The sequence below is a fragment of the Hakea prostrata genome, chromosome 6 (genome assembly GCF_041222555.1).
Source record: "Hakea prostrata isolate BN-2017 chromosome 6, UWA_Hpros_2, whole genome shotgun sequence".
Classification (NCBI taxonomy): domain Eukaryota; kingdom Viridiplantae; phylum Streptophyta; class Magnoliopsida; order Proteales; family Proteaceae; genus Hakea; species Hakea prostrata.
The window spans coordinates 37,829,047-37,967,911 of NC_142605.1; the positions used below are offsets into that span (position 1 = coordinate 37,829,047).

General features: G+C 38.2%; 14 protein-coding genes, 2 long non-coding RNA genes and 2 pseudogenes across 26 annotated transcripts; 9 read left to right on the top strand and 9 right to left on the bottom strand.

Moving 5' to 3' along the window:
* Positions 1 to 2,392: 2,392 nt before the first annotated feature.
* On the top strand, positions 2,393 to 4,091 carry LOC149013909 (putative O-methyltransferase 3; annotated as a pseudogene). The gene is made up of 2 exons (XR_016174093.1): positions 2,393 to 3,471; positions 3,590 to 4,091. The product of XR_016174093.1 is annotated as a putative O-methyltransferase 3 (transcript).
* A 1,736-nt stretch (positions 4,092 to 5,827) lies between these two features.
* Positions 5,828 to 11,014, top strand: LPA2 (low psii accumulation2). Of its 2 annotated transcripts, XR_016173924.1 has the most exons (3): positions 5,828 to 6,391; positions 10,097 to 10,819; positions 10,931 to 11,014. XR_016173924.1 is itself a non-coding variant. In XM_089158263.1 (2 exons), the coding sequence occupies exons 1-2, from the start codon at positions 5,938 to 5,940 to the stop codon at positions 10,234 to 10,236; spliced, it is 594 nt and encodes a 197-aa protein (XP_089014389.1). In that variant the 5' UTR covers positions 5,828 to 5,937; the 3' UTR covers positions 10,237 to 10,863. The 2 variants fall into 2 exon arrangements, 1 of the variants encoding a protein (XP_089014389.1); XM_089158263.1 differs by lacking the exon at positions 10,931 to 11,014 and having other exon boundaries at positions 10,097 to 10,863.
* Positions 10,964 to 13,552, bottom strand: LOC149013911 (amine oxidase [copper-containing] gamma 1-like). Of its 2 annotated transcripts, XM_089158261.1 has the most exons (5): positions 12,251 to 13,552; positions 12,039 to 12,152; positions 11,491 to 11,940; positions 11,280 to 11,377; positions 10,964 to 11,190 (listed from the first exon to the last, which is right to left on the bottom strand). In XM_089158261.1, the coding sequence occupies exons 1-5, from the start codon at positions 13,550 to 13,552 to the stop codon at positions 10,980 to 10,982; spliced, it is 2,175 nt and encodes a 724-aa protein (XP_089014387.1). In that variant the 3' UTR covers positions 10,964 to 10,979. The 2 variants fall into 2 exon arrangements, with proteins under 2 accessions (XP_089014387.1, XP_089014388.1); XM_089158262.1 differs by lacking the exon at positions 10,964 to 11,190 and having other exon boundaries at positions 11,276 to 11,377.
* Positions 13,553 to 20,731: 7,179 nt separating this feature from the next.
* Positions 20,732 to 23,673, bottom strand: LOC149013912 (amine oxidase [copper-containing] gamma 1-like). The gene is made up of 5 exons (XM_089159953.1): positions 22,243 to 23,673; positions 22,020 to 22,133; positions 21,480 to 21,935; positions 21,283 to 21,380; positions 20,732 to 21,195 (listed from the first exon to the last, which is right to left on the bottom strand). The coding sequence occupies exons 1-5, from the start codon at positions 23,551 to 23,553 to the stop codon at positions 20,985 to 20,987; spliced, it is 2,190 nt and encodes a 729-aa protein (XP_089016079.1). The 5' UTR covers positions 23,554 to 23,673; the 3' UTR covers positions 20,732 to 20,984.
* Positions 23,674 to 29,029: 5,356 nt separating this feature from the next.
* GCP1 (glycoprotease 1) lies at positions 29,030 to 40,442 on the top strand. 4 transcript variants are annotated; one of them, XM_089158121.1, is made up of 13 exons: positions 29,030 to 29,374; positions 29,455 to 29,499; positions 29,800 to 29,874; positions 29,956 to 30,052; positions 30,491 to 30,581; positions 32,175 to 32,224; positions 34,988 to 35,178; positions 35,332 to 35,417; positions 37,911 to 37,986; positions 38,073 to 38,156; positions 38,259 to 38,373; positions 38,853 to 38,920; positions 39,210 to 40,442. In XM_089158121.1, exons 1-13 carry the CDS (start codon positions 29,087 to 29,089, stop codon positions 39,336 to 39,338), a joined length of 1,395 nt encoding a protein of 464 aa, XP_089014247.1. In that variant the 5' UTR covers positions 29,030 to 29,086; the 3' UTR covers positions 39,339 to 40,442. The 4 variants fall into 4 exon arrangements, 2 of the variants coding, with proteins under 2 accessions (XP_089014247.1, XP_089014246.1); XM_089158120.1 differs by having other exon boundaries at positions 38,832 to 38,920; positions 39,210 to 40,437; XR_016173913.1 differs by lacking the exon at positions 39,210 to 40,442 and having other exon boundaries at positions 38,269 to 38,373.
* A 324-nt stretch (positions 40,443 to 40,766) lies between these two features.
* EXL3 (EXORDIUM like 3) lies at positions 40,767 to 42,318 on the bottom strand. The gene has a single exon (XM_089158122.1). The coding sequence runs from the start codon at positions 42,233 to 42,235 to the stop codon at positions 41,159 to 41,161; it is 1,077 nt and encodes a 358-aa protein (XP_089014248.1). The 5' UTR covers positions 42,236 to 42,318; the 3' UTR covers positions 40,767 to 41,158.
* A 7,609-nt stretch (positions 42,319 to 49,927) lies between these two features.
* On the top strand, positions 49,928 to 57,558 carry LOC149013915 (uncharacterized). Of its 3 annotated transcripts, XR_016174134.1 has the most exons (6): positions 49,964 to 50,001; positions 51,397 to 51,641; positions 51,859 to 52,048; positions 52,227 to 52,317; positions 52,796 to 52,862; positions 57,478 to 57,558. It is a non-coding gene; the product is annotated as an uncharacterized LOC149013915 (long non-coding RNA). The 3 variants fall into 3 exon arrangements; XR_016174133.1 differs by lacking the exon at positions 57,478 to 57,558 and having other exon boundaries at positions 52,796 to 56,077; XR_016174135.1 differs by lacking the exons at positions 51,397 to 51,641; positions 57,478 to 57,558 and having other exon boundaries at positions 49,928 to 50,001; positions 52,796 to 56,077.
* Positions 57,559 to 57,879: 321 nt separating this feature from the next.
* LOC149013916 (transketolase, chloroplastic-like) lies at positions 57,880 to 61,778 on the top strand. The gene is made up of 7 exons (XM_089159422.1): positions 57,880 to 58,561; positions 59,050 to 59,140; positions 59,230 to 59,335; positions 59,522 to 59,804; positions 59,902 to 60,050; positions 60,143 to 60,296; positions 60,423 to 61,778. Exons 1-7 carry the CDS (start codon positions 58,079 to 58,081, stop codon positions 61,377 to 61,379), a joined length of 2,223 nt encoding a protein of 740 aa, XP_089015548.1. The 5' UTR covers positions 57,880 to 58,078; the 3' UTR covers positions 61,380 to 61,778.
* Positions 61,779 to 64,863: 3,085 nt separating this feature from the next.
* Positions 64,864 to 69,764, top strand: LOC149013917 (3-phosphoshikimate 1-carboxyvinyltransferase 2). The gene is made up of 8 exons (XM_089159084.1): positions 64,864 to 65,568; positions 66,745 to 66,989; positions 67,226 to 67,379; positions 67,828 to 68,042; positions 68,123 to 68,240; positions 68,328 to 68,538; positions 69,071 to 69,132; positions 69,224 to 69,764. Exons 1-8 carry the CDS (start codon positions 65,221 to 65,223, stop codon positions 69,440 to 69,442), a joined length of 1,572 nt encoding a protein of 523 aa, XP_089015210.1. The 5' UTR covers positions 64,864 to 65,220; the 3' UTR covers positions 69,443 to 69,764.
* A 3,192-nt stretch (positions 69,765 to 72,956) lies between these two features.
* On the top strand, positions 72,957 to 75,100 carry LOC149013918 (UDP-glucuronate 4-epimerase 3 pseudogene; annotated as a pseudogene).
* A 2,049-nt stretch (positions 75,101 to 77,149) lies between these two features.
* LOC149013919 (small ribosomal subunit protein uS10y) lies at positions 77,150 to 80,284 on the bottom strand. The gene is made up of 4 exons (XM_089159884.1): positions 80,206 to 80,284; positions 79,878 to 80,016; positions 79,661 to 79,774; positions 77,150 to 77,514 (listed from the first exon to the last, which is right to left on the bottom strand). The coding sequence occupies exons 2-4, from the start codon at positions 79,987 to 79,989 to the stop codon at positions 77,372 to 77,374; spliced, it is 369 nt and encodes a 122-aa protein (XP_089016010.1). The 5' UTR covers positions 79,990 to 80,016; positions 80,206 to 80,284; the 3' UTR covers positions 77,150 to 77,371.
* Positions 80,285 to 81,688: 1,404 nt separating this feature from the next.
* LOC149013920 (uncharacterized) lies at positions 81,689 to 85,886 on the bottom strand. Its single transcript, XR_016174073.1, has 3 exons — positions 85,684 to 85,886; positions 82,938 to 83,154; positions 81,689 to 82,075 (listed from the first exon to the last, which is right to left on the bottom strand). It is a non-coding gene; the product is annotated as an uncharacterized LOC149013920 (long non-coding RNA).
* A 2,856-nt stretch (positions 85,887 to 88,742) lies between these two features.
* LOC149013921 (uncharacterized) lies at positions 88,743 to 94,200 on the top strand. 2 transcript variants are annotated; one of them, XM_089158903.1, is made up of 9 exons: positions 88,743 to 89,169; positions 89,257 to 89,373; positions 89,459 to 89,545; positions 89,637 to 89,764; positions 92,644 to 92,740; positions 92,828 to 92,905; positions 93,053 to 93,278; positions 93,384 to 93,607; positions 93,709 to 94,200. In XM_089158903.1, the coding sequence occupies exons 1-9, from the start codon at positions 89,035 to 89,037 to the stop codon at positions 93,730 to 93,732; spliced, it is 1,116 nt and encodes a 371-aa protein (XP_089015029.1). In that variant the 5' UTR covers positions 88,743 to 89,034; the 3' UTR covers positions 93,733 to 94,200. The 2 variants fall into 2 exon arrangements, with proteins under 2 accessions (XP_089015029.1, XP_089015030.1); XM_089158904.1 differs by having other exon boundaries at positions 88,743 to 89,143.
* A 617-nt stretch (positions 94,201 to 94,817) lies between these two features.
* Positions 94,818 to 98,067, bottom strand: LOC149013922 (small ribosomal subunit protein uS15-like). The gene is made up of 5 exons (XM_089158905.1): positions 97,939 to 98,067; positions 97,723 to 97,795; positions 97,480 to 97,618; positions 97,186 to 97,372; positions 94,818 to 95,029 (listed from the first exon to the last, which is right to left on the bottom strand). The coding sequence occupies exons 1-5, from the start codon at positions 97,959 to 97,961 to the stop codon at positions 94,996 to 94,998; spliced, it is 456 nt and encodes a 151-aa protein (XP_089015031.1). The 5' UTR covers positions 97,962 to 98,067; the 3' UTR covers positions 94,818 to 94,995.
* Positions 98,068 to 100,083: 2,016 nt separating this feature from the next.
* Positions 100,084 to 102,777, bottom strand: LOC149013923 (Calcium-binding EF-hand family protein). Its single transcript, XM_089158813.1, has one exon. It carries the CDS (start codon positions 102,633 to 102,635, stop codon positions 102,192 to 102,194), a length of 444 nt encoding a protein of 147 aa, XP_089014939.1. The 5' UTR covers positions 102,636 to 102,777; the 3' UTR covers positions 100,084 to 102,191.
* Positions 102,778 to 107,417: 4,640 nt separating this feature from the next.
* On the top strand, positions 107,418 to 110,595 carry LOC149013924 (protein CLAVATA3 INSENSITIVE RECEPTOR KINASE 6-like). Its single transcript, XM_089160131.1, has 4 exons — positions 107,418 to 108,167; positions 108,297 to 108,557; positions 108,651 to 109,523; positions 109,658 to 110,595. The coding sequence occupies exons 1-4, from the start codon at positions 107,738 to 107,740 to the stop codon at positions 110,137 to 110,139; spliced, it is 2,046 nt and encodes a 681-aa protein (XP_089016257.1). The 5' UTR covers positions 107,418 to 107,737; the 3' UTR covers positions 110,140 to 110,595.
* A 3,047-nt stretch (positions 110,596 to 113,642) lies between these two features.
* On the bottom strand, positions 113,643 to 129,080 carry LOC149013925 (Glycine cleavage T-protein family). 2 transcript variants are annotated; one of them, XM_089159240.1, is made up of 5 exons: positions 127,929 to 129,077; positions 115,149 to 115,402; positions 114,933 to 115,031; positions 114,405 to 114,563; positions 113,643 to 114,312 (listed from the first exon to the last, which is right to left on the bottom strand). In XM_089159240.1, the coding sequence occupies exons 1-5, from the start codon at positions 128,405 to 128,407 to the stop codon at positions 114,062 to 114,064; spliced, it is 1,242 nt and encodes a 413-aa protein (XP_089015366.1). In that variant the 5' UTR covers positions 128,408 to 129,077; the 3' UTR covers positions 113,643 to 114,061. The 2 variants fall into 2 exon arrangements, with proteins under 2 accessions (XP_089015366.1, XP_089015367.1); XM_089159241.1 differs by having other exon boundaries at positions 114,219 to 114,301; positions 127,929 to 129,080.
* Positions 129,081 to 132,303: 3,223 nt separating this feature from the next.
* On the bottom strand, positions 132,304 to 137,523 carry LOC149013926 (uncharacterized). Its single transcript, XM_089159682.1, has 7 exons — positions 137,343 to 137,523; positions 136,440 to 136,977; positions 136,173 to 136,336; positions 136,014 to 136,094; positions 135,752 to 135,827; positions 135,567 to 135,659; positions 132,304 to 133,020 (listed from the first exon to the last, which is right to left on the bottom strand). The coding sequence occupies exons 2-7, from the start codon at positions 136,945 to 136,947 to the stop codon at positions 132,863 to 132,865; spliced, it is 1,080 nt and encodes a 359-aa protein (XP_089015808.1). The 5' UTR covers positions 136,948 to 136,977; positions 137,343 to 137,523; the 3' UTR covers positions 132,304 to 132,862.
* Positions 137,524 to 138,865: the final 1,342 nt, after the last annotated feature.

A 138,865-nucleotide genomic window follows, 5' to 3' on the forward strand; every position in this document is an offset into this window, starting at 1 on the left:
TTTATGGAGATGGGTCCTCCTCCTGCCCATTCGATCATGTTCTTTCTTTTCTTTCTTGACATCATTTAAAAAAAAAACAAAATAGGAAAAATAAGGTGTCAAAATTTGTTACCCACGTGGGTCCGAATGGGGGACTACGACTCGTGATGGTACGTCTTTCACTTATGTAGAAACTTCTTTGGCTAAATGTGATAATGATATATGCATGCATTATTAGATATTTTCCTTCAATTGCTAAGGCAATAATGCATTTTTTTTTTTGGGTAATCAAGCATTTCGTTGAAAGAAGAGATGCTAGAGAGTGACCGAACATAAACTCTAAAACCTTCTCCACACTTTCGCGCCATCGCGATGTAGGAGGGCCCTACGTGGGGGCCCCGCCGCCGGGGGCTCCGTCGGCCGTGCTTGTTTGTTTAAAAAAAGGAACATAATATGGTTATTTTTTTGCACTCTCAAGTGAAATGGTCTTCCTTGTTACTGCTATTAAATTAAGTTTTTTTTAATTATGTAAGAAATCTTAAATTCTAAGAAATTCTCTATCAAGGTGAGGACATCTTCAATCAATAGCTTCAGCAGAGCAGGGAAAATTTTGTTGTGGCTTTGCACTGACTTATCCAATTGCTAATTGTTAGTTTCTACATGCACAAATTAGAAATATTTTGCCAAAAAGTACCCCTTTCTCTAAGTGTTAAGGCCTCCCCTCTAAAAGGGAGCTTGTTGGAATGAACTATGCCAGCATTTGCTTCCCTCCCAATATTTAACAATAAAGCCAAGCCCACCCCTTCATGGTCTTTTTAACCTTTTCACATTCGAAGCTTTCTCAGGGATCTAAGACCACAAATCAATAGAAATCAAATATTGGTTTTGTTATGATTCCATTTGAAATGCTTCTCTCCTCTGTATGCTTGTATGATTTTTTTTTTGGGTAAACGTATGCTTGTATGATTGGAAGTAAGAAATTTTTTGAGACCATAGAGTTGAGATTAGTCTTTGAAATATCTGATTAAGTGGAAGAAATTAATGGTCTTCCATCATCATCCAACATTTTTCTTTTTTTTAGTAGACATTAGTGGTAGCATTGATCAATATCATTCTTCCCAATAAAATATCAGATCGTATGTTGATGTGCTTCTAACACACAATAGTAGTAGCTTCCTATGTAGAAGTAATAAGATCAAAGAAATCTTGAGTTCCTCCTTTCGTTCCTCAACGCCTTTTACCTACCCTCCCCACCTTCCTTCTCATGCCCTGTTATGGCTGTATGATAACGACATCGGCCCCCGGGCCCACGGGGGCCCACGGGAAAGTTGGCCAAAGCCCGCGCGCGGGGCGGGCGCCGGCTCTGAGATGCGACATAAAATTATATCATATCTTACGCCAAGAGGAAATTTTAATTTAATTTATTTAGATCAGTGGAATTATTTTCTTCTTGTATTAATGAAGTAAATTAAGCTTGTTGTTAAGGTTTTCTGTATCTCTTTATCTCTTTATCATTTGCTAAGGTTCTCTTTGTCATGCATTATTGGAAGAAGAAGAAGAAGACAAAGGTTATAATAAAAGAGTTCGGATAATCTCCCCAACAGTTTACAACCACAAACTACAGTGGGGCCTACAAATAAAAATATATATAATAAATATTATCATCTAATTCTGTGAATCCCAGTGTAGTTTGTAGTTGTAAAGTCGTCGAAAAGCACAGAGTGCTCCCTAACTGGGAGATGATCTTGACTCATAATAAAAGTAAGAGCAAATATCATACCTGAAGCCCAGAAACCTTTAAATAAAAGGTAATGGCTTTACAACTTTGGTTTTAAAAACATTAAGACTCCCAATTAACTATCAATAATCGATAACACGTACATCATTAGTTTTTGTCATATTCATGATTAGATAAACCATAAACAACTACAATATTTTTATGCAATAGTTTAATATGCTAAACCAAACCAAAGCGAACCAGACCAAACCATTTAGACACACTTGGGATTCGAACAACCTAATGTAATGTAGAAGTTGAAATTGGCTTTCTGAGATTGGAATCATGATGGTCACACATCGAGCATCTATATTGAATTCTGACCAACCACTGTGTTACACGTTGTTTATCCTCCATTTGGTTGCTGGGAAAGTAAAAGATCTTCGATGGTGACGACTGACGAGGGAAAAATTTACACACACCACTAAAACTTATCAATTCACAGACTGGTCTCTGCAGGCGTGAGCACTCAGACAAAGAAAAATCTGGGTGGATGTTTCCCTAGGCTGTCTGATTACCACGTGTCCTCTCATCAATTATTGAGGTATTTTTTTACAATTTAAATCTGTTTGTACTAGATAACTGACGGAAGTTTAACCGTCATTTGATTTTGACAGGAAGATTCGTCTCTGGAGAAGATCTGGTCCCTCTGGAAATTAGAGTTGAGGACACTGACTTAGTCTTGCAGGGTGCAAGAGTTGCAGAAAATTAGAGTTGAGGACAGAGTTATTGAGAAGAAGCAACGGAAATTTTAACTTGAGGACAGTTAAGTTACTTTTGCAGAGAAGTGATGGAAGGGAAATATAACTATTGAGGACATGGGTTTTGCAGATCAGGGCCTGGGCTGTGTGGTTGCAGTCTTTATAAACCGATGAGAAGGTGGGTTTCTGAGCATAGGTGAGGAAGAGTGAATTTTGGAGTTGTTGTAAAGAGTGTGATTAATGGCGATTCAGGGAGCTGAGAGAGATGAAGATCATGCATTAGCGCAAGCTCATGTATGGAAATACATATTAAATTTCATCAACTCAATGGCTCTCAAGTGTGCCTGTGATCTGGGCATACCTGATGTGATCGCCAGCCATGGCGGTCGACCAGTGACACTCACTGAACTGGCTTCAGCCCTACCCATTCCAGCAGTGAAAAGGGATTGCCTGCGTCGCCTGATGCGGCTTCTTGCCCATCATGGCTTCTTTGTCAGGCAGACCAGTGAAGAGGGAGGAGTAGAAGAGACTTATCTTCTCACTCCCTCTTCGAAGCTCCTTGTTAAGGAGAATCCCTTGAACCTTTTGGATTTCATGGAAGAAGAGATTCACCCTGTTTTTGTTGTAACTTGGCATCGGTTCAGCGAATGGTTTAAAACCGCTGAACAGAGGCTTTTTAAGATGACCCATGGCGTTAGCCTTTGGGAATATAACAGCCAACACCCTGAGATGAACGCTGTGTTCAACGCAGGTATGGCTTCTGACGCTCGTTTCTTGATGAATGTAGTGGTCCGTAAGTGCCCGGAGGTTTATCAAAACCTCAAATCCATCGTCGACGTCGGTGGAGGCACCGGAACTGCAGCTCGTGTGATCGCCCAAGCCTTCCCTCATGTCAGGTGCTCTGTTTATGACCTCCCTCATGTGGTTGCTACCTTACCCAAACCTGACATCATTGAAGGCATCGGTGGCAGCATGTTTGAATCCATCCCTCCCTCTCATGCAGTTCAATTCAAGGTACGTACCATCTTAATTAGATCCTCGTTCTCCTCAGCTGTCCTGCTCTGTTCTGTTCTGTTCTGTTGTTGAATTATTATTTATTTATTTATTTGGATCCTAACTGGGTCACTTTTAGTGGGTTTTACATGACTGGAGCGATGAGGAGTGCATCTCGATTCTGAAGAATGCAAAGGAAGCGATTCCATCAAGAGAAGAGGGAGGGAAGGTGATTATATTGGACATGGTGGTCATTGAGAATGGAGAAAATCCTGATGTGACTGAAACCCAGTACTTATTCGACATTTTGTGCATGGTTGATGTTGGGGGTAAAGAGAGAACTGAGCTAGAATGGAAGAAGATCTTCAACGGAAGCTGGTTTCACTGATTACAAGATCAAACCTGTTCTGGGTGCTCGATCTCTCATCGAGGTCTATCCATGATTTTACTTCCCAAGTCTTGTCTGTTCCATCCGTTCGATCTGGATCTCTACGGTGCTATAGCCTATAGGTGTAGAATAAACTTGCATGTGACAGCATGGAAGATTTTACTTATTTATGTGTGTGCCTCAGTTATCTTCTTCTTCTTCTTCACAAGCCTGTGTGGATTTATAATTATGAATGAATCTAGTCTTTTTTGTATCCAGCTTCCTTTCTTCTTTATTTCCCAGCTTCCATTATTGGGTTATAATCTGTGAAAAACACTATTATTTTCATTAAACTGGTAAGTTTAAAGGAATAAGACAAATCAGTAATAATCGATGCTGCTCCAGAAAACCAAAGGTGAGCAGAGATCTATTCCTTCCTGGAGGACATGCATGAATGGGGATTTTCTTTGATATCCGCGCCGGCGTATTATACCACTACGTATATCTAAAGTTAATATACGATTTAGATGAAATCGATGTACTCTTTTAAGTTAAAAACCGTAACCAATTTACAATAAGAAACTCCGGGAGGTGGTTCCTACTTGAAGTCAAATACCCACCACCAAAAATTACAAAGAACAAGGCCGTAACAAATTTGGTTACGATAAGACCCTACAGCATACAGAAGGCAATTGAGCTAAGCCTTCCATAAATCCTAGATTTTTTCCATCTCCGGTGACCGACAGCACCGGAGATTGTGGCTGTTCTTCAGAACTTCTATCCTCTCCATGAAAAATCTCAGAAAAAAGGGGGGGGGGGAATGAAAATCAACTCAATGTCCCAGTTCCGAGAAGCGAGAAGATGAGAAGAGGGCAAGGAACTTGGGAAGTTTTCTTTGTAAACCCTAATCCGATTCTGCAGTTTGAGTAGTTCTACTCTCTCTTTTTTAATTTTCACTCTAGATTACCATGAATGGGGTGAAGTCTGAATGGTTGCGTTCTATCATTTGATGGGGTTTTCTTTGTTTTATAAAAAGGTGAGAACTTTCTAGGATTGCTGAAGATAGGTTTGATTCCTGTTCCCAGTTTTTGAGGACCCAAGTACAGATACAGATGAGAGTGCCACCTTACAAGTTTTCTGAAGCAACTTGGCAAATTTGAGAGAAAAAAATGTACAGAGCAGTTCAGTTGACCAACATCATGCTTTTTTTGTTAGGGAAACTCAGGGTCTGGATGATATAGTCGCCGGAGAAGAAGGATGGCTAGGGTTTCATCCGAAAACTCGTTTTCCGGCAATTTAGTAAAAGTGGTATTTCTGTAAATTCTAATTCAGAAGGGGCGGGTTTTTGTAATATTTAAAAGAAAAGAAAAGAAAAATCTCTATACCTAGAAACTTAATTATAAATTACCGTGGGATTTTTAAAGGACAGGTGTTAGCTTTCCAATGAAATGGAATCATCAACACTTGTCGGAAAAAGAAGTGTGTTGAAGTATGTTGTGCTATGTATGGGACAACCAAACGGACCTTAACAAAAAGAAATGATGATGATGATGGATTCCTAAAACCAGCCACCACATACGTCTCTCTCATTCTTTTGCCCTTTTTTCCTTTCTGATTTTATCAATCCCTTCGCCACGTGTGTCTTCTAGATTTGTCGCTCGTGTTAGTTCACTCGGTTAGGGTCCCTCCGGCCCCCCGGGGGGGTTTTCCCACCCGGGTCCCCCCCCTGGGAAAAGTTTAGGAAAATTATTTTTTTCCCCCCTTTTTTTTTTTTTTTTTTTTTTTCCCCCCCCCCCCCCCCCCCCCCCCCCCCCCCCCCCCCCCCCCCCCCCCCCCCCCCCCCCCCTTTCCCCCCCCCCCCCCCCCCCCCCCCCCCCCCCCCCCCCCCCCCCCCCCCGGAGCAGTGCAAAATTTCAGTATTTTTACAAAATTAATGAATCCACATCAGGGGGTCTGTATTCCTTATAATGGACCTCATTTTTTTATAACAGAAGATTTTATTTATTTATTTATTTATTTTGTTTTTGATTTATCTGTTCGATGTTGCTCTGCCAATTAGATAAACCATACGATTCTGAAACGTATATTAAGAATCTGAGATCCTCGCGCACGGACGAAAAATGGCTTTATCGATCCAATCTTCGTGTTTCATGAGAAGAAATTCTCCAGTTCTTCTCCATTCGCAGTCACCCGCCAAAATGAGGTTAACAGTGAGGGTTGAATCATCAGCACCAGATAAGATCGGAAATGAAGGAACTGATGACGGTTCCCTTATGGCTCCTCCCAAGAAATCAACGAAAGCCGGGCTTGGCTTCGGTTCTTCTTCATCTTCTTCCTCCAGTGTTGAATTGAGTGAAACAGAGGGTACTGCTAGTAGCAAAACGAAGGGTAAGAGGAGTAGAGAGAGGACATCTTCCATAATTCGCAGAACTCCGGCGGAGAAACCCGCATTCCTCTCGCAGCAGAGTGAATCTCAGACAGAGGAGCAGTCGACGAATGAGAGTGCTTTTCTACTCACATGGTTGGGTCTCGGTTCCCTCATCTTCGTCGAGGGTATTGCTCTCGCTGCCTCAGGTATATTTCTAATCGATTTCCAATTAGGATTTGTACTGATAATAGGTTTTGGCAATTGACATATCTCTAATATCTGTTTTCCTGGTTATTCATATCGTGTATTCTATGATACAACCGTCATTCTAGATTGATAGGTGATTGATTAGCTTGGGAAGTTGGATATTGAAGAAAAAAAAATTGTTGAAAAAAAGGGATGTTGAAAAAAAGAAGGTATCTCTACATGAGAGAAAATGTAGGAAAAGTTAGCAGCAAATGTGTGGTTTGAGAGACTAGTGGTAGTTCTATAAATCAGTTACTGATGGGATGACAGTGAAGGATCCAGTTGACGTTCAACCAGACTTGAACTTCAATCTATCACTGTAATTGTAGAAAAACATGAACCTAATACAATATGGGAAAGAATGGAAGTCACATTACATACAAAAATTCATGTGGTTCAGCTAGATTGCCTAGGTCTAAATTGAGATTTAAGATCTGACAGCTCTCTCAGATCAGTTATGGAAAAAGAGTAAACCAAAAAAAAAAAACACTCAAGCTTCATCCCAACTTAATGAGGTTAGCTACATGGATGCAAACAAAAAGAAGTAGGGAAAAAAGAGCTCTAAACAAAAAAAGGAAAGGAAGAAATGTGGTAAGAAATGAAAGATGAAAGTAAGAGTACCTAGGCACTGCCCAGAAAGTCAAGAGAATCTCAGCCAAATGGGATCTACCACATGAGGCTTATCTGAGGTCATAGATGTTACAAGACCTAGGTTCTACATGTTCTCCCCTGCAACTTCTTCTAGTGTCATTTTAGGACATCCTCTACTAGTATATTTGGAAACCTTACACATGATCTTACCAGATCACCTATATGTATGTCTATTTAAAATTTATCATCAGTGCCTTCAGCCCTCAAGGGAATCAGCACACTTGCAGAATTTACAGAATACCAAGACATTAAACTACCAATATCTCCACCTTGGCTTGAATATTGTCAAGCCTCTTGCAAAGATTAATTGTAGATGCCTCTTTCGTCATACCTCCATACAGGTATGAAGTCACACTTGTCTGGCGCATAACAATTTGTAACATAGATCAAGTTCAAGGACTCAGATATCCCAGTGTCCAGCTTGGTGAGGTTAACACCCAAGGTGTGCCGATTCCTATAGCCCTTAAGAATTGACATGCTTATGCATTTGACAAAATTTAAGACATCAAGGCAATGGTGGGGTTAAGGCATGCAAGCGGTCACTATCCTTAATTATAGGTTCTTTGTTCTTGTGAGTCAGTCCTTGGTATGTGTGTTGCCTGCACCAACATATTTTAGTAGCAACCCGAATGGGATTTTCTCTGAGAGCTGTGATGTTATATCTGTGGGCTTGTTTCAGTAGGTTCAACCTGGTATAGGAGTATTTATATTATTTACTTGTCATATTGTAAAACAAGAGTGATACTGGAGGGGTTTCTACTTACAGTTTCTAGGTAACAGTTTTCTAGTACCACTTTTTAGCATTTTTGACAGATCTCCATTGTAACTTGGTTCTTCCATTTCATAGTGAAACGTCTTCAGCTTTGCCCGTGGACGTAGCACATTGCATTGGTGTGAACCATGTTATATCTTTGTGTCATCTTGCTCTCTTTTTTCCGTTCCTCTGTTCATATTTTCTTTCATGTTCATCTAACAAGTCCCACAATGATAAAAACCTCAATAAGGCTCCTCCTGTTTTGTTGCACTCAATAACCGTGCCTTGTCATAACTCCCAGGCCTGTCCTTAACAATACATGTAAACACTCCTTGAAAGTGCAAAGAGACAAATCCTGAACTGACAATAGAACCTGAGAGAATAAGCGAGCAAGAGAGATATTCATAAGATGTCCAAAACAACCCAAGAGAGATACTCCCACCATAAAATTTTATAACTTGGCCAAAAGCTGGTAAGGCAACTGAGCACCTTCAACAGTCATATAATAGACATATTAACTGTCCAACATCAGGAAACTTTAACTAACACATGCTGGTCAACCAGAAGACTTGAAGAAAAAAAGCATGTGAAAGAAATACATGCATGCTCCATGTGGGGATTGGAAAACAAAACAAGAGGTGTTTTGAATCGTTAAATTCATTTTCAACTTTTTAAAAAATACAACAGAAGAGATAATGGGGTATTTAGGAGCTTATGTAGAGATGAATATTTTTAAGCTAACTGAATGTGCCATGGATTGGAGAAACAGATTGAGTCTTCACATGAGTTTGATATTGATGTCAATGGTTATGTAAATCTTCTCTTTTGAGATAAGAATGATAGATGGGGTAAATCTTCTCTTTTGAGATAAGAATGATAGATGGGGTAAATCTTCTCTTTTGAGATAAGAATGATAGATGGGGTTATTGTTTAAATGTAGTAAAATGGGATATCAAAAGCCAAGGAATCTTTTAAAATGAAAGGGCAGATTTATGTGCGGTTTAATGTTGGTGGAACTATATCAGCCGTATAATGCTTCATAATGGCTAGGGTCATGCATATTATGAGAATTTTATTACTCTGACAGTGAAAGAATTAAATCAATCAGCCTATTCTGGTGATCATAGACTGCTGTAGAGCGTGAGACTCCTAATAAAATAGTGTGAACATACTATTCCAGGAACTACTTATACCTGTCCATGGTTTGTCTCCTTGCCTTACTAGTCTAAGACAGTGAATAGCTGTCCAATGGTACCTCCCCCCCACCCCAAATAAAATAAAATAAAAAGGGGAAGAAAAAGAAGAAAGCTGGGAGTCTGGGTATAAGAAATATGTTAGTGGGTTGTGTACTCTTTCTTTCCATCCATTTCAAAAGTTATCTGAATCGTCAAATAACCAATTTGGCTTAGGTATGTACAAAATCTTAGTGGAATCTACCTGTTAAGTGGAGGATTCCACTATATCTTGATGTGGACCTGTGGAAATTTTGTAATTGATGTCATTGGACCATCATTATTGCTAAATACTCCCACTAGTTTATATGGTTTGATTATGCCATTTCCCTATTTTGTTCCACCCTGTTCTATGAGTTTACTGCCAATATATCTGCACTGCACATGCAGTGGAACATTTGATTTTCTAGTTCTAATATCAAACGTTTACATGGCTTCCATAACTCTTGCTGGTAAAATATTTTTCGGATTCTGATGGTGGTTAGCTAATCGGTGTTTCTCTATTTATATATAACCTGCCCATCCCACAAAAATGAAGCATTGGTTTTTTTAATGATCCTTGTTATTTTATTCATCCAAAAAAAAATGATCTTTGTTATAGATGAATGAAGCTTCATTCAATTTTGGCATCTATAAAGAGTATATATTTTTAGAAATTATTTTGGTCAGACTGGATATGGTAAAAGGAATTCAGATGGCTATAGCAACCATATTTGAGGATCCCCTTGAACCACAATTCCCATTTAGTTATGTAGGGTGACTGACAAACAACTTGCATTACATGTATAATTATGGTATTCACTGGTTAATCTCTGTCTGTTATTAGCTTTCAGTTTCTGATTGGGTGCCACCTGACAAAACTAAGACTTGAGTCCTAAATTTCATCCATTACAGTTCTTGGTTTCTAGTTTGGCTTGAAAACGGAAGTTTTGGACTTTTTTAATTGCATCTATGTTAATCTTGCCATCCAGGTTTATCTACCACTTGGCATCCCTTGAGTTAATCTTGCCAATTGTCTGCTTGTACAGGCTTCCTGCCAGAGGAATGGGATCAATTTTTGGTGAAATATTTGTATCCATCATTCACTCCAACGGTTTTCTTGTTTGTGGGTGGGACCGTCACATATGGTGTTTTGAAGTATTTGCAGAATGAGAAGAGGGAAAGCTGATCATACTACATACGGCAACTTTGTAGAATTGGGTTGTAACAAAGCCAGTGTTAAGTACATATAGCCATTGAATGTCTTCTTCTGATTTGCATTTACCTTACCTTTATACAGAGAAAATTAGCAGAACGATGAGAAAGGCGAACTTGATAACATAGGATTATATCTAAATCCAACCTTTACAGATTAACCATGTTCTAAAAAAGCAGCACTCTTCTTTAGCTCAAATTTCCTCAGGACCTGATGCTATGCACTACGTCGAATCACACTGGTGAATATGATTGAGCATTTTCAAGCTAGACGCTGGGATTGTAATTTGGATTCTTACTCGTTTAAACTTCTAGCTTGTTACTAACCATTTCTTTTCTGAATCATTAACCTTACTGAATCCCATTGATAGATTGACCAAGTAACAGAGGAAAACGAAGCTTGTCAGTACTATATATTAACGTTTGAAACACATGCATTTGTTTTAGTACCACTGAAGAGGTTTTCTTTTCCAATTGAAGAGGGATGTTCCATGAGTACAAATCTTACAGAGGGTGTTATCTTCACATACAGAAGAGGGAAAGAGAACAGAGATGAGGTTGTTACTTGTAACTTCCTACTTCTACTACTCTTCTTTTCTTTTTAATTTTTTAGCCCCTTTGCTATTCCTGTTTATTCTTAAAGGGAAGTAAACCTCTTTCATGTGCAGTTGTCCCATGCACATTCATGCCGTGTTGGTATATTAGGCCAAGATCTTGTCAAACTGAAGCAACTGCCTTGCAAACTGGTAGATCTTCCTCGACATTTGGTGGCGTGTGGAGAATGGGATTGCTTTCGAAGAAATTGACTGGCTTTAGCTCAAAATGTGAAGAAACAGTAGGCATGATGGGGAAATCCTCTTGGCATGGTATGTGATGAAATCCCAATGTGTACCATAGCACAATGTCTTTGTTCTCAATCGCCCGGTTCCTGAAAGTATTATCAACCATCAAACAGTGGGTCTAAATTTTCTTTATTTGAAATGTCACAGGTAATGCTTGCTTCTGCTGATTTATTACCTCTCAGACCACACAGCAAGGGTGTCCTCTCCTTTGCTCTGGTACACAAAAAGGCCACCTGCCCATTGCTCACTTCTGTTGTAAGGTGTCACCCATATCTGCCAAACACAAAAACAATCTCATGAAGGTAAACTTTAACTTTAACCATGCATCTAATTTGATCATATATAATGTAGTGAAGGAAGGATGTTTTTAGATTTTTCATTATTACCTGGTTGTTGGTGAATGCTCCTCGCATCTGTGGAGGGTCATGGAGATCCAGTAAGCTTGCAGCTGTACCCCCAGCTACAACCTTGTATCCAACTGGGTTACCTACCCTGGTCTTCTTTGTTGGGTTAATTACATGGAATTCTGATGGGTCATAGAGCTTCAGCTTAATCTGGGCATCCTTCTCTGTCTTGGCTACATTCCTTGTGGCTTTCAAGTAGCTCCTCCTAGGTGATTCTCCTGGAGAGGTCTGTTTCCTTGCCAGATTCACTTTGACGAAAGAATTATCAGAGCCATCGACATCCATGTCGAGGTAGAATGTGATGTAGTGATCGTGAATGACACCGATGACATTCTCCGACAAGAGTGTGCCGTAGAGTTCTTCTTCCGTTGGTACCTGGTTCATGTTATCGTATTTTGTACCCTTCACCATCAGTATCCCACTCAGCCCAACCTGCAATTAGTTGGTTCGTTAGGTTTGGTTCAGTTTTGGTTGGACCGTACGTACCAGTTTGGCTGGTTTATTTCGGGTTGAGTTTTCTGTGGACAAACCTTGATACGGAGAAGCCCATCTTGCTGGAACTCCCAATCCATGATATAATCATAGTTGGCAACGGAAGCTGCCATTCTTACTACAAGCGTCACCTTTGGTCTCACTTCCTTTATCTGTTATACCCCACAAGCCAAAAGCCAAAACCGACTATTTATGTATAATGGAGTTTGAAAATTCTAAAAAAAATTCTAAAATGATATCTATCTCTTACCGGCAAGCCGGTGATGGGGCTTTCAGAGTGGCGCCACCCAATATCTCCGGCATAACTTTCGAACACACACACCATGTTGGATCGGACGAAAGGCTTTCCGTCCGCCGCCGTAAACACGCCGTCCATGTAATAAGCATTTCGTGGACAATCGTTAAGCGGGTCAAGCGGCATGGCCTGAAGTCCGAACCCGTATTCCCCAGCATCCATGTAGGTTTTGAAGTACCAAGCATCGGTAGGATCCATGTAAGGCACAAACAGCTCTGAAGTCAACCCTTTGTACATCACGTTCCTCATCTCTCCCGTCTCCTCATCTCTCACCATGGCTCTCGAGATGATCACACCAGCTCTCGGGTCGGGTTTCAAGTGGAATTCCCAGTTGGCCCACTTGACTATATGCTCGTTTTCCACCTTAAAACTTGGCCCTTTCGGCTGCTCTAGCGATATCGGGTTGAGAAGCTTGACCCGCTTGTTCTGTGCTGCGTAACGATAATCGGTGTTTGCAGATTTCGGGATTGGAATATCACGGCCAAGATCGGAAATCTCCACCACCTCTTTGGTATCCATATCCAGAAGCACCGTGAGCCCTTCGATGGGCCTCATGTAGAAATTTGCCGTTCCCTGCATCGAGTAACACTGAACCTTGATCAACCTTCCCTTCTCTTCCTTCTTCCCAAACCATCCAGACGAGATGGGTAGGCAAGCAAGGTCCGCTAGATCAACCCCTCTGTCGAGGATCGTACGGTTGAAGTCACCGTTGGATAATGGAGCCCACGTAGCAGAAGTCATGTCTTCTATAGTCATCATAGGGTACCCCGCCGGCGAAGCTACAACTTCGCTGTGGATCACCTTGCTGGATCCTAAATCGACGGTGATCAGGTGGCTCTGGCCTTTGGCAAGGGCCACGACAGAAGCTTTTCTGGGTAGGAGAGGATCGCCTTTCTTCCATTTGAGAACCAAATTCTTCTCTGGTTCTTCAAGAACTAGAGTGTGAATAGTGTAGGGAGAAGAAGAGAGAGAAGGGTGAGAAGAAAGGATGGTTCTTGCTTTATTGATTTCTTGTATGGTAAGAGGGTCAAGCGGGTGGAGAGGAAGTTGGGTTTCATGGTTGGTGCGTTTCTGGTTCCATCTCCTTCGGTCGTCCTTGGTAGTAAGGTCCGATTTGGGAAAGAATCGGTTGCCGGAAATCAGCTCTGCATCATCATCAGAGGGAGTTGGGAGTTGAATCAAGGAGCGAGTTATAAGAAGAACCAGAAGCCCTGATACAACAAGAAACACAAAGCGAATGAAACCTTTGGACTCCATTTCTGGAGCTGCAGCAAGAAGCCAGCACACAGAGAAAGAAGAGATAAGTGTGAGAGAGGACAGTGACGAGCTATTTCAAGGCGTATTCATGTCAACTTATATGATTCACTGAAGAAAAACGCACTTCTGATCGTGACAAGTGCAAGAAAAATATCAGGTCATATTTTATATGGAAAAATATAAATTACGTATTATTATATGGTATATCATATGAATCTCGTAAAACGAAAATATCGAAAATCCCAGTATAGACTGTATAGTGCAGTTTGATTCTGACAAGTGGCTATCAAATGGTAGCGTGCAACATGTCGCACAGGTCAACAAAGAGGTCGTAGATTTGATCTTATTTAATGGTATATTAGGCAATACCTCCCTCTCTAATATATGAAAAATTATCAGTTTTCAAAAAAAATATGTTTAATAGATTTGGATGTGAGAAAGACTGGTTTGTTTTTGTTATTTGGCCCTAAAAATGGATTGAGGGCGTCAATTGGTTGCAATTAATCAATCAAATATTATTTTAATTTAGTTTATACAGTTGAATTATAGGGGAGAGTTTTATTATCACGAAGAAAATCTCTGAATTAAAATATAAAGAAAGAATAAAATGAAAACTTCTTAAATTGAAAATTAAAAATTAAAAAAGTCAACCACTAATTTGTGGTATAAAGAATTGATTACAAATTAAACTTCTTAAATTAACAGATATGTTGAAATTTGATGACTTATTTACAAGTAGTGGATATGTCTCAGATCGGACCTTTATATATATATATATATATATATATATATATATATATATATATATATATATATATATATATATAATATATATATATATATATATATATATATTTATTTATTTATTTATTTATTTATTTATCAGAATAATTGTTTTTTAATTCTTACGGAAAATTTCCATCCAAGGTCCGATTAGATCCCATAAGTTCTCTTTTTTATTTGGTTTTGATTTCATTGGCAAAAATATTAATTCCTAATAAATAATAATTAGATTGATTAGTTAATTTAATAAACAATGATTCTTCCTTCATAGGCCAGCTGATATTTCAGATAAATAAATAAATAAATAAAAGGGGGACTAATCATGTAGTATTAATTGGTTATGCTCAAATGAATTAACAAAAGCACTACTTGCTATTCAAATAAATAGTTTACTTTATCTTGTGAGAAACGATGTGGCAAATGAAAGAATAATGAACCAAGCAATTAAAGTTGGAAAATTTTACTTGTATCGTACGGCCAAGTGAGTCATAATAGAGCTGCAAACAAGGAAAAACGCGAGAATATTTAGGGTTTGTAACAATGAAGTTTTCTTTGCTCCATTTCCCAAAACTTGTTTTGTAAAACGATGTAATAAGGATAACAAAAATTTAATAGAAACCAATGTAAGTTGATACAATTCGGTCGGGATTTTGGTTGATTCTTATTAAACTTAATTATACTCATAAAAGGTAAAAATCTTATCCTTATTGATGCTTGAAGATGCATTTTAGTGACATCATGTTGGCACAAAGTCACTAAAAATGATTTCTCACAATGCATACCATATTAATGATACTACACCAAAAACAATTTCACATAACTCTATAAAACTCGAACAAACTGATTCAACCTAGCGAAAGCCATGCACCAAATAAGTAACTTTCATCATTAATATAGTAATCAAATCATGAGGCATTAAATTTCAAAGTAAACTGAAATTTAACATCTCCCCTCCTTCAATTACTAAGTGATACAGGAAAAATATTGGTAAACCAGGTCCGTCCTTGGTTCAACCCTCAACCCTGTTTAGGGACGAACTGACCGATTCAGGTTCGGGCGAGCTGGGTTTGAAGATAGCGTGCTAAGGAAGAAACCTTACATGGTCAACAGGCAAGCATGAGTTCGAGATTCTCGGGATGGATAACCCGTCACAAAGACGATTATCAACACTTACGAGAGGGGACGATCGTGCCAACTCGGACAACTACCACACCCGCAGCGTCGAGATCATGTGATCAAGGGAAGTTGTCCATTACCCCACTAACGGGTCTAACCGTCAAGATCTAACGGCCGCCAGAAGAAGGCGTGAACATGTTCAACGAATAGGATTAGAAGGTAAACTCTATATAAGTCATATACGTACAAAGAAGGTAACTGAATCGTATTCCAATATTCGTATGCATATTGCAGCTCTGCAATTAGTCAGATCCTTTGTAATCAGTTCATTAACTGACTTAGTCATCGGAGGTGGACTCTTGACCCCTACGGTCGGGCCACTTCCAACAATTGTTTTGCAGGTCATTTTCTAGGTGATATAAGGGCTGAGCAGATTTTGGACGCATCACTAAGACAATAGTATTCTTGTTTTGTTGATTCAGATTTGAATTCCAAATTAGGAGGAATAGGCTCCAAATTTGTGAAATCTCAATATAAATCAAATTTATGTTAAAAAGAAAAAAAAATAGAAAGTTGGAAAGTGACTTTCCAAGTATGATCGAATAAGGAATCTACACTTATTATTATCTATGCCCCCACCACCCAAAGAGAACTTCCACTGACTTAGGAGTCACATCAAATGCCAGTGGAATTAGGGAATCTCTTCACCCACGATAATAAAGATAGATAAACTTGATATGGGTTTATAGCTTTGTGTATCAAGAAAAAAGTTGCATCAAGAATTTTATTTTATCATATTTTTTGTGGATAAAAGTTGAATTTTTATTCCAATTACATCATTTTTCCATCAAAATCTTAGGGTTTGCTTGCTTGATAAAGCCTTGATTAGGTAAGATGTTGACTATTGTGGATGTTCATTGATTCTATCATATGGTCCAAATTCACAATGTCTGGAGTTAGTAGATTCCTTTTTATTCTTAAAAAGAAAAATTAAAGAAAGAATCTGTGGGATCCTTATGGGATCCCAACTTATACTTTTCTTATGGATTTTTGTGTTTTTTTGTATAGAATCTTGCTTTGGAATCGTATGGAAAGGGAAAAGGTTTTAGTTTAGTGGTATCTGAAGCTGAAAAAGAGAATCAGACATTGAAGATGATGGAAGCATGGGGACCAGTGACAATGAAAAAGGAATCCAATTTAGGCCCATATTATCTTAATGGGCTTAATGACTAAGGCCCATGTCATTGGCACATAAAAACCAATAAAATTCTCAAATAACAAGAACGTCCTTTCAACTTGCATAAGCGTCCATAATAATGCTGGAAAGTTTAACCTCAAAAAAATAGGGAAAAAATTGTATTTGATTGAATTAGACTTTGATTTGTGATATTTGATTGATTTAACATATTGAATAGTTGAAATAAATATCTCAATCTATGTGGTAGGATAACTATCTAAAAAAACTTGTTGATAATTTACCAAAAAAATCATGAACCATATATGAAACCATTGAGTTCAATCACCACTGTAGGAGAAAATGACAATTTTATGTAAAAATATTTTCCCATGTATAGGTTATCTTTTTCTAATTATGTGGACCTCATACGAATAATCGTGTTTTCTATTATGTTATTGATGTATCATATAGGGGGTGTAAATGGATAACTGAAATCCACTTTCGAATTCGCATCCGTTTAAGGGTATCCGAATCTGTCCGATTACTAATAGGTTGCGGATATGGTATATACCCCTTTCTTACCGATTATTATCTGTCTGATAAAATTATCCGATTAAGTTACTTATTTAGATTTATTTTTTTTATTTTATACATTTTTTACTTGTGATATGTGAATATTTTTCTCGATTTTCTTCTAAAATAGCTACCAAAGTTGCTAAATTCTTAAATTTCAAACATAGCCCTCACAAATAAAATGGTAAATATGTAAATAGGTAGTTAAAAACTTATATTCAATCTGTATTCATGCTATTTAAAATAATCTATTTAAGAAAATAATTATCCGATTATCATCTGAATCCGAGTGAGTCCGTCAAAAAACTGATAAGATATTATCCAAATCCATTCTAATATAATAGGACGCGGATATGGTATTACCACTATCCGAATCCAGTCCGTTTACACCCCTAGTCACTATCATAGAGGATGGTATATGGAACTCTCTTTTTTCTTAAATTATAAATGTGTATTTGTCACTAATGAATTCAATAATCGAATTAATTAAGTAACAATTAGTAGTTTACTAATTAATTGTTTGGCAGTTACAACATAAAGTGAGAGCAATTAGTTCCCTAGTGACAAGTACATATATATCATTTTCTGGTAAGTAGTTTGATAAGTTTTAATATTCTTTTTTTTTTTTTTTTCTTTCTTTTCTGGTAGTTCATTTTCTGAGTTTTTCTTTATAAATATTTCACAATGCTTGTGGAATATGTATAATTTTTTTACCAAAGTTCAGTGACGAAATACTTAAAAAAATTATGATTCTTTGAACCTTTACTTTGCTGGTCAATTTATCTGTTTACGTTGATTGATGGAATGTGTAGACGAGCATCTAACCGGGGGAGATTTTCATTTGATAAATAAATTTTACTCTTCTAGTGTCTAAGAGCTAATATGACCCCAGCTTAGTGTAATAATCTTTTTTTTCTTTCTTTTCTTTTCTATATTTATATATAAGAGTGGGAAGGTTTGGTGTTATCCTCATCAATTCAAATGAGAGAGAAATATTTATAAAACATAATATAGAAATATAAAAATTAAATGGAAATGATATGTTTCATTATAGATATGGTTTACTTTAAACATTACTTAGTAGTAGAATTATATAAAATAAGAACAACATGCTTCTTTCCACCACATCGTAATAGAAAGAAATGTTGTAACCGAGGTGGGTGAACCCTCATAGATATCAGGTGCTTGCATTTATAGAGTCAAAAGAGATGGATTTCGAAGGGGAGGGGGGGTTTTCTTTTGGGCTCGACTGGGATAATGATGTCATTTAGTCACTTCATAACAATCTCTGCAAAGCAAGGGGCAAAGCTTCTACGACTGCTTTCCCCTCATGTAGTCTTCGGATTACATTTTTTTGGATGAAAATGAGAAATTCATTAACTAAGAAATCGTGTCATACAAAAATGTTGTTCCATTGGCCTAAAATGAAGGTGTTGTCATTGTTGGCAACTTAAGTGGGCTTTGATATGGAAATTAGATTTGAGAGAAAGAATCCAATTCAAATAAAGAAAACTCAAGAATCCCGTTTTTGAGGGTCTCTGTCCACGTTGATCAACCCTTTCATCGGATGGTCATCCAGTGTCCGATTGAGCCGATTTTTGGAGGAGAGCTTCACGACTTATTGATCTTCAAATCCAACGGTGGGATTGGTCATTAGAGATCTTTAAGTTCGTCCGATTGGTACGTCAAAACACTCCTTGTTTAAGTCAGATAGGAACTCTGAGTTTGATTCAAACTCTGAGTCCAATTTTGATCAACCTCTTCATCGGATGGTCATCCAGTGTCCGATTGAGCCGATTTTTGGAGGAGAGCTTCACGACTTCTTGATCTTCAAATCCAACGGTGGGATTGTTCATTGGAGATCTCGAAGTTAGTCCGATTTGTACGTTAAAACACTCCTTGTTTAAGTCAGATAGGAACTCTGAGTTTGATTCAAACTCTGAGTTAAATTAATCTATAAAGGGAGAGCAAACTCCAGCAAAAGAGAGGACGTTTCGAGGAGCTTGGGAAAAGCGTGGAGGTCGAACCAGAAGACATTGGTTGGCTATGCAGATCTGAAGCTTGGGAATAAGAAGTCTCTTGTTTTGCTGAACAAGAAAGAAAGTGAAAGAGAAGAAAGAAGAAGCAGCAGAAGAAAAGAAGGGAACATGGTTGTATGGCTTTTTTAAAGAAAGAAAACTGAAAAAGATTGAAAAGAGAAGAAAAAAAAAAGAGTTGGAGAAAAAGAGAAACAAGTATTGTTACCATGCATCTTACACAAGTTGAGGTAACCCGTATTCACAAGTGATTGTCTATTATTTTCTAGGTTATGATTAATGATGAAGAACCTAGATCATATGTAATTTGGGGAACTTGAATTATTGGTTTACATTGTGACCTAGCAAGTTGGAGCTTGTCTAGGGGGTTGGGATTGGTGCCCTTGTCTGAATTGCATTTTAGACTATAGCGGGGATTGGTGTTCCTGGACTGTTGTAGCAGTCAAAATAATGTGACCTAGCAAGTTGGAGCTTGTCTAGGGGGTTGGGGTTGGTGCCCTTGTCTGAATTGCATTTTAGACTATAACAGGGATTGGTGTTCCTGGACTGTTGTAGCAGTCAAAATATCTAAGAGTGTATTGAGTAATATACGAAACCCTAGGTTGGGTATTATTCTGTGGATGTAGGCAATTTGGCTAAACCACGTAAACTCTGGTGCATTGCGTTTTTGTTTATTTTTCTTTGTTGCACATATTGGAGTGCCTTGATTGCAGAGTGGTGGTACACTGTCTGGTAGACCCAGCCACATTGTGGTGAATTTTTGAAGACACTGATTCACCCCCCCTCTCAGTGTCAATCTGGGACTAACAAAAAACTACCCTAATCTGCTGACTTTGATTTCCATTAGTAAAGTTCAAATATAATATCCAAGAAAGACCAAGGAAACAACTCCACACCGTAGATCTAGTAACCCCAAAACCCAAACTCATATTCAAAGATAATTTTCTCTAGAAAAGACCTATGGAGATGCAAAGTGATTAGGTGACATTGAACTTAAAAGATAATGCACTCTTTTGTGTCAAAGGGAAGTGTTTTTCTAACATTTGGATTAGATTTTCTTTATGACTTTTGTGATCTTGATCCATGGAAGTTGGGGAAACATGTACATCACTGTGAATGTGTGCTAGTGTGGTAGGTGCATGTATTGAATCTATCTAAAAAGTACTCCACTCTTTCCGCACATGATTCCAATAAAGAAGCCTTACAAATCTAACATTCGAATGTGAAGGACTAGTTGGTGGGCTCTTGAATAATTCCATCCATTCATATGTTGGGTACGGTAAATTCTACATAAAGGTTTGGTGGTTGCAACTTGTATCATTCAATTTTTACTTATATTTATAGAATGGCCAATGTTGTGGTCAATGAACTGGTAAAGGTGGCTCTGTCGATTCTAAGCTCGACATCATGGCCTTGTACCACTCCGTGACTGAATGACTCTATGGACCTCCCCATGTGTTTGTCTCGGTCGCTGGAATGAATGAGTTTCATACCCAAAAAAAGAAACTTGTATCATTCAATTATATGTTTGTCGGTCATTTCTAGTGAAAATGGTTTACACTGTTACAGGGTATCTCAATTATGATTTACCAAAAGAGTCGAAGGAAAATTAGTTGAGTTCAATTACATTATTTTGTGGAACAACATGCATGACAATACTCTTCAAGAGTATGCTTTTGTCGTGTAAAAATGTACATAGCTCTTAATTTGTGGACCTAATTGAAGAAGACCATCTCAATTAATCTACTCAATCAGAAGCTGTAGCTTTACAGAATGGCAAGTCTTTCTCAACGTTAGGAGATGCCCTTAAGATGGGATTCTTATCAAAGAAATTTACTGGTTTCAGATCAAAACTTGCAGATACTGTTGGCATGATGGGGTAATCCTCCTGGCATGGTATATGGTGAAATCCCAGTGTATACCACAACACAATATCTTTATCATCAATTGATCGATCCCTGCAACATTATTATCATATCATCATCAATCTGCAAGTTTATACACATTCATGGAAACAGCAACTGCAAGACAATTCATGTTCATACCTTTCAGACCAGACAGCAAGTGTATCCTCTCCTTTGCTTTGCCAAACAAGAAGCCCTCCTGCCCATTGCTCGCTTTTGTTGTAAGGTGTCACCCATATCTGATAATAATCAATCAAAAATCAGGATTTAACCAATTTGAGCCGATCGAACACCTTTCTTTTAATGGGTTAAGTTTAATTTCAAAGATGAATCTTAACCTGGTTATTTGTGAATGAAGCACGTAATTGTGGAGGGTCTTGGTGATCGAGCAAGCTCGCTGCTGTGCCGCTAGGGACGAGCTTGTAACCAGTAGGGTTTCCCACTCTTGACTTCTTGCCCTGGTTTACAACATGGAATTCAGCTGGTTCATAGAGTTTAAGCTTCACTTGTGCTTGCTTCTCTGTCTGAGCAACTTCTCTTTTGACCTTCATATAGCTTTTCCTTGGTGATTCCCCTCGGAAGGTCTCTTCCTTCTTCATGTTCATTTTCACAAAAGAGTTCTCCACACCATCTATGTCCATATCCAAGTGGAATGTAACAAAGTGATCATGTACTACACCGATAAGATTCTCCGACACCAGAATCCCAGTCATGGCTTCTTCCTCAGCTTTACCTGCTTGATTCATATTTTGAAGAGGGGTTGCTTTCACCATCAACATCCCTGAAAGCCCTACCTGTATATGTCCATTTCTTCTTCATCAATCAACTCTTTTTCTGAATTCAAATTTGATTAGCAAAAAATGAAAACTTGTTCAAACCTTAATGCGAATTAGCCCATCTGTTTGGAACTCCCAGTCTACTATGTAATCGTAATTCCCAACTGATGCTGCCGTGCGAGCCACAAGCGTCACTTTTGGCCTTGCCTCACGAATCTATATATATATATATATATGTATAGTAAAAATTTAAGAGACTGATTGCGTTTGAAAATGATTTGATCGTTTTGGGTTTGCTATGAATCGAAAGAATAACAATACAAACCTCCATGCCACTGATTGGGGTTTCAGAATGTCGCCAACCAACATCACCAGCATATCGTTCGAACACGCAGATCATATTGGACTGAACGTACGGCTTGCCGTCGGGAGCTGCGAAGACACCGTCCATGTAATAAGCATGACGAGGGCAATCGTTAAGAGGAACAAGAGGCATCGCGGTCACGCCCATGCCGTACTCGCCGGCGTCCATGTAAGTCTTGAAGTACCAAGCATCGGCAGGATCCATGTAAGGCACAAACAGTTCAGAAGCAAAACCTTTATACATAACACTCCTAACCTCACCGGTTTCTGGGTCATGAACCATAACCCTTGATACTATAACTCCGGCACGAGCGTCAGCTTTCAGATGGAATTCCCAGTTCGCCCATTTCACTATATGCCCATCTTCAATACTGAAACTTGGTCCTCTGGGTTGTTCTATAGAAATTGGGTTCAATGGTTGTTTCATCATGTCCTCTGTTTCTTTTTGTACAGAGTAGCGATAATCTGTATCTTCACCTGAAGGAATTGGGATTCCTCGACCAGTATGGGAGATCCGAACAACATCTCCGGTGTCTACATCGACGACAGCTATAAGCCCTTCAATGGGTCTCATGTAGAAATTAGCCGTGCCTTCGAGGGAATAACAAGAAACCTTCACCAATCTTCTTCCTTCTTCCTCTGCTCCATACCATCCTATGGCGAGTGGTGAGCATGTCAGATCGGATATATTAACGCCTCTGGAGGAGATGATCTCGAGGAATTCTGGGTTTTTGAGAGGAGCATTATATGCAACAGACATATCATCAAAGGTGAGACCTGGGTATCCAGAACCCTGGTGGATTTCATGGCTTGTGACCTGATTTGTTTCCAAATCGATGGTGAGCAAGTGAGATTGACTGTTCAAGAATGCAATCACGAAGGCTTTTCTAGGGGGAAGTGGGTCTCCTTTCTTCCAACTCAGGACTGTAGACTTCTCTGGTTCATCGAGCATGACAGAATGAATTGCAGGGAAGGTAGAAGTGAAGGGTTCGAAAGAGGAGATAATAGCTCGAACTTTGCTGATTTCCTGCAAAGTGAGAGGGTCTAGTGGATGGTAAGGGGTTTCTGTAGAGTGGTCTATACGTGGTTCTTTGTCTTTGGTGGTCTCTAGAACAGGGCCTGATTTGGCTTGAATTCGGTTTTTTGAAGTGCATAATGAATTGTTGAGAGAGCAATCCAGGTTATCTTTGTTGGAATGAAACCATGAACGCCCAAACAAAATCACAGCTAAAAAAAGGAGGAAGAAGTAATGAAGAGATGAATTCATCGCCATATCTAAAGGAGAAAGATTCTATGAATGTGAATCCGCTTGGAATATCTCACACACTGTTCTAAGTTGTGAATCCTGAATCCTGGTGACCATTAATAGTCAAAATTTAGGAAATAAAATTACAAAATCAGACATTATTGGGGTTCATATTACAAAATTAGACCCTCACTCTCACTCACCTCTTCCGATTAACAAAACTAACTAATACTTAGCTGGGATTTGCAAAATTAACGAATCCCTTTATAAGTTATATGCTATAAAGGTCACGGGGGTGATTACCAAAAAAAAAAAAAGTCACGGGTAAGGTCAACGTTTTTTTTTTTTCTTTCGTAAACAGCACTTCATTCATTAAATAAAGAAAAGTACAGCACACGAACAAAAGAAAAAATACAGACACACGAGCATAAAAACACAATGTTCAAAATGAACCAAGTAGCGAAACGCGACCAAACTGTCATTCATGCAATAGACAAGGTCGTCCAGAGTAAGTAGCGGAAGGTCAACTTTTACCGATCAAAGACTTGAAAAGATTGGTTTTTTTTGTAAGACTTGAAAAGATGGTTGAAATTAACAAATTTAGGCACAAACACTTGGGCATTGTCTACCTACATTAACTCCATGTTTGATTGATTTTGGTGTTTTTTTTTTTTTTTTTGGTCAAATGGAAATGATGAACTTCATTGAAAAGTCTTCTGACATAACTTGCTGGGAACAAAACAAAAATTTTCAGACATAAACAAAAGTGGTGACTGCCACCAAACCCCAACAAAGGTGATTTTATTAAATGAAAGGGTGAGTTATCTAATCTTGTAATTTCCCCCATAATTATGTCTTTCTATACTCATTACCAAATGATGACGGGTTGATTAGCATCGCAAATTCGAACACGTAGTTATTAGGATGGCACCATCATTAAGTCGTAATCAAAATTAACAAGTATCAAGTGGAGTTGACAAAAGATAATTAAGTCATTTTCATTATGAACTCATGAGCACCATCTTTTACATAAATAATACTCTATTTGGATTAATTTTTTTTTAGATTAGGGATGGAACCCCATGTGTGTACGTATATTTTTATTTTATTTTATTTTATTGGGATATCCGTTACACTATTATTATTAATTAATTATGCATGAAAAGTCTATTCGTCAAACAAGAAAATAATTGAGCGTCATAGAGATTGGATCTGAACATAATCATGAAAAGAAAATTAGAGCGTTGATATCTTTAGTCGAACAGACTTGATGAGATAGGGGAATAATTAAATAACAAATTTTATATTATTTTTTTTATGAGGGAGTTTTTTATTATCAGGCACGATTGCACGACCTTAAGGAGTCATTGAAGTTTTGACTATAAAAATGAATTGTGCAAGAATCCATAGCTCCTCCTTTTTCAATTTTTCCGTTCTTTATTCTTTGAAGCAAATAAAATAAAAAATTACAGTCCTGTCACTTAAGCTACCGGTTCCCAAAATTGATATATTTTTATTTAACATAAATATTTAAGTTTGAAACTACTTATTACTTGGTTAATGAAACCAACTTTGTATTAATTGATGTTGATTAAGAGTGAACATTTTGTTTAAAAAATTAGTTACTTGTTAATAATAAAGTAGCTCTACGTAAATAATAAGTCTTTTATTATGATATTTTATTTTCAACGTCAATGACTTCTTCCCACTTGGATGATTTATTGTTTAATAATTACCAAAATATACAATGGAATCCAGAGAATCGGGATCATCTCCCCATCGGGGGAGCACACCCGTTAGCAACGGCTTCCCAACCACAAAAACACAGTGGAGCCCATAGGTGAAAAAAATATGAGTTTTTTTTCTTCTCAAAATGTGTTTTTCACCTGTGGGCCCCACTGTTTTTTGTGGATAAGAAGCCGTCGCCGACGGGGAGCTGATCCCGACTCGAATCTAAACCCCAGCACCAAACTAAATATTTCAAGAACCAATTGCATATTAGGGTCATGGGTGGTGCCGAATTTTGGGTGGACTTACCGGATAAATTAAAAGCCCAATTTATCAACTGAGGTGGGCCGAGAGTAATTGAGCTTGCCTAAATCTGGTGTTATGTCACAAGATTCACACCAAACTACCATGTGATTGCTTTTTTTTGGCCAAAAGGCCCAAATCTACCATGTGATTGCATCAAGAAGTTAAATGGAGCAAAATTTCTTTCTTCTTTTTGGACAGAAAGTATGTTGGAACAACAACAACAACACACAGGTCCAAAATTTAATTAACACCTCATGCACCTATGGGCATTAAATAGGCTTAGCTATGGGAGATCTATGTGGGTGCTAGTGTGCAATAACATGCCTCATTTTACAACAGTGTTTAAAGCAATTTTTACAAAATGAGTGGTCGAGATCGAATTCTCAATCCTAAATAGGAAGAGTTCCAAGTTTAAAAGATTGTGTATACTTAATTCACTTCCAATATCTTTAGAGACTGAAAGAGACCCTGCCTTAGGATTGTTTATGAATAGATGTATCAGGATTTCATGGTAAATGTATCGCTTCGCCTCGCTTGTTTTTCAGAGTTCTTCAAACCTTTTAATGTGAGCTACGATCATAGGAGTTAGAAGTCCGACGACTTCCATGGTTCCATCTTCAAGAAAAGATGAAGATAATCTCAACAGCACATTTATGGAATAAGGCATGGATTTTATGGAAACCCGTGACATTTTTCATCATTTTTGTCTTTACATCACACATCAATTAAACTAGTTGTCTCCCTTTTGTTGTAAGAAAAGATGAAGACATGTCACTTGAGCATAATGTCTTTCAATTTAGTCATATCCAAATGTCAAATCAATTTCAAAAGCTTATAAACTTCATGTTGAAAGCTTGGTCAACAAAAAACTTCATGTTGAAAGCATGTTTCCCTTCTAAAGTTGAAAAATCCACCGAATATTGTCATAAACGGTTGGCGTTTGCCGAAAATCCCATAGGATCATCCATCGACAATCCCCAAATAATCTATTAGAATTATTGTAACTGGCTACGACAATGCCCAAAGAATCTGCTAGAATTATACTGCAACTGGCCCCCCAAAAAAATATTGGGCTGAAACTTTTATTTTCTTCAATATAAACATGTTTTCTTTGCTTTATTTATTGTTTATGTTTTATAAAAATAAGAACATTTTTTTTAGAATTAAATTGATCCATAAATATTTCTAAAATTTGTTTTGTGTCGCATAAATGTTTCTGTAAAATGTTTTTCTTATAAAAATGTTTAAAGAATATTTTTTTCACTATAGTAAAGTCTAGCAATAACTGATTTCTTAGTTCTTATATATAGTTTAAAACACAAAATTATATATGTGCATAATTTATTTATTTATTTGGTAAGATATGTGCATAATTGTTTTGTCATATGAAAGGATCTCACCATATATGGTTGGAAATCGTATTACATAATTTATGATTAAATTATATGAAACTTCACCAAAATGGTAAAATATAATTTTTTATCTTGATATTTTGTAATTCAAAATATATAATTATTGTAGTAAATTGATGGTGTTCACCCAAATGTGTCATAATCAAAGTATAATAATACACATGATTTAAGAGATTATGACGACTTATAATACTACTTAACCCAAAGGTGATGGCACATTCGAAGTCAAATATCTCGCGGTAATTGCAAATTGTAATGGGATTAATGCATTCTTAACCCAAAAGTTGACATGTAGTAACACTCAATAACTCATTTGATGGTAATTAAACTTTTTTTTGAGATTGTATATTTTTATCATTATTATTTAATGTATGCCTAAGATTGGTTTTGATATTATGTATTTTTCATTTACAATATCATCAAATATGTCTTCGTTTTATCAAGTATCCCAAAATTCACTAGAGATAATTTCAAAATGTGAAAAGAGGATTTAGAAGACTACTTATGTTTAAGAGATTGAGATATATGTCTCATAGACCCTAAGTCTGTTGAAATTGAAAATTCCATTGCATCACATAAAGATGAACTGAACATTTGAAATAAGGCAAATAAGAAAGCTTTAGTAATAATGAAATTAGTTGTCCCTTAAAGTATTAGGAATACTGTAAGGCAAAAGGATATTGCTAAATAATATTTTTGAGGCCATTATGCTCAAATTTGAGTCTTCCAAGAAGCATAGTCGGGAGATTTGATATCTACCCTCACCACTACCAAGTTCACTGGGATAGTAATGTTAGATATCAAATTATAGGTTTGATCTCTTTAGGCAATCAAATCAATGGCCTATGAATAAATTTCGATGATGAATTTTTGGTGAAAATCATCTTGGATTTTCTCCCTCAGCCTTTTAATAATTTAAAGTCCACCTATAATGTATTGTCCGATCACAAATGGAGCTTGGATCAGATGGTTATTATAGTATTTCAAGAGCAGAATAACCTGAATATGAACAAAGTTGATACTGTCAATCTTGTCTATAAAAATGATATTTCCACAAAGACAAAAACAAACTTTCATTCAAGAAAGGGAAGGATTTCAAGGGAACAAACTTACAAAAGAATGATGATGAGTTCACTTGTCACTGGTGTAAAAAACCAAGTTATTTCAAGAAGAAGGCATATTTGGATAAGGGAAAATCTTGTATGAATTTTTCACTAGTCTGTTTTGAATCTTGCTTAATAGATGTACTTGTAAATTCAATGTGGTTGGATTCTGGTTCTTCAATTCATGTTACTTATTCTTTGCGGAACTTGCTAAGAAAGCGAGTACCTAGCAAGGATGAAGCGAACATGTTCATAGGAAATGGAGAGCAAATAACAATATAACTAAAAATTACAATGCAATAATAGACCACTCTCACTGGAAAGTCATTGGTCTTTGTTCTTTTTATTAGGAGGCAAGATGAACCAAAATATATATAGAATAATTTTTGAATGGAACTTTCTTCTTTGGGTGGAATATAAAAACTTAATTCATGTATTCTAAACAAAGTTTATTAAAATTAAATCCAAATTACCTTTACATAAATTCAACAATGTACCCCCTAAAACAAAAAAAATCCTCACAACAACTGAAAATAGGATAATCTCTAATGAAAACTAATTCAAGTAAAAATCCAATTTATTATTAAAAATATTAAATTACCCTTAGGCTCCCTAGACAAACACGGGCGGCGTTAAAATTGGTCTGTACAAGGAAAGGTGGTGAGGACTGCCATCAAACATGACTCAAAGCAAACCTTCCAGAGTGCTCCCGTCAGGGGAGATGATCCACACTCGTATGTTTCATGAACCATTTTTAGGAGTCATGGGCTCATACATGGTGTTGAGTTTGAATTGGGCTTTTACCAAATCGATTAAAGGCTTAAAACGGAATTTGTCAAATTGAGGTGGGCCGAGGACCATGTGAGCTTGGGCTTAGATCGATATTCAAAATCTAATCCGGTCCAAATCTACTCGCGAATTTTAATTTCTAAAACGAACCGGTCTGCTCTCAAATCTCAGCCTCTCACAAGCTCACCCTCTGCCTCTGGAGTCTGGAGACTCCGAAGAAAAATGGCGGCCTTTGTAACGAGCTTCTCTCCGTCAGTTTCCCGCTTTAATTTGCTTCTGAAACGTCCTCTTCCTCACGCATGGAATTCGTACTTGCCCCACCAGAGACTTCTTCATCGATTTCAACAACCTAACCTGTCCAATCTGATTTCTTCCTTGGGTTCTCCTGCAGCTCGTTTCTCTATCTCTAATCTCAATTCCACGAAGACCCAGAGTGGAAATTCAGGAAGTGGTGAAGATTTGGTTGTTCTAGGCATTGAGACGAGTTGCGATGACACAGCCGCTGCTATCGTAAGTTTTCTTCACATATATCGTTTTTCTTAACTTCTCTTCTAAGTTGTGTCCTTAATTATAGCTTCAAATTTGTACAGGTTCGAGGCAACGGAGAAATTCTTAGCCAAGTGGTGTCTTCTCAGGTATATCCTTGTTCTCTACCTCATTTTATTTCATCATGGCATTCATCGTTAACTTAGATCCTGTAAGGAGAAGTAATATAATGGTTGAAATGCCCAGTTTACCCGTTTGATGAGTTATTAAATGAACAGTCATGAGACTCAGTTGAGCTATGTAAGAGGAACAAATTTTCTGATTTAATCAACTTACTTACTTATTCCTGTTTATAACTGAAAGTTTTGTTTCTGTTCTCATTGTGTCGAGTTGGTAGTCAGAATTCATAGTTTAGAATATGTGTGTAATTGTATTATCTCATTCATTAGGCAGATTTGCTCGTACGGTATGGAGGTGTTGCTCCTAAAATGGCAGAAGAAGCACACTCTCTGGTGATTGATCAGGTATTGTACTTAAAATGCTTTTGTGAAAGTTGGATATGTTGGTATTTCATTCCATCCCTAATTTATTTGCTCTTCTTCCAGGTAGTTCAACAGGCACTTGAAAAAGCAAATGTGGCTGAGACGGATCTTTCTGCAGTTGCTGTTACCATTGGCCCAGGTTTAAGCCTATGTCTACGTGGTAATGTGGCTTCCATTTCTGTTTTGCTGTTCCATTGTGATGTTTTCCCTCACCGAACACTGTGTATGTTTTACTTTCTTATTCCTACCCTCTAAATAATGTATACCTAGTGCACAAGGCCTATTGCCAGTCTGGGGTCTCAGAAGGGCGATACACAGCCTTTCTCCTGATTCACAGAGAGGCTATTTCCTGGCTTGGACCCAGAGCAACCTTACCCTTGTCCAAGGTCTGGCCTTTTAGTTGAATCACCCAAATAGTATGAATATTGTCTAAGAGCACTATAATTTATTTTATTTGATTAATCGTTCAACTAAAAAGCAATTTTATAATTAGTTCAAGAATGCCTGTTCCGTCTAGATTTTATCATAACTGCTACTGTAGTATCAATCTAATAACTTAAAAAAGAATGCCTGAGAACTTTTTGCTATTCTAATGCAGTTGGTGTTCAGAAAGCTCGGAAAATTGCTGGGAAATTCAATCTACCAATTGTCGGTGTTCATCACATGGAGGCCCATGCATTGGTTTCCAGGTATTGTTGCATTTGCAATTCAGTACCGTGGTTCTTAAAACTGAGTTCTAGTGAACATGATGATTTATTTATTCAGGGGACTATCTGTAGTTTGCAAGAGAATATTTTAAATTCGATCATGTTAGTATCATACATATTCATCTGACATGCAGTGAGTTTCTTCTTCTGTAATGATGACCTTTCTTCAATGGTTGAATGTTGGAGGGAATACCAAAAGGTCCAAGCAGTCCCTGTTTTTTGAATTTTTTCTCATCTGCCAAAACAACATCATTGGCAAATGTATAAGGAACCTTATCTTGAATTTCTTCTGTTAAATCGTCCATGATTAGTGCAAGCAAGTAAAGCTCAAGGGTATTTTTTTAGTAACCCAATTGTAATTGGGAATTCACTACCTTGGCTCCACAATTTATTTATTTGTTTATTTTTTTGAATGAAGAAATAACTAAATAACCAGCAAAGACAAGAAGAATGCACAAGGGGGAATGAAAGGGGAGGGGGAACCAGCCTTCAAGGGGGAGGCCGTAAAGAAGAACTAAAACCCCATATTTACTTTTCTCTTCTCTGATACTTCTCAGACTAACTCTCTAGGGACTCTGTCATAGGCTTTTTCTTAGTCAATAAAGACCACATCGAGATCCTTCTACTTGCAATCTAAGAGCATAAGCTCCATTGTAAACTTATGGTACAACTTTATCTGAGACCTTTATTTGGGGCTTAGGAGGAGTCTGATCTTCCGTAAATTGATCTCTAATCAGGTTATCTTTGGTGATCACATCATTGTTATCTTGTTGCGGAGTACCTCCCCTGAGAAGAGATTATGGTGTAGCTTTTGCATGTTTAACATTTCTGTCTTCATTGAGAAGGGCTTATGATGTAATTGTTGGAATTACACATTTATCTTTCTCTGAGTAGGTTAGTCTTGCTTCCCACCTTCCTTGGGAAAAGCTTGTAATATTGAAGTTGTTGCTATGATTTTTTGATTTGTGGCTGGTATTGTCCTCCACTAACTTTGTTTGTTTCTTGTGGTTATGCTTGAATAACATGACATGAGATTGATGTCTACCATTTCTTCTGATGATTGGCGTGCTTGAGTTGATATTGCTATAGGACTTATGATGATTTGTTGAAGCTTTCTCTGTGTCCATCTCTGATGGCAGTAAATGTTCAAGACTTGTGGGCATCTGTGACTGCCATAAATTGTTCAATACTGCAGCTGATTCTAATATATATCTTTGTTGTTCAAAGCTGGAGTCTTTTGGTATACCCCAACATGAGGGGGGAGTGTTAAAATATGTGCCACAACTAGGGTTTGTCCCTATGTGATATAGTTGGTTTATTTCCTTCTTTTTAGTTTCCTCTATGGTTGACTAAGTCGTCTGGTCTAAGTGAGCATTATTTCTTTTAACTGACTTTATAAATAAGGGTGTGACTAACCATGATAGTCGCCATTGAATCTATCATGGTTCAGCTCTCTCCTCTTTGACAGGTACTGGTTACAGATTCTGGGTTTCTCACAGTTATTATTTCCGGATCCAAATTTTTGTTGCTGTTCACCTGGATGGCTGGATGCTTATGATACCTTATTTTTGTCAGGTTAATGGAGAAAGAACTGCAATTTCCATTCTTAGCCCTTCTAATTTCAGGTGAATGACCTGTATTCTGGTGGTATACTATCCAATATGGTTGTAATCTGTATTTAGATTATTGAAAATTCCAATTCACTTATTTTTTCACTCTCTGTGAATTTCTGCAAACAGAGATGCAATGTTACATAGAGCTGTGTAGTCTGTTGAGAAAACTTAGGGGAATCTGGGAGAAAAGGAAATATCTTGATGGAAAGCTACTGTTCTTTATTTATTTAATTTGGAGTGACACCTTAATGCACAGTGTATGAGGGTGGAATCACTGGGTTTTAGAAGGAATCAGATTGATGTATATTTGCGTGGTGCGTTTATTCATGGTTATGACTTTCTTAAATGTGACTAACATGGGATCCACAACCTCAAAGTTATTGTCCAAGCAACCTACATTGACATCTTTTTGTTTATTTGTTCAAGGTTGCACTTGTACACCCCCTCCCACCCTCCCCTCCCGGAAAAAGAAAAAAAAAAAAGAAAAGAAAAAGAGAACCCTCCCACAAAACCCCGGGGGGGGGGGGTAACAGATGAAGTAATAGCATGGGTGGTAAGTGGAAACTGGACTATAACAAGAGAACTTCAATTGTATTTTGAGTTTAGCACTCTTTGTTCTATTCCTTCCCTTCCTCTCATGAAATGGCATATGTGCCCTCTATTATGGGAAGAGAGAAAGACAGGGAGATGGTGGTGTACTCTATGCAGCTAGACACAGAACTCAATGTGTGAGCACTATGCTAATTGACTGGATCATCATCAGAGCTGCTACTTGGGCAGCCATAGATGTGCTGTTAAGGGATAGTATCACTGACCTGTTTGGACTCCTTCTGAAGGGATTGCTGGATTGGGTTCTGATTCTGCCTTTATGGGGAAATCGTTACTGTCTGGGTTTTTTTGGGATTGGAGGGACTCTGAAGTTGGAGAGTATGCAGTGGTCAGTGAATTCTCGGGCCCTATTGGGTAAGGGGATTGAGGTAGACCTGAACTAAATCTCTGCAGGTGTGGAGGAGTATTTGGTAGTCGCCATGGTTTGAGATCTCACTTTTTACAAAAGGCAAGAAGAGATGGTAGGCGAGTTCTCAGAAATCCAATATCTCGAGTGAGATCCCGCTAGATCTCGCCCCAATATCTCGCCTGGACTAAGATATGGTCCAACCACTCCCTTTTTAAGACCTTATCTCAAACGAGAGAGGTCATTTCTCGACCTCTCTTGCCACTCTCTCAGTCTCTCTACAACTATTCATGGGACAACTATTCATGGGCCCAAGTCCAAACTGCAAATGAAATCTGGGGGCCCAAAATCATATAAGGTCTTTATAGGCCCGAGGGGTGCTGCCCCTTTGAATAGAATGTGAAGCATGAGCTATACCCAACACTTCTATTATGAACTTATGAATTATAAATTATATTGAACTTATAATGGTTGTATTATTGTATTATTGAGAGTTCAGAATGTGATGTTGCGTCATACTCATATGGATGAAATTTTAATGATATTTAAGTTATTTGATGTATTTAATACACTTGCTTTTCATTTATATGTCTTAAAGGTTCTATATTTCATGTTATATAACCTTGCATGTTCAATTCTGCAACATTTCAGTTTCAAACTTATGATCGAGTTAGAACTCATAATTAGGGTTGTTTGCTCACAAATCTAAGGCCACCATTGTTTAGAATGCCTAAATTAGGCTAATTACCAAGTTTGAGTCCAACCTAGACGTTGAAACCCCATAGATGGGCCCTTGAGTTGGCCAGCAAATGTTCCCACAACTCGACCGAGATCTTGGTTTTTTGGCTTGGCAAGATTGGTGGCAGAAGTGAGTTCTCCAACCATGGTAATCGCAATAACACTTGCATCTTCTTTGAACTGCTTGTTCTGATGCCATCCGTCAAATGCAAATGAGATAGATGATGAGTATGGAAAACATGGCATCTCTTCCATGGATTTATTTAGGAATGAGTTGCCACTGTGAGGGATTGTCTATTTGTTAGGAATGACATCTCTTTATAATGATGTAGTTTTTGCTGATATTTTATTTTTTTAATCCTCTTGAAGGGTTGCACCTTAGTATTATATACTTCAAACTATTATCTTCTTGTGGATGTCTGAAAAAACAACCAAAACTGGAGATATAGGTTATGGCAATGGGTTGGGTTGTCCCGATAAACATGGCACATTCTAGAGATTCTATACACACTGCTCCATGAGTCATGAATAGGCTCACCAATTTTTACAAAAAGATTTGCTTTGGAATGATGAATTCCTTCCTGTTTAGCCCAAATTCTTCATTTTTCTCCTTTGTGTTCAAATTGTCTGTCTTTAATCTTGTCCCCATACTCTCCACAGAAAATTCTTGTCCTTGAGCGTATTTTGACTAGGTCCCTTTGGTTATTTCTCTGTCTGTGAATGATGTTGTGTGGGGTTTAGAAGGGGTGGCATTGTCTACAGAAGGTTAGCATATTAAAACCGTCCTAAATTACACTTCTAGACCAAGGGGTTTGACACCCATACTTTTGATAAACATTGTAGTGAAAGTATCAAGCAATTTTTCTTTGAGGTGCTATTTTCTCAAAGTATGATGTTGCTTTTCTTTTTCCCTATCACAAGTACTGGTTTACTGGCTCATATATGCATATTATTTTCCATGCTTTTTATTGTGTTTCCTCTGCTAATAAATAGTTACGTGTTAAAAATATGAGGAGAAACAAAACTGTGTTTTTGTGATCGTGAAAGGTGACTAATTTCCCACTTTCCACATTGATTTCTAGGAGGACACAATCTTCTTATTCTTGCACATGATGTTGGCCAATATCTACAACTAGGGACAACTATAGATGACGCAATTGGTGAAGCCTATGACAAGACAGCCAGATGGCTTGGCCTTGATCTGAGAAGAGGTGGTGGCCCAGCTCTGGAAGAGCTTGCTCAAGAAGGTGATGCACACTCTGTCAAATTCTCGGTAAATTTTTTACTTGAAACTTTGAGATAGCTTGTTCTACTAGTGGAGAATGGTTCGTTCTTAGTTTACAAGTATATGGGATTTGAAGAGTTCATGATATATGTTTACGCCCTTCTGGCTCCTCTCCTGCTGAGTTTGAATTTAATTTTGTAGATTCCAATGAAGCAACATAAGGATTGCAATTTCTCTTATGCTGGTTTGAAGACCCAAGTTAGGCTGGCAATAGAATCCAGAAATGTGTAAGTTACATGCTTTACCCATATATTCTTTCTAGTTGGAATGGAGCCTACCCATTGAACTCTTCATTTTTTATTCAATGTCTCTGGATTAGGATGAAATTTCATTTTGAAAAACATAACAATATAAATAAAGGGAACACTTACAAGGGTGGAATGGAAGAGAAAAGAGACAAAAACATGAACGGTTAAAATTATAGGTTTTGGTAATTGTACTTGAATTTCTACTGCTACATTCAATCTCTTGGATGTGATGGTAATTATACAGAACCCATCCATAAAGGAGTTGTCAATAAAAAAATGAATTAAACCTTCTAATGTAGGTCAAAATCACCAAAAGATAGGGTTTGAAATTCCAGCATGAAAACCAGAACTAGATAGTTTAAAAACCAGAATGAGTGGGAATTGATTTTAACTGAATCATAGGGAATAAATGATGCCAATACTCTGCTCAAAGTCAATGACTGAGTATGATTCCTGCACATTTGGAATTAAATCTAACAGCTGGATTTAAAAGTGAGAAAATATTTATTGAGTTAGGTAACTCTTTCTCTGCCGAATTGTTGCCTATAACTGTGAGTTTAATGTAGTGATCAATTAAGGTTCAAATAACTGATTATTCAGTGGTAAAAAATTAAGAGAACAGCGAATCAGAGTGAAACTGCAGTTTTGAAGGAAAGCATAAATTTAGGAGATAGTAACTTGCAGAAAACAAATCTGATGGCTCAGACTCATTCTTGAGTGTGTTGTTTTGTTAATTAGTAGGATGAAGGTGACTGCAACTGCAAAATATGGGACAGATCTAATGGTCAGATTTGATGATATCGAGTTTTCCTATTGGGGGGAAAAGTGGAAAATTTGGAAACAGAAATCAATGGAGTACTTTTGATATCAGCGCTGTTCTACAACATTGCTTGGAAATGATTCTCTTCCTCTTTGACTTCCCATTCTTGAGGAACAACTTTTTCTTCTTGAATTGTTTTGGTTGATCATCAAATTGCCTTTTTATCAACAATTGGTGCCAAAGTGCCCAACACCTCAACAGTTGAAGCATATGAATGGTAATTTATCTTGTACTTTCCCTTATCTTGCTTCATTTTTTTGACAAGGTAAAGTTCATCATGATAAAAGTCAACTTTGCCAGCATTGAGTTCCATGTGCTTTTCTCTTCTGAACCTTGATTGCAGCCCGTTATCAATTGCTTTAGGTCTTTCAATATTCATTTTGGAACCTGAAACAGAGTCATACAGTTCACCCATCTAAACTTACCAGTGTCCTTTGCTTCTTCAATTGCAAACACTTCCAAATTGAACCATGGTGGGAATGATCTCAAGACCTTTACAGTCACCGGGTATTTAATTTCTTCCCCAAATCCTATTTGACTGCGTTCTTCATCCACAAACTGTAGTCCCTGATAATTTCATCTTCAGATTTTGACACTCAAACTCAGCTCTGTGAGACTAGCTTTGCTTCCTTTATTCTGACATGTCCTTCATGCACACTGCATTGCTTGTCCCAGATGTAATTGGTGATAGCGCAGCCTTCTACTTCTATCTCATTAGTGCATTCTAGGCTTTGTTATTGCCCTGTGGGTTTATGCACAGTCTCTGTCAGTAATCCTTCCACAGAATGTGTAGCCATTCTCAACTGACACCCAGATATTATAGCCAAATGACTTCGACTAGAATACTATGTCTTGATCCAAAGTTTCCAAACTTTGTACTTTGTTCATTCAATGGGACTTGTTGGATGGTGATCCTTCACAAATGGCCATTGGTTACTTTGGACATTTCTACGCGGTCAAGTGTTGCTAGAGAAACCTTCAGATCTGGTACCAATTTTAGTCCAAGATTACATCTCCTCATAGCTCTGTAGGACTAATCGCCTGCCCTTTACTAGTAAATAAAGTTGTGCCATTGATACTACCAATTGGTTACTATAGTGGCAAACCTCAACCCAAAGAGACCAACATCACCTTGTTTATTTATAATTTTAATTTTTTTTTCTAGGGGAAGGCTCCATATCATAAAATCTAACCTGCAGCATGGTAGAAAAGTTGAATCGAAAAGAGTCGCTAGAGGAAGTGGGTCTATTTTAATTCCTTTTGGGACTTTTGAGTAATGTTTCTATTAACAAATCTCCATTTACTGTGTAAATCCTAACGAATCTTTTCATTTGCTACACATTAAGAGATCATAGTCTAAAACTCAGGGTGAAAAATACACTAAAACGTAAAATAGAAATGCCAACAAGTGAGTTTAAAAAGCAATGAAAAATATAGAACAGGAATACAGATGACACCATTACTTTGTAAATACAGATACAAATTTAAGCAAAAGCAGATTGTTATGTTACCTTATCCATGTGGTGCAAAGAGTATGCACTGAACTTGTTCCTCTGTAAATATTTGGTTGAACTTGTGTTTTATTTTTTTATTTTTTTTCTTGCTTGTATACGACCCTTCGGCCTATTGATGTGTGTATAGGTTGAATGCAGTGATAATGAAATACCAATTTCTTCTGCAAGCTGCAATGACCGAAGCACACGAGCAGATATTGCTGCTTCCTTCCAGGTCTAATATAGTTTTCGGTTAAATGAGATAACTTCTGTTTCTTATGAACTCTTGACGCACATTAATACCTTTAAAATACTGTGTAGAGAGTTGCAGTATTGCATCTGGAAGAAAGGTGCGAGCGAGCAGTTGATTGGGCATTGAATCTTGAGCCTTCTATCAAATTTTTGGTAAGTTGATTAAAACTCTTAATTATTTCTCATCCTATTTTCAGAACTTATATCTCCCAACAGTATGCCACTTGTTCTGTTACTTTCTTCCACTCTGATTAGGTGGTGTCAGGTGGTGTTGCTTCAAATAAGTATGTTAGGACTCGCCTTGATGAGGTTGTAAAGAATAAGGGTCTGCAACTTGTGTGTCCTCCTCCAAACCTTTGTACGGACAATGGTAAGTGATTGTCTTCTGTTCCTACTCACTATATTAAATGCATTGTTTAGGATCAATCGCAGTGGGCAAAAACAACTAGGAGTTATATAGCAAATACGGGATTCTATTTTTGTGGAAAGCTTCCTTTACTGTAGGATTAATATTTCGGTATTACTTTATACAATTTTCTGGGGGTGGACCTTGGTATTATAGTAAGGCTGCTCCATTATGACCAAGTAGTGACATGGGTTCAACTTTGGAATCAGCACCTCTACGAAAACAGGCTATGGCTGTATACATTATGACCTTCTTCAGACCCTAAGTGGTGGAGCCTTGTGCTCTGTCTGTGCCATTTTTAGTTTCTTGACAGTATGCTCAGGCCTTGTTTTTATCCTTTGTTGTCACAATATGATATCATCATTAATCTCATGAAGTATATATTACTTCAAAAGCTGATTTCCTGATTTTATTTTGTAAAGGTGTAATGGTTGCATGGACAGGCATTGAACATTTTCGCTTGGGAAGATTTGATCCGCCACCACCTCCTGATGAACCTGAAGATTCTGTGGTCTGTAGCTTATTACCCTTTAGTATTTTTTTCCCCTTTCTTTTGTGCTAGCTGACATTCACCTGCACAATTTTTACCTTCTTATAATTTTTTCTCGTATTCTATTGGCTATATAAATGATTTTATGAACTGGTACTATGCTGGAAAGGCTTTTAACAGCTGAAGAACAATGACAACCTCTCCTTGAAAGGAAACAGGAAATGAAAAATATGTTTTATCTTGGAGTGGGTAGTGAAATTTCCTTTTCCTATGAATCATTGACTTATGAGATGGTTTGCTTGTCTAACAGTTTGATTTGCGACCAAGATGGCCACTGGGGGAAGAATATAGTGTAGGAAGAAGCGAAGCTCGCTCGTTGAGAAGAGCTCGGATGCATCAGTCGCTTACATCCATCATTCAAGCGTCTCTGCAACAATAGTCATGATCTATATCACAATTCTAACCACATTACAAAGCAGTGATTGGAGACTGGAGCTTTTTACTTGGTGCAATCTGTCTCCCTAATCAGAAACAGTGTTGAACTTTAGATCCTGAACCAGGCTCGTTATAGCGCATAAATAGTTTGAAGCCGAAGCGATACTCATGCTGCAAAAGTACATCAAAGTTAGTTTGGAGATAGATGGTTGGGCAATGGAGCAAAGAGCAAGCAGGTATACTGTCCTTGTGGTGGAAGGATATCGGAGAAATTTTGTTTGTTCAATTTTCACATTCCATGGGACAGACTCAGACATCAATTGGGTTGCGGTTACAGAGAAAATCTTTCGGATTCTAATTTTCTGTCAGTGCAAAGATGAGGAAATTTTGAGGACATACACTATTGGGCATCCGTGGGAGTTGATCACAGGTGCTGGGTTCGCAGCGTCGGTTCAGTTGGTGCTTGCCAACTGGTCCATAGATTTCTATTGGAAGTTCAAAATGGAAGGCAATGAAATTATGCAGTAGGTCTCAAGCCAAGTTAGCTACAAAAAAACAACTCCTGGTGAAAATGTTTCCTGATTTACTGTGTCACATGAACTGTATAGAATCCTGATGTCTTTTGTGGAACATGGAGATTAGAGAATTCCAGAATGGCTTTGTTCTTACACCTCTTAAGGCAAGCCCTGGAATTAGGAAACTCAGGCAGTTCAGAAACAAGCAGTGGATTACCAGCTACGCATCGACACTAAAATAAGAGTTATTCTGGTTGCTTATCCAAGGTTGTTTTGCAATTTCCGATCAACCTTTCTACCTCCATTGAGATTCGAGTTTTTATCAAGTCTTGTAGAAGCAAAGTGAAAGATCACCAGATGATTGATCAAATAAAAACAAAATCTGGAGTCTTTCATGGATGTCTGACATGCATTCTCGACTCCCAACAAAAAAATTAAAGAAAGAAGAAATTTCTGCTAATCTAATTCAACCAAACACAACCAGGGAAAGAAGAGACTTCTCGGGTTCTGTTCTCACACATCCCCATTCTATTTCCTTATATTTATAGAAATTGGGAAAGAGAGCCCAAAAATTTCGCTTCAATGGTACAATCAGATGGGCCGCTTAGGGCCCACTAATTTTATCTCTATCTTCAATAAAGTTAATTCTACCTTCTCTTTTTCTTGGTCGGGCCTTGGGCTTCGCAGTGACGGTGAAAAAGAAGTTACAGTTTTCGAGTTCGACAAGAATTTAAAAAGATAAACCAAGTGGGGCCCAGTTTCCTCTCACGCTAAAAGTTCCAAAATATCTAAAATGTCCTTTCAAAAGCTTAAAAGAGTAGTTCTCGTTTCTGAAGCCACACCAATCAAGAACGATTTGTCCCAGAAGAAAACAATCCACCTCCACCAAAGATGAAAAAGGCGAGAAAGGAAATTAGTTCAATACCAAAATATCATACTTCATTGCTAAAACTGCTAAGAAAACCAAATCTATCTTTCATTTGTACACGAACAGCAGAGTAGCAGAAAAGGCTTATTTAACAAAACTCCTTAAAACACCTGAAACTGATAATCCTTCAAAACCCAACTGTAATCCATAATTCCATCCAACAAAACACGGACACCCCAGAAAGAGAACATACCCAAATGGCCCACTCCAGAAAATAAACATCTATTTCAGTTTTGTCCTCTTTTTCCTTTTGTTTTTTGAATTTTGAAACCTAGCAGAGGACAAGGAGTCCACCATTACTACCTACAGAAGAAGAAACAAGTAACCAGTGGAGTGGAGTGGAGTGGAGTGTAGTACTACTACCTACTGCTACTGCTACTGCTACTGATCGAGTGCATTAGGACCAGAGCAATAATTCACAATAGGGTTCCAAACCCACTGAACCAAGAACCTCCTTCTCACACCATTCATGTTGTAAGTTGCTCCATCTTCTCCTTCCAACATCTGCCCTGTGTAAGAACCTCCACCTCCTGTACCATAAATTCCTTCACAAAGATCAGCGATTTCCACCGGAGAAGTTGGGTCTTGCCCTGCATACCAAGCATTCACTAATGGGTTCGTTGCCAGCTCTGCTATCTCATGAGCTATCACGCTTATCATCCCATCAACGCCCACATCACCGTTTGGGGATCTCATTGGCTTCAGATTTGGAATGTAAGATGGAACTGCAAATGGGTAAGCACACAATCCTGGGCACTGAGTTGCCGAGTTTCCGACCCAAGCAAAAGGCAAAGTGTATCCAACGATTGAAGGGAAAGTGAAGTAATGAAACCCACAAATCTGATTGCAGAATTCTTGAACCAGAACATCGTCGGCGGTGAGGAGAAGGTAGAGACCGTTCTTAGGGTTTATGGTTAAGGGTTTAGTTCGTCTTGTAACGGCGCTCTTTATGATGGACTGAATCGTAAGCCGAGTCAGGGACTTACCGTGCGAGTAGAATCGGTCGTTCGTCTCTTCGCCGAGGAGGACGGTTCGGCTGATGTTGGCTCCGGTTTGGTCTGTGTAAAGCTGAACCGTCTTCCACCAACCGGCAACGGATGGGTGTATGGTATTGACGGCGGAGAAGGAGTTGAGGAAGCCACGGATGATGCGTTTCTGAGACTTCTCCCACCGTCCGTACCAGATCATGTGGACGGTAATGTTGTTGGTAAGAACCGGACCCATGTGATATTTAAGCCGGATTAAATCGGAAGAGCCTTCAAACTTCTTTGAACCACCGAAATCGAGGTCAGCCGTGGTGTTGGCCTTGTGTGGCCATGGTCGCCACGCGTTCACCGGAGTGGTGCAGAGGAGGAGGAGGAGGAGGAGCGAAACTGCGGTGGCAAAGGGGAGGAGCGTCGACAGCTCCGCCACCTGCGGTGGCGCCAGACACCGGCTTCGCTCACTTCTCTGCCTCATTTTTAAATTTTCTTGGTTTGAGTAGAACAGAGTTCTTCCTCTAACCCAGCTCTCTCCGATACACACAACACAACATATATATATAGAGAGGTTGAGAAACTGAGCGAGCTTGGAAGGAGAGAAAGCATTTCTTACTTTTTCTTTGCTTTTTGGATTTGGATTTTTTTTTAAATCAAAATTTATTTTGTTTTTGTGGACATTGGGAATTTTGATTGAGAAGCGCGCCATGGCAAGATGATATTGATTTTGTGGGCATGTAATGGAGAACAGGTGGATTTAATAGCTGTCATGGGCTTGGGCCAATGGGGGCCCACGAGTCAGAACTTTACGGCTTTAGCATCTATTGTGATTCCAATTCCCCTTTTGAAGGGGAAATGAGGGAGGTTATTTTGGGAAGTTAAATTTAAAATTCTAAAATTTGAGACATAGTGAGGTCAGCAATGGTATCTGCCACTCTGCTTCTGCCAAATCCAAATTCTGGTTCATTCTGAACCTTAAAGAAGGGGAGAAAATTTAGTGTGGGCGGTTCAAAAATATTTCATCAAAGGGTATGGGCAAGGTTTGTTAATTGAAATGGTGTTGAAAAATAAAATTGAAAAAAAACTTTTCAATGAAGGGAGCTTTATATCATTATTATTTTAAATTGATAAAAAAAAATATTAATTTTTATACTAAAAGGCGAGAACTATTTTGAAGTTTGAAGTCATTATCTGTTTACTAAGAGGTATTGAACATTATTGAGCAACGATCACCTTGCTAAATACTCCTGGGTGACTAATAGCGAAGTAGCATCATGACGGAAAGATAAAAAGAACCCATATTAGGGAGTGAAATATAACATGAAACCATAAGCTCCCAAGTAGTGGGAGGAGGGCAGGACTCTAACTGTGTGCCTATGACGGTCTTCCATTGTTTGCCACATGAAGCATGTATGCTCAACGAAAGATTGGTTCCTCCCAATTTCCATTCTTCACCTAACGTATTAAATATCATTGATTGGCTTTTAAGTAGTAGACAAAATTGCTTCCAAATTGAAGTTTCAACAAATATTTGAAGCTTTTACATCTCCATATAAAAGAACTGAAATTTTCTTGTTGAAATCATTTTTTTCTTCCTCCATTTACATTGCCTTCCAGCCCAGTGCAAGTGATTATGGTACTTACCAAACTAGTTGGTGACTACTGGGTCAACTACATTATAATTATTGAATTCCAGGGAAGCTAAAATATGACAATGTTTGGGCTGTCAAAAGCTTAGTCTTAAACTACCTTCCCATATGAAACCTTGCCCTTTGGATTCTTATGCAAAAAGATGGGAAGACCTTCTTGCATAGATGTATGTGACAGATAGTTGGTAGGGCTGCTTCCTCTGTGGTCAGGGCACTGAGTGCCACCGACCAGCTCTGCAAGTTGTTGCAAAACTCTTGTCTTTGAATGGAAAATTTAGTACCAATAAGAAAGAATCTTTCAACAAATTACTGGTGAAACCCATGTAGAGAAAATTTATCAAAGATCCTTAGAACAAATTATGTCAGTGACTATACTCTTTTGAATCCCACATAAAGGTTTATTTTCTCTCCAAATGCATCCTAAATGCGCAGGACTGAAGCTCGATCCTACATGAAGCTACTAACTTATCGAGGCAACTTTGGGCTCAATGGGCAAATGACAAGATAATCTTTCTTTCAACATAATTTTTGTAGTCTTCTTTCACCATAATTTTTGTTTTCCATGGATAATCTTAGAAGTTTTGCTTCATACTTTCTTCCATTTCATGTCTTTCTTTCAAACCAGTAGGGACGAAACAGTGGCATTAAGATTGTGGGTCATCCCTTGAAGCTGAAACACAGATGGCTTGTTAACCTTTCTGATCACCAGCCAAGATCAGTGTTCGATCCCAAGTTACAGAATCATCCTTCCCTTGACAATCCTAAACTTTATTCTCATTAATCCAATCGAGTTTAGTAAGGAACGAGTCAGTGCTCAGTACTGATCAACTCAGCTCCAATCTCCAAGAGGGTAGAGCATCTAAAGAGCACTGTTTGAAAGCGTCCAAAAGTGTGCATGGTGGGCACGGAGGATATGATGCTATTGTCCTTATCAGCTCAACTGTATCCTGCTATTATGATGGGTGTTGCTTTAAAAGCCAGACAATTGTGGGTTCTCCTTTTATATGTTTCTCCGTATCTCCCTTTTCTTCTGGTGCCTGGGAATTAGCACGGAGCCATTGATCCACTAGCTTTAAGGAAAGTGAAATGGACCATTTGCAAGTCATTCTCATGCTGGAAATGACTCAAATGAGATGCTTGCATTGGTGTATACAGAGAGAGAGAGAGAATCAGAGACGACAGTATTAGATTTAGACCAGACTGGATCGGATTTGACTTGGGCTCATTACCTCGTCCACAGAAAAGGGAATGCTTTGAATGTCGCATTGAGCTTTCTTCGTTTGGGAAATTTCACATTCACTTGGAAGGTGTAATGTGAGGTTAACCGTTAACGTATAGAAGACCTTGGAAGACATTAAACACTGATGTATGTATGTGTTTGTGTGAGAAAGAGTGCCAGGAACAGTGAGCGTAATTAAAGGAGGGAATTGCGGAGCCGCAAATGATGGAGAGAGACACAAAAGAAGTAGGCTTTAGAACAGCTAGCAGAGAAAGAGAGCGACATGGGGGGTTGGGACCCAATGAGAAAGAAAGGATGAAACTTGAAAAGCAGAGGATTTGGAAGTGAACAGTGATAGGGCGTGACTTGTGTTTGGGGTCTTTAGGGAACAAAGCAGACACTCTCAATACACTTACTCAATCAAGACCAAATTTTCAGGTTTTACAGAATGAAATCACCCTGAATCCACTCTCTACCCAAATCATTGCTGTGAGCCTGTGACTTTCTAAGACTTTTAATGAAACTGGTTGCCCCACCCTCCTCTCCCTCTCCGTGAACACCCCCACACACTTCAAGATTCCCAGAAACCTAGGGATGAAGAGAAGAACCATGAACCCATGATGGAGATATGAGAGCTTAGCAATAAAATTAAAGAGAAACAAGAACCAACACATTCAATGGAATTGGTCATTTTGGAGTTATCCTTTTCAAGTAAACAATTTATTTATTGGATGTTGGCATCAACCCTGTGCACTGCATATGGATCCTCCATACCCTTTTCAAAATGTTAACAGTTACAATTGAATGCAGTCATGTGTATTTACTGCTGTGTGTGAACTCCTGAGACTTGATAAAACCATGACAGAAGCAGGTAAAGCATTCAATTCATAAGTTTCTAACATTATGTATGGGCTTCTGTAGTTTTCATCCATGATAGTAATAATCTACAATTTATTGTAAACACTCATTATGAATAAAAATGGTTGTTCCATTATTAGGTCTTCAAATTGATGAGCAGTGCTATAGAATTAGAATATATTTTCACATGAATAATTATGTCTTAATTAACTCAGGTAAGCAAATTTATGGAGACTGTTTACTGATTCAAGTAGTTCATTAATGGATTGACCTTACAGAAGGCCAAATACAATTCTGAATAACTTATAATTGTGCCTTGATAGCTATTTTTCACCCACTCTTTCCTTTTTTCTGTTGCATTAGATTGCCTTGATTTCATTACATTGTCGTTTATTGTTTTTTCAACTAGCATGAGACTGAATCAATGATGTACCTGATAGAAAAAAAAGGGTTCATTTCAATGAGAAACAGTAATTCTGGGATTAAAATATTATCTGCTGAGAAGATTATCTTTTTGAATGATTAATACACAATGACTTTTGTTCTTCAAACATGAATATCCCAAATTGGACAATTACTCTTCTTCAAAAGAAAAAAGAAAACAACTTACTTTCCTGTGAGAAGCGTGGGGCAATCTGATCCTTCATGAAACTTTTTCAACTTTGGTCATCTTGGTAGGGTTACATGAATCAAGTTCATGGGTCCATAATCTAGCTAGATGCATGCTCTGTCCTTCAAGTGGGTTAGTGAAATGGACTTTGTAAAATATCTAAAACAAATATAGTCAAGTTCTGATCAGTTGAGGCTTCAGAAATGCAAACAGAAACCTCTGTTGTGTCTAAAAATTGAAAAACAGAATCCAGCTGAGCTCGTCCTTGATTCCAACAATCTGAAACTTTTCTCCCCAGAAGGAACCAAGGTCTCCTCCACCTTCATCAGTGCTATTGACTATTGAAGTTATTAATCAAGTTAACTCAGTGGAAGACAGTTGTTGAGTCTGCAATCTGTAGAAAGTGTATAAATTTATGTTGATTCCTCTTCATGGGCCATTTCATTACTTTTCCTCCACTCAAATCATATTGTTGTTTCATCTACCCATTTCTTTATTGCTTCTTTCCAAAGAAGATTAGGGATTTCAGCTTGTCTTAACCTAGCTAGTTCCATTGTTTAATGAAGGTGGGAACTAAGTAATTGAGATTATGAACAGTACATAGCTGGTTCCCAAGAACCAAATTAAAGAACCAATGAAGTGTGAAAAAAAAAACCCTATCATCATTAGAGAGAAATAATTAAAAGGTTTGTGCTTTACATCAGTGAAGATGACAAAAAACAATTCAATGAGTAGTTATCCCTCTTTATAGTTGGCAATCAAACTTTCAGTCACCGAAAAGAACAAAGCTTATTAGTTTGACCAATGAGTAAAGCAGCTTCTCATTCTTCCCCCCTTAGAGGACTTTAAAAAGTATATTAGATTTGATTAATTAATAAAAGTATTATATCAAAGATTAAGATTTCTAAACTCATTCTTCATTGTTTGAAGGTATAGAGTAAAATTGTCACTGATAAAAAGAGAGAAATGTAAAAGCAAATTATATCATAATATAAGACTTCAAGGCTATACTATCTCTTATTAGAGATTTTACTATTGATGGCTTTTAAGGTCTCAACCAATAATCATCTTACATATGTACACGACATATATCCATAAAAATGACACCCTTAAATTATAAGCAAATGATAATTTTCTCAAATTATTTTTAAAAATCCTTTGTCTTCAGTTACTTAAAGAAAAAGAGACAAAAACCAATTAAAACATATCAAGTTCTTAGTACACCTATAAAAAGTGTCATTCAATCCTCCTTTGATAGTATTAACAAAACATTGATATTGTCATAGTAACTTTCAAAAGAAAATTTCTTCCCGTGATTTGAGGAAAACACAATAATTTTGAACTAGAAATCATGTTTTTCAAGATTATACTTTCATAATCATTGGTTCAAGTTTGTGAAGCTATATATAATTTTATCACCGAAAGAAAAAGAAAATAGAGATAAAGTCGAATTATACGAGGCTCTAGATGCATCAATGTAACCCAATGATAGGATATGTAATTAACCATGACTTGGACTAATGGATAAGACCGTTTCTCATTGATATAACCATAAGTCATTTTTCGAGTATGAATTTCCAAGATTTAGCATAGAATTATCGCGTTCACTTGATTTTTATATGAAGCGTAGGTTAATTACTTTATCCCCCAAAAAAAAAATTGTTAGGGTAAATATGGTTTTTCCATTTGACTATAAACAAAAATGTATACATTTACGTTTTAACCCTCCCTTTTTTGAAGGAGGTTGGGGGGGGGGGGGGTTCAAACGTTATGATCCTCTATAAACCCTTTAAATATGAGAATCATATTTGTCTAAAACAATATGTCCTTACCAAACATGTATTAAATGATTATTATGATTGCGCATTTAACATAAATGTTTGAGATAATTATTGTTGTTCCCTGTACTGTAGCTTAATTATTATTTTATTTCGTATACTTTTTTGAATTACTAATCCGACCTTACACTTTACTTGTAATTACTGTTGCCTCCTTACCGTTAAACTCCGTTAGTTAGTGATGATGTGGCTTTTTTTTTTTATTTAAAAATCTCAAAATAACCTAAGGTTTTATTTACACTTTATATTAAATTACATTATTACCTTAAAATTATTTTAAAAAATTCCTAATTTAGTAGTTTCTTATTTGTTTACTTTTTTTTCTTTTCCAATTTAGTGTTAATTTTAGTTTGTTATTTACTTTCTAATTTATGTTATCAATTTTTAGAAGTTCATACTTCTATTAGGTTTTCATTTTTTTTTCACTATCTAATTTGGAGTAATTAATTTTAGGAAGTTCGTTTTCTTAGCAAAATAATAATAATTTAGGTAGTATTTTTCTCGAATTCAAAATAATAAGAATAAAACTGTAAAATTGGTACTTGATATGATTGTTTTTACAAATAAAAATAGTATTGTGTTTTGACTTCTTAATTTTAAAATGACAAAATAGACATTAAACATTCAACTGTAATGGTCTCTTAACACGGTTAGAATCGATGGGGAAATATAAATTTTATAAAGAGCAGTATTCTTTTAGTAATTAAACCATAGTACAGAGGACAACTGTAATCATCCCTAAAAGTGTTATAAGCCCCTTTCTAGATACGTACTAAACGATAGGTAGTAATTAAACCATAGTACAGAGGACAACCGTAGTAATCATCCCTAAAAGTATTATAAGCCCCTTTCTAGATCCGTACTAAATGATAGGTATTAATTAAACCATAGTACAGAGGACAACCGAAATCATCCCTAAAAGTATTATAAGCCCATTTCTAGATACGTACTAAACGATAGGTAGTAATTAAACCATAGTACAGAGGACAACCGTAATCATCCCTAAAAATATTATAAGCCCTTTCTAGATATATACTAAATGATAGATAGTAATTAAACTATAGTACAGAGGACAACCGTAATCATCCCTAAAAGTATTATACGCCCCTTTATAGATTCGTACCAAATGATAGGTGGCACCGGAGTTTCATCACAAATCATTAAAGTAGGTTCAAATCAAATTAAAGACCATTTAGCTACCATAGGTCCATAACTACCCACTGTGGGCTCTCCATTCGAGGGCTCTGTGACCTTAATGTATAGCTGTTTGAGGTGAATTTTTGAAAGAATCATTGGTCATATAGGTAACTTATACTATAATAATAGGGTTGGACAAAATGGACCCAGATGACCCTAAATAATAATCAGAGATGGAATTCGTAATGGGTTTACATGGGTCCCCTCCTAATAATTGATAGAAAATAGTAAATGGGAGCACAAACTCTCTATCCTGACAGATAGAAGATCCGGACTACAAATCTTTTAACCCCGGAAGATAGGGTGGGTCTCAACCTTTGAGATTCAGGGCCATGTCATGAAAGGTGAGGCCCATCACCTACCTCACCTTAGGTCTGGTTCAAATCTGTTTTCTTCACTCCATGAGATTAACATGACCTGCCGAAAATGACCCTCCTTAATTATTACCTTTCAGAATAAATTAAAGGGTTTGAGTGGTCATTTATCTAAATAATTGCCCACTCCTAGAAAGCACAAGACCTTTCAGGCAAATTAGGTCTTCAGGCTTGCGCTAAGATTCTGTTGTACGGCCCAAAGAAGCCCTTAGAGTGAGATTATTAACTAATGGGCTGGGCCAGGTAACTTAGGCTTACGGCCCAATTTAACCATGGAACGCAAAAGGATTTTAGGCAAATTAGGCCTTCAAGTTTGGGCCTAGTTTTATATACTTTATGGGCTGGGCCAGTTCATGTTTTAACCCTCATTAATTATTGGCGGGAAAATCGCGGTTTGGCGCGCACGAAACGAACGAGAAGGGAGGTTTCGAGAAGTTTGCTGAAGCCGAGCAGTGGATCGGAGATGCAACATATCAGGTGGAAGAAATGGTTATCGTCACTGGTATTCTTTCGTTCTTCTCTCTTACTTTGTTTTTAGTGGCTTTATTGTTCTTCTTTGGTACTTTTAGGTCATCAAGTAACACTGCAATGCTTATGGAAGGGTGGAATGATACTTACAAAGCGTTGCAATGTCTCAGTTATTGTGGGAAACAAGTGTTTGTAGTTTGTAAGAGTCGGACTCGTAATATCACCTGTTAGACCCAATTTTGTTTTAGGGTTTAAATAAGGGAGTAGAATGTCAGAAAAGCCTAGTAATATCTAGTGTTCTTTGGGTGGTTTTAAAGTCATATAGATCGTTGACACAGTTCAGTTTGCAGGTGCTTTGGTCTTATTCTTCTTGAGGTAATATTATTTCTGGCTGTTTCAGACCTAGGTTCTTTACTCAGAAGGCAAAATTTTCTCTTTACAGAATACCGTCCAATTGAATCACTTGTAAAAGCTTCACCACAGTTGATAATCTGTTGATCCTTAAGGGAGACTCTGGATAGGGCAAATCCAGTTCCAAAGGCTTCCGCACAAATAGAGTCCCGGGGACAATTTCTTTACACAACCATATCCCCAGTAATTTCTGCTGAGACGCTATTTCCTTGACCTCAGACTACAACTTGGTCCTCTGACCATCATACATGGGTGTGGGATCACTGTGCTGGGAGATAGGTCTCCTCCAAATATGGCCCGAGGGAGCGGGCCCAACTCTGGCCATGGGACCAGGTTGATAACAATTATAATCACTTATTTATTAGGTTCTATATCTATACTTCATCACTGAATTATCTTTGCCAGAACTAAACTTTCTGGGATGTTAAAAACACATTGCATGGAAGTTGCAGAAGTGATACCAATTTGGGCATCTATTGCTTTATTTCACCCTTTGGTTTGTGTATGAACATCGATGTTCATCTTCTGTTAGGGAATATTTTTGATCAACTGTTCTATCTTCCTTTCTTATGTATTATTTTTGAGGTGCAATACCGGGCATTTAAAATGGAAATAAGGTATGACTTCTTGATATTTCAACAAAGCATGCATCAAGGACACAGTGTAAAGTTATTCCTTTTAATGAATTGATTTCCCAACTTACCAAAACTAATTTTGACCTGCTAATGACTGGGAGAACATTTTCAGTTCTAGATATGCAGTTAAAAACTGAGAAAATATCATTGATAAACAACTTGGGAGTTGGGACAGTTTCAGTTTACATGAATGAACTTTTGGAGTTACTGATTTCATTTCTTGCCATTCGTTGCTTTGGCATTCCTATAGCAATGTTCTGAATACAGATATGCAATCCCTGCCAAGGTTTTTGGTTCTATTTGCTGGTCATATGAAATCCAAATTTCTTCATGCCTCAGAAGTTTAGGTTTACATCATTAATAAGATTGTCAACTATGCCCAGGTTCTCTTGTGAAAAAGGCCATGCTTTATGGTATATCCCAGAAAATATGGTTGAAAAGTACCATTCTGTCTAGTTGCTGCAATCACTTTGTACCTCACTCTGGAGATGGTGCAAACTACGTTGGAGAAAATGCCATTATTTGAGGAAACAGAGACTCGAGAGTTGTTTGCTCAAATTAAAGAATTTGTGTCAACATTCTATGACTGAAATGCTGTTATTTTTCTTCAAGTACAAGCACAGATAAGGTCTTTCCCTGCAATCAGCCTCTGTACTGAAATAGAATTTTGATCTCATTAAATGCCTCATTAGCCCAACAGATTTTTCTGATGTTTTCCTTGCACCATTAAATGTCCAAAAATTGGATTAATTTTGGATTTTTTTTTTCAATGGTTCGTTAAAGTATCTTCCTTGTGTTTACTAGCTACCTTTGTACTTTAAGTTAACAAACAATTGTTTTTACAGGTTATGATTGTAATTATGAAAGTGCCTCCCTGTGGAAGTAGGGGCCCTCTCTAGATGGAGCCTAGCGCACCAAGCATGCACGTGTTACTTTTCACTTCTGCCAAAGTTTTGGTCACTTAGTTCTTAGGACCTGAGTACTCGGTGAATGGGGTCTCAGACTAATGAAGTTGCTTGAAAATTCAGTTCGATGGTAAGCATCAACTTTTGTAAGTTAAATTTATTGATCTTGCAGTCATGAACAAAGAACACTTCAACATTCTAAACCAGATTCCAGATCCTGTAGGGATATTAAGCTGAAGGATATTTTTTGGGGGTATCTTATTTGCTTCTGAATTTTTTTTTTTAAAATTATTTATTTATTTATGCAGGATCATCTTTTACTTATCAATTTGAGAGAGGGCCAGTGCGTGGTTCAGTGGTTGAAATCTCAGTCTGCCACAGTGAAGTCTTATTTGCTAGGTTTGTTTTGTGAATATTCCTTGATATATGGTTGCCAAATCTTTATTAGGTTTGGTTTGGTTGGTCACTCATCAACAGAACTCAATTTGAGATAGATAATGCATATGGGCTAACATATTTTCTACGTTTATATGTTCAGAGTGCAAGCAAAATTAGTTAATTCAGCGTTTGTTAGTTTTGTTCCATATTGGAAACTTCTTTAATTCAAACTCAACTAAGTTTATTTAATGGTTTCCATTTAAGCAATCGAACTGTAACCTAATTTTTCTATCTTGATGGACCTACCCTCCCTTTATGGGTTTCACACAATTCAGTATGATGTATTTTGTACGTGTCTTTTTTGTTGAAAATGTATTCTGCATATAAGTGAGTCTGAACTCTAAAATAAAATTAACTACAGTTTCTAGACTCAAATTATTGAGAATAACACTTATTGTGTTTTGTGTTCCATATGTTCCTTCTCTACCTGTTTCTCTAGGTTATGTGATTGAACCAAGTCACCATAAAGTTTAAAGAAGGTTCTGTTCAGTTGGCACTTGATCAAGGTAATTACATTCTAAATTGGCTTTTCCCTGAAAACAATTCTCTGGATAATTTCCTTGCTACAAACATTTGGCTAGTCTTGAAACTGCTGTATCATCATATATTTCTCTTTTCTACATCATCATATAGCCTTTGGTTTCAAAACAGGATTCACATGATGAAGTTAATTTGGCTATTGTGAAACACTTAACCAACTAAGCCTGGCAACATATGGAAGCTAGTTACAAGATGAAGAAAATCCTTCCAGAATTGTTAAATCTCAGTGATGTCAAACAACCATACTACCCTGCATTGACCAAAATATTTCCAGCTGCTATTGAAATCAGAAGCATATTTTTAATCCCTAGAGGTATTTCGATTACTCAAATCTTTTTAGGTTTGGCTTACAGGTGACAACAAATGATTCCTTGCCCTGACTTGATTTGAACTGACAGTCTCTCGCTCTCCTAGCTAAATATGTGGGCTCCCATTTTCTGTCTATTAGTATACTGTGTTGCCATTGGTTTTTCGCTTGGGGCATAAGATGCCATTATAAGCAGACAGTACTGCTTATAGATCCTTCTTTCATACATTATGTCCATGCTAACTCCCACCAACCAGAGTAAAAGGAAGAGCTGACCTGCATCGTTTGGCAAGAGTAGGGATGGTGTCTGGAAGAAATAGACTAGTGCCACCTTAATGCTTGTCACAATACTATGGTGGTCAGTCTCTAGGTTTACCCCACCAGCTGTCTCATCCAACTAAATGGGGTCAGCAAGAACCAGGTGTGAAGTTGGGTTTGATTCTCACAGCTGGAAAAAGGTTTTGGAAGCAAAACCCATAAGGTTTGGGTCACTATAGGTTGGCAACCTTTTCTCAGCCAGAGTCGATTTTCAAGCAACGTTGTATTAGGGTTTGGTTCTGTCATCTCAGCCAAATAAAACTCTCCTGCAGAGACAAAATAATTTACCAAATTGCAGTGAAGCATAAAAAAAGAAACAGAGAGGGACAAGGAATGATCGAAGGAAGAGAGAGAGGTTGTTCCTGGGGAAGAATAGGAGATAACGGAAGGGAAATAGAAGTTAAGAAGAAACATGGCCAGCAAGACCAGGCACACAAGAACTCAAACCACTTTCAATTCATTCATTTGTGCATTCCTCAACATTTACTTGAATTTAAATAACTTCTAACCTAGCAGTAGATACCCAACTAATAATGGAAGCTGAATAATCTCGGAAGTATCTCAAGAATGGAACTACCAGAAGGAATCCTATATAACCTGCTGCACAATGGAATAAGAAAGACAACAATAATATCTATACTAGCTAAATAACATACTAATGTCTACCCTCCCTTGCAAGACCAAAAAACTGTTTTAGGACTTTCTGTGCCTCTAATATGAGTCGGGTCTGTCTAGCCAGGCCATAGCCTTCAACTCCCCTCCTCTGACGTTAGGTTTGGATGAAATCCAATAATGCTGTCCATGTCAACTCATTTGAGGAGAAATGTGCCAGTTGATTGCTAGAATTTGATAGATGGAAGATTTTTTTTTTCCAAAAGAAGCTTCATCTCAAGACAGCTATGTGTATGTGCTCTCATAACCGTGGTGCTAGGCCATCTTATAAAACAAACAACAGCATCTCAGAAGAATATGGTAGACTTTGAGAGAGACGACATAACACTGCTTTTGAACTAGATCAAGCTTTCCACCAATGGAGTGCTGGAACCCCTTCCATTTATCTCGAGACTTAACATTGTTCACCCATGCAACCTTGTAAGGATTTGGATGAGACTCCATCGTCTCATCCAGCTTGTGAACAGCATTTTCAGAAGATGCTGGTGCAATTTCTTCCATCTGCATAGTACACAAACTTTCATTGCAATGCACCTTGATACAAAAGATATTGTTACTGCTTCATCCTTCTCATCAAGAGGGAACTAGTAACACAGCATTGCTATTCAGTGTCTGCATCACTAGTATCACTTTCATTGACCTTACTAAGTTCAAGCGCTCACTCAGCCCCACAAATTATTGTCTCCATCTCCCATTGCTATTTCGGTGCAAAGGGTATTAAAGAATGTGTAACAATGTGAGCTATGGTAGGACAGTGAGCAGTCATGTGTGTACCACTTGCATGTATACCTTTTGGCATTACAAAAGTCTTTGTCATAACCATGCTGAAGTGGAGTATGAGATCTGTTCAGACCACAAAGGTACAGAATAAGGCAGTTCTGGACCTCACCAATGTGGGAAGTAAGGACTGGCTGGTCATGAAATGCTGTCATAGTTGACTTGGTGTTGTGCTATCATTCTATGCTTCCTGTGAAACCTAGTTTCTTCAATTCAACAAAAAAAAAATTGGGATTGGGATTTTAGGTTTATTGAGTTGGGTTCAACATCCAAGTCAAACCACTACTGCCGTAGAATTGTCATTATTCTGTGGTTTTCTTAGTTTGCAAAACCTCCTCTTAATCAGGGGAAGAAGGACAATTTAACTGGTAGAGGGGTAGGGAGAAAAAAGAGCCAGCTGGAGAGAGATAAAGAAAGTACAGTTACTAGCATAGCCAACACCACAAGCTTGGAGGAGTTTCAATAATTTTAAGCAACTTGTTAACACATTTTTTTTGGGGGTAAACAACTTGTAACACTTTCAAATACTAAATTTCAAGGTGCACTTTTGGCAAAGGATTCTTATAGTACAGTTTATAGGAGAAAATAAAGAAAAATGTTTGATGTTTCAATAGAAATAGAATTTTACTGTTTAATAATATAATATAATTAGCTTGTTAAGTTAGTTTGCTGTAGTACTGTTCCACAAAGATTGCTTCTTAAGTGTTAGAATTCCTATGAATAGTACCCATTAGTGCCTGCTTACTCATACTCTTGGAAAAAATTATGTGTATAATTTGCTCTTCAAAGTCTATTATGGTATATGATATTCCTGCTGGCTTCTACCAACTACATTTTTTAGGTGTTTTGGTATAATGCAAGTCAAATACTAGGAGCTCACTTAAGTGCATGTGATATAAACCTTCCTAATATTAATCTGAACTGCCAATAAGGGCACACACATCAGATATGACCCCCCCTTTTTTCCTTTAATTTTTTTTTCTTGGAGGGGTGGAAGAAATTCAGCTACCCATAGATGTGCAAGAACATATATGAAATGTATTAATTGTTTATTGCATAGAGAGTTGATTATAGAACACCTTAAACAAATTATTCAGGTCATGAAATTCTGTTTCTAAATATTCATTTTTTTTTTAAATTTGGCTGTAAATTATAGAAATAGTTAGTACCAGAAATAAGTTATTTATTGTTAGTTCCAATCACATCACTGAATTTCTATGATTAAATCATTTTCTAAAATGAAAGTTGGTACACTAAATGTCTGTTGATAATAATACTTAAAGTTGTGAGTGGTTAGAGCTGAAAATGTGATGCAACCTACCCAATTCTGACTTCTCTTCCATTGCTTTCTACTTCCACTTCTCTACCTAAAAAAACCTCCACCTTCCATCTTCAGCCACCTAAAGAAAGCGGAACAGATTAAATCATGACCCATGCATTCCTCTGCTTACGACCGAATTACTCGAGCTTTGCTTTTTTTCTAGTTAAATTTATTTCTCATGAGACGAGACATAGATGCATTCGATTGTGGGGTAGACGATTGTACTTTCATTATATCTCTTCATCGTTTGTGGAAAATCTACTTAAAAACGTTGACAATGTAGATTAGAGATGGATTTGATTTTTTAGGTAAAGAAATGTGAGGAAAGTATAAATAAAAGATCCCAACTTAAATTAGACAAGCAAAGGTTGTCTTTCGTTTTTTTATTGTAAAAGGTTAATCGTACCCTTGCTTATTGAAGAGTTGACATGAATATGTTCCCAAAATTTGTAAACATGTGAAATCAAGATAAAATGCCATACAAATCAAATGGGCAAATAAATCTCAAGTCCTATGGGTTTGGATCCGGGTCTAGTCCACTACACTTGGGATCCAAAGGAAATAAATCCCCATGATACATGGGTATAGGGCCGCTATGCTGGAAGATGGACTTTGGGCAGTCCATCCGTCCATTCCTCTCTCTGGGTGGGCCACATGTTGCCCATCTAGAAGGGGGAATCACGGACTTAGAGACACGATTTGGATTTATTAATATATGGTGCATTATTGAGTGTGGATCATTTCTCTTGATGTCACGGCATAATTAATTAGGGCGAAAATATATCTGAAAAACACATTCAATTCAAGGGCCTGATGTGGCAATCATTTCTCTTAAGGGGATGTCCACCTTGGCCACGGAATGGATCCCCCATTGGGGATAACATTATGGCATTTCCTGATGTCACGGCATTATAATTATAAATTATGTGGAGCTTACAAGTAAAAAATAATATAATCTCTTTGAAAAAAACTCATCATTTTAATTCTAAGGGTTCCCTTGTAATTTGTGGTCAATAACTAGAGAACACAGACTGCTCCCCCGTTAAGGGAGATGATCCATACTCTATATTATGGCTCAATGGAATGGATCCACTTGGCTGTGGGACCAGGTTGTTAACAATTATAGGCATTTATTTATTTATTTATTATTAGTATCTATTATTAATTTCCCAAGAGTTTCTTTTAGAATGAGGCCGATCTCTCGCAATCCTAAACGTCAAGATCCAGCATTAGACATGCCATTTGATTGTTCTCCTTTGACCAAGCCGAGAGTCCTTCATCTGTTTATCCACGTGGCAGTGTAATCGTCAGGTTCAGCCTAGCCGAGCCGAGCCGAGCCAGTGCCCAGCGTTGAGTTCGAAAACCGAATTCGATGGCCATCATCGAATATTCGTGCCAGCAAATCAAAATGGGAGACATCAGGACGCAGGAGTCAGGAGACAACTTTATTTATTTAAAATGGAAGGCGAAGCATTTATGTAAATTCCCATACTCAACGGTCGAGATGGGCTCTCGTCTGGATCCAACGGTTAGACGCTGACTCAACCTCGCGTGCAACCGGAGAATATATATAAAGGTTAGTTTGGTGGTTCAATTCCTCAACGCTTCTCCGCCTTTTTCTCCTTCGTCAACCTCTACAACCACATTTGGTTCATATTCCAGAACCGAGAGAAGAGACAACTAATTGCTACTCCAGTAACTCGTCTCTCTCTTCATTCCTTGAAACCTCTGTTTCTATAATCTCCTCTCAGCTCTGCATCACGATCGGTAGCTAAAAGTTGTTTTCCATGGCGGCCTCATCGTCTTTCACCGTCTCCCAAGCCCTTGCTGGTCGCACTTCTATTTCCCAATCTGGCTCTACATCTAATTCTGACCGTCTCGCTCTCCCCGGCTTCAAACTCAGCACTCTTGCTGGTCGAGGCATCAAATCCCAATCTGTACGCGTCGCCGGTTCTCGCAAGCAAGCCAAGGCTCGATCGTCAATCCGTGCTTCCGTGGAGACCATCCGCCAAACCGACACGAGTTTAGTAGACAAGTCAGTCAATACGATTAGATTCCTGGCGATCGATGCCGTCGAGAAGGCCAACTCTGGGCACCCTGGTCTGCCGATGGGTTGCGCTCCGATGGGTCACATCTTATATGATGAGGTGATGAAGTACAACCCTAAGAACCCAAAGTGGTTCAACCGTGATCGCTTCGTGCTCTCTGCTGGACATGGGTGCATGCTTCACTATGCTCTGCTTCATCTTGCTGGATATGACAGCGTTAAGGTATGTTGTCTCCATTCTCCATTGATTGGTATTTACGCTGCTAGCATTTTTTGGTTTTGCTTTCTTTCTGGTGAATCACGGAAGGACCTCCCCTGCATTCCTTTTACGGGACTTTTTTAGATCCGCTTTCAACTTTTGGTCTTTACATCGTTCTTTTTGTATGTTTAGCTTTAATTAATCATCTTTTATATTTTGTTTTTGTATCCATAATTCATATATTCCGCCAAAGATTTATGTAGATTTTGTTTACATGGATCTGATCCCTTCAAAATTGGACGTTTGGCCAACTGAGAGTACGGGGATATGGGATTAGTCGGTAAACGGAATCATGTTGGGGAATTTTTCCTGGCAAACAATGAAGCTTGTTAAATTAGATTTAAGAGATTCAATTTTTTGCTCGATCAAATGATTTTCCTTCGTATTTAAGGTTTCCATTTGTTTGTTGTCAACTATTACTGAATTTTTATGTGTTGCAATCCAATTTGTAGGAAGAAGACTTGAAGGCTTTCCGCCAGTGGGGAAGCAGAACTCCTGGTCATCCTGAGAATTTTGAGACACCTGGTATCGAAGTTACCACAGGTTAGTCTTTTACTTCTCTGATAGTGCTTGCATCAGTTACATATTAGATTCCTTATTTTTCAGCTACCATTCATTATTTCTCTCTGTAGGTCCTCTTGGTCAGGGTATATGCAATGCCGTTGGGCTCGCTGTTGCAGAGAAGCACTTGGCTGCTCGTTACAACAAACCTGATTTTGAGATTGTCGACCATTACACGTGAGATTCGAATTTCTTAATATTTCTAATTTTCTTCTTCACAGTATTTTTCATGATACTTTTATTGATTTGTGTATTTCCCGAGTCTAGTGTTAGCAATAGCAAGGATGATCCCATCTTGCTGTTAGTTGTGATAATTTCCTTCCCCTTATTTTATTTCATTTATTTCTATTGCTGTTTCCCCAGATACTGCATACTGGGGGATGGTTGTCAAATGGAGGGGATCTCAAATGAAGCTTGCTCCCTTGCTGGGCATTGGGGGCTTGGCAAGTTGATTGCTTTCTATGATGACAACCACATCTCCATTGATGGAAACACAGATATTGCATTCACTGAGAACGTGGACAAACGTTTTGAGGGTCTTGGTTGGCATGTGATTTGGGTAAAGAATGGAAACACTGGATATGATGAAATTCGTGAGGCTATCAAGGAAGCAAAGGCTGTCAAAGACAAGCCCACTTTGATCAAGGTTAATTATTTTCCATGCAATTATGTTCCAAAGAAATTGATTTCAATTTGAAGTAACTTAGCGTGATTAGTTTTATTAACATGTGATACTTTTACAGGTCACTACTACCATTGGTTTTGGGTCCCCAAACAAATCAAACTCATATGCTGTACATGGGAGTGCTTTGGGGGCTAAAGAAGTGGATGCCACAAGGAAGAACCTAGGATGGCCACATGAGCCTTTCCATGTTCCTGAGGATGTAAAAAAGTAAAGCAAAATTATCAGACTCTCTTTTCGCTTGAGTTGATCATCCTTGTCCAAGTGCTTCCTGAACTAATCATGTTGCCTTTGTTTCACAGGCACTGGAGCCACCATCTTCCTCAAGGTGCTGCTTTTGAAGCTGAATGGAATGCCAAGTTTGCACAGTATGAGAAGAAGTACAAGGAGGAAGCTGCAGAATTGAAAACCATTATGAATGGTGAATTGCCTGCTGGATGGGAGAAGGCTCTTCCAGTGAGTGTTGCTAATCAATTTGGTTGTTATTGGTTTTAGATTTTTCTCTCATTTAAACTTGCCTTGGTTTGTGAGAATTAAATTAAGAGTTGGATAAGGCCATAACAGTTGTTTGCTTGATCCCAGACTTACACCACAGAGAGCCCCGCAGACGCCACCAGAAACCTGTCCCAGCAGTGCCTGAATGCACTTGCACCAGCTCTCCCTGGTCTACTCGGTGGTAGTGCAGATCTAGCATCGTCTAACATGACCTTGATGAAGATGTTTGGGAACTTCCAAAAGAATACCCCAGCTGAGAGGAATCTTCGATTTGGTGTTAGGGAGCATGGCATGGGTGCCATTTGCAATGGCATTGCACTCCACAGTGGCCTTATCCCCTACTGTGCCACCTTCTTTGTGTTCACCGATTACATGAGGGCTGCAATGAGGATCGCAGCCTTGAGTGAGGCTGGAGTCATCTATGTGATGACCCATGATTCGATCGGTCTTGGAGAGGATGGGCCAACTCATCAGCCTGTTGAGCATTTGGCAAGCTTCAGGGTCATGCCTAACATTCTGATGCTCCGACCTGCAGATGGAACTGAGACTGCTGGTGCATACAAGGTTGCAGTTTCGAACAGGCACAGACCCTCAATCCTGGCCCTGTCCCGTCAAAAGCTTCGCCAGCTTCCTGGAACATCAATTGAAGGAGTTGAGAAAGGAGGATACACCGTGTCATGCAATGCTACAGGAAACAAGCCAGATTGCATCTTTATGGGTACTGGATCTGAATTAGAGATTGCAGAGAAGGCTGCTGAAGATCTCCGGAAGGAAGGGAAGAAAATCCGGGTAGTCTCCCTCATAAGCTGGGAATTATTTGAGGAGCAGTCGGATGAATACAAGGAGAGTGTCCTCCCATCTGCCGTGACATGCAGGGTAAGCATTGAGGCAGGATCAACTTTTGGATGGGAAAGGTATGTTGGTCCCAAGGGGAAGGCAATTGGAATTGACAAATTTGGAGCCAGTGCACCTGCAGATAAGATATACAAGGAATATGGAATCACAGCTGATGCTATGGTCGCAGCAGCCAAAGCAATGTGCTAGAACTCCAGTCACTCCACTATGATTTTTAATTTGGCATTTCGGTTTTGATTCCGAGTTAGCAAGTTCGAAGCTGAGCGAGTCAGTGAATGGCCTCTCGTTTTAGAATAAGAATCTTGATACTCTCCTGTTTTCTTTTTTTCTCTCCCTCTTCCTGATTTCAACCTTTCCTCTCTATGTCTTCGGTGTTGCATTTGAGCCTCTGAAGTATTAGAACCAAAAGCAGGAACCAGAAGGTTGATCAATGTTTGTAACAGATGATGGTATTTCTCTTTATGATTTTTGTATTCTTTCTGAAGGTTTAGTTATCACGGATTTCAACATTTTGTCTTCTATTTATGTTTAGTTTTTGTTTGATTATTATCAATGATTTTGGTTGGTTGTCTGTTAAAATAATGATTTTGGATGGTTTTGAGATCTCACCGATTTGGGCTTCTACGGGCCTCCCTGTGCTTGCTCACTGATCAAGTGACGAGTGAGTTCGTTGGTACGACGAGCCTATGACCTTGAAATAAAGCCAAGCCGAGCCGAGCCGAGCCGAGCCGATTTGGAATACTTTATTAAAGGTGAAGCGGCTACTGTGAAGTCACGTGGGTGGATTGAACCACGAGGCCTTTTTTAATCATTGGGAGGCCAATGAAAGGGCTCAAAATGGCACATATTAGGGAGATGTTTCATTTCGTAGTGAAATGGATTCGGATCTTCTACAACCCGGGAGATCCGCTCGCACATGGCCCATGTGAGCAGCAGAGATTCGTTTATCCATTTTCTTTTTTTTTTTTTGGTATGAAAGTTTATCCATTTTCTATTACATTACATTATTTAAAGTTTCATATCTTTTTTGGTGTTTTTTTTTGGGTAATTTTCATCTGGACCCCCTGAGGTTTGGTCCAAGTCACTTTTAGTCCAGTTTAAGTTTTATTTTGTATATGGCTCCCCTGTAGTTTAAAAAATGATTAAATAAGGACAAGTTAAACAAAAACTATTAATTTAATTAAATTTGTGACAAAAATACCCTTGTATCGTTTGGATTTATTTATTTTAATTTTAATATACTAAAGTAAATACCGTAAAATAAATAAATAATAAACAGTCATCGATTCCCTTTTTACAGTTGTCAGTCGGAATAGGAATACATCGCCGTCGAAGAAGAAGATCTGAGAGTGAGCCACATTTGGAGATCAAAACCATATCTGTGATCCTCATGCGAATGCACAAAAAATAAAATGAGGAGGACTTACTCTTCTTCTGCTACTACTGCTGTTCTCTGTCTGCAATCGGGGTAACCCTCTTCAAAAGTGTTACTTTTATCATGTTTCAAGCTTGGATCAGTTGCTATTTTTCTTGGAAGTGGATATTTTGCTTCATTCTGTAGAATCGTAGAGGCAAGTGTCTTTTAACAATCGGTTCTTTTGTTGTGGGAGATTATTGAATACATGAATATACCCATTTATAATTTATATTTTTTTTTTCAGTTTCTGACTTTGTTTGATGGTCTATCTTCTTCCCTTTTTTTTTTCGATTTTTTTTCCTTCTATTTTAGATGGATTCGAGTTGAAGTTCCTCTACAGTTAGATAGAAAAAGTCAGTTTTTTTTTTTTTTTTGGCTTTTGACTTTCTTTTTTCGTTTTTGCAGGTGCTCTTGTTTTGTTTTTCTTGGATTGTGGATTCATCGTTTTGAATTTTTTTTCTTAGAGAACCAGTGGTTAGAATAGGTATGGTATATGAGGAATAATCTTTCATCTCAAATCAGAATTGAATTGAAATTTGAAATTTGAAATTTGTTCCTCATGACTTCCATTTTTATGTTTTTTAGGGTTTGAGAGGTTGTGATTTGGAATGTATATGCTTAAAAAACTTCATCAACCAGATTATCGCTATCCGAACTGAATTCAGAACGATCAGAGTTAAGTTATTGCTGTTAGGGTTTCCCTTCTCGCTTGAAAATTCGATGCTGAAGAAGAAGCGTTCGTGGGACGAAGCACAAATAAAAAATAAAAAATAAAAAATTCCAAACAAAGGTATTTTTGTCACAAATTTAATTAAATTAACCGTTTCTGTTTAACTTGTCCTTATTTAATCATTTATTGAAACTACAGGGGAGCCATATGCAAAAAAAACTTAAACCGGACTAAAAGTGACTTGGACCAAACCTCAGGGGGTCCAGATGAAAATTACCCTTTTTTCTTTTTTTGTGGGTAAAAAGCAGACTAATTTATTAAAAGTGCCTTATCAATTTCCAACCAACGAACTACTTGTATCCGCTAAAATGGTTCCCTCAGCCTCAAAATGTTGTGACTGATACCCTTCTTTTATAATTTTATTCTTATATTAGTGTAAAATCCCTTTCCTAGACTAATCTCTATGTAACAACTGTTTCTTTTCTAAAGAACGGATTCCTTCTCAAGTGGGTAAGAGAATCTTTAATTTAAAAAAATCGGAAGACCTATAGACGCCAGGGAACAAAGCAGTAAGAGCATGTGATACCTTATATAAAATTTTCGCTATTTTTATACTTTATTGTTCTAGTTCTATGTTGTTTATCCTTACATCCAAATCATAGCATTTGAAATATGATGATAAAAGGGTCGCGCGTTAATATATAGACCTATTTCTACAAAAAAAAAATAAAAATTTGATGATAAAAATAATGTTGAATTATTTGAATCACTTAATTTCTCTGTCCTACCATCACCGGAGTCATATAGAGATCTCATGGGATAACTTATTTCTTTCATCTTTCTCATTAGTTTTATAATGTATAGATTTCATTTTGCATTTTTGTTGTATGAAATCTTCTTTGAATTGGAGTGAATTCTTTTTTCTTTCATTTTTTAATATTTTATTTATTTTTAATTTTAGACTAAAACGTCCAAATACTCTCTAAAAGATTTAAGATGGAATTGCTTGGGTGTTGTGTAGTACCTGTTTCAACCAAGATTTCAATGTTAACTATTTCACACTTTTGAGAAATGGACGGTCGAGATCAAAATCTCGAAAGAAATCTCGATTTCAACCTTTCACAATACATTGTTGTACATTAACACCAAAGTCGAACCCATCTAAAACACCCTTCCTCTCTTATTTGAGAAACTTAAATAGATTTTCAATTTTAATTATTTCTAATGGATTATATGATAGATCCTCTGTTGCTACCAACCAAATGAAGGTGGGTGGGTGTTAGGTGGTGATGGTATTCTATAATTCATGGTAGGACCAATAGATATGAACTGTGGAAGGAGGGGGATGTAGAGGGAAAAGAAAAATCCCCAACCCCCACCCACCATACAAAGGTTCTTAAAAAATTTCAGAGAATCACATTGGAAATTGTGGTGTAGAAATATTTGTTGCTCAGTCCTCGTGGATCTCGTGGGACTTTTGGATTGCATCTTCCAGAATTTCTAACTGAAAAAAACGAGTTAGATAAATTGGACTTGAGACTTTGAGATTGGCATCTACTTGTGTATCCTAATTCTTTAAAACCCTGAGTTGACTCACTCTCCATAACTCACCATAAGCTTCGAACCAGGAAACGGGGTTGGTGAGAAACTGACCCTTATCAGTCAAAAGTACCTACTTCCTCTTAACTTTTTTTTTTTTTTTTTGGTAGAAACTTCCTCTTAACTTACCAACCCTCCCTTGTATGGCTTGGAGTATGCAGTTCTTGCTATGAAATGTTAGCGAAGAGGTTGGTAGGTGTTGGTTGGCGAAAATGACCAGAACCCAGCTTTGATCCATTTCTCTCCAGGAAAGCAAAACAGAATCTGAAGCCAAATCCAGCGATTGAATTAAAACTAATACCAACACGCCCTCGTTTTCTCTGTGAGAAGTTGAACAACTAGAGATGGCGCATGTTGGCAACATTGCTAAGGGTTTCCAAAATACCCATTCTGCAGCTTCTCTTCCCAGACCCCAGAACCGCAGGTTTTCTCTTTCTTCTCTCCGGGTAGGATCGAATATCAAAACTCCCGGTGGTTTTGGTGCCCTCAATTATGATGGGTCTTCATCCAACTCCTCTATTGCTTCTGTTAGGGTTCCTCTCAGGGTTTCAGCTGCTGTTGCTAGCCCTGAGAAGCCCTCTACCGTTCCCGAGATCGTTTTGCAGCCCATCAAGGAGATATCTGGCACGGTTAGGCTCCCCGGTTCCAAATCCCTCTCCAATCGTATCCTTCTCCTCGCCGCTCTTTCTGAGGTTTGTATCTCTCTCAACCCCAAAGAAAAATGACAACATTTATTTTAGTTTGACTTTACCGTTAATTCAATCCCTGTTTGCTTTGTGGAGACTTTGATACGTTTCTGTTGGTGTCGGAATGTATGTCTTAATTGGTTGCTGATCAGAATTTTTTTTGCCTGGTTTGCTGTCATGGGACGATCTGATTTTTTGGGGAAATCCGACTTGATGGTTTTCAAATGATCTTAATTATCCTCTCATTATGGGTTCTATTTTTCTTTTTGTTATATTTCTCTGTGCTGTTTTCCTTCGATGGCTGCGGAGAACTATATTCTCCAGATTTGCTACCCAATGAAAAATGTTACTTCTTTTCTAACCAAAGTTAGGATCTTGTATGGCAGTGGCGAGTAATTGCTTGTTAAAGCATCACTTTCTGGTCAAATATGTTATAATCATTAAGAGGAGATGAACCATATAGGACTTTCCCATCGATATAATAAATTAACTTCTAATTCAAATGTGTACTCATGGCTTTTGACATCACTGTTAAAGTAACAACAAAATGAGTTAAAATTGGAAATCCCAGTCTTTGGATGTTTTGAATAATCAAACTAGCTGAACTGCTGATAGTTATAAATTTAGGCCAATCATACACCAACCTTTTCATAGAGTCAGAATACCAGTGCTTCACTGGATTTTAACTGAATCGTTCTGATGGGCCAACTGGTTTGCCTTGGCTGTATACTGCGTGAATCTGACAGGTTTGCTTGCCTGGTATGTTCAACAAGCTTTTTATCTGATAGGGTAGTTATTGTGATATTGCTTTTAGAGATTGTTCCATCAATTTAGGCATTTCATAGGCAGAAAATCTGTATTATTACCAAATTTTATTTTCTGAGGATGAAAAAAGGAAAAAAGGAAAAAAAGATGGAGCATATTTTTTTGATAGAGTTGCAATGTTAGATTAGTTCTTTGACTGGGTCACTCAGTATAGTGATCAATTAACTGAATCATGTTGGCTTGGCCTACAGCTACCATAGCAACCCTATGATGATAACTAATTGACAGGAAGGCTTACTGTTCCTTATTCTCAAATGATCTTAAGTAGCTGAATCATGTTGGCTTGACTAATTATGTTCCTATTTTTGTATGAAATTCCTTGGATTACATTTTACAAATTTTTATGTTTTTCATCAGGGAACCACAGTCGTAGACAACTTGTTGAACAGTGATGATATCATTTATATGCTTAAGGCTTTGAGAACCCTTGGGCTATCTGTGGAAGAAGACAGTGTGAATAGAAGAGCAACTGTGGAAGGTTGTGGTGGACAGTTCCCTGTTGGGAAAGAATCCTGGGAGGAAATTCAACTTTTCCTTGGAAATGCAGGGACTGCAATGCGTCCATTAACGGCTGCAGTTACTGCAGCAGGTGGAAATGCAAGGTTTGTCAGCAAAACCTCTTATGTTCCTTTTTTTCTTGGTTGTTTAGCTAGAGTCTGTCTTACCAAATTAGTAGAATGAATTAACAATATCAGAAATGAAGAACTAATCTTTTTCAAAATCACCATCAATTATAATTTCCTATGTCTGACCAGTTAGACTTCAGGTGTAGATTTCATGATTAGCATTGTAAGATTTATGCCTTGAAGCTAATTTGTTGTGCATGAATGAGTTTCAGCTATGTACTCGACGGTGTTCCTCGAATGAGGGAGAGGCCAATAGCAGACTTGGTTGATGGTCTGAAGCAGCTTGGTGCTGATGTTGATTGTTTTTTGGGTACAAAATGTCCTCCTGTCCGTGTAAAGGCTAATGGGGGCCTTCCTGGAGGAAAGGTAAAGTTTATCTTCGATGAACTTTTTGTTGCTGATTAGTCAAAATAATAGTTTTCAAGATAAATTTACTGCCATTCTAAATTTTGAAAACATTTTCATTACACTTTCAATTTGTTAATACAGTATGTATTAGGTTTTATTTTTTTTCCTTAAAAAAAGGAGAGTTTGTTGAGGGTTCCTGCAGCCCCAGGGGTGATTTATGGCAGATTTTAACAATTTTCCTTTTTTAATTCATTATTCATTAGTAAAGGCTTCCACATGCTGTTCTTTCTGAATAGAAGTTGTGTTTTTGTTTTATTGACTTCATTTTCAGGATTTAGCTTGAGTGTAAGTGTCATTCACATCTCTGTAGGTTCCTATCCTTGGTAGTAGGTAGTTGAAATTCATGTTCAGATTTTTCTATTGTAGTAAAAGTAATGTTTTTTGCATGCTGTTATTTGTATTGCAGGTGAAGCTTTCTGGTTCTATTAGTAGTCAATACTTGACAGCATTGCTTATGGCAGCTCCCTTGGCCTTAGGAGATGTAGAGATCGAGATTATTGATAAATTAATTTCAGTTCCTTATGTTGAAATGACTTTGAAATTGATGGAACGCTTTGGTGTCACCGTGGAGCACAACAGTGCCTGGGACAGATTCTTGATACGGGGTGGTCAGAAGTACAAGTAAGTGCTCTGTAGAATCAAATAAACTACTTTGCCATAGTACATAGTTAAGGAAATTGTAATGAAATAAATGCCAACAGGTCTCCTGGAAATGCCTATGTTGAAGGTGATGCTTCTAGTGCTAGTTACTTCCTAGCAGGTGCAGCTATCACTGGTGGTACTGTCACTGTGGAGGGTTGTGGGACTAGCAGTTTACAGGTGCTTCTCATGCCATATTTTCTTTCATTTCTTGTTTGAATGCTTTCATATTCTTACATTGTTACTTTTACTTCCCTTTTACTGCAGGGGGATGTTAAATTTGCTGAGGTTCTTGAAAAGATGGGGGCAAAAGTCACCTGGACGGAGAACAGTGTCACCGTTACAGGCCCACCCCGAAATTCTTCCACAAAGAAACAGTTGCGTAGTATTGATGTCAACATGAACAAAATGCCTGATGTTGCCATGACCCTTGCTGTTGTTGCACTTTTTGCTGATGGTCCGACTGCCATTAGAGATGGTACGATCCTGGTGTTATTGAAACTAGTTATTAGGAAAGATAAAGAAATTACAGTGAACTATTAGGGTTGAAAAAGAGTGGTGCTTGCTAGTTTCTTGAAATACCAAATCCAACCTGGCTCACAAAGGTGGACAAGCCCATGAGAAGAGAAAAGATTGAGGGTTGGTGAGGGTGGGCTACTACTCTAATGTCTCCCACTGCTTCTAATTTTCCGGTTGCCCTTATTCTGATACCATGGTAAAAAGAATGATCTACTACTTATGGTGGGTTCTGACTTGCCAGACTCAGGTTGTTATCAGCTCGTCTGTCATTCGAAATGACATGATCTATTTCCTTGTCATCCAGAAAAAGACATTGGATGGCTTCAGCAATCTAATTGAATTTTTTTATTTTTATTTGTGTTTTTGTGTGTGTGTGTTCTGAGTCTTGTTTCATTAGAGAATTCTTTAAAAACTTCACGTTTTGATAACGAAAAGGTTATCTTTATTATTGTGATCCTATCAAACAGTCTCTTATTTATTTCCATCCACAGTGGCTAGTTGGAGAGTGAAGGAGACTGAACGGATGATTGCCATTTGCACTGAACTTCGAAAGGTTGGTATCATTTATAGTTTTCTAAATGAGTTTCCTTGATGGCTGTCTGGTTAAGCTCTTGACTTTTTTTTTTTCCTTGGCTTCCATTTAGCTGGGAGCGACAGTAGAAGAAGGCCCTGATTACTGTGTTATAAGTCCACCAGAGAGATTGAATGTGACCGCAATTGACACATATGATGACCACAGAATGGCCATGGCTTTTTCGCTTGCTGCCTGTGCAGATGTTCCTGTCACCATTAAGGATCCCAGTTGCACTCGGAAAACATTCCCTGACTACTTTGAAGTCCTCGAGAGGTTTACAAAGCATTGAGTGAACCTTGGATTTCATATGAAGCTTTAAAAGGGTGCTTGAGACATTATTATGATAGACATGTCACTCCCAATGATGCTATCTTCTTGTGTGCCCTGCGATTAGAGTCAGGAATGTAAACAACCCTTTCTTGTACTGCCTTCATAATCTACTTGGCCACGTTGAGTAAGGCTGTTTATTATCTATGACATTGTAATTTTATTTTAGAGCTCTACGTGTTTCCCATCACTTCCACTTTGTTGGGTTCATTCTCGAAACGGTTTTACTGAAGGGGCCCCAGTTTATAATGAGCCAGGTTCTATATCTTTGGCTGATGGCCGTACTTTCATGAGAGTTGAATTTCTTTCTTTTCTTTCTGGGGGTCCAGGGGTGATACTTCTATGGAAGTTTCAAAATCAAGCTTCATAATCTGGAAATTTTCATTGCATGCAAATGTTGACATAGCACAATATTATTATGTATGCATAGATTTATTTTCTGGAAATGGTTCCAGCATCACATTCTCTGAGATGAATAAAGAACACCCATATTTTCTGGGTTTAGTAAGTTTATCTTTGTTGGAATATTGTTTGGAGGTAATGAAGTGTGTATTTTCCATTCTCTGGGTCACAATTCTCTACTAAATTTGTAGATTAGTAATTCATTTTGTCTGTGCAATCTGAGGTTCTGAAGTGATGTTTGCTTTTGGTTCCCCACGACCTTCCCCTCGCTCCAAATTTCTTTCTTTTCTTAACCTATGGCCAACATGCTTAGCAGAAATTTTCAAGCCACTTCCTTGTTTACTGACTATCCATCCACCATTTTTATCTCTGGTCTGGCAGAGAGAGAGAGAGAGAGAGTAAACTGTTGCTTGAACAAAATTGAGGAACTTAAATATATTGTCACCCTGTCACCCATGGATTTTGAGAGTTCCCTCTGGCGAGTTGTTAAATTCCATTTTTCCTGAGCATAGTTGATTGTGTTTTTTGATAGTTGTGTCTGTGTTCCCAATACCTGTCCATTTTCTGTTCCCCCTGCAGTCATTTTTGCTTGATTTGATCTCCAATTCTTATACAGGGAAGTTACTTCTAGGAAACTTAATCAGATGTATATGAATTTTCTATCCATTGCTTAATATTTGCTTATCTAGAGATAATATCCTTGGTTATTCCAGATGAGATTTTGCTTGCTTTTGTTCTTGGCTCTCTCACCATCATTGGAGGCATACTATACTACTTCCATTGGCTTTCTCATGGAATTTGGATCCTCTGCCGTAATAGGTAGAGGTCTATGTTTCCCTCACACCTCGGCACCATGCATTACTTACATTAGGAGGAAAATCCACCACTAAGTTCTTATAAGAATGCCCACATGAGCATTCCTTCGCTCTCTACTACTGCAGTGGATTGTCCTCAGATTTTCTTCAGTTACAGGGTTCCTTGTCTACATCATCAGTCATCATGGCGGCTTTTGGATTTGCCCCCAATAGGAATGACTCAAGATAGCATTGCCAAATCAGGAGGGATGCTCCTCTGTTTTTGTGATTTCTTTAATAAAATGCTCCGATAGATGATCAGGAAGGTCTCTTAAGCAAGCTACATTTATTTGTTGGAATAATGGTGGGATAGGAAATTTTTTTGAAAAAACGAAAATTTTTTTAAATCTTAAAAATGTGATTTGTTTGATTGATGGGTGGTGAGAAAGTTTGAAACAAGCTGGTGAGGTGGCAATGCTAAAATTCTTTCATTTCCTTTATTTCTTTCTCACCCAGTTCACCCATTACACACGGGTTTTACATGTTTTGTTTTTTTTCATCATTTTTTTCCACGTCATCTTTGCAAACAAACGCAGCCTTATAGTACTCATTGTCTCTTGGAAGATGCGTTAGTTATATAGAATCTAATTCTTTACCCAACTCACAAAGGTAATAATGTGAGAATTCGATTCTTCTACCCTAGATGGTAGCATTATGTGCTATTCTCACGTTTTGCCACCATAATTTACTCAAATTGTTATTTTTCCGATATAGACCATCATCCTCTTGAACATATGGTGGAGGAATGTAAAGATAATGCAACAGCCTTCGAAGTAGTTGATCCTGATTCATCACACCATGGGGAGATGAGATCTGTTGAATTAACATAACTAATGGATTAAATTGACTGATTAACACGGTTTGCTTTGGTTCACTCTGACCGGGTTGATTTGACTTAGTCTTCTTAATTCTGCAGATCCTTTCACCATTACACGCGTCATTCAGTCATTGGTCCTCCCAAATCTAATACAAATACTACTATAATCCCTGATTAGCCAGTTGGAAAACGTGATAATGTTTGATATGCACTTTTGGAATAAAATTTTAGGTTTAAACATTCAGAAATCAAAAACTCTTTTTCTATTTTTGATTATAGATGTGAATCAAACTCATAATTTTCCCCATAATGCATGCCAAATGTAGCTCTAAAACTAAACCCATGAAGGAAACAGAGATAAAACCATCAAGAAAGCTAACTGATGTAGGCAACCAAGCCAAACTCATTGAAAAGCTAGGGTTTGTTAACACATCTTGTGATCTCATTCAACATCATCAATGCCAATAGCCATAGTTGCTTCCTAAAAACCCACACACATGGCAGTAAAGCAAAGCAGCACCGGCAACAACAACCCAGAAACAATTAATTAGAATACAAAATGAGAAAGACATAAAATGCTATTGCTTAGACTTTGAGAGAACCAAAACCATCCTCACTTTGGCCACTTACTGCTTTCTACCTTCAAGTGTAATGCTCTTGTAGTCTTGTGGGGGCCATTCACTTGTCCCCCCTTCCTCTTCACTCTCATTGTCATTTCCTTAGATTTTACTTTACCCTAGTTTCTATTCTTGTTCTAACTTCTAAGGGTGTCAAATTTTGAATTTCGACCAACTGAAAGTACCAAATGAACTGAACCCAATTTAATTATCCATTTCTTTTAATGGAATCAGAACAAATTACACGTAAGTAACGTCTCCTTCCTTTAACTTTGAACTTTAAATAATAAATTTCCACCTTAATTCCATTCAATATTCAAGCCTTTTAATAAATATCTGTTACCAAACGATTCTGATCTTACACCCTAAAATTTATTATTCATATTAATTGAGATTCAGAATTGAAAAAGAATTGCAAGTCTTTAAGGTGATAGAAAGGTACGGGTGAAGAAATCTGAAGGTAGTGCTGTTCTTTAAGACCTCGTCGACAGTGTTCTCAACAAATCTAGTCCTTGAAAAATCCACTAAGATCGGAGTAAAAAAGACCAAATCAAGGTTAACAGCCCATTAATGGATTTACCTGTATAAATAGACACTCCTCACATTCTGTTCTAATTAATTCACATCGAAGTAAGATTTGATCACAAGAATTAGTTTTTTTTTTTTTTTTTTTCCTCTTTTCTGAAATGGCAAAACGCATTCTCATTTTTTTCATTCTCTCTGGCTTTTTGTTTTTGGATACATTTTTTTTTTTTTAATGTTTTTGGATACATTCATTCTGGGTTTGTTATAAGTTAGTTTGACTCGTCTTTCAACCACACTCCCACAAATCTCAATTATAAATTTTACCCAGTCAGATTGCTCCTCATTTTTCTCCGTATCAATCTCTCACTCTCTGTCTTCATTAGCACACTTTCATTTCTGTAATTTAACTGTTCTCTCTCACTCTCTCTCTCTCTTTTTGCTTTAGACTTCAGAAACCTAAAAGAGTAAGAGGAACAACAGTAGCCCTTCGAAGAAACAAGAAGATTACCCAGAATAGTAAAGGAAGAGACCGTCATTCCTCTTTCTTTTATCTTTTTGGTTCTGCTCTTTCTGCAAACAACTTCAAGAGAAGGGATTGTAGAACAGGCGAATAGGGTTCCTGGGATCTTTAAGCCTAAACCCTAACCCTAACCATCATGAAATCTGTTGCCATTGTGGGAGGAGATTGGTAGAAAGGGGAAGGGTAGGGGTTCACACGTCTCCAAAACTCTCTGTGATCAATGACCCATTCGGATAATCTCCTTTCTACTCCAGGGAAGTTCAAGATGGAAAGACCGCCCTTCAATCAGAGACTCCGGTGGTATCCTTCTCTTGTCAAGCTTGCTTTCTGGCCTTTGCTTTTCCTTTGTCTATTCCTTTTGTATTGTCTAGTGTATTCTTCTTCTCCGGCATCCGATTCTCGCCGATCTCTTACCTCTGACTGGGGTGGCCCTGCCTGGGAGAGGCGTGTACGTTCTTCTGCAAATTCTCGCACTGGAAGGTATGTGTTGGTTACTGGCGCTGCAGGATTCGTTGGTACCCATGTGTCAATCGCATTGAAAAACCGTGGCGATGGTGTTCTTGGGATCGATAATTTCAATGCCTACTACGATACCTCACTGAAGCGATCTCGTCAAGCCCTCCTTGAGCGTAATGGAGTATTCGTAGTTGAAGAAGACATCAATAGTCATGCAGTTCTCCGCAAATTATTTGATGTTGTCGCCTTCACCCATGTCATGCATCTCGCCGCTCAGGCTGGTGTGAGGTATGCAATGCAGAACCCAAGTTCTTATGTTCATAGCAACATTGCTGGCTTTGTTACTGTTCTTGAGGTCTGCAAATCCGCCAATCCCCAGCCTGCAATCATCTGGGCTTCTTCGAGTTCGGTTTATGGCCTCAATTCCAAGGTTCCTTTCTCGGAAATAGACCGAACTGATCAGCCAGCAAGCCTCTATGCTGCAACTAAGAAGGCTGGTGAAGAGATTGCTCATACTTACAATCACATCCATGGACTTTCAATAACTGGGTTGCGTTTCTTCACTGTATACGGTCCTTGGGGTCGACCTGACATGGCTTATTTCTTCTTTACAAAGAATATTCTCAAGAGAAAACCGATTCATGTCTTTGAGGGTGCTAATCATGGGGCTGTTGCCAGAGACTTCACTTACATTGATGACATTGTTAAGGGTTGCTTGAATGCGTTAGACACTGCAGGGAAGAGCACTGGAAGTGGTGGCAAGAAGAGAGGGCCTGCACAATTACGGGTCTACAATCTGGGTAACACTTCACCTGTGTCAGTCTCTGATCTTGTTCGGATTCTGGAGAAGTTGTTGAAGGTTAAGGCCAAACCGGTATTGACGAAGATGCCTAGAAATGGAGATGTGCAGTTCACTCACGCCAACATAACCTTGGCACGTAAGGAGCTTGGGTACAATCCCAAGACTGATCTGCACACAGGGTTGAAGAAGTTCGTCCGCTGGTACCTAAGTTACTATTCAAGGTCAGGGAGGTGAATCCTCTTCGTTGATGTGCGGTAGAATCGTTTCTTTTCTTCTTCATTACTCATTTGGATTCTTAAAATTTTTTCTGCCTTCCCCTTCATCCAATTCTGTTTCTTTTTTGGGTTAAACTTGCTCATATATCTTAACATTGGTATAGATGGAGGAATTTCTGTCCTTTGGTAGAGATTAGGGAAGTCTTCATGGTGACTGGGAACTATGTACATGGCATTCATGATCTGTATCAATAGAAAGCCAGAAGCATCTCATCTTTTAGTCTTTTCTTATCTTTACACCCCAACTCCAAAAAAAAAGGAAAAAAGGAGGTCCTCCATTTTAGTTGGGATTGTTGCTTCGTCTAGTTTCAGAAATGTACACTCTATTGCTGATAGTTAACAAGCATCTAATATTCTGTTTCTTTTTTTTTTTTTTTTTTTGTTAATTGATGTGATCTCAATAAAAGCATCAATTGAGAGAATAGGTTCTGTTTTTCATTTTTTTTTTGTGGTGAAAGATCAGATTTTGAAGTATAAGTTCTGTTTACTTGACAGTGGCTTCTTGGTGTTCTGTGCCTTTTTTTAACTCCGGCTTAGCTTTGAGTGAATCTGTTCTCTGCTTGTTCATACTACTGCTTTATTGCACTGCACCCAGTATGGCTTTGATGAATCAGTGTTGTGCATCCCCTAACCCCTATGCACTAACTTTATGTCCGGTTTCCTTCTTGAGTCTCAGAGAGAATTTCCAGCATCTTGTTTCATTGGATTGTAATTTAAGCCACACCAAGCTTTGCTGGGTTCGATCTCCTTGCGAGTTTTCATTTTAAGTGTTACTTGGGTTGGGTCTACAGAGAAGGGCAAGTACAATGAGAGGGGCCCCCATTTTGTGTTTGTTGCATGTAGGTAGGAAACAATCACAACCACCGGAGAGTTTTCCTTCGGTTGTTAGATAGTCATTGATACTGTTTAGAGGTTGGACTAGCTGGGAAAATGTCCTTGCCTCGTTGGCTTGGTAATCTCATAAGCAGGATATTACTGTCACTTTGAGCACTGTGATGGCTAGAAAAACTACAGATGAAAATGCATTTTAGTTAATGGATTTGGGTCTCGGGGTAAATCTACTGGCTGCTTGGTACCACTCGACACCGGAATCTGATATCGTTTCCAATACCGTGAAGTAGAACCATGTTTTAGCAGAAATAAATGCCTGTACTAGCAGGGTTCGATTGCAGGAGGTTATTTTATCGCTGAAACATTAGCATTAGCGATAATGGAATTAGAAACCCACCCGCAGAAATCAGATCAGATCAGATCATTCATCTTTCACAATGCTGTGTCAAAGACTGTCGCCTAAGAACCTCAGTATTTACGGACGCCTGATTCCTCTTACGGGACGGAATGTTTAATTTTGTCATTGCAGGTTAGAAGAATCCATAACGTTTACCAAAAAAAAAAAAAAAAAAAAAAAAAATGAAGAATCCATAGCTAAAACAGGGAGGTGTGCTAACAACATGTGCTGGCGACAGTTGCTCCGTGTAAGCACGCAGGTCCTCTTATGCGACAGTGCGGCAGTTCCCCAAGATACCAACGCCTATATTGTCGCCTAAATCGCCTTATGCGACGATGGTCGATTCCATTCCCAACCGCGGAGATGCGTCGGTAAAACTACTAAAAAAAACTGTGTTATTGAAGCCTTGAAGGTTTTTCTACAAAAAAAAAAAAAAAAGCCTTGAAGGTTTTCGCGCGGCCAGCTTCCGCTGATAAAGCCTTTGATTCCGGTTGCGTAGCAGTAGCAGGCCTTTTTTGTTTAGCGACGGTCGTCCACAGGCGTCAGTTTCCGTCGCTAAACCCGTTAAAATGATCCTTTTGGTTCCGTACATTTGTGGGCTTAGACTTGGGTCGCGTATTTATAACTTAACATGTTTTGGGCCTGATTTTAGGCCCATGTTTCGGGAATACTGAGCACACGTCTTGCTACCCTTGGTACGTGTAGAAGTATGGCACACTTTTTCCCCAGTAAGGCAGTAAGTGTATGTCTTAATAATAGACTCGCATGTTGGAGGCCTCTGAGTTCCATGCGAAAATTATCTTTACAGCAGGCCATCAGCTCATCAAAATCAGACTAAGATCAAATCAAATAGTCCAATACAGTTAGGAGAAAATACAGATCTAAGTTGTGTATGTGAACATCGTAGCTATTTGATTGCGACTGCAACCTAATTGTTTTAAGCTAGAAATTCAAATCAGTTTCTACTAATGCAAAAGCAAAGACTTTTGGCTGCGTAAGTTTATAACCTTCAGTCCAAGTAGCAGGAGTAAACCCCAACCGTATGTACAATTAAAAAGTACTATCGCATGGTAGGTCTCGTAGCATCACAGCAATCATGTCACAGCCGGGAGCCAAATATTCCATCATGGTTTTAGCATAATTGCATCTATAAGATAACTGGGCAGACTAATATTTTAAAAATTCAAATAATCTATGCAGAAAGACAAAGCGCTGGATTATCTTGAAAAGTGGCATATAAAAAATGTAAAAACCTATCTCATACAAACAGATATGCTCTCGAAATCTTAGCAATTAAGAACATGTAAAGGTTTAGTTCATTTGATCCGAAAAAACACAACGAAAGAAAAAGATCTCTACATTGAGTAGGAGAACATTGGCAGAAATGGATATAAATTACGGGTCAGCGATTGTGACTTCAACCTCAACACCAGGTTCAATTGTGATAGAGGTAATTTGCTTCACAACTTCAGAGGAGCTAACAAGATCGATCACTCGCTTGTGTACGCGGAGCTCAAATCTATCCCATGTGTTGGTACCTGATAAGAAAACAGGAAAACTGAAAATTTAATGCCAGCTGATTGGGTTAGCAATCTCATCATCTACTTTAATTATCTCCCAATTACTCTTTTCCTTGATATTAGGATCAACATTCTAAGTGTATGAACTTAGCGTTGTCAAGCACCAAAATGTTTCAGAAGAAGCAAAACCCCATAGTGGTTTACATGTACACACCTCCTAATTCCGACAACCTACTGGAGTTCCTTCAACTTAAAGAAAACATGAGCTTTAGAGGTCATCCAAGCCAAAAGAAACATAGTTTTTTTATGTTGTTTGCTCTTCAAATTACAGGAAGTCGTGCAATTGCGCAAAACTCCCATCCTCAAAAATTAAAAATTAAAATTTAAAGGAAAAGAAAAACCTAAAAAAGTTAGCCATGTGGGTGATCACAACAGATGATAAAGGAGAGCAAGCAGAATCTGAAAAAAGACAGATCTAATCAAGAGAATGTGAGAAGATTGTCATTGAGGTTCAACCAAATGACACAAGAACTATACGTAAAAAGTAACGTTGAGTGGTTTGCACGTAAATCCATGAATATAGGACCTTAACCATGTTTCATGTTATGAAGACAACGAAGCATAGGCAGAAGAACCAAACAGAAAAGTAGCGACCGTACTCCTTCATGGGGATGAGTGTATTCAAGTTACAAATCATAGACAATAAGCCCAAAAACACATTGAATTCTATTTTATTCCTTATGAGATGAGAAATCACTGGATCACTGGGTTGCACCTCACTTGTGTCTCTCCGCTGTTTAGCAAATTGTGTCTCTAGGAACACTAACACCATAAATAGCCTTACTTGTAAACAAGAAGTTGTCAAACAAAAACCAAAGAAGGGCTGTTCAACAGAAGCCTCTCATCAGAAATAATTCCCCAACAAAAAGCTAACCACCTCCAACGTCCAAACACCCCCCACCCTCACCACCAGAAAAGACAACAAACCAAAGAAAATAAAATTACAAGTACTAATTTCTGATCAGCAATCTTCAGTTCAATTAAGGTTGGTCAGTGTTCAATCCATCCTACCCCCTTAAAAGTATGAAGCTTGGGTGTTTTTCTTATTGCTATCATCATATTCCTCTATCTACCTCCACATTTGCAACTAGCATTTTGACGCATAGGCAAAAGTTTTTATTACAGGAACTTCTGATGAAATTCATCGAGATATTTGAAAGATAAACCCAAAGATAGACAATTAGCAGATAAAACCTGTTGATCCAGATTTAATTCAACATAAAGACAATTTATTTTGAAGGAATCCATCCATTGGATCATCTTCAAATTTAAAAAGTTATCCAGACCCCAAAAGAGAAACTCAACCAGGCTTTTAGGGGGATTAGACCTGCTGATCTCGATTTAAATTCAATATTCCTTCCTATCCTGCCCTTAATCTCAAGTCAAATTATGTTCTCTGACTAATGCATCTAACTGTAGGCTTTAGTAATCTGTTCTTGCTGAGATTTTTAGTACATGTTCAGAATTGAATTGTCTTCTCATTCCGGTTATCCATTTTCAACTGGATCAGTGAAGCTGCCAATAGGCCCTTGTCCTAGTTCTCTCCTAGAAGTGGCTCAAATTCTAAGATCTAACACTTGGATTAATCTCAGAATTTCAGTAATAGCTTCCACTAATTTAAACCCAACGAATTAGAAGGGACCACTAAGACAAAAAGGGTCGAAAAAACAAGCAACAAACGAGATAACCTATCGGTCTGACCTTTCAACCCATTTGCTTTCTTCTTCACCTTCTACAATAGAAGGTTGGGGGCCAGTGATCGTTGCAAGTGTGGAGCAGCAAATTTTCGGGTACTCGTGAACAGTTCAGGATTACAAATAGCCAATTGAAGCTGGAATTTCCAGCTATATTAGCCAAACAGGCAGAGATACATTGACTATTGAAAAAATGGCCTAACTTCCCCACCCCGGAAAACCCCGCAAAGAAATGGAGCCCAAGACACCTGAAGTCGAGTATGACCCTATACTGCTATACATAGACCGACGGAGGATAACTAACCGAATCAATGCACGAAATTGGAGAATGCAATGGCAAAAAAAATATCAACAAAAGATTTATCACATCAAGGAAAATTTCAGTTAATTGTGTATAACGGTATGAATACCTTCACCACATGGCGATTTCCTGGTTGTGATGAGAAGAACTTTAGTTGGCATCCTAACTGGCCCTTTAACTCTCAGCCGCTTGTCCTTGGCACCACGGACTAGATCCGCGCACACTGAAATGATCCCAATAGCATGCCAGAACAAAAATCAGAATAGAAACCTACGGGAATGAACTGGTTAGAGAGAAGCACGAGAAGAAGGGGAAAAGGAGAAAACCTTTCTCGAGATTCTTGACATTCTTCGAAGAAAGAGTGATCCTGATGCGGTGATCCTGCTCATGGGATTCCTCCAAACCAGCCTTAGTAGGCTTCATCGCTGCGTAAGCCATGATTTCGTTTGTTCGCAAGCTTCTTCACTGCATACAACAATCGAGACATCCATGGTAATAAAACTGATATCCAATTCCACAAAAGGATTCAGGAAAGAATTGTAAGAAGAGCCGAAGGAAAGAATCACGCTTGAACTAATTGAAATCATCGAAGCTTAACATAAATAACTCTACGTTAGAACAGAGAAAAACCGAAAAAGGGAGATCTGAACAAACCTAAACGGCGACGGGCACTGTTATTTCCTCTTAGTGGTAGAGATGCAGAAGTGCAAGTGCCAAACTCTTTCTTCCAGCGAAGGAACCATTATATATGTAACTACTGATTGATTAGGGTTTTAGAGTTGTGACGATGGGAACCGGTTTGTCTGGTCCGGTCTGGGTTAAATTGAGTCGACCGCTCGGGCTGCATTAAATAATTAGTAAAACCAGTTTCACCTATTAAGGGTATTTTTGGAGTTTGGACTAGTGGAGATCCTCTCCACACCACCTAGCGTTCTACCATATAGCCATATTCACATGAGGGTGGGACCCATATTTAAAGGGCATTCCCTTGAGTGTGACTATATGGGTGTAGGGCAGGTTGAGTGGAGAGGATTTAAACTCTATTTAGATTAGGGTTTTTTCTCCTCATTTTTAGTTGGCCCTCACCATCAGTTCTGCAACTAGGCCATGTTAAGCTAGACAATGGGGTAGCCAAGTCCTTAATTGCATGAATTGGAGTAGTCATTTGGTATTACGAATTGGATTTTCAATAACACTGAGTTTTACCGATGCATATGTGGCTTAAGCTCTTACAATTACATGTGGCTTCTTCTACGTGTTTTTGAGTACCCATTGTTAAGTTGTTTGCTAATGTAAACCATTCTAAGTTGTTTGTTGAGTCAACAACTCCTTAATACCCATACAACCAAACTCATATGAGTATGGACCCATATGTTTGCCTGTCTCAAGTAAGGGCAATGTGGGTCCTACACACATGTGAATGTGACTATATGAGTGTAGGGGTTGGTTTATAGGAGAAGATCTCACGTTCCCTCGTTTGCCTTGAGGCTATATTATATTATATTGGATCAAGTTTTCTCGGTATAAAATATTCAAAATTTTGATTATATATCACATGGAAATCAACTAATGAGTTGTGGCAATTTTGGTTAACAAATGTTCACTGAAAAATAGTTCCCCTTCATATATTTTAAGGGTAATTTGATTTTTTTACTTTTTTTAACTAATTTTTATTAGAGATTATCATGTTTTCACCTATTATGAGGAAATTTTGTTTAGGGAGTACATTGTAGAATTTATGTAATGACAATTTAGATTAAATTTTAATAAACTTTATTTGGGAAACATGATTTAAAATTTTATATTCTACCCAAGAAGAGAGTTTCATAGTATGTTGTTTGCTATTAGTTTACCAGAGTCCATTAGAAAATTCTTTTATATAGATTTTCTTTTACCACTTTTGTTCATCCTGCCTCTTCATATAAAGAACAGAGACCAATGAGTTCAGGGTCGGTAACGCTTACATAATCTCTGCATAACAAATACCAGTACCCACCATCTTCATAAATGTTGGTGGTGTTTAGGTTAGCTGCTTCAACTCAGCTTTTGAGGAACTTTGTTTAATGGAAGTGTAGGGACTTGAATTTCCGGCAGAAAAGTCAATTAACTGAGTTGTCAAACAGGGCACAAGTGCTTTTACTGGAAGGCAATTCACTTCCTTGAATTTCACTTCAGAACAGAAAACTTTCACAAAATTTGATTGCCACTACAGGAGATCCTGTCCATTGTTGATACTGGTCTACAATAACATCAGACAGGATCCTCAAAAGTATCACACTTGATCCTATCTAGCCTGAAATGTGCTAAAGTAGGTCCTTCAAAACTATAATATGCTCTAATGAGAATCCAGCATTCTCAGACGGAAATATCCTGCCTGAAATCTGATATGTACACTGAAACCAGCTGATTAAAACTCATAATTTGTTCTTCCACTCTTCAAGACAATGCTAGAATTTGAAGAGGAACTGAAGAAATTCCGTGCCTCCAGCATCAATCGCTTCCTTGATCCCTTGAAATGAGTCACCTGTATTTTACAAAATAAATGTGAACAAGGCAGTATCGATGGCATTTCAATTGGCCTCTACAATTGGCCTTGAGAGATCTTCTAAGTAACATATGTCAACAATCCAAGAGTGGCAGTGAATCATTTGAAAAGAGACTTTTGGATACTTTGACAACATAGGTACAGCAGGGGTTGGGGAGGGGGGGGGTGTTAAAGCTCCCAACAAGTGGCTCGTGAACTTGGGAACTGCCAAGTTACTTGACTAGAAGTCACTTAGATGACCACCTTGGTGTCCAGGCACCTTAGTCACCAGGGCAGGTGTTTTGGTCTACTTCTCACCTTGCATCCAGGCCCCATAAAATGCCATGATTCACCAATACACCATGATGAGGCTGCTAACTATAGTACATGTAAAATTTACCTTTACATCTCTAAGGGCATACCATGAAATTGCCCTGCACCCTCAGGGGGTGTCCAATTGTACAAGGCGCATGGTAGAAATAGCACTGATGCTCTATCAATCTTATCCATAAAGGCTTCTGGTTTACTAAACTGCTTTTAATCAAATGAAGGATAGGAATTTACAACCCAAGCTAGTGCTAACTGGTCTCCAAGCATTCAGGACACTTTCATGAATTTGGAACTGTAAACTTCTAGCACTTTTTGCAGAAAGAGCTTTGCCCTGCAGGTAATTGATCAACCAACCACTAGAGGCCATTGCTTTAGTTGAGGGGAAGAAAGGGGGAATATGCCAAAGGAATGACAATCTAGCGCTCTTTCGAATCACAACGAGAGAAGCGCTTCCACTTCAACTCTGTATCATTTGCTTTACATCTAATCATAATTGACTGAGATAATGACAACTGGGATCCGAGACACTGACCTTAGAATTCCATCTTCTGTACCCCTCACTGCAATGAATCCTGAATTTAGGGGTTGATTTTTGTTATTTTGGAAAGTTAAAGCCAGGTGAGAATTTGGATATTTCTGAAATATAGGTCCAAGATCATCAACCACCGCCAATCAGAATCTGTAAAGATATAATGATTAACACAGTCCTGCCACTTTAATTTCTCCTTTAGCCTTGTTTCAAGAAAAGCCTGTCAAAATGAACATATAACCATTTACTGTAACAATGTCATTAAAGTTTCATAGGCTATTATTGAGATTAATATTGAAGAAAAAGTGGGTGATTCCACTGTTATGCTGTGATCATCCTAAGAGGATCAACAACCACAAAAAACAGCACCAAGCAAGAAAAAAGGATGAATCAGAAAACAGCTTTCTTGTCCAATTTAATTCTCAAACACATGCAAACTTTCAACAAAAAGAAAGAATTTCATGACCTTTGTCACTACTGACAGTTTGGTAACCCCCTTGGGAATTAATTGCAATTGCAACATAAATCACAAGGACAATAAATCATCACTTCAGTTCTCTTGAGGATGCTGTTGTGATCATTATCATCAACACATTACTGACAGTTCAGAAGCATCCTTGGAATTGATTGTAAGTGCAACGTAGATCACAACCAGGACAATAAATCAGCACTGCAATTCTATTGAGGGCCACGCTGTGATAATGAATCAACAGATTACTTCTCACTGTAAGTGCGCTAATTAAGAATTCAGATTAGAGGATACTTGAAGTAAGCAGAAAAGAAGAAGTAATTCTGTGAAGAAAATATAATGGCTACGAACAAGGAACTAAGACACCTCATGAAGTTCTTAAGTGACCAAAATGTGTCACTCTTGGTGGGAGAACACCATTAGGTCTGAACTGACATCAACCAACACGGGCCAAATTTGTAACCCCACTGGAGGTCTCAAAGATTTGGATTGTAGGCAAAATCACCAACAAGGAAATTGACTAATCCAGTCGGGGAGCCAAAAGCATTAGCGTCTAGATTGAACTTCTTCTTTGCTTGGAAACCTAGAATTATAAAATGATACATCCAAATTTCAGCTACACCGGGATCTTCATGGTTTGGTCATGGTTTGTTCCCTCCCCCTCCACCACCCACCTTAAGTATGAGATGGTCACAACATGTACTCTGCATTCAAATTTCTATTGATAAACCTTCCTGTGAAAAATCCAGACATGCGACTACTCCTCAGCCTTGTCCCAACAAAATGGTGTTGGTGTAAACTAAGTAATGCTACTACACTATTGATCCAAAAATTTTGAAGAAAGGGCACAATGACATATACACTATAATACAACTCATGTATCAAGACATTGCCCTTACAATGTATGATTTGATTCTTTGAAGCATCAACTTGTCTTGGGAATATTCATCTTAAATTGGAAGTACAGTGACACTATTTCTGCCCACTGAAAGTGCAGAAGCTGGATCAGTGAGAATGATTACACTACTCTGAGGCATAGAAACCTGCAACAATTACAAAGGCTCAACCAGTGTGTGGAGATGATCCAAACCCTCGTAGATAAACGGCTCAATTTAACCCCAACTCTAAGCAGTATATGAAGATTCTAGCAGTTTATGTCATCATCAACTAGTCTCATATATATACATAGCGGCATAGGTTGTTGCACTCACAAGAAAGACCTTTAAGAGAGTGTCAAACCAAAGATGAGATAGTAAGTGGGGGTTCAAATTTGCTTTGATTCCATGTAGGAGCAGATAAATTTGTGCTAGTATCTACAGACAGACACAGAGAGAAGAAGAGATAGACAATGTAGAAGAAGAGAATGAAAAACTATTACACAATTGAGAAAATACCTCTATCATGGATGGGAAGGAATTCTATAGGAGGCAGGGGAGTCAATAAAAAGGGGGGAAGAGAGAGATAGACACAAGGGTCCCCTAGCTTACATTATACTGGCTGCTTGATCAACCTTATCCCATAAATTATAAAAGGGAAAGCAAAAGCTAAAGACCCTATTCTGATTACAACTGAAACTTAATACTACCACTACACCAAACTGCCACCATATTTATGCAATATCTGAAGATCTAACAGGGCAGGCCTTGGCACAGTGATAGGTGGACCACAGTTGTAGCCTGAGGTTAAGGAATCAATGGAATCAAAACAGTTTCTCAGCAAAAAATTCTGGGGTAAGGCAGCATGGGAAAATTTCCTCCCAGTTGTAGCCTAAGTCAAGGTATCGAAACAACATCTCAACAAAAACTGCTGGGGTAAGGTTGCACAGGAAAATTGCCCCCACAGTATCTGCTCATGTGGAACACTTTGGCACGGGGATCACCTCTTTATATTTGATGATCAGTTCTATCTCTTAAAATTTAGGATCTCAACTTCTAATTTTCTGTAGCCATAAGCTCATATTCAGCCATGGGTTATTGATTTTTTTTTTTTGGGGGGGGGGGGGGGGGTTTGCTTTTTACTCCATCTGAATGCTACACTTTAACAGAATTTCAGGGAGATCTGAGTAACCAATCAAGATATATCATTTCCACCTGTAATCTGGTTTTCTTGGTGGCTTCTGCAATCCATACATATGGAGCAACTGAACCTACAACTTGGTTAAATCAGATTGGACCGCAGCTTCTGATCTCGGGTTTTAAGCACTAAGTTAACGTGTAATGTGCGTGAGTGTTAACTATTCTCTATCCCATAAAACCTTGTATTGTTACAAGTTGCCATTACCTGGATGAAATTAATGAAGACATGCAGAATAGCCATTAACCTCTGTGCTTTACCATATGAAGAGTTCCCAAAAGTGACCAAGTTGGATGATTTATCATTCTTGTATGAATGGGGAGAGAAGTTGTACACCGCAAAAACAGTGACAAAAGAAATGATGTCTCTGGAAATGGCAGCATTAGATGGGGATGGAACGTGGGTCTTATTCAAAGTATGCCATCTCTATTCAAATGCATTTCATAGTGCCCTACTTGAACAACTAAGATTCATTTTGTTTCTTTTTCATCTTAAATATGCTGAAAACAGATCTAACCAACTTAGCTTATCTTGCACACAGAGATGAGAACATGATGTAGATCACAAAGTCCATGTATACCCATATGAAGAAGCACTGACACCAGCCCAGTATGGTTATGGATTCAACTGCTATGAGAGGCAGCCAGGTCTGATGATGTGGCAGGTTTTTGTTGATTCGATGGAGGCATGGAGCATTACACAAGGGAAGCCCACTCCAAATAGAAGCATGATGAAGAGAACTGATTGAAACAAAAATTTCTCTTTTTAAAAATAAATAATTAAATAAAAATACTGTTCACATATTGAGTTACTGTTCATGTAAACAGCGATTTGAAAGACAGCTGGGGTGGATCGGAGCTGAATGTTGGTGGAATATTCTATTAGACTCTGCTATAATTTTAGTTACTCTTTTGGCCTTTATCTAGCTTTCATTTTGTTATTAGTTATTTGTCCCTAAATTAGAGTGTCTATTTTAGTTGCCTTCTAGTGTTGTTTCTTAGCAAAGTTTTGTTGTTCATTGTCCTATTTTGGGTTCATATATAATGTAATGCCCTTAAAGGCCTCGACACAATTTATTGAATGAAATTATGTTGCTGTTTCAGAATGCACTGTACTGAGAGAGGCTGAGATGGGTGAGATGCCCAGGGTTATATAACCAAGATAATTGTTTCAAAAGCTGAGATAGTTGTGATGGAAACACGGCACCTGCAAGTCACCGCAAACCCAAGAAGCTGAGCTGAACTGAGATCTGGGTATTGTCCCTTCTACCTATCTATCTACTTACACCTTTGACTTCTATGCCTTCCAATCAATTTGGTGTTCAGTTCTGCTGCAACCTATCACATATCTTGCCGCTTTTGCAGGGTATTTCAAATCATCATTATATTTATTTATGAATAGCAATGGTAGAACCGTAGAACTGACCGATTGATGTTGACATTTATAATTTCTACATTGGAAATATTGAGATTTAAAGACAACGGGGGGGAAAAAAGGGAAAAAAAAAAGACATGCTACTTCAGGAACGGATTTCATTTTCATATATTCCTACATAAATATGAACTGCGTTCAAAGCTACTACAGTTTGCTTATTCATCAACGAGGTTCAGAACAATACTAAATGAGAGAAAATCGAAGGGTTTGTTTTAAGGATTGGGGGAATCACCACAGCTTTAAGGAATAAGGAAAATGAGAAGATAGTAAGAACTGACCTTGCGCAGAACGGTGTTCTTGATCTCAGTTAATTCTCCCCTTTTAGTAAAATTAGGTATCAAATCTATTAATTCAGGTTTACAAAAAAAAATCTATTAATTCAGATGGGTTTCGACTCGTAGATTGATCATTGATTGCAGCATGGGTGTAATTGTGTAAACCGATGGCATTCGCATTGGGTCGATTTTTCTTTGTTATTTATTTTAGAAGAAAATTTAGAAAAATATTTACATATTTCAATTTGAAAATCTAGACCAGTCAAGGGCAAAGTAGGGTTTGTTGAGCTCAACATAATATAATTAAGCTCGGATTGAAATGTCTTAGCCTAAATGTTTTACTTTTTTTTTTTTTCTTCTTTTTAGTGAAAGGTAAAATTCATTGATAAAGAGATAAGATGAACAGATGTCAACAGATGTCAGACATAAGTCCATAAGCAATGTAATGGAATATGGTCAAATTATCCTCCTAGTTAAGGATGAAAGGCATTATGGACTAGAGCATCGACCACATTGTTGGCCGCTCTAGAGATGGACTAGATAACATAAGAATCAGTCCTACCAATAAAAACTCTAATTTCACTTACCAAAAGAGAAATAAGAAAAGGATCCTCAAATTCCATGAGAAACTCGCATGAACCAATTCATGAGCCCTTCATAGTTGGCTTCCACTATAACATTTGAGAAACTCGCATGAACCAATTCCTCCAAACCTAACCAAAGAGCCCACGTTTCGCCCTCCAACACAGAGTCACAAGCCACTTGTTCGAAACAGGCCCAAATAATTTGCCCTAGATTGTCTCACACAATTGCACCCACACCTCTGAGTCTTGTTTCTTCATCCCAAGAGAAATTTGTATTCAGTTTCAGCCATTCACTTGGAGGTGATTTTCATCCTTTGCTCTTACTAACCTTCTTAAGCTCCAGATTCAAGGTGAAACAGTTCCAAAATTCAGCATGTCCTCTTTCGACTTTAACAATGACTTCCTCCGAGCCAAGAAGTATTTCTAAAAATTAATTCATATACAGGCAACTAGAGATTCCAGCATATGAATATTCCAAAACTAAAACCTGCTTCCGCCTACCATGGATTATGATGACGATGGTCGAACTATCTCGTAGATTATAAAGTTTTTCTTGCCTTCAATGGACATTAAAAGAAAAAACAAATTTCCTTGACCAGATCAACCAATGAGGTTTCTACATATGGCCTAAAAAACTCCAGAGATGGAGGGAGTACCAAATAGTTCTCCTGACAAACCGTCAACTACATTATTCAATCCATGGTACCGTTGGACAAAAAGAGAATCTTCTTAAAACATAAACAGTTTTTAATATTTTACAAAATTTTTAAAACAAAATTTTATATTATGAAAAACAAATAATGGAGAAACCTCCATTCTTTAATAGATATTCGAAGAGTGGAATTATCTTTCACTTCCCGACGGAATAGTTATACTGTTTGTGGGTTTACATTTACAGGAGAAAAAGAGAATTGAATTTAGTCATAGACGATTTAAGATTTGATGAGGTATACATTCTCCTCCTGTGAGAGAAAGCCTTAGAAATATGAATGATTTGACCAAATTTCAGAATGAATGGGAATGGATGATGAAGAGGGTAGTTGATGATTTACCTATTAGAATGGTCTAGTATTTGCAGTCACAAAAAGATTACTTTCTTTCTCTGTTTTCCAGAGTGAGGTACTTGATAAATTTGTCTGAAAGTTGTTTACCCATTTGATAAATCTGTTACTGAGAACCAGTTTCGCTTAAAAAAATCCCACTGTACCTGTTTCGCTTAAAAAAATCCCACTTGGCGAGAAATAAGGATTGAAGGGCTACCACGAATGATGTGGAAATTAATGGCAGTCATGGCGTTGGTATTTTGGTTTCCTTTGTTGTTTTGTAGCATTAGTCGCAGCATCAGAAGCTCCGTCAGCTCCTTCCCTCACTCTCGTATCTTCTTCTTCCTTAAATTCTCTGTATGTTTGAGAAAATATTGTACTGTAGAACAAGTTACAGATACTAAAAACTCGCTCTGGTAGATATTAATTGTGCGAAATTTGCAGGAAAATAAGAGTATGTTGGACTCCGCCGTAGGTATAAGAGAGGCTTTAGAAGCAGGGTTCACCTTCACTCCAAACTCAGTTCCTTTCAATAGCTGTCATGCTTCTACTATTGTTGAGGTGATGAAGCCGATAATGGTTCAGCTTTCCCCAACTTTATTTTGTCCAGATAGGCGTTGTTAATGATGTTTGCTGGTTTGATCAGGTTGCCAAAGATCATTTTCTTGTTGCCTACTTTGGGGGTTCTTACGAGGGAGCACCTGATGTGAAAATTTGGTTGCAGACTTACAGAGTAAGAGATGGATTACCATCCTCATTTCGAGTTCCTCCTCCTTAATGATTTCTCTGACTGATATTTCTGTTTGATTGTTGTTCTGGTCTAGAATGGCTCATGGCATTCTCCTATCGTGGTTGATGAAGAACCTAATGTGCCCATGTGGAATCCTGTACTATTCAAGCTTCCATCAAATGAATTGCTGTTGTTCTATAAGATTGGTCAGGAGGTGCAGAAGTGAGTTTAGTTTTCAACTGTCAACTATGTTCTTAGAGTAAGATTTTCCTATTGGTATTTCAGTATTCTCATCTTGGAATCTCCGATTATTGGTTTCTTCTGATTAGATGAATGGACCTCGACAGCATAGAATTAGTATAATGTTCATTAATAGAGAGAATTTTCTTTGAAAGTATCGGGTATATGACCCATAAAATGATATGCTTATGAGACTATTGGTCTTGGAATTACTCTGTTTTAAAACAAGACAGAGGCTTTGTGCTATATTGAAATGTGTGAGGTTGACCAATTCTTCTAGGTTGAAAAGTGGAAAAATGCAGAAGTTTGTTGCTTCAAGATAAGTGAGTCATTTTTTTTTGGTTATGATCAAAGTATCTGGGTTTGATATTTGAACATTGAAGTAGAGTGGTTCAGATGGGCATGGATCCTTGTGTATAGTATTTTCTCAAATCTCAAAATGAATTGAAACTTGTCCAGTCAGATAATGGTCTTATTTTTCCATTTCCTTTGTACTTCAACATTCTTATCTTGGTTTTCTATCTTCAACTTAAGACAGAATGATAATTTTGTCATTTTTACTTTATGAATAACAGGTTACTTACATTAGATACAATTGAAAGTCAAATGACCCTTATGGGCATGTCATCTTTATATACACTCCCACACAATGTTGCCAAGCCCTGTAGATCCATGTATGTGTGTTAACTACTCGACTGCCAGGGCGTCTCATGATTTTAAGTGTACTAATTAGTCCAGGTTGATGCATGATACCAACTCATATGAGCTTGGTAAGAGAACTTGCCAAAATCCCTAGATAACATCTAGCTGTTTTTTATTTTCTAGACAAGATGCCCTGCTGAAAAATCCTGGTTCTGGATAATATCTCGGTATCTCTGCAATATGTCATCTATTCTTTAAATTTACCATATTATATGTCTTACATCCTAATCAACTTACCTGATTTTGATCTCAACCAAATTATTGATAATAATTCAAAAAAAAAAAAACTATACCAACTTGGCTGGGGATATTGGTCCTGAGTTTTTTGAACCAGTGAGTTGGCCTCTGAAACTGAGTTATCAAACAATGTTGATAAGTCTATCTCCACAAACCATCATCAGTTGTGGGCATCCACTGCTAAATGCTACAGTAATAACCATCAAGCTTCTCAATTATAAGTGAATTCAAACTCAATAAGTAGAGAAACTGCAAATAAAATTCTGATGCCCTCAACTCTCCATCATTTTTAACTGCTATATGAACCAACTTGCAAAAGATTTTCCTTGGTTTGTCTTGCGCTGCTCCCCAAATATGTGCTGGTAGAATATAACTTTGTCATTTCATCACAGAATAATGAATTCCAAGGTGAAGTCTCCCACACAGCCACACCCCTGCCCCCTCTTTCATTATTATTATTTTAATTTTTAGTTTTCCCTGTTTGTTAAGGAGGATATTTAGCCTATTCTAGTTTTATTATTTAAGAAACAGTACTACAGCCAAGCTAGATATCTTGCATTTCAGCAGTGAAGTAGAGTTTAGTGTGCCTGTTTGTTGATTGGTTCAGTATACCAGTTTACCAGATTTCTAGGTTTTACTTGATCTGAATGTCATTTCTTGAGTACCTGGCTCTATAGAATTTCATTTCTTGGATAACTCAACCTGAATAGAGTCCTTATTACAGAAAGTATGACCAGTCACTCACTATCTGACTTTCTCTGCTTTGGATACCCTGAAACTAAAGCAATGATAATTTCCCTGGGGGTACTCAAGCAAGTTCTGACTTGCAATTACTAAACTTTTGAAGTTGTTGCTAATTTGAATTTGATACAAAATTACCGCTATATTTCCCTGTACTGCCATTGTGCATCTTTTTGTATATCTATTATCCTTTCCCAGGGACTAAAAAAATATCTAGGAGGGACTCATTGTAGTGTGGAAATTTCCATGATAAAGGTCAAAAGGATGAGGTCCTCATCAAACAGATTGGGGAAGCAAAAGTAGTTTAAAGTGAGAAATACTTACCAATCAGATGATGGTTTCCCCTACCTGTTTTGCTCAATATTTTGCAAACTAAAATGCCAGTATCGTTGTTCTGTTTGAAAACTGTAGTTAAGGCTTGTCAATATTTGGCTTCTATTTAAGCCCCAAAAGTTGTATATATTCTTAGATTAGGTTTGGCTGTGTTCATGACAGGGTTTTCTTCATCCATCCTGGACTGCTTCCGAGCATCCAATAGAATAGCCCTAGTTGCTAGGAACCCAGATAATTAAGGTTACCAAACTCTTGCACCAATTGACTGACCTGACCAGGATGACCAATTAAGATCAAGGCATCTGGCTACATGTAGAACTTAGTTAGGTCTTGGCTTTTTTCTTAGTAAAGGTAGATCTGTTGGCTATAACTAACTTGCTCAGAATGATGGACCAACCAATTTGACTAAATGTAACAATATGACTAACTAAGACTGATTAAGACCCATTGAGGGCCAATTAATCTGTCCTTGTCCAAACGGATGAAAGATGGAATAACTAGTTGGGCAGTTGGTCCTCGGACATAATACAGCTTCATTTACCGTGACGGACAGATTAATATATGGTTTCAGTGTGGCATCCATGAGACTAGTCAGTTAGTTGGTCAGTCTTCATCTCAACTCAGTAAGTGGGGGGACTGATTCAAGTCCAACTGAAACCGATTTATTTATGCCCTTACAATTAGTCCATCTTGTAACTCATGGCAGTCAACTACACATTTGGATTACTCTGCTGATGCTTGTTGCTGTTATAATGAATCTTGAGCTGAAGCTCATGAAGAACTCTTCTGTATGTGTACAATCTGCATTTTTTTGGGGTCATGCTTATGGGTATCAAATCAATTTGCAGATGGAGTGGATGCATGAAGCGATCACTAGATGGAGGTATCACTTGGATGGAAAGGGAGCAACTTCCACCTGGAATAATAGGACCAAGCAAGAATAAGGTAGAATATGAATTCATTCTCTATTCCGTTTTTTGTGATATACTGATATGTAGTAAAATCCAATCCATGTTGATCTTTCTTTGTCAGCCCATCTTACTGGGTGATGGACGCTTGCTTTGTGGATCTTCTGTGGAAAGTTGGAACTCTTGGGGAGCATGGATGGAGGTACTCAACTATACATAACCATTCACACACACAATTAGATTTGTCATTGCTGGGAATCATGTTCCATAAGTTTAATAGGAAGGAAAAAAAGAAACAAGATGTATGGACATTTGAGTTTACATGTCCTGCTACTCACATTGCACGTAGGTCACAACAGATGCAGGAAAATCATGGAGGAAATTTGGACCCATATTTATTCACAATGAATCTCTCAGTGTGATTCAACCAGTTCCCTACATGACTGCAAATGGTACATTACGAGTTCTGCTGCGATCATTTGAAGGATTAGGTAGCATTTTTATGTCAGAATCCTATGATGGTGGTATAACCTGGAGTTCTGCGAAGCCTACAGATCTCCCCAACCCAAATTCAGGTTGATGACTCTCACTGTTTGTTGCTTCCTGAATCAAATAAGCATACACTATTTTCTTTTACCTGAACTGGTTTACTGGTTTATGGTTTGGTATCTATTAACTAGGAATTGATGGTGTCAAATTGAATGACGGACGTCTATTAGTTGCATACAACACAATCTCAAGGGGCATTCTAAAAGTTGCCACCTCCTCTGACGATGGAGACTCCTGGAAAAAGCTGGTAACATTAGAGAATAATTTGGGAATGGAATTCTCTTATCCTGCTGTAATCCAGGCCAGTGATGGATTGGTCCATATCACCTACACATACAACAGGACACAGATCAAGGTACCCTGCTTGGTGTTAAATTCTTAAGCTATTTTTCACCTGTGTTATTAGTGGTTGTTTCTGAAGGGTTTATTTTTAACCATTTCCGCTCCTTTTTGCAGCATGTTGTTCTCAATCCCAACTAATCTGTAGCATTGCTGCTGCTGATGCTTTCAGAGGCAAGAGGATGGAGTGTTACTGTATCATGAAGATGATAGCAAATAATGCATGATTATTTTTCTTAAAAACACATTCAAATTTATCGTTATAATTTATCGCCTTTTCTGGTTCGGAAAACTCTGCATGGAGAGTTGTGTTCATGATCTCTAAATTGAGATGTTGATCCTTCCCTTCTAAGATACATATTTCGTTTTTCCATTAGCTGTTTTGGGATTCACCGCATCACTAACTCCAGAGCATGTGCTTCAAACACTCCCTCCCCCCTTCCCCGGGTGCACGCCGGGTTGTTTTGAACTCAATATCTACTCACGGCGCCTGTAGTGAATCTGAATGCAGAAGGGAATCCGCAACAAGCTCTGTTTTGGTTGTTGATTCTTATAAACTATCCAAATTGAGTGTGGCTTGTTTTGGGCAAACACAAGTTAAGGAAGCTTAAGGTAAAAGCCTAAATGTTATCACACGATACTGCATTTTGATCCCTCCAGGCGCTTTGCACTCGCGTGTTCTCTTACGCAGTGCACCATGACTTTACCAAAAAAGAAAGAAAAAAAAGGGGCTTTCATTGGAGTCGTTCTGAGATCTGAACTCTTTTTGTTCAAATCGCCCAGTCACACTCTTTGATGTAGATAATTATAGGATAATAAATTCACGACTGCAGGTCGAGCTCCAGGAGGGAAGAGCCTTGGGTGTAGTAACACACGATTTAACTCGAACTAGTGTTTTTTTCTTTCTTCCTTTCTCCATTGATTTTCAGTTGAATTCATTTTTGTGCCGATTTCCCTACACATCAATAAATTTAGATGGGTATATGGACTTGTGCAATCAATTGCAGTGGACAATTAATTCTCGATTCAAAACATTGTAAATAATTTCACTTAATCTCTAAATTTCTTTAATTATCTTGGAAAAACAAAAAAACAAAATTTCCATATCAATGTCAACCAACAATAAAATACCAGGTTCATAATTCTAACTTCAGGAAATACCTGTGCGAAGGTGGGATAAATTGAGAACCTCTTTTAAAACACAAGATCATAGAAGGGGGAAAAAGTCAAAATTCAAATACGATACTTGAGTAAATGGAAACGAAATGTCCAACAGCTAAGTAGCAATTGGTTCACACGGACAAAACTGTTCCTCTCCCTCTTTAATCTAACTACAGATATATCCTACCCATAAAGAGCAAAGGCAGGAATCCTAGCAATCAGCGCACTTGGCAGTCAAGAACCCTACGCCACCAGGGTACTAGCGGTAGTAGACTCACTGAAAACAAAAAGAAAGAAATTTCAGTTGAATATAAGAAGACATCGTAACATTCATTACCATATCTGCCAATACAAGATGAAAATAAAAGACATCAATAAACTATATATTACGGCTGATAACAGTTACAGATACAGTAAAAGCAAGATAAGTAAAGATAATGTAATAAAATGGGCAAAATGTAGAAACATAACGAAGCGATAATACATTGGCAATCCTTAGTGCAATCGATAAACAAATCACCATGTAGAAAGGCACCTCAGACCACTCTGATAAAACATGATTCAGGAACTTTTTGGATTGGCCCCTATATAACAGTTTCACCAGACCAAAAGAAAAACTAATCTAACAAGCCTTTCTATATTTATTTGTACATTTACAGTTGAATTTAATTAGGAGAGACTTCATCCAACTCAACCACACCAGGCCAGGTAAAACCAGATTTTCCCCCAAATTTTGATCTTTAATTCTTTTTTTCTGCCACAAACCTCCAGCATGGAGTTGAGATGTTAAACCAAATCCAATGCACGTTAAGACCCTGTGCTCACATTACTTTTATGTGCATAAATTTCCAACCCCACTCAGAAATAAAAGGAGGGAAGGAACCCGGGGGGACCGCAAGCCGCCCCCCCGGACAGAAACCCAAAAGACCCCCAAGCAGGACCACCCACGAGAACCAGGAAAGAAACAGACAGAAGCCGCGACCACCCAGCCGCGGGAGGCCCAGGACCGAAAAAGGCCGGGAACAAGAGCGAAGCAGCATCGTTCAGGCACCCAGCACCAACCAAGGTACGAAACCACAAAACCCGCAAAGTAATCCGCAGCCCCGGCGGGACAGGGGGAAAAGACGTGGCGAACCAAGCCGCGAAGGGTTATTTTCCACTCCGCTGCCGTTGCGAAGCAGGTTGTCCACGCCCCAATCGCCGTTTAAACTGGAGTAGGAGAACCATTCATTAGATGCCTTATTTTCAGTTTTACAAAATGAAACTGTTTATGTAAACAGTGGATTTGGAATACCCAATCCCAAACCTATATTCTACACTGACCATCCAGACATGAGACTAGTCTCTCTGTGCCCAAAATGTTCATATTGCCCTACATCCCCAAACCTACACCCTACATTCCTTATCCAGGGTCAAGACAAGTCACTCAATTCCTTGAGGACTCCCAGGGAATGAGCCAATTGAAAGACATAGAAAACTGGGCTCCTAAACATACATAGAACACAATTTTATTTATTTACTATTATTATTATTTGGGGGGGGGGGGGGGGGAATGCAGAAACACCACAAGAAGACGGCATACAATATCTATATACACATTCTTTTTAACAAACGAATCAACAAATCCATCCACAACATACCGCCTCGACCACAAAGCCACCAATTTTATGCTTTCAATTTAACCACAAGAATAAATGCAGATAACAAAATGAGTTCAACCCTTGGGTTGGAAAACGGGTAGACAAGGATTGAAATTTTGATGGATATGCAAATAAAGGCAATAGCTTTGAAATCTTCCACAGAAAAATGCAGAAACACCACAAGAAGACGGCATACAATATCTATATACACATTCTTTTTAACAAACGAATCAACAAATCCATCCACAACATACCGCCTCGGCCACATACTCCACCAACAGGGGGGGGGGAGAATGCAGAAACACCACAAGAAGATGGCATACAATATCTATATACACATTCTTTTTAACAAACGAATCAACAAAACCATCCACAACATACCACCTCGGCCACATAGCCACCAATTTTATGCTTTCAATTTAACCACAAGAATAAATGCAGATAACAAAATGAGTTCAACCCTTGGGTTGGAAAACGGGTAGACAAGGATTGAAATTTTGATGGATATGCAAATAAAGGCAATAGCTTTGAAAACTTCCACAGAAAAAAGCCCACAAGCCATCAACTTTGGTCAAGCCAGGTATAATTTACCATTCTACATAAGAGAACCATTAAATAACATCTTAAAATACTCAATAAACATGCCTTTCAAGTTCAGAGAAATCCAGCTAAAACAGATTCTAGATAAGGCATTTGGAGTTCATAAAGAACACGTAAGAATCTAAAAGCAACAATCTGAAATCAATCACGACAGTGAAAACATAACAGCAGTAACTAAAAGAAGCAAACTCACTATTTCCAGACTGGAGGGAGTTTTTTTGTGCGCTTATAGTAACGGGCAAGTCGGTGAATCCTGCTCTCTACGAGAATCAATCTAAACTTAGAATCTTTATCCTTCCTGTTTCTCTCAAGATGTTTACGGATCGCAACTGCCTTCTTAATCAGATGGTACAGATCCTCGGGGATTTCAGGAGCAAGGCCTAATTAAGACAATGCAATTGGAGACGGAAACCACAAGTTTACAACAATCCAATCCAATATAATAAAACTAGTAAAAAAAACAAAAATAAATTAAGAATGAACAAACCATGAGCCTTCAGTATACGTAGGATCTTGCTTCCGGTAACGCTCTTAACCTGAGCAATACCGTGAGAATCTCGAAGAATCACACCAATCTGAGAGGGGGTTAACCCTTTCTTCGCGAATTTGCAAATATTGTCTTCAACCTAAAGTACCAAAAACGAATCAATCAGAATCGAAACATGTAAATTAGTTTAGATTCAGATGCATTGATAAGGAATGAGATAATGAGGATTTTATGATTTCTTACATCCGGTCCTGATATCTTCAGCCAACTAGGTGGCGTCCTTTTGTAGGGCAAAGCAGATGCAGAGATACCCTTACTGCAAAAACAACAAAAACAATCAAAAAGAAAGATCACGTACAAACGGAACTGAAGCTTATCAATACTACGAATGAACTCGAAGAAATCCACGTTCAAGCTGTAATCAGAGAAATCTCAATTTCAAGAGGGAGAGAAGCATACCCTCTACTGTGCATACGACCCATGGTTGCTAAGTTTCAGAGAGCTCTCTTTCTTTCTTGCTACCTCCTTTAAACCTAAGTGCTTACGCGAGAATGAAATTCTGAAACCCTAGAGAGATGAAACACTACGGTGCTAGGGTTTTTATCGGAAGTTTGTTGGAATTACATTTAGACCCTTCCGTTTATTTATAATTACACCCTGCGCTAAGATTGCACCAAAGATGGGTTTTGTTTCCGATTTAGTTCCTTACCGGCCCGAAAGTTGTTCGGCCCATCTGAAAACTGGATCAACCCAATTAACCCATTAGGCCTCAATAAAAAATGTTACTTAATTTATTTTGGACCATAACGGTATGTCCTAGTGGGTTTTAGGCCTTTAGCTTGTATAATTTTCTTCTACCAAAAAAAATGTTCTATAATTTTCACAATCATGTACACTCTTCTTTTTGAAATCAACTACCGATCAGTGAATCAACATATATATTAAGTGGTTTAACAGAAATGGAAATGATTCTAATAGCCATGATGCCTTCTTCCCTTTCAAGATTGGGTTTTTACTTTATATGGAAACACAAGGAACATGATAGGCCCATATACACTCTTCGTTAGAGGTGTTAAATGGTCGGTTCAAATTTCGAATTACCGATGAGCAAAGCTCACATGCTTAGAAACTTTCGATTTTCAGTTCATTTTAGTCTTTTCCTATCAGACTGCCATCATGTTAGATCGATTGAATTTGGAAAAAAATCCTACTATGTTTCAATGATTGAGAAGAAGTGCCACAAGCATGCTGCATATTATTAATTTTTCCTTTTGCACCTAAAATAGAAAATCGATAAGATGAACTTTCATTGAGAAGAAATGTTACAAGTACCATTAGAGTTGTTTTAGTAATGGCCAACACCTCTTAGTAATGAGATCGTGAATTTGACTCTAGCTGAGGGTAATATGTAATATGCCCCTTCCCTAGAAAGCACCTTTATTACCCCACCCCTAAAAAAAAAAAGAGGTGCTACAAGCTTGACATCTAACTGTAAAGATACCAAAATCCAATTGGATTGACAGTAGACCAATCTATCTCTGAAGCTCAACAGCAAGCTGTTGCTTCAAAGTAGGCTCCATACAGTTGATACCACTTCTAAAAGCATTAATTGGTGTGATTTTTCTATCACACAAACAAACACTCATCCAAGTGCATGTGTGACAACTGAGGCCCAAATTTGATGACAAGGCAGATTTTTACCATACCAAAATTCAACCCACAATCAACTGGATTCATTGATATACCTTACAAGAATATCAATATCTCTTAGTAGAAAAATCACATATTTGATTCTCCTTGATGACATATGTAATAGTTCATCATCCCTTGGTTTTGTGGAGAAACAACTGGGTTGAGTTTTTAGACCACGTTAACACTCTCTTGATGAAAAAGTCCCACATTTGATTCTATGGTATATGTAATAACTAATAAGTCCCCCACCACTTGGCATCGCGAAGAAATGGCTGGCTTGAGTTTTGTGCCTGCACCTTGTACTCTCTATTCAGCTAGAGCCATATCCATAATTGAGGACGAGGCCGGGGGACCCGGGGCGGGGGGGCGGGGGGGGGATGGAGAAGAAAGAGGGGGGGGGGGGGGGGGGGAAGGGGGGAAAACATCTTAGCCACGCATGTCGCATTATGAACTACACCTCACATAAGATTTTTCAATGTTCTTTCAGAATTCGTATTCGAAGCTGATAGAAATCCTCCAATTTGATGTTGTAGTTGTCAAGGATTAAAGTATCCCGCGATACCACGATACCAGCGAACATTTGATTTGTCTCACCGTGGAGTTGTCTCTCTTTTGAAACTCATTAGCGCGTTACAGGTCAACGCTCTTAAAATCATTTGACCGATACTGTACTCAAACCTTGGAGTTGTTCTTTTAATTTGGGGTTCATTAAAAAAAATGGAAAATAGTCCCCCACCCCTTAATATAACTATATAAGCTACAGTTCAAAAAAGAGACCCAAAAAAAATGGATAATAGGAACTTTTGTTCTGAATCTTCCGATGCACATGCTTGAATTTCATGGGCGAATGCGGCGGGTAAACCCAAGCATTTCCGCATATCTTCGTGCGAACTCATAGGCGGAAAACCCAAATTTCTGGAGTGAGTCTCTGGTAAAGAGATCAGGTATCCATGTTCCAACCCAATTACAATCAAAAGACAAAAAGAAAGAAGAAAAAGATTAAAAGTAAAAAAAAGAAGAAGAAGATAAAAACCTTATAATCTTTTGCCAACTGATATGTTGTAGTTACAAGCACATACATTTGTACCTCATAGGTTTTAGGATATACCAATTTTTGAATGCTTTGTTCTGCAAAACTCTGTTTAGACTGGAACTCAAGAAGCTACCACACATTTTTCACTGTCAACTCTGGGTTCACCCACCTCTGGTATCCTCTAGTCCAGACCAAGCTTGGCCTTTGAGCTCAGTATTTTTATCAAGATTCATTGATGGAAACCTTTTTTCACATAGGGGGCAACTTTTTCCCTCGATGAATGAATTTTACAAGCCACACTGCTGAGAATATCATCCAAATCTCATCATGCTAACAGAAAAATATTAAGGAGAGCTGAAGTTGGATCTGAAAATATGTTAAAAAAAATATGGAATAGAATCTAGAAGGTATCCATGAACAATAAAGTGTGACTAAGAGACACAAGATAAACTACATATTTTTGGATGGTACACACCACAGAACTCAGTTGTTTTTGAGTACCATGATACAGTTCTCAATTCTATGGTTCCATTCCCTTGAAAGTGGCAAACATTACACAACCAGTACTCATCCACCATGTAGGCAACCATAAACCTGCAGAAAAGAACTTCCAAGTAATCCAGCACTCCAACCTCCAAAAGGTGGATCAAGTTACAGGTTCCAGTACTACAGATGCAACTTTTCATCGCCTAGAATTCATGTCCTCCCAATTTCTTTAACCAGCAGTAATTATGACACTAATCAAAAGAATATCTAATATACTTCTTGAACCTCCCCTTCAGAAAGATCATAATTGACACAACATAGTAGTCATAGGAATTTCAATTTGTCTTCTTTTTTCTTGATATTCATTTTGATTTTACTTCTATCTACAGACTATACCAACCAATTATTCGTTTATACGTCCACCTAGTTTTGGCTTTGGCATGCTCTTCTCTCAGAACATGCATCTTTATTTTGTTTTGTGTACAAACCTCACTTGAATACTATTTCAAAGTATTGTCAGAATAATCAATTGAATTGACTGAATCCAATAGTGAAGGCTGTAAAAGAATTTCAGACAATTATCAATACCCCATTGAACCCACAAGGAGAACAAAATCAAGGACTTCATGAGATGGAAAGAAATGAATTGACAAAATCATTAATATCCATGACACACAAAGCATGACAAAGCAACACTATTCACAGCTGATGCTCCAAACAATGTGACCAAGACTCAATTAAATTGATAAGGAGCACCCATACGTTAGACCTTGCCATTTTCATATAAGCAACAATGTTCTGCTTCAGCAATTCTTTAGAAACTAAAACTCAATTTAGGTCAGGTGTCTATCTAAATCCAATTTCATAAACATTAGTTGATAAGGTGCACCTATATGTTAGACCTTCCCATTTTCATGATAAGCAACAGTGTTCTGCATCTGCAATGTCTTACAAACTAAAACATTTTCTAGGTTGGGCTTTTAGTTGAGTTCTTAAAACTCCAACTTTTTCTTTTTGTTTTTTGGGGGAGGGGTGGGTGTGGGTTGAGTGGATCAGTTCCACATACAAAAATTGGTTATTTCTCTTACTCGCAAAGTTGTAAATCTACCATGTACCAGAAGGTAAAAAAAATGAATTGTGGAATGCAAGAATCGACTACGGAGTGACCAATCAGAAGAACAGTATACACCAAAAGATAGAATATAACCAAATCCATCAAAACAAGAGAAAAGCGACTACAAGTATACACGCAAAAAACAAGCACTAATGAAACGAACAGGATAAAAAGCAAGACATTCGTATGTTCAATTGGCAATTAATCAATCCCAAAAGAACCTGCAAGGACATTTGTGAGAGGGGAAAGACGTCCGCAAACACCACCACCACTGCCATTAAAAATAAAAAAGAGCCCTAAATCCGAACAAGCAAATACATAACAAAAGAAAGCAAAGCTCACGAAATAGAAGATCCGTATATATGGACAGAAACAGCATGCATTACATTATTTGGCGACCAAGCGACCGATGAAGTCCTCGTATTTGATTCTACCATCGGATCCAACATCGACTTCACGAATCCACTCATCGAATTCGGCAGCTTCAAGCTTCTCGCCGATGCTTGTAAGAACATGGCGGAGTTCGGTGACGGAAACGTAACCGGTGGATTCCTTGTCAAGTACCTTGAAAGCGTCACGGAGCTGTTGATCAAAAGGCTCGGCATTCATGTGTTTCTTCATCAACTCGAGGAAGCACGGGAAATCGAAGGGAGAGGTAAGGTTCTCCTGTGCGACGATCGCTTTAAGCTTCGCTTGTGTAGGGTTTCCACCGAGAGATCGCATCAGAACCCCAAGCTCCGAAACGGCAATACGGCCATCACCGTCAGTGTCGAACAGCGTAAAAGCCTCCTTCATCGAAGCGACTTGATCATTGCTCAGATCCTTCCCCATACCTGCTCGTCAATCTCTGCGGAGATGATTATCAGATTTCTCCGTCTCTGGTATCGCAAAATCGCTGCTTCTGGTGCAAGAAAATTTTTTTTTGTATTTTCTGGTTTGGAACTTTGCATCCGTTTAGGATCTTTACTTTACCGTGTTAATGACGGTTTATCCCGTGGTTTGAGGTTAATTGTCGTTAATTAAGAACTCCTTAACTCCTTTTTCAAAATCGTGATTCATGGGCTGGTATGGGCTTCCCGACCCTAGCCCAATAAGTAAAATTTTAAACCATCCGAATCTGATGGCCTAATCGGTGATTTTAGATTAAAATCCGGTTCTAAGCGAGGATTGAAGCCCAGTTCAGCCCAACCTCAGATTAACACATCTTGGACCAAGCTCGGTCCATTTGAGCCCTATTAGTTGGGTCCATATTAAAGCTCAAAGGTTAGGACCAAGTCTACAAAATTTAGAAAAACTATTCCTAAGGATTTAGCACGAGGTTATACCTAATTTTCTTGATACCTTCTTCTTCTTTATACCCTTTATATTCCACCCCCCTTCCCAAAGGAAAAAAAAAATGTTCATAGAAAATTAATGTAAATTGGTACCTTCCCTTAAATCCTCAAAAGACTTGTAAGCTCCTCCATTAAGAGTTTGGATCATCTCCCCTGACCCCTGTCGAGCATGAATTACCCCGGGGGCTCACAGGGTTCATGTGATGGGGTTTTTCTTTTTTTACTTGTAGACCCCACATATTTGTAGTTGTAAGGCCGTTCTGGGAACACAGGGTACCCTGTCGGAAGAGATGATCCACACTTCCACACTTTTCCATTAGTGTTCAATCCACTCTCTCCAAAATTTCAAATGTGTTTTGAAAAGAAGAGCTATCCATCTGAATGGGTTGGGAAGACTGCCGACTCCATGCTCACAAATAGAAATCCCTCTTCCTTGCTTGGGTGCATAGCAAACTCCCTTTCTTATGGGCCCGATGCATGGTCCACTTGAGAAAGGTCGTCCGCTCCTAATTCTTGGTAATTTGCAATTACCTCCCTCGACTAATAATCTTTACATTTTCCTCTATGCACTTGGAAGAACCAATTCAGTTTTATTTGAGGTGGGCCCAAAGTGGGTTATACCTAATTCACAACCCATTATAAATATAGAATCACAGATTTACCTAATCAATGGGAAATGCCACATCAAACCTACTTTTTGGGTGGGCCAGGCCAAGTTGGATCTGGCTGGTTCTTTCCATTTGTACAATGATGTCTTACATTAGTTGGTTTAGGTCATTAATTTATTCTTCACAAACATAAGATGTTCTCTACAAATAATCCCTTCAAGTGTTGAGTTGGACCCTTCAACAAAAATCTTTGACTTGATCTTAAAGGATGCAATAATGCCTTACTAGGGTGAAACATTATGAGGATAAAATTTAAGTATATTACTTGAAGTGTTCCCAGTGGATTCAAACAAATGGAAGCCATCTCTTTCTTTTTAGTGGATTGGACAAGCAATCAATCTAGGGTAAAGCAATCTTTTAAGCAACACTAAAAGAAGAAAAACATTTCCTTTTGTTCTCTTTTCTTAGCCAATTCAATTTCCTAAGCTTTTTACAGCAGCATGAGTGGATTCATTATTTCATTTTCTTCATTGGAGAAGTAGGACCCAAAGATTTTAACCTAAAAAAGGAAAAAAAATAGGAACCAAAGACTATTAAAAACCCTTTTACATGGTTGTGCAAAGAAGAGAAAAAAGAAAACCATTCATGAGCTTTGCATTGCTTGGCTGTTAAAAGATAACAGTGACACTTGAGGGGCCTTTCACTTAAATCAGTGCTATTAAAAGAACTTTCTTCACTACTGTGAGTGCAGAAAATCTATGGGCCAATTGAAATTTGTATTTTCATTTCAAAGTATCTTTACAAGTTTACATCATATATAGGTAATAAAGTGAAGAATTGCATTGATGAGTTTGCATAAATGTAAAGTTATTGACATACAAGCATTTGTATAGAGTCTTTCTCCTTTCATCATTACCCTATTGAAACATAATATAACTCTTACTCAAGAGTGTTCTTTCTAGTATTATTGATCTTTGCCTTCCAAAGACAATGGCCCCTTTGAGATATTGAAAATTACATAAGTATATTAATTAAGGAAATCAAATGTCATAATATACTCTTAGAGAGTGACCTTCACTTAATGCTTAAGGCTTTTTCTTTTTTTCCGTTCAATTCACAAAATTATATTCACGTGATCGATAATGAATGATATAACATCAATTTTTGGTGAGAGATGAAAAATTAAAGTCCATTTCATAGAGTAATCTCCACTTCATGCTTTAATGTTTTTTCCCCTCTTCAAAGATAGAAAATTGTATTTGCGTGATTAATAATAAATAATTCAAAATAAGATGTTGATTGAAGTTGTAACATGGAAACCCATTTTGGAGACAATAATTTGTATCATGAATAATTATTTTCTACCTTATTAGATTATGTTTTTGTGCTCTCCACTACTCATGTTGTATTATAATAAACTCAGCCTTCATCAGCATGTTCTACCCAAAAAATCCGCACATCACCATTGATTCTTTAGGGGAACTAACACTTTAGGGTGCAAGCCTTGGATTCTTCATATATGACTAGATCTTGTTTTAAGGTCGTATACTGTTCTTCTTAAAGATATATAATTAATTTGTGAAACTTTATAAAAAAAAAAGTAATTAAGTTGTGGAAATTCTTAGTCCCTTTGTAAAGATAACAGATCTAGAAAGGGTTGGAAGGGATAAAAGAAAGTACAAAAGATAACAGATAGCACACCCAGAAGGAGAGGAGTATGAGAACCTTATTCTTCCTTTTCAGTGGCGCATATGATGACAACCCTACATCTCTAATTTGCAGAGAGAAAGAATGATAAAAACTTATGCTAGCACAGAGAGAGAGAGAACTGTTCATTCATGTCTTAAAATATAAACAGTAAGGAATATGAAAAGTGATGATTTATGCTTTTCATGTAAAACTCACAAGGTTTACCTTTATTGGCTAATGGAAAGTGGAAATGGAGTTGGATCTCCCTTAAAATTACTATTTGTTTATCACATATGGATGATAAATACATTAACCAAAATATTCCAATTTAAAGCTCCTTGTCTCACTCAGATGGCTTGTTTATGGAAAAGAATTTTGAAGCCCCTTGGGAGAGATGAAGAAAACCTATTTCCAGATTATCTTCATAAGTCCTACTACATTAACTATTCTGGTGGAATAATATTCATTTCAAAGGACTTTGATAGATACCCATCATGGCAGGTAAGAAATTTAGAATTTAGAGTCTTATTTTCAATCATATGGCTTGGATTGTGGTGATTGTTAATTAGACTCTTTTATTTTATCTTTTAGAGGTAGGTGAGGTCCTCCAACCTCCTACTGTATTCTGTATTTATTGTCTTTCTCTACCTCTATCTGCATTAAAAAGTCCTTTTCAGAGTTTTTTATTTTTTTATAAACAAGTCCTTTTCAGAGTTAATTGTTTGAATTTTGCACTTCATAGATTTCTTTCTCTATCTAGTTCTGCATTCTGAAGTTGACTGTGTGGCTTCTCTCTCCTGATCTAGAAAAGCCAGCGGGTCTTAAGGAGCAGCATCAATTTTCAACCATGAACTTAAATTTCCAAGTGATCTATGTGAGTAAGCAATAGATTTGTTGATTTTCATAACAAACTAACCAAAGATGTGAAAACTAGAATTGAATTACCAGGCTTTGTAACTCATATTTCTGTTATTGCTTCTATTGAATGAATTGTGATTCACACAAAAAACACAAAAAGAAGAACAGAAAACTAAAATCACGGATTGAATTAGTTACTGTCACTTTCAATTCAGTTTGGATTTAAATTTGTCTCAAAACCCATTTTTGCATGATCCAAAGAGGAAAAGGGGGATATAAAAGGTTACTAATAATTCACTGATGTTGGATACTATGTTGGATTGATGAATTCGGATTCTTTATCCAAACTTCTTGTATGTCTTTTGTTAGATGGGCGATGCATGGACAGAGGATAGCAACCATTGGATGTAAAGATTGAAGTAAAATCAGTATATTTAAGAGAGAAAATACATCTTCTGAAGACAGATTGGTTCTATTTTTAGCCATATATAAACAAACTCATTTCCTTTCAGCCTCATATATCTAATCGTTGCCATCCTATCAATTCATGCATTGCCCAGACAGATAAGAGAGTAGATGGTGAGGATCTGGGATTCTGGATGCTGGGTTTTCCCAGTTTAACTAGTTGAGTGACCGGATAACGGATATAATTTTGAAATTTGAAAACACACTAGTTCTCTCTCTCTCAGAGATAAGATTAAAACAATATAAAAATCTGAAATAAAATAAATTTAGTAAAGGATTAATAAGCCTCAGAATATATAAAATTTCTCCTTAGATTTTGAAAAACATATTAATGAGTTTTCTTCTTCTCGCGATAAATCGACTAAATCCTGGGACAGTCACGAGCCTTTCAATAAAAATGTCGGTTTGTGAAAAAGTGAAAATATGCATGAGGCACTGAGTCCCATAAATATTAAAATAAAATCTACTTTCTCCAGAGCAAAGGGCGTTCTTGTAATAATAAAAAAATCCAAGGAGGTAAGTTGCTAGGGTGGTAGTAGAAAGGGTTGGTGTTGAAATGGTCCTTCAATGTCAGACAGAGAACAGAGTTGAATAGTTGACAGAGATATGAAGAAAAAGTAGAGCACTGAGAAAGGCAGAGAAAAAGCTCAGCTTTATAAAGCACTTAGAATTCGAATTTTTCACTCCCAAGGAATCTCTACTTAACTAAGAAATCCATCAAATAGATCAGACGGCCATGATTAACCAACTGGGTCCCATCTCCACTTCAATTTCAGGACGTGCTGTGTAGCAGAGACGTTTCTTTTTAGTGCATCTCTGTTTCTCACTCTCTGTTGAGAAGGGGTCCAAGGCCAAGGGTGAGCTTTGATCTGTGAATTTCTGTTTCTTGCAACTGCAAGCGTTCGTCACTAGATTCCAACACTTGATGCCTGCATAAGAAGAAGAGAGGTTTCTGGGTTTGTCGCATTTCGAAGCGAGGATGGGTGGTTGTGGGTTTTTCTTCTCTTTTCTTGTGCTCTTTTCATTTTTGGGTCTGCAACTGGTTAATGGGAATGTGGAGCTTAGAGCTCTCATGGAGATGAAAGCTTCTCTGGACCCTGAAAACAAATTCCTTTCTTCTTGGACTAGTGAAGGTGATCCATGCAGTGGCCTTTTTGAAGGTGTTGCTTGTAACGAGCGTGGCAAAGTGGCTAACATCTCTTTACAGGGGAAGGGTCTTTATGGCAGGGTTCCTTCAGCTATTGCTGAACTGAAGTGCTTGTCTGGTCTCTACCTGCACTACAACTATTTGTCTGGAGAGATACCCAGAGAAATTTCAAATCTTACCGAGCTCTCTGATCTGTATCTTAATGTCAATAACCTCTCCGGGAACATTCCACCTGAAATAGGAAACATGGCTAGTCTCCAAGGTTAGTTATATTACAAAACTTCATAGAAGCTAGATGTTGAAAGCTTTGATTTTTGCTTAGGAATTTCCGCTGACCTTTGTTTGGTTCATGATATTATTAACTCTGATCTGTATGGTCCCGTGTTTGCAGTTCTGCAACTTTGCTATAACCAGCTCGGTGGGAGCATACCAACGCAGTTGGGGTCTCTGAAGAAGCTAAGCGTTCTTGCTCTGCAAGATAATGAACTAACTGGAGCTATTCCTGCTAGTTTGGGAGAGTTGCAGACGCTGACAAGGATGGATTTGAGCTATAACCGATTATTTGGTCCCATTCCAGCAAAACTTTCTGATATTCCTCTTCTGGAAGTTCTGGATGTTCGAAACAATACTCTTTCAGGCAATGTCCCTCCTGGTAATACGTTTGATCCCTCGTTTAGAATTTTTTATCTTGATTATGTCGCAAGAAATCCTTTTTAACTTCCAGTTTCCTCTGAATGTTATGAAGCTCTGAAGAAATTAAATGGAGGATTCCAGTACGGAAACAACTCGGATTTATGTGGAGTTGGATTTTCTACTTTGAGGGCTTGCATTACTGCGAATGGGCTGGACCCCAACAGACCAGAACCGTATGCATCTAATACTAGTGGTATTCCAACAAAAGAAATTCCAGTATCTGCAAATTTCCGAGTGAACTGCAACCAGACTTACTGTTCTAATCCATCAAGAAGCCCTAGAGTTGCTCTTGTTGTTGGAGTTATTGCAATCACTGTTGCATTGACGATTGCAGGTCTTTTGACTTTCTCATGGTACCGGCGCCGGAAACAGAAGATTGGTAGTGCTTTTGATTCTTCAGATAGCCGTCTTAGTACTGATCAGGTCAAAGAGATACAGAGGAAGAGTGCTTCTACACTGATCAGTCTTGAGTACTCAAATGGATGGGATCCATTAGCTGATGGACGAAATGTTAATGGGTTCTCTCAGGAAGTTCTTCGGATCTTTAGATTCAATCTGGAAGAGGTGGAATCAGCTACTCAACATTTCTCAGAGGTGAATCTGTTGGGGAAAAGCAACTTCTCTGCTATCTATAAGGGAATTTTAAGAGATGGGTCTGTTGTTGCTATCAAGAGCATCAACAAGACTAGCTGTAAATCGGAGGAAACTGATTTCTTGACGGGTTTGAACTTATTAACTTCTTTGAGACATGAAAACCTTGTTGGGTTGAAAGGTTTTTGTTGTTCCAAAGGCAGGGGTGAGTGTTTCCTTATCTACGAATTTGTTCCTAATGGGAACTTGCTTCAGTATCTTGATGTGAAGGATGGCAAAGATCGTGTTCTTGAATGGTCAACTAGAGTTTCCATCATCAATGGCATTGCTAAAGGTCTATGTTCTGTTTCTGTGCCTTTTATTATCGTTTGTCCTAGCTTTTTTTCAGGGCTTTTTTTGCTTCTGTTGAGATCTTCATAAGCTATGGAAATTGCTGGAACTGATTTATTTCATCTTTCTCTTGAGCAGGTATTGAGTATTTACACAGTAACAAACCTGCAAAACCTGCCCTAGTTCACCAAAATATATCAGCAGAGAAGGTGCTCATTGACCAGCGATTTAAGCCATTAATCTCAGACTCTGGGCTACACAAACTCTTGGCCGATGACATTGTCTTCTCAGTACTCAAGGCCAGTGCTGCCATGGGATACCTAGCTCCAGAGTACACCACCACTGGGCGATTCACCGAGAAGAGCGATGTTTACGCATTTGGGGTAATTGTACTCCAGATCCTTACTGGAAGAAGGATGATCACACAATCAATGCGAAATGGAGCAGAATCAAACAAGTTCGAAGAGTTCATGGATATGAATCTTGATGGGAAGTTCCCTGAAGCAGAGGCAGCTAAATTGACAAGAATTGCATTGGCTTGCACACATGACTCACCTAACAATAGGCCCAACATGGAAACAGTGGTTCAAGAACTGAACAAATGCAGTAGCAGCTCTTGATAATTCATGGGTCTAGTGATGATGACTACTTGTTAACTTTGAAGCTGTCCTCTCGGCTGTGAAAAAATTTCTGAGGCTAGGTAGAGCGTAGATAGGGTTAGAACATCACTCACTAACCGTTAACCACTCCTTATGCTGAATCTTGGTTCTTATGTGCTGTATCTGTACTTGAGGACTTGGGGTTGTAAGAGTTTAGTCTTTTTTCTAGTCCTGTCAGCTTGAAGATGTATGTTATGTATGAATTGTAATGAAATCGCGTCTTTCTTTATAGCGAGTCATGAAGAGAAATAACACTTATTGATGTGATGCTTTCTTCTTCTCACCTATTCATTAGAACTAGAAAAAACTCAGAGATATCACTTCAGTGGTAACACTTTCCTCACGAGAGTAGTGAAATAAAATTGGGTACCCCAGCTGGTATTGGCAGATACCGATATCTTGGTCCCAGATTATAATCCATCCAAAACAAACAAACCCATCAACTGGATTCTGCAATTACAAAAGGAAAGGAGAAATAAACCTCATCTGTGTTTCGTCGTTAGAGTTGGCTATTTGTGTTTGACATTGTTTTCTCAAATCTGACTTTCGTTTTTCCCTGGGTTGTCGTTAGAGTTGGCTTCTAGTATTTGGATTCTTTCTCAACAAATGTGCTTGTTTGGTACCAGACCCATATGGTATTAGTATTTAAAGACCCAATTGGCCTCAATAGACAAAACGGTAAACATAAGAATAAGAAACCTGCAATTGGCGTGAATGTCTCTTGGCGGATCTAGTTTCCCAGTTCTTCCTGTCTACATCTGAGAGAACTCTGAAGTCTGAAGGTTCTGGCCGATCCTTGTCGTTCTAATCCTAGGGAATATTGCAATTAATGAAGGCCGATTCGATTGCCAACTCTGTTTCCTTGTGCTCTGTTTGTGTGAAAAGATGTTTACCTAAATCGAATTGCCCACGCAGCCCACCTTGGATTAAAAAGCATGACAAGACAAAAGATACACCAGAAGCCAGAGCCCGTGATTAGACTCTTGATTACGTTGAATTAAGGGAACCTACGCTGGATAACCACAGATATTAAACTTCGCATACTAGTAATCTTTTTGAAGTTCCCAAATCATGGGATGATTGGATGCTCAAAGCTTTGCGTTTTTCCACAGATGCCTAAATTTTACTGTTCTTCGTTTGTGGAGATAACGATGACAGTTCATTACCACTACTCATGTAGAGAACTCCATAGACATCCAGATCCATGTACATTTTGATAAAGAATAAGCCATGAAATAATTCTATGAAATCTTCAAAAAGAAAAGTCTCTTTGCTGGGGGTGTTTTTTGACACAGAGGAAGGGATGGAATAGAGTTATTTTACTTGCCACCTCTAAACTTGGAGTGAAACTCTTGACCGTCCTTTAGGTGAGGAATGTTATTGACTTAGCCCCCTCTTCATAACGTGATAAATATCATAAATTATCCATTACTGTCCGTAAAATATTCACGCCTTTTATGTTAATTTTGAAATTAAAATGACATGTTGCCAAGGTGCAACATTCTAGCAAATTTTGCCGGTTCCTGGTTGCTTAAACCAGCGATTTGGTGAAATCTCGCCGGAAAATCGCCAATAATAATGGTGACAATTCAGAGTTGAGAGAGCCTGAGACTAAGAGAAGTTCGATAATCCACCCATTTTTCATGTGCTTGCTTAGTTTGAGAAGGTCATCCACTCGTCTGATGCCGAAGGTGGTGAATGGTGATATATTGATATGGGAGGAGAAAATGTAAAACGCTAAAAACCCCAAGCCCAAAACCTGAAATCGATATATTGGAGTCCTAAAACAGCAAAACTCTGAAATCAAAGACCAATTTTGAAATCCTGAGCAATCTCAAACCAACCGTTGGAATGGAAGCTTTCGGATAAGAAGTTGGGTACTTTTCTGGTAATTCCTGATCTCTCTCAAAGCATCACCAAAGATGACGCCGGAAGCCTACAACCGTGCCGCCACAATCTGCTGCTATTTCTTCCTCTTCCTCTTCCTTTTCATATTCTATGGCTTTGTAACCTTCATAGGACCAAGGTCGAAGTCGGTGATGATAACAGATGAAGATGAAGGGGTGGATGGCATCGACGGTTTTGACGAAAGGCCCAAGGATTTCTGCAAAAATCGCTTGTATTTCACTGGAAAATTTGCAATTTTTCGGCAACTTTTGCAGATGTCGTTTTTCGCCTTAGTTTTGGTTTCACTCCTCACCGAACTGGGCGAAATTGCCAAAATGTTTTTCCATGCATTTTCCCCCATTAGAGGTATTATAGCTAAATTACCCTCCATAATCCATACCCTTAGGTGGGTGAATGGGAAAAACCGATCTTCTTCCAAGACCTCGCCGAAAACCCCAACACCCCCAGCAAGGCGGCAACCATCATCCATCCCCCTCCAAGCAACTTTTGCCCCACCTTCTCCCCTCCCCCTGCCAGAAATCTCCCACTCTTCTGCGGTGGTCTCCTCCTCCATTTCTTCTTCTTCTTCTCCATGGTCATGCTCGACTCAAATGCCTCTCAAGCCGCTCATCCAAACTCTTTAAATCTGCCATGATAAGTACATCAGCGTTCTCCCACGTTTTGCTCTCCTTATCAAACGAAAGCTATTCAAATCAAATTACTGGAAAACGTAAACCCATTCTTCTTTCAGCTATTATACCATATCAGATATGTCCCTTTTAACTCTCCGTTAACAGAAAAGACGAAAAGCAAAGGTGGGTCAGTGATAAAATGCGCTCCAAGCAAGTCTGAAAAGGGATAGTGAGTTCGTCCCTCTTACTGCAGCTTCTGCTTCTTTTTGTCTGTTCTGTGCTGCAGCTTCGGTTAGGGTTTCAGTCTTCTTTGATTTGAAGATGATGAGGGGTTGCCTAGGGTTTCAGACCATCGTGCCAAAACTCAAGGACCTTTGTAAAATCCATTCTTATAACCCTCAAATATTTGAAACGTATAATTCGTGTCAAGTTTTTCCTTGAAATTAATCTTCATCGTGGCCAGTGGAAAACCTGCAATTTTAACAACCAACTTGCCTCTCTGTTTGCCATTGACAAGTACTGATAAAAAAAAACAAATCAGAACAATTGTCAATCTGAAGAAACGAATTTGCTCTCTCGATCTTTGATAACATTCAGTGAACAATATGCATAGAAATCAATCGCCACAATGGATTATTCTGAATCTGAAGTTGCAGAGATATACCCTCTCTATCGCCAAGAGCTGTTCACCTGAAGTCTCTTTCCCACTACATCTGTGGATGTACAAAAAACCACCGCAAGAATCACTATCTTCCAACATTTATTGAAACCCAACTCTGCCTCTGCTTTCTACATTCCTTTTCTGCTCTCAGTGCTTCTTTTATGGAGAGATAGTTCAAGATTTTTATTCCTCTATCTGGAACTCTAGCGAAATTTTAAACATTGGCAAGCATGCTTGATTGCATCATCTCCCACCTCCCACCTCTCAAAGCTTATTGGAGCTGTCATCCTGAATCACTCCATGCAACCTTCCATTATTTATTTTAAATTTTAACCAAGTCCAATTTCCACTTTAGATGTTTTCAGTTATACAAGCAGAGCGCAGCTATGACTAATGAAGGCAAACCAAAAGTCCAATGAAATAACAGAAAGAAAAATATATACTTTCTCGGTATCTTCAGAAACCACTTAGAACTTAGAGATAGGGGGTTGCAGGTAATCTATTTCCAAGCTACAAAAACATATACCAGATGAATTACCTGGTTCAATAAATTTACAGGTGACCAAGGAAGAAGTAAAAATAGACGGCGTTTCGAGTCACCTGAGTACCAACTCTTTGGAAATCTATGCCGCGCAGAAACATCAGTTAAACACCTCAGCCAGTCGAAATTGCTACCAGTAGATCAAGTTGCAAAGCTACAACCTTAGGCAACAGCACTACCCTGTTGAAGGTCCTGAAACCATTCAGATGGCCACCAGTCTGGTGGAATAGCCTTAACATGCACACAATCATGAGAATCAACAATCAGTTTCCCTGATCCTTTGAAGGATTCTTCCAGTTTCAACACCCCCAACCCCTGACATCCAAGTGCTGCTGTCACAACCCCAACCTTCTTCTTGGTTTCAAGAAGAATTACATTTGATCCTACAACTGGATCAATCTTCTGCGAAATTCCTGAATGAAACAAAGGGATTAGTTGCAACATACAAATGTACAGGTCCTGTTGAAATTAGCCAAACGTAGCTTGAGGTAAAACACAAAAGTACCTTCTCCAGATTCGTCAACAAATTTTAGTGGAAGGAGACGCTTACGAATTACACCACGGTGGTGTGTACGGGCAATGAGTTCTTGGCCTACATAGCACCCCTTGTCGAAGCTGATTGCATTTAGTCCAGCAAGATTATATTCAAGGGGAATAGCCTCACCTAGACAACAAAATATAGAAGTTACTGAATAGCTAGTGGGTTAAATTTAACCGTGACCAGACTTCAAACAGATGAATGACAATTGCGAAAGCTTCTAACATTAGCGAAGACTATATTGAAGCAACAAAATACAACAGAATGGAACAATATTTCAGCAGCAGCATTGATGTTCTATATCAATGGCAACCTGGAAACCAAAATACCAGCTCCATGCACTAAGTCGGTAAAATATAAACAGTTACATTAGGCTACTATTAATGACAGAATGATGAGAAACATATTTCCACTCCAACACGACTATTTTCAACATAATCAATTAATCAATGACAAACCAACACTGTGGCAACTGAAAAGGTACACATTACATACCTTTTGGAATCTCAGTTGAGCCCTCTGCAACCCCCTTTTCATACCTCCATCGAGCAAAATTTTTCTCGTCAGTTTCTTTGTCAGACTCAACCAGTGGTGCTGTAAAGAACAGACGATCTGTTCAGAGCTAAACCAAATTCCAGTCGTGAATAAACTAAATTCAGTGTTGCCGGATGGACATGCACCCACAAAAATGCAAAATGCTACTAAGCTTACGTATTGTTTTGGATGGAAAGATTCCCCTGAAACCAAGACAATCCAATCTAGGATCCTTGAACCATTGCCATCCAAGGTTATTTCCATGGGCAGCTGACATCCCAGCCTGATCAACTCCACCACCCCATCCAACAGATGCAGCATCTGGCTCTTCCACAGATGAAGATTTATCAGCAACATCTCCACCAAAACGTTGCCAGCAACAAAAATTTTCAGCCACATTCTCAATCTCAACGTTAGACCTCAGTCTGTATCTGAGCCATTGAAATAAAAACAGATAAAAAGTGCACAATCCATCAAACTGAGAAGAAAAACCATTAGTGACATTATGGAGCATACAAATATGAATAGAGCAAAAATTTAGGTTCCATTACAGGATATCAGTTGGACATCATAAGAGATGCATCTATCGCATGGATTACAATTTTTCATGTGCACTGGGACTTCTAATTCCGCTGGTGCAAAGAGATTCAGCCATCCCATGTTTCAACATATGTAGCAACACATGGTCAAGTCTAGCCTCCATTGGATCCTTCTGTATGAGCTATCAACTAATCAATACCATATTATGGGGACAGATTTAAGTGTAACCAAGAAATTAACCAATTAAAATTCTTCCACTGTGTTTCAAAGTAAGAATTTCAAAGTGCTCTTACCAGGAAAACTTAGGTTGTTTTTCGTTCCGCAATTCCGCATCGAATTTTAGGGTATCATGACTCCAGATTAGAAAAACTGTTTGGTTAAAAAATGACTTGGAATCACATGATTCCATGAAGTCAAGCAATTCCACAATTTAGCGTATAAGTGGTGATTTTATGGAAAACACCTCAATAACTGGTTTCTAAATAGAATAACCAGATATCATATAAAAATAGGGGACCATAGAATCACACAAAACATGACCTATCTCCTTCATATTGTTTGAACCCTACATCTCCTATGCGATCTCCTAGCTTCGTACTCCACCATTGCCAAAGCTTCATGAAATTACCCATCGCTAAAGCTTTGGATGATGCCTTCATCTTTTGCCGAGCCTCTCTTGAAGACCTTCATACTATTAGGGCTGCTCTAGATCTTTCTTCTAGTCTGTCTGGCCAAGAGATCAACTTTGCTAGAAGTGGTCTTTACTTTAGCCCCAATGTTAGTAATCCATTAAATCCGACTTTGGAAAGACAATTGGAATTACTCCCTCTGAGGATTCTAGAAAGTACCTTGGTACTGTCCTAAATCCATCTAGGTCCCCTTTAAAGGATTTCCAGTTTATCATTGATAAGGTTTCCTCAAAATTGAAATCTTGGAAAGCCGATTGCTTAGCTTTCCTTGCAGGAAAGTTCTTCTCAAATCAGTTATTTCCTCAATTCCTTCCTATTACATATCTCCCTTCCCTATTCCTCATAAAAACTGCAGCTCCTTGGACTTATTAAGCTCTAAATTATTATTTTTTGGATGAATAAAGAAATATATTAAAAAACAACAAGCCAAGAATACAAGAGGAGAATAAGGGGGCAAGGGGAAACAAGCCTCTCACGTGGGAAGCCTAAAGGATGAGGTGAGATTCCACGAACTAAAAATTAGCCTATTCGTAGGAGAGTCGATCATTGGGGGGGGGGGGGGGGGGGAATCTAGAAGAGACCTCAAAACAAATGTTCTTCCAAATCATATCAAGGGAACGGGATCTGGAAGACCAACGCCTAAGATTTTGCTCCCACCATAAGTGGTGGATAACCCCACCAAACACTAGCTTGCCAACTCGATCGCAAGGAGAGGACCCTAGGAAGGCTCGTAAGCTCTAAATTTTTGGGATGGCAATATGGAAAACCTTTCTAACCCTTTGAGAATTTCTTGGGATGAAACGCTTGTATGCCCGTTTCGTTTGGAAGCCTCGGTTTTAGAAACCATTAGACCACAATAAAGGTCTACTGCTGAAACTTTCCTGGTGATTGCTTCCCAACCCTCATCCCTATGGGCAAGAGTCATGAAATCTAACTATTTTCCCCATATTTCTTTGTTTAATCCATGGTTTTCAAAGCGTCCACCTAGGCAGTAAGGTGGTCTTTCAACGGCCTTATGTACCATTGCTTTGTTGAAATGCAGTTAACTACTCTACGACGTATTCTGCAGTCTTCTACAATCAGCACAGCCTCGACCACTGCTTCCTCTACTATCCATAACAATTCCTACCTTGCTACTTCAGGTAAAACTTTTATAAGCTTCCAAGTTTATTTAGTTTCTACTCCTTGGATCATTGATATAGGAGCCACAAATCATATGACAGGTTTATCCTCCTTTTTCTTACAATGTTCTCCAATTTCTGGAAAGGATAAAGTTCAAATTGCTAATGGCTCTTATTCTTTCATTGTTGGAAAATGGACCATTCAGCATTCTCCATCACTTTCTTTGTCTAAAGTTTTACATGTTCCCTCTTTCTTTACTAACTTGCTCTCTATCAGTAGTCTTACACATTACTCGAATTGTAAAGTGACAATTTTCCCAACCCAAACCGTAAAAAGGGAAGGAGACTGGATGCGCAAACCGATCCTTAATGGACGTTATTTGGCCGAGGGTCCTCACCCAACGTTTGGAGGGCTGGCCAGGCATCATCCTAATCGGGTCCAGTCAGCCATATCGTTAGTCCTTTACATAAATGGAAAATTAAAATATTAAATGTAATCAACCTTTTTGGTATATTTAAATGTAATTAATGATCCATGAATTTAGTTTCTTTGAGACGGATGAGATTGAGTTTGAGTAGTTGAGCATTTTTGCGTAACACGCTAACGGTTTAAGTTTTAAGTTTTTTACTTTTTGATTTTCAAATTTCATTTTATTTTATTATTTTAAAATTTAAAAGTCTTAATTGATAACTCTTAACCTAAAGCTTAATCTTAATCGTTAACTTTTAATTTTCAAATTTCATTTAGCTTTATTATTTAAAATTTAAAAGTCTTAATTGTTAACTTTTTTTTTATTGACTTGTCTTAATATTAACTTTTTAATTTTCAAATTTCATTTGTTTTATTATTTTAAAAAATTAAAATCTTAATTGATAACTCTTAACTCTTAAGTGATTATCATAATATAACGCTAACTCTTCAATGCCATTTGAATATCCTTCATTTTGACAATGGCACGGGAGTCAAATTGATGGTAAATTTGAGAAATTCTCTGAGGAAAAATAAAATAAATTTCTTTTTCTAGCCAGCATAATACAAACCACCGTTGTGTTGATACTGTTGCCCAAAATGGTGTTGCCAAAATGAAGAATTGGCATGTTTTAGAGATAGCCCGTTCAATTATGATTGCTATGAATGTCTTTGACCAATACTGGAGTGATGCTATACTCACTGCTTCTTATCTTATGAATCAGATGCCTAGTAGGATACTTGATTTTAAATATCCTAATGAGATTCTCCAGGGAGCCTCCTCTTTTGTTATTCCCCCAAAGATTTTTGGATGTGTGTGTTATGCCAGAATCACAGCCCACCAACGTAAGCTGGCTCCTCACGGCCAACGCTGCATATTTCTGGAGTATTTTGCTACTCAAAAAGGGTACAAATGTTATCACTCTCCTTCCAAGAAAATCATTGTATCCATGAATGTAATTTTTAATGAGTCTTGCCTTTACTATACACCTCTCCAAGGGGAGAGTCCTAGAGGAGAGGTGTTCTTTCCAACTCTAGATCTTCCTATCACACACCAACACAACTTAAGAGTTCATGAAGAGTTTCCTGGCCAAGGAGAGATTTTGGCTAGGATACCTGAGGACTTCTAATCCTCCCCCTTCGTTTTCTAAACCAGGTGAAGAACCTAGCCAGGGGGAGACCACTCCTGTGAGACACATTGTTAAGGTCTTTCAAAACCAGATTGACCAAAATAAGGAGGTGCAAACTTATCAGAGGAAAAATTACAACCGGCTAAAGCAGGTGGAGAAAGGTGACACGTTACCACTTTAGTCTCCTGCTCCAGAATCGGATTCTACTGTTCTCCTTGAGGTATCTTTTCTGATCTTCCTATTGCTGTGAGAAAAGGAGTCAGATCTTGTACTCAACATCCCATAGCTAAATATGTCTCTCATGATTCTTTGTCTGACTCTTACCGTGCTTTTATATCCTCTCTATCATTTATATATGTTCCTAAAAGTTGGCAGGAAGCCTATGCTAATAAAAGATGGAAGGCAGCTATGGTAGAGGAAATGTAGGCAATGAAGAAAAATGATACTTGGGAGCTAGTTACACTTCCTCCAGGAAAAAAACCCGTAGGCTACAAATGGGTGTTTGTGGTTAAACAAAAAATGAATGGATCAGTCAATAGGTTGAAGGCCAGACTAGTTGCAAAGGGATTTACCCAAAACCTATGGGATTGATTATCAGGAGAATTTTGCCCCTGTCGCAAAACTGAACACTGACAAAGTTCCATTGTCTGTAGCTGTGAACAAAGACTGAAACTTGCACCAACTAGACATAAAAAATGCCTTCTTACATTGGGAGTTAAAGGAAGAAGTCTATATGGAAATCCCACATCATGATTATCAAAGCGTCCGCCTAGGTGGCAAAGCGGTTTTTGAACTGCTTAACTAACGGATTGATTTCTTGCCGCTTTTTTGCTTAGGCACTACCGCTTTGCCTCCTTTTGTGCCATATTGCCACCTAGATGCTAAAGCATCTGCTTTTTTTACATTTTGTAATTTGTGCATATTATTTTTTAATCCTAATTTATTCTACAATGTCGTATATAAATTTAAATATGTGAGCCATTCGGAATCTAGGCCCAATTTGCAAATGAACTCCAAGGCCCAAAGTGTCTGTCGGCAACAGAATGTGAAGCATGAGTCATATTCAACATTGATAATCAATGAATCATTAAATAAACAATGACTTGGAAATTGAAATAATGAGATCTATTAATTTATCATGTCAGCACTGTTTGATTAAAAAAGGGGAAAATGGATACATCAATTCTGATTCTAATTCGAATATTATTCATGTATATTTAACAAAAAAATCATGTTAAAAACAATTTGTGAAATAATTTCACTAAACTATATATGAATAACATTGTTATTCATAATTGTGATTCTTGAATGTTTTTTATTTTTTATTTTTATGAATTTGATTGTTGAATGTTTGTTTAGTACTTTAGTTTATTATAAAAAGCATTTGTATTAAAAAGTAGTTTAGAAGTAGTTATATTAAAAATATTGACTAAACCGCTTTGGTCGCTTTATTGCCGCCTAAGCGCCGCTTAGTTGCCCAATCGCCAAGATGGAGCCCCAATCACTTTGGTCGCTTTGCCACTTTAATAAACATGTCCCACATGGTTTCTCGCCGATGACAATACTGCAGGGAAAGTTTGTCGGTTGAAAAGGTCGATTTATGGGTTAAAACAATCTCCTAGATGTTGGTTTGGACGCCTCCTGAAGGCAATGACTTCTATTGGATACAAACAAAGTAATGATGATCATACACTATTTGTCAAGAAGTCAAGTACTAACATCATAATCCTCATTGTTTATATGGACGATATTGCCATCACAGGGAATGATGGTGAAGAAATTCAAAGGCTAAAAGACTTTCTTGGCAGAGAGTTTGAGATTAAAGATCTAGGGAAGTTACATTACTTTTTAGGGATTGAGGTGGCTCGATCAAAGAAGGGTATATTCCTATCCCAAAGAAAGTATGTTCTAGATTTATTATCAGAAGTGGGAATGTTGGGGTGTAAAGCAGTTGATACCCTTATTGAAGCTGGAGCTAAACTTAAGGAAAAAGAGGGAAAACCAGTGGATAAAGGAAGATACCAAAGGCTGGTAGGGAAGCTTATTTACTTGTCCCACACTAGGCCAGACATCGTTTATGCCGTGGGGATAGTAAGTAATGTAGTATTGTATTTGAATGATCAAAACAGTAGCCAAATAGGACCTTTCACAGGGAATCAACTTCATATTTGATAGACTTAAGATAGATAAAATTCAGATATAATGGAAGGTTGAAAACCGAAGTGGTAGAACAAGGAGATTGGTTTAAGAACAAGGACTAACTAGGTTTTCAAAACAGCAGTATGCTATAAAGAAGAATGGATGGAACAATATAAGAGAAATAAGAGAATTAAGAGAACAATAAGGACAACAAAGTAACACGTAACACCCGGGCTTCTCACCGCAAGGTGGATCGATTGGATCGAACACCAATCTACCTTGATCAAACACAAGGGTTCTCCAAGAGGAAGAATGCTAGCAAGCAATTGGATTTCATTTCACAAGTTGTTTTTTCACCACTTACATAAGTCTCTTTATATAGCATTCTAAAGAGACATAAACATTAATGGCAACATCTAACCACTAGCTAACACCACCTATCTATTAATAACTCAACTACTACCTAACTCTTGACAAAGGAGAACTCCTTTGACAATGAGTTCTCTTATTTTCAAACTAAAGCCCCTTTTATTGACTTTCCAAAAACTAGATTTAGGCTTAGGTCTAGACTATGAAGTTCAACATATGTGGACTAACTTTAACCCACTAAAACAGCCCTAGCCCATGAAAGCCATGGGCTGATTCAGGTGACAACTTTAGGCCTTTGATGGGCCTAACCCAATGGACTTCTTCTTTCGTAAATATGTCTTCAATTTTGCATCAGGAAGCCAGTTCATGCATGATCCATATTTAGCTCATATGAAGGTTGTTACCAAAATATTGCAATATTTGAAGGGAACTCCTGGAAAATGAATACTTTTGTCATCCATTGATAATCTAAGATTAGAAGCATACACGGATGCAAACTGGGCTGGATCTCCTAATAGGAAGTCAATTTCAGGTTACTGTACCTTTGTTGGAGGTAATCTAGTTACTTGGAGAAGTAAAAAACAGAATGTGGTAGCTTTATCCAGTACAGAAGTTGAATATAGAGCTATGGTTCGTGGAGTTTGTGAGCTACTATGGTTGAAAGACTTGCTAGAAGATATTGGAATCGAAGTACCAAACCCTATGATGATATATTGTGACAACAAGGCTGCTATTAGTATTGCTAATAATCCTATGCAACATGATCGAACTAAGCACATTGAAATTGACAGGTTTTTTGTAAAAGGAAAGCTGAAACAAGGGCTCATTTGCATGCCTTTTGTGAGGTATGGAGACCAAGTGGCAGATATCTTCACTAAGGGTTTGAAAGAAGGAGATTTCCTTCCTATTGTAGGCAAGTTGTGCATGACCAATATCTATGCTTCAACTCGAGGAGGAGTGTGGGTTGAGTCCTACTAAGAGTTCAATCATACTATGAGTTCAACTCTATTAGAGTTTTTGTTTGTGTAAAGTTCTATTATCCAAGTAGGGGTATGTATGTAATAGTGTTATTTCCAAGTTATTATAAATAAAGGGCTTGTGATCACACGGATCAATTGAGCCATTCTACAGATATCATGTTTCTCAACAATCTGGCTGGGTATCAAATCTTCTCAAGTTCTTGAAATCTAGAGTTCTTTTGTAAAATTGGATCCAGGAGTTCTGCTTTTGATCTGTGGGTTAAAGACACACCTGGATATTCTCTCTCGTTCTCTCTTTCTTCTATTTTTAAATCCAACTATGTGGCAGCTTTTCTTAGAGAAGACCAATGGTCTTTAAATCCTTCACTCTCAGATCATCTTGCAATTAACTTCCTATCAGCAATTTCCAACAATCCCATCTCTAGTTCTACTGATGTCTGGTGTTTCACCCTTTCTCAGTCTGGTGTTTTCTCCACAAAAGTTGCCTTCCATTCACTGTCCTCTAATCCCTCTAACTCTTCTTTATGTTCTCCTTTATTAGAGAAAGGGTGGAGATTTTGTGGAAACGAATCTTACCAAGATGCATAATATTTTTCCGGAGGCTACTAAACTTGGGACTCTATGTTAATTCCTTAATCTCTAATTGAAGCAATTATTCATCCCTATGTAATTTCTGTGGCACCCAATCTGAAATTGAATGGCACCTCTTCTATGGTTGTCCTTGGGCTGATCATATCAGGCATTATGGACCTCTACGCTTAAACCTTTAAACTTATTCATTCTCCTTCATCCTAAATCTTTGCTTGGCAGCCTACTTTTGGTCATCATCATAGTTCTTCTATCAAAACTGGTTCTTCTCAGTCCTTTTAATATCCTGTTATTTATATTTGGGAGGGTAGAAATAAGCTGTTGTTTTAAGTCAAACTATTACTCCTTTAGTCCTTTGTCAATTCTTAAAACTACTAAATATTGAATTTCTTGTCCTGATCTATGTGACCCACCATCTCCTCCCCTACCTCAGAAAATTGGCAGAGCAAACCCTTTGACTACTATATGTTTGCCTGTTCCTGACTTTCTTTCCTTGTGGATTGCAAGGCTTTATAATCAACAACCAAGCAAGTGATACTGGTCTTTTTGTCTTATAATCCAGGAGGCATGCATTTTACATCATTTTACATCTAACTTGCACGCAGTGGTGGAAGGACTTTGCTACAGCAGCGTCTTTGAAAATTATTCTCCTTTGTATCAGAAACTGTGTCTTGTTAGCAACTGTGCTCCCTAGTCCTCCAAAACCTTGGCTATACGATGTAATAACCCCACCTTTGACACTTGTAAATAGGGGTATTTCTGTGCCTCTTCAGCTTGACACTTACTTCTACATGTATGCAGTTGCTTGCTGCCTACACTCGGCAGCAAGCAGGTCTTTAACTATTGTATTTATGTTTGAATATTGTACTTCATTTGCTTTGAGAATCAAATAAAAAAAATCTGATCTGAATAGGAAAATATGAGAGTTTGTTGACCACTGAAGTTCTCATTCTATTTTCAGTTGAGTTGTGGGTTGACCTAATTTAGATTGGCCAGTTTGCCAATGTTCTCCTCATCCCATTGAGCAATTTTCCACCATAAGTTGAAAAGAACCACCCTAGCTATTATTCAGTCACAGACAGAAATGGAAAATTGAAAAAGATGATGACTGAATCCTGTTAGTCAAAATTCAGAATCAATTTCCTTTTCGTTTCCATGAAGTCTTATGTTTTCTTGCTTTTTATTTCATACAATCTTCAAATATAAATTGCGTTTATGAGAGTCTATTCATTAGTACTTAGTAAGGACATTTGGATAAACTCTGAAGTCTATGCTTTCCAATGGGATACTGTAACTACTTTGTATCTTCAGGCAAGCCTCAGCTACCGTCAATGTGTGGCAGCCAGAAATTATCCGTGGTAAGCAGGAACAGATAGTTGAACAATGTGTTGTTCCTGTTGATTCTTTATATAGCTGTTCTAAAAATGGAACTTAGGCTTTGCAAGCAACAGATATCTGCTCTTGATAAGGCCTAGTAAGTATTGAAATTGAACCATCCTTACTATTTTGAAGGAATTCAGTAGATTTTGGTTGAGATCATCACTGCTAATGGTTTCTTGCAGAAAGATCAGCAGTGAGCCTTGATGTTTCGAAGGAATCCATAGCGGAAACCTAGATACATTTATCTTATATGGTTTGCCCCATATCAATCATACAAATTCCTTCTGATACAGTGCAAATAATGACTCAGGCAATTTCAAGAACACTAGCCTATAGTCAAAAACCTATGCTTGGTTTTAAAGTTAGGGGCTTAGAGTTTATAGAGATCCAAAATGGATAAAACGTGGAGGAGTGTAGGTAATGAATTACTATTTCTGTTTTGAACTATTGTTGGAATCCTTCATTGGGATGAATGGATGATCACCATTCTCTATAAATCTAGTCTCATTCTATTGTGTCTTTTAGCCTACAGCACCTAGTTGCTAATTTGATGTTTGCGTCATATTTCACAAGCCATTGGAATCTTATGCAACTAGCAGAGTATGTCATCTACTTACAAGATTTTAAGTACATATTCAAACTTCAAAACTATCCATTGGTGATATTAGGAGATGTTGATTCAGTATTCTGTTCTCTGCAAAACACCTGTAACTTGTAAATTAATAATTTGGTCTCTCTTTGATAAAATAAAAGCAATCAAAACATAGCCTTGACTTTGTTAAACAACTACTGAAAAATCATAAATCAACCAAAAAAGTTAAATAGAGAGAACTTCTAGAACCATATATCAAATTTTAACATACTTCATATCAGAGTCAAGGACTGAATAACTCGAAGCTTCTTCTTTATTTTGTCTTTTTAATGCCCTGGTTTGATTGAATCATTATCAAAGCTGGATAAGGTGTTAATTCTATCTTGGCTGTTATACTTGTTATTTAATTTGGTTTCACTGGAATAATCATAACTTCCAAAATATATGATCTATCCCCTATTCTAAGCTGCAGCTCGCTATTCCCCACCCCCAGGTTGTTGATTCCCCAAGGAACAAGCTCATTGTTGTTTCCTGGGGGCTCAACTCCCAATTCCATTCTCCTATAGTCCTATTTGATCCTGCCCTTTGGATCTTTCTTTGTAGTTTGGTTTTCGTTTCTTTAATTGATTATTTATTCATCCCCTCCCCCCCCCCCCCCCAAAAAAAAAATGCTGCTCCAAGCATTTGTACATGGCTTTGAAGATGTAACTCTTTTCTCTTTATGAAGCTTCTTTGTATAAAAGAAAAAATATCCTAGAACAATGGAGGCTTCTTGAAAATAGCATGGAAGGACAAATAGACAAACTTCTGATTATGAAGTGCTTTTCCAAAATGAACTGAATAGGCACTAGGAAGTGCCAAAGGGAATGAGTCTTTAGGAAATACAAGCTCCCTCCCTCGCAGCAAGGGGCAGTTGTCAATTCTTTCTCACATTCACCATGCCTTAATAAATTCAAGAACCAATATCCAAGTAATGTAGTACTGTATTTGATTGATCAAAATAGTAGCCAAATAGGACCTTTCATAGGGAATCAAGTTCAGACTTGATAGACTTAAGATGAAACAGAATTTAGATGTGAAAGAGGGCTGAAACTAGAGTGGTATTATAAGGATAATAGCATAACAATACGGGCTGAATAGATCTTCAAAACAAGGGCAGAACTACGATGAAGAAATTGAAGGGACAATGTGAGGGAATTGAGAAAAACAATGTAACACCAGGCTTCACACCGCAAGGTGGAGCGATTGGATCGAACACCAACCTACCTTGATCAAGCACAAGGAGTCTCCATAGAGAAGGAATGCTAACAAAGCAATTTGATTTCAATAGATGAGTTGTGTCTTCACCTCTTATATAAGTCTCTTTATATAACATTCCAAAGAGACATAAACATTAATGGTAATATCCAACCACTAGCTAACACCACCTACCTATTAATAACTCAACTACTACCTAACTCTTTGACAAAGGAAAACTCCTTTGACAATGAGTTCTTTTATATTCAACCCACAGCCCCTTTTTACTGACTTTTCAAAAACTAAACTTGGGCTTAGGTATAGACTATAAAGTTCAACATATGTTGGCTAACTTTAACCCACTAATACAATCCTAGCCCATGAAAGCCATGGGCTGATTCAGGTGATAGCTTTAGGCCTTTGATGGACCTAACCCAATGGGTTTTTTCTTTCTTAAATATGTATTTTAATTATGCATCACCAAGTATAAGGAACATATAAGTAGATCATTGCCTAGAAATAACCAATGAGGTGCTTGGCCACTTGCATCACGCCAAGAAGGTTAGACATCCAGACACCAAGAAGGCCGGACATGCTGAGGAAAGCAAGTTCTCCATTGTATCCATGTTGAAACAAAGACCACTGGCTAAGGATTTGCAATTGCCCCTGTTTGCCTATCCCCACTGTCTCGAGAATAAAGATGGAAAGTACCATCGTAAAACAGAGGGGTGAAAAAATCAACTCTCACAGATTGAAGGGCAAAGATAGATTAGCATTGACCAATTGAAGCTTTAGACTTTAGATTATTCTGCCTTGTGTGTGCTCACAGCGTATATAAACCAGAGGTGGGCTACAATTTCCAAGGAGATGCTAAGTGATAGCGTGAATCGCATTTCCAAGGGTACTTGTGAGGTATTTAGTATTTGAGGAACAAGAAAGGATGAAGAATTCAGCGTGTTAGTACCTTGGGCATTGCCCAAGCTGCCACTTGGTTGGAAGAAAAGTTGAGTTGGCAAGCCCCAGTGAAAACCTTAAATGCAACTTTGACACAGAACAGTATATGTGAGAAATTAATTTGGAACTATCCTTCATTTGAATAATATCTTAGCTATTCTTAAATCGCTCAAAATTTGAATAGAAAGGGTGAAATCTGGTATGATAGAACACATATAGTGCAAACTAATAAGGTTGTTTAAGTATGCCAAAACCACAACCTAAAAGTGTTGAATCTGGTTGAAGCTGTTGCAGTTGAAACACAGTATGTTTGTCACTGATGTCAAAGTATAAGGTGGAAACACAGTCGTTTCCATATCTAAGGTTAAGACAATTACAATGCTATTCATATTTCACCCAAGGCCCCAGGTCAATTTGCCTTCCATTTATTAATGACATATACCATTTTTCACATGTTAATCAGTATTCAACCATCCTAAGTACAGGCTTAGTTCTTAATTGGTCTACATGATGGCTACAAGCCGGCATGTCCCAACACCATTATTAGCTCGGCTAGTGATAATTTTGTGGCGATCATAGCAAGAAAGAAACAAATCTTAAAACTATAGAAGACACCAACGGCATTAAAAGGCAAAGTAAACCAGTTAACAGAAACAATTCCATTTCAACCTGAATACCTTTTCTTTTTAGTAGATAGAAGTAAACATTGTGCCCGGCAAAAATTTGTTTCAAAATCCAGTTCAATTGAGCAACAAAAAGACACCACTTACTTCTTGAAGCACTGCAGGAGCTCATCCAAGACAGCAGCATCAACATCCGCGAACAGCTCGAACTCCTCATTGGGGTCTGAACCGGGTCCAGAACCTGTTCTATCAAGCTTCTCATCAGGTTGTGGAGGCAGATAGAGGAAAAGGTCATAAAGGAATCTCCCCTTAGGAGACAGCAATGCAGCATAGAGTGGCGAGGCAGATACAGTAGAAACATTAGGCGTAGGCAAATAAGACGTTTTCTCTTCGCGGGGTTCATCGAATCGGGTGACATCGTTGGTCAAGAGGCCTTGTAGAAACTTAATGGTATCGGGGCCTCGGAACCTAATCACCGACCTACTCTTGAGACGAGAAGCCATGGGACCAACATCATCAAGATGGGTTTGCTGGTGAGGGAAAAGCTTCAAGGATGAGTAATGGAGGTTTCTGTTAGTGTTGACTGTCCTGAAAATCCTGAGAGAAGGCCTAAAAAGATGCATCATTTTCTGGGTTCTGCCACTGTTCTAACGATTTGGAAGACCTGTAGGTGTTGGTGTTGCAGACCAGAATCTATATGGACCCGATCAGGGTAACGTGGCAGCAGAGACACGAACGCTGTTGCAACGTGGCCTGACAACACAAATGTTCATCTGGTCTCCACACTTGTCGAATGATCCGGCGGCGCCACGAAATTCAACTTGGGAAAGGGATGTTTGGCTACATGAAAGATGAAGACTCATGTGAGGTTTCTCTAAGGCAGCTAGGGTACAGATTCCTTGGGTGCGTGGTCAAAGAGAACAGTCTGGAAAACTCTCACAGAGAGAGGCCATTGACAGTTCTTGGAAAAATCATCGCAATCTCAGCGGAAATTAATTGGCATTGATGTCACGCTCGATCTTTTTCTGTCATTAGAAGCGATTCATTCTCTACCAGCTTCTTTTGGCACTGGTTCCAGTTAAAGGCAGCAAGGAAGCAGAAAAACCTAATTCAAGAAGTCGGAGAGAAATGAATTGTCGAGAAGACACGAATTCCAGAGAAGGGAAATAATTAAAGAGATCCGGAAAGATTCCCTGAAACAACGAAGGAAATTTGAAATTTCACATCTGCTTGAACTGCTTGAGAGAACCTCCGATGGTCATCGCATTTGCAATGGATGAACACTAAATCAAACGAGGTGGACTCTACCAAAAAAAAAAAAATCAAACGAGGTGGACCTTGCTTGGGCCCTGCGCAATAAATGCGCTGGACCATCAACCCATTCACTTTATCGGTGGGATCAGAATTCGGTCGAAATTTCGATCTTGATCGTCGAAATTTAGTGGTCGAGAGATTTCGATCGATCGACCCATCGAAATTTCGAATCCTACAACCGAAATTTAATGCGCAAGATCCAAGCTTTTTCGCAGGATTTGGTAGTCCGACATCGATCATGAAAGAATGAAGAAAAAGAAGGAAACAAATAAGAAAACTATTTAAGGAATACATATTTACCCGAACGGGTCGATGGGACTTCGGAGGGCCATGGCCTAGGTTGGGGGCCTCCATTGCACTTTGGAGGGGTGCCCATGAGTGTACGTCATCATTTGTGGCAGCGGGTATGCCCGTATGCGTGACCCCTACCGTTTCTACAAATCAACTTTTATAATGTGTCTAGAACGCGATGAAACAAGTCATACATAAAGTTACTATCTGCTTATTAATGCTAATTAGTGCATTAAGATTTGATAAATTTGATTTATTTATTCATTTAATGCTAAAAAATACATTTCTTTCATGTATATTCTCCAAATTATTGGGATATAATTGAATTGCTCGGATTTGTCACAAAATACCTTTTAATTTCAGTTATTTCTAAAGTTTATTTTATATAAATTCTCCTAAACGCTGTCTTTGAAAGTTTATATTGGACGATTATTCGTTAATTTAGAAGATTCTATTAAAATATTGTCAAAATATCTTTGAAAACAAAGATATCAGTGATTTCTCAGTGACTTTTCAGTGATATCCCGCCCCTCTTTAAAAATATCAGTTACAGTAAAATTTTCATTTCAGTAGTCGTCAAACCAAGTGAGTTTGAGCCAAAATTTACTGGAAAAAAAAAAGTGAACCCCATATATAAGTGAGGTGAGGAAGCAAAGAAAGAAAGAAAGGAGAGTGTGAAAATATATTAATGGTAGGTTCTACATTTTATTTTTTCATAAAATTCTACACTTTTTGTAAAGTTTTGAAAAGACTTGGAGTGAAAAAATTGAATTGCCACATCACCAAACAAATCTTTCACTTTCCCACCCCACCTTTATTCCAGCAAACAAACACAACCAAAGAAGTATTGCTTTTTGGTCTTGAGTATATTTTTAAATTATTTTTAAAAAATTTCCTTACTTCTCATTTTTGTATAGGTTCCATTTTTTTTATTACCTATCACGTTAAAAGTTTCTGTTTCCACTCCATAGTGGCTAAGACTTTATGGGTTGTATAACTTGGATTTTTATTTGCGGCTAGCTGCTGCCGCTGATGGCTTAGATTTAGCCACGTCATCAAGATTTGAATTAACGGTTGAAATTCAAACATGGGGATTGATGTGTAAATATTAGTTTTATATTTTACATTTTAAAGAATTAAATTTTATTAATTTACAAAACTAAGTCCCTCTCTTTCACACCGATACCCAAAAACCCTATCTCTTTCATTTTGTCTTCTCACTTTTTAGACGGACGCTATTTGGGAGCACGATTCCGGCTACACCAAGGCACTCCGGTGACAATAACCCGTCGTCGGTTGCCGTTGAAGCTGTATCAAGAACTTCATTTGGTTTTTTTGAGTTTCAAGGTATTTTGTGTTTGGGAGTTTCGGTGCAATACAAAGAGAGTACTACATGATCTAATTTACTTCTCATCCACACCTCTAGAGTTTGAATCTAATTGGCATGTATCTATTGTCATTTTTCTTGGTTTTAAGATGAGACATAACTTCCATCCAACAGGACTTTTCGATGGGAACAAGGTCACTGCAAGTACCAGAAAAGGTTCAGACCCTATGATTCAGCTGTGGGCCTGTGGCACATAAATGGATGATGCCCAGAAAATACCATACCGATCAAAAGAACAAAGAAAGACGACATTCAATCAAAAGATTTGGAAGGAAGAAGCACAGAGCCATTCCCTAGCCCAGGTCTGGGAATCCTGACCTGGTTAATGAAAGTGGTTATCCGGTAAAGAGAGAATCAAAAGATTGGCAAAGAAAAATAATTAGGCTAACAGGCTTTTTTGGCTACTTTCTTGCTGTCCTGTGTGTGTTATTGATTATACTTATCTTAATTTTGTTCGCTTTTCTTTTGAGTGATAGGATAGCCAATGTTGAAGGAGACAAGTATTAAGGAGCAAAGGCAACCATAAACGTTTGGGAACCCAAAAAAACCAAATGAAGTTCTTGCAAATACAGCTTCAACGGCAACCGACAATGGGTTATTGTCATCAGGAGTCAAACCGAGAAGACAAAATGAGAGAAAGAAGGGGGGAAGCGGCGCAGGCCGCGCGCCGAGGCAGGATAAGCCACAGAGCAAAAGAGACGACGGGAAAAGAAAGCAAAACGAACAACAAGAAAGGCAAAACAAAACACACCGCGGTCGGAACAACAACCAAGAACGAGAGGGGACTCAGACACAAGAAGAACAAACCCACGAAACAGGGGAGCAGCCAAGAAGAGATGGTGAAGAACGGAAAAAGAGGACAACAACGGGAAGGGGGAGGGACCGGACCCTCATGGTGGCCTGGAAAGCTTCCGGGGGAGAAGACACGGAGAGACTAAGGAGGGAGAAAGCGGGGCGGCGCGAAGGAGGCAACACGGGGAGCAGAGGGCCCCAGGGCAAAGGCGGGGCAACCCCAAACGGGAGGGGAACCGGAAGTCAAGAAACACCCAAGCCAAAAGCGGAGGCCGAAGCACCAAGCAAAAAACAAGGACGGGGCGGAGAAACCGGCGGAAGCAAGAACAACGAAGCAAAAAGCGACAACCGAAGGGGAGGGACAAGAGAGGGGGGGAGCCAGGAACCGGATGGAACCACCGGAGCACGGGCCGGACAAACCAAAGGCTCAACCGACAAAAAGACAAACCAAGAAAGGGGCGAAAGGCGGGCGGGGGAAGACGGAAGAGAAGCGGCGAGTTGGAGGATGGACGATAGAAGCGGGATGTGTTTTGTAAATTTGAAAGCTTTATACTTTTAAAGTAAAACAAGATTTGTTTACATTAACCGCGATCCTTTAGCTTGTGGCTCCTGCCCTTGGCGGGGCAGTGCTGCCGCAAATAAAAATCCGGGATTTTGGGCATCGAGTGAAGGAGAGGGATTTAGTTTTGTAAATTAATAAAATTTAATTCTTTAAAATGTAAAATGAAAAACCAATATTTACACATCCCATGTTTGAATCTCAACCGTTAATTCAAATATTGAAGACGTGGCTAAATCTAAGCCGGCCCCCAGCTGCCGCAAATTAAAAATTCCGTATAGCCTTTGCCTCTTCTATGAATGAAGTTTATTACCGGAAAAAAAAATACAACTCATTAACATTGTTAAAATCTAATCGAGAAAATACGTTTTCTCATCCCCTACATATAAATTTCTCATTCCACACAAAAAAATTCCCCTCCTTACGATTAGCCAAGATGCGCTGTTTATCGCCAGTACCAGCTTCAATTCATAAGAAGCCTACATGGACGGACTGATTGGTTGTTTGACAATGTCTTCAATTTTAATTCGTAACACGCAAAAACGCTTACATATTTCTTCTTTACCAAAACCCTACGCCCCCACCACCTACCTATCATCCCTTCACTTGCATCAGGTCCTCAGAGTATGATGACGAATATCAAAGCTGATATTCTTTTTGGGGTAGACATAAAAGCTGAAAATCTACTAAGAACTGCAATACTGAAACTCTAGAGAGGAATTCCCAGCTTCATCCACATCAAATTCTGGTCGATGAGCTAGCCTTTCTTTTGGAAGTCCTTGTCCTGACCCCGCCACCAATATTCATCCTCTCAGAGCCTTGAGGTTGCTGCTGCCCTGTTGATGGAAGAGCTCGTCCTGCATTTGTGCCCTGACCTTGTCCACTGCTGATACCCCCTACATCGTCATTTTACAACCAACGGGTAGAAATGAAAAAACAAATTAGAAAACAAATCACGCAAATTAAAACCTACATGTTATTGCAATATTTGCAAGGAAACAATAAAAAACTATGGGAGCAATCCAACTTTTGTCAGGATTAAAAATAAATAGTGGACGAAAAAGGACCAGTACCGAACCCTCCACACCCAGACACGGGGTTCCAATGTGCACGCCATACAGAAAAACTGAGAAGCAGATAAAACCATCCATACATCTGGCTCAACAGTCAGCTTGGAACTCAACAGTTGGCAAAACATTTATCCGGCAAAGAGAATCCAGAATAAGGAGGTCAGATGGACCACCGATTCAGAACGCAGGAATGTGATCAATGCTTCCACTTGAGTTCCAACTAACGCAAGGGAAACATCTACTGAAAATCAGAGTTTGAGCAGAAGGTTAACTAAGGAGATGAGACACAATCATAGTAGTCGGAGAAGGAATAACTTTACCAACAATTCGATGATCAGAAAAAAGTTATGAATATGCCATTGAGTTTGTAGGTGGCTATAACAGGAGTTATTAACACACAGAAAACCCAGAACCCAGTGCCTTAAAAGCAGCAGCTATGCGTCCCTCTTCCTTCCTTTTTGGGGGATAAGCAAATCTTTTAAAAAGGGGGGGGGGGAGGGGGAGAGAGAGAGAGATACACGGGGCAATCCCTCACATTGAATTTATCAGCAATTCCTAAGCAGTTCAATAAATTCAGAACATGAAAAGCAGGGCAATCCTACTCAGGCTTTAAACCACAAGGCGCTTAATTGGGTAAGACGACAATCTTCCTTGTTCACACAAGGGGAATTTCTAGGATCAACTCAGAGAGATCTTCAATGGAGAAGTTGCTCCTAATGGTGTAAAAACGGAAGACCTAATGCAATGCTTAACCAGTAAGATAAACTAGCTAGAAACAGAAATAACAAGAAGATTAACAACACCAAATTAGGTAATCCCATGTAACTAGCCAACACTTGTTACGAGCGAGCCCATTAAAGTGATCCCCGTAGGACCAAAGACCCAACACAAAAGTTACTTCCACTAATAAGCACATTTACACAAACTTAAAACATTAAAGCAATAAGACTGAAACACGCTTAACACACTAGACACACCAGGCCATCCCCAACGATTTTCTTATTCTTTCCTTCCATGTCTACCCCTCCCTCTTTAACTACACATTTTAGCATTCAAAATGTTCTGTTTCTTGATTTGCCACACTGTAGCTACATCAGAAAATGACTCGCCTTGCAATTCTCTTGTGAAAATCCAATCCTAGCTCTCCAAAAATCCACACTCAAATGTTCTTTCACTCCCCCCCCCCCAAAAAAAAAAAACCCCGAGAGAGAGAGAGACACACACGGTATGCAATAGAGCTGTTAAGGAAATGCTACTTTGGGCTGAAGAAGTTTATCAATCTCACCACTCCCACTTGAATATCCACCATATTTCTACTCCAAATATATTCAGTTCAGACTTTAACCTCTAAAATCATAACCCAAAACATATTTCAAGGTACAACTCTGCATCCACCTCTTTGTCAGGTTATAATTAGTATAAGATCATATGCACCCATCACATACTACAGGGTTCAAAATCAGGATAACATATTTTGAAGGGGTACTTCCCAGTCATTTCAGCACAAATTACAGTTGTTCTCGCATTGTAATCTATCCTTTTGAAGCTAAAACAATGTAAATTCTCTAATTAAAAATATAGTCTTGCTTTCCAAAAAACAAACAATAATAATACAAACTAAAAAGCAAATCTATTCAAAGTTGCAAACAATAAATTATAGAGCAAAGAAAAACAATAAAAGCAACATGAGGTTACTTCAACTTTGAATAACTAAAAAAAGCAAGATCTACAGCAACAATCAAGAGCTCACACGAAAAGAATGAAGACTATCTTGCAACCAGAGTCAAATGTCCTGATACCATCATCTTTCCCAACATATTTCTTGCGAAGCAAAGAAGCTTCCTAGTACTGATATTTTACCCAATGCACACCAGATGGTTTTTCTTAGTACCCACTCATACTATTCTCTATTAGTCAACAAAGATCACCCAATTCCATATTGTAATCCAACGTCGTGCTTAAGAGGAATATCTAAAGTCTGGGGGAAGATGAAGAATTAAACATGTGTAGGATAAGATAAGGAGCAAATATTATCTTAATTATTGTCAACCATGTTTTGGGGGTGAAGATGTTCAGACTTTTGTTCCATTGTTTACTAATAATAACAGAACACAGTTAATTCCATAAAAGTTATTGGCAACCACAAAATATTTAGCATGCACCTATGTTATCAGGCCAACCTACTCGAACCCACCAGTTGAATTAGGTTTAATTGACAGTACTCATCCCATTACACAGTTCGGGTAGTCTTAAACACTGGAAACATCAACGCATCTTTATAAGTCATATGGTGACCTCCAACCCAGCTTGTGTGTTACCAACAAAGAAATAAGAGAGGAACTAAATCAAATTTCATAGCCAAAAATACTTACCTATATGCCCAAACATGTTCGATCTCTCATTCCATCCAGGCAAGTACTTTTGAGCACTCCCACTCCAAGCTTCCTCAAATCCCCCAAGCTCATCTGAGGTAACTCATTTTAGTATCAAGTCAGTTTCATCACAGATATTATTGACATAATATAAATCATTTATATGGGTGACAGGAGAATGATACCTTCATTAAGATTATGTAAGGTCTGCATAGTATCCACCCTACCATCTGAATTAAGCTTCCTCGAAATTGAATGACCCTAAACAAACAAAACACATATAGCATTCAACCAACAATTAGGATCCTGCACACATGAAGACTGGCTGTGTTGTGGTTCCAACTTAGATATTCAACCAACTCACAACTAGAAGAGATGTATACGTAAGGAAATACATAACAAACGTCAAGAGAACATCCAAACGTGAAAACAAACTGTTGGAAGTACCTTATCATGAAGTCCCCTAGATATCCTATGTGCTGCTTGGCGTGTTGCCGTATCTGCTTCTTTGCTTTCTTCTAACGTCACCTGATCAAAAGCACTAGAACTTGAGTACTGAGACAAATATGCAGGAAGATTTAAAACCTCAACCAGAAATACTCTTACTCCATCACTGCCAGTCCTCCTGGTTTTAGAGGAAGTATAGTATGTTCCATCAGCACCACTGTAACTCACAGAAGAGGTCTGAAAGCTGAAACTATGAGCATGAGGTTGTGTTCTATTAACCCTATTATAGTCTTTACTCGGATGGATATGTTTCCTCATTCTTCCTGCACACAAACCCAGTTAAGATATCCCTCATAAGATGACACACATTGTGAGACTACCAAGAATATCACGTAACCAACAAAGCTTTCCGCTAGGGCAAAATACCTTCAGCTTCTTCATCAGGCTCCTCAACATAGGGTTCTTTACATGACCTAAAATGCTTCCTTGATTTATCTTTCTGCATACCTTCAGCTTCGTCATCAGGCTCCTCAACATATGGTTTTTTACATGACCTAGTACGCTTCCTTGATTTATCTCTTTTCTCCCCGGAAGCTTTCTCTTTTGCTTCCTCCTCTTCTACCTCCTCACCATCAGAATTTAGCTCCTTAATAACTGGTCCTTTTGATTTACTGACTTGAGGAGGTTCATGCTCAATAAGCTCAGTGGGAGGCAAATCTCGGAAAAAGCTCTCTCTTGAACCAAACATACTAGAGCCAAACATGCTGGGTCCGAGGATGCCATCAAAAGGACGATTAAAGAAAGGGTCATCAAACGGGTCTCTTCCCCCAAAAAAGCTGGAAAGTAGACTCCCATGGCCACCAAAACCGCCAAACCCTGCGAAAGGGTCCCCGAAATCAAAGAAATTGCCTGTATGCCCTCTTCTCCTGTCCATCTTTCAGGCAGTATTTTAAAACAGTAACCCCTGAAATTGAAGAAAAAAAACGAAAACCCATTAAGCAGGCTGCATATGTATCCCCAATAACAAACGGGAACCATTAGAATTTGATTAGGTCACCCATCTCAGAAAATTCTCATCCCACACACAGAAACAAACCTACTTAAAAAACACTAGCACCAAATCCTCCGCCAAAAATTGAAGATTTTCATAAATGATGTGATCATAGTTCAGAACGCAACTTATTATAACGATACAATCATGGAAACTCTTTCAGGATCCTATATTGCTAAAGTGATATATAAACCTAGATCACAATTGTAAGACCATCAGAATCACGAATTCTGCTGAAGCTAAGAACGACCAAAAGTTAGAGGACAAATTACTTTTACCTTTCGGGAAGGAAAATGCAGATTATTCAGAGACGAGATATGAGGAATAAAACTGAAGAGAAAACTCTCCTCGTCGCAGTCTTGCAGAAGAAAGCGCTTCCCGGCAAGACTTTCCGACGTGAGTCGTTCGATTTATACGAAGAGAACCCAGAAAAAAGGGCTTTCAAGGCATCGAACTTTCTGGTGCACAGACCATTATATAGGCAAGGAGAGTTGCGTAACGAGAGTGACATGGTTCACCGACACCGGCGACACGTGTCTATGATATGGGCTTATAGAGTATAGGGTTTCTATTGTACGGGCTTAAACGAAAGGTTTTGGCCCAATAAATGCCCACCCAATGTTAAAAAATAAAAAAGTAGAAGACTAAAGCGGTCGTGCCATGCAAGCCCATTGTAAAGCCCTTCCAATACACTCATTGCATCTTTTCATGATGAACTCCTTTTATTCACAAAGAGGAGAATAGTTATGATGTTAGGAAGTTCTTACCCAACAAGGTGCGGATCATCCAAATGTCATGTTTCTTCTTTTGGTTACAAATCAAAATTGGAGTGATAAATGGAGTTAGTAGGGTTCCTTACGCCTAAATTATATATGTAATCCAAAATTAAATTATGTCTAGTTGACATTTTAACAATCTTGTATTAGTGTCTCATCTCATACCCTACACTTAGGCTGCATTTGTTTGGTTGAATAAAGGTGGGGTGGCAAAAAAGGGGTGGGAAAATTCTTGAAAAGAGTGTAGATTTCTTACTTTTCTCTTAAATCCTAAAATAGTAGATTGTTGGAAAAAAAAAAAACCCCCAAAACAAAAAAAAAAAAACCCCCCTGGAGACTCTGAGATAGAGAGTGAGGATGAGGTGAGACTGAAACTGAAACTAAGAGACCCACAGTACCAGTGGACAGTATGATCCATTAATGGAAAACCCCAACCAGAAATTGAGGGGGAAAAAATCGTGATGACTCTTCTCTCACTCATCCTTTACCCATCCATCTCAGCAACATTTCAAGGTACATTAGATTTTGCAGAGAAAAGATGAGAAAAAGAAAAAGAAATCAGTTAAATGCAGAGAGTTGTAAAAGCCAAGGATGAAAAAAGGAAGAAAACACCAAGATGGGATTTTAAGAGTTTTTAATCACCGGACATCATTTTTATTAAGCATCATCTCTCTTAACAAAATCCCTTCTTAATCAATATTCTCTCACCTCCCACCATCCGATCTCACCAGATTTACCTTCTCAAACAGCAAAAAAAACCCTTCTTTGACTTTTTTTCTCACTTGCTTGCCACCTGCCCAGGGTTTAGATTTTCCCTATTGGGGGCGGAGGATAAAGGGACCAACAGATTAAGGCTTGTTTTTTTTCCACCTATCTTTTCCAACCCCACCTTTACAAACAAACCAGCCTTACGATGAATCATCTTCTTCCTGCACCAAAACTACCACAAGAAGCCACCACACCCCTTTCCCCTACTAGCCCCCACCACCCCCACCTTCTCCCCTCTGCTTGTCGGAAACCACCAC

Bases quoted from the DNA above. Each gene is read 5' to 3' on its own strand.
- LPA2 (XM_089158263.1), top strand. From the start codon at position 5,938: ATGGCTTTATCGATCCAATCTTCGTGTTTCATGAGAAGAAATTCTCCA. The intron at 6,392-10,096 runs GTATATTTCTAA...CTGCTTGTACAG, and splicing joins TATTGCTCTCGCTGCCTCAG to GCTTCCTGCCAGAGGAATGG.
- LOC149013911 (XM_089158261.1), bottom strand. From the start codon at position 13,552: ATGGAGTCCAAAGGTTTCATTCGCTTTGTGTTTCTTGTTGTATCAGGG. The intron at 11,941-12,038 runs GTTTGTCCACAG...AACTAATTGCAG, and splicing joins ATGGGCTTCTCCGTATCAAG to GTTGGGCTGAGTGGGATACT. The intron at 11,191-11,279 runs GTAATAAATCAG...TAATACTTTCAG, and splicing joins CTTGCTGTGTGGTCTGAGAG to GAACCGGGCGATTGAGAACA.
- LOC149013912 (XM_089159953.1), bottom strand. From the start codon at position 23,553: ATGGCGATGAATTCATCTCTTCATTACTTCTTCCTCCTTTTTTTAGCT. The intron at 21,381-21,479 runs GTTAAGATTCAT...GATTATTATCAG, and splicing joins CTTCATTCACAAATAACCAG to ATATGGGTGACACCTTACAA. The intron at 21,196-21,282 runs GTATGAACATGA...ATAATGTTGCAG, and splicing joins CTTGCTGTCTGGTCTGAAAG to GGATCGATCAATTGATGATA.
- GCP1 (XM_089158120.1), top strand. From the start codon at position 29,087: ATGGCGGCCTTTGTAACGAGCTTCTCTCCGTCAGTTTCCCGCTTTAAT. The intron at 29,875-29,955 runs GTATTGTACTTA...CTCTTCTTCCAG, and splicing joins ACTCTCTGGTGATTGATCAG to GTAGTTCAACAGGCACTTGA. The intron at 35,179-35,331 runs GTAAATTTTTTA...TTAATTTTGTAG, and splicing joins CACACTCTGTCAAATTCTCG to ATTCCAATGAAGCAACATAA.
- EXL3 (XM_089158122.1), bottom strand. From the start codon at position 42,235: ATGAGGCAGAGAAGTGAGCGAAGCCGGTGTCTGGCGCCACCGCAGGTG.
- LOC149013916 (XM_089159422.1), top strand. From the start codon at position 58,079: ATGGCGGCCTCATCGTCTTTCACCGTCTCCCAAGCCCTTGCTGGTCGC. The intron at 59,336-59,521 runs GTGAGATTCGAA...CTGTTTCCCCAG, and splicing joins GAGATTGTCGACCATTACAC to ATACTGCATACTGGGGGATG. The intron at 60,297-60,422 runs GTGAGTGTTGCT...GCTTGATCCCAG, and splicing joins GATGGGAGAAGGCTCTTCCA to ACTTACACCACAGAGAGCCC.
- LOC149013917 (XM_089159084.1), top strand. From the start codon at position 65,221: ATGGCGCATGTTGGCAACATTGCTAAGGGTTTCCAAAATACCCATTCT. The intron at 68,043-68,122 runs GTAAGTGCTCTG...AAATGCCAACAG, and splicing joins CGGGGTGGTCAGAAGTACAA to GTCTCCTGGAAATGCCTATG. The intron at 68,241-68,327 runs GTGCTTCTCATG...CTTTTACTGCAG, and splicing joins GTGGGACTAGCAGTTTACAG to GGGGATGTTAAATTTGCTGA.
- LOC149013919 (XM_089159884.1), bottom strand. From the start codon at position 79,989: ATGGCTTACGCAGCGATGAAGCCTACTAAGGCTGGTTTGGAGGAATCC. The intron at 79,775-79,877 runs GTTTTCTCCTTT...GGATCATTTCAG, and splicing joins TGTCAAGAATCTCGAGAAAG to TGTGCGCGGATCTAGTCCGT. The intron at 77,515-79,660 runs GTATTCATACCG...TTTTCTTATCAG, and splicing joins GAAATCGCCATGTGGTGAAG to GTACCAACACATGGGATAGA.
- LOC149013921 (XM_089158903.1), top strand. From the start codon at position 89,035: ATGATGTGGAAATTAATGGCAGTCATGGCGTTGGTATTTTGGTTTCCT. The intron at 89,170-89,256 runs GTATGTTTGAGA...CGAAATTTGCAG, and splicing joins TCTTCTTCCTTAAATTCTCT to GAAAATAAGAGTATGTTGGA. The intron at 89,546-89,636 runs GTAAGAGATGGA...GTTCTGGTCTAG, and splicing joins TTTGGTTGCAGACTTACAGA to AATGGCTCATGGCATTCTCC.
- LOC149013922 (XM_089158905.1), bottom strand. From the start codon at position 97,961: ATGGGTCGTATGCACAGTAGAGG. The intron at 97,796-97,938 runs GTATGCTTCTCT...TTGTTTTTGCAG, and splicing joins GGTCGTATGCACAGTAGAGG to TAAGGGTATCTCTGCATCTG. The intron at 97,373-97,479 runs GTTTGTTCATTC...TGTCTTAATTAG, and splicing joins ACGTATACTGAAGGCTCATG to GCCTTGCTCCTGAAATCCCC.
- LOC149013923 (XM_089158813.1), bottom strand. From the start codon at position 102,635: ATGGGGAAGGATCTGAGCAATGATCAAGTCGCTTCGATGAAGGAGGCT.
- LOC149013924 (XM_089160131.1), top strand. From the start codon at position 107,738: ATGGGTGGTTGTGGGTTTTTCTTCTCTTTTCTTGTGCTCTTTTCATTT. The intron at 108,558-108,650 runs GTAATACGTTTG...AATGTTATGAAG, and splicing joins TTCAGGCAATGTCCCTCCTG to CTCTGAAGAAATTAAATGGA. The intron at 109,524-109,657 runs GTCTATGTTCTG...TCTCTTGAGCAG, and splicing joins CATCAATGGCATTGCTAAAG to GTATTGAGTATTTACACAGT.
- LOC149013925 (XM_089159240.1), bottom strand. From the start codon at position 128,407: ATGATGCATCTTTTTAGGCCTTCTCTCAGGATTTTCAGGACAGTCAAC. The intron at 115,403-127,928 runs GTAAGTGGTGTC...TCAATGGCTCAG, and splicing joins CTCCTGCAGTGCTTCAAGAA to ATACAGACTGAGGTCTAACG. The intron at 114,313-114,404 runs GTACTTTTGTGT...TGTTTCATTCAG, and splicing joins TGTTGACGAATCTGGAGAAG to GAATTTCGCAGAAGATTGAT.
- LOC149013926 (XM_089159682.1), bottom strand. From the start codon at position 136,947: ATGGACAGGAGAAGAGGGCATACAGGCAATTTCTTTGATTTCGGGGAC. The intron at 135,660-135,751 runs GTATCATTCTCC...GAGTTACCTCAG, and splicing joins CTTACATAATCTTAATGAAG to ATGAGCTTGGGGGATTTGAG. The intron at 133,021-135,566 runs GTAAGTATTTTT...ATGACGATGTAG, and splicing joins GAACATGTTTGGGCATATAG to GGGGTATCAGCAGTGGACAA.